This window comes from Macaca mulatta, chromosome 8, assembly GCF_049350105.2.
Source record: "Macaca mulatta isolate MMU2019108-1 chromosome 8, T2T-MMU8v2.0, whole genome shotgun sequence".
Lineage (NCBI taxonomy): Eukaryota > Metazoa > Chordata > Mammalia > Primates > Cercopithecidae > Macaca > Macaca mulatta.
The window spans coordinates 43,102,072-43,246,250 of NC_133413.1; the positions used below are offsets into that span (position 1 = coordinate 43,102,072).

At 44.4% G+C, this 144,179-nt stretch overlaps 2 long non-coding RNA genes across 2 annotated transcripts; both read right to left on the reverse strand.

Moving 5' to 3' along the window:
• Positions 1-51,131: 51,131 nt before the first annotated feature.
• Positions 51,132-119,173, reverse strand: LOC144330781 (uncharacterized). Its single transcript, XR_013397259.1, has 4 exons — positions 119,003-119,173; positions 118,457-118,557; positions 88,935-89,137; positions 51,132-51,978 (listed from the first exon to the last, which is right to left on the reverse strand). It is a non-coding gene; the product is annotated as an uncharacterized LOC144330781 (long non-coding RNA).
• Positions 69,373-79,558, reverse strand: LOC144330782 (uncharacterized). Its single transcript, XR_013397260.1, has 2 exons — positions 79,339-79,558; positions 69,373-71,148 (listed from the first exon to the last, which is right to left on the reverse strand). It is a non-coding gene; the product is annotated as an uncharacterized LOC144330782 (long non-coding RNA).
• Positions 119,174-144,179: the final 25,006 nt, after the last annotated feature.

Genomic DNA, 144,179 nt, shown 5'->3' on the forward strand with positions numbered 1-144,179 from the left:
GCTTAATAACTGACCTTCTGAATTCTTTTTCAGGTAAATCAGGGATTTCTTCTTGGTTTGGATCCATTGCTGGTGAGCTAGAGTGATTTTTTAGGGGGTGTGAAAGAACCTCATTTTGTCTTATTTCCCGAGTTGGTTTTCTGGTTTCTTCTCATTTGGGTAGGCTCTGTCAGAGAGAAGGTCTAGGGTTCAAGGCTGTTGTTCAGATTCTTTTGTCCCACAGGGTGTTCCCTTAATGTAGTACTCTCCCCCTTTCCCTAGGGATGTGGCTTCCTGAAAGCCAAGCTGTAGTAATTGCTATCTCTCTTCTGGATCTAGCTACCCAGCAGGTCTACGGGTTCTGGGCTGGTACTGGGGGTTGTCTGCACAGAGTCCTGTGATGTGAACCATCTGTGGATTTCTCAGCCATGGATACCAGCACCTGCTCCAGTGAAGGTGGCCGGGGGGTGAAAGGGACTCTGTGGGAGTCCGTAGTTTTGGTTGTTTAATGCAGTCTTTTTGTGCTGGTTGGCCTCCTGCTGGGAGATGGTGCACTCCACTGAGGAGAATCAGGCAGTGGGCAGGGCCCTAGAACTCCCAAGGGTATATACCCTTCTTCTTCAGCTACTAGGGTGGATAGGGAAGGACCATCAGGTGACGGCAGGGCTAGGCATTTCCAAGCTCAGGGTTTCCTTGGGTGGGTCTTGCTGCTGCTGCTGTGGGGTTCATGGGTGTGTTTCCCAGCTTGATGGAATTATATTCCCAGGAGGATTATGACTGACTGTTGTATCATGCAGATTGTCAGGGAAGTGGGGGAAAGCAGCAGTTGCAGGCCTCACCCAACTCTCATGCAACCCAAAAGGCCGGTCTCACTCCCACCATGAGCCCTTAAACAGCACCGAGTCTGTTTCCAGGCAGTGGGTGAGCAGGGCTGAGAACTTGCCCCAGACTAGCAGCTTCCCAGCTATGAAAGGAAGTAGGGCTTTCGTGCTTCCCTGCCTGTGGAGTCTGCACACCAGATCCACATCCTCCCCCGAGTTCTGGTCAGGAGACTTTTTATTTGGTTGGAATTGTTAGGTAGTTCAGCTGGTGGTTTACTTCTCCCTGTGGCCTTTTCCCAGTACCTCTGGCAGCCCTCTCCAAGGACCCCTGTGAGTCAAGGCAGAAATAGCTTCCTAGGGGACCCAGAGAGCCGACAGAGCTTTTCCAGCTGCTTCCTCTACCCCTGTATTTTACTCAGCTCTCTAAATTGACTCAGCTCCTGGTAAGGTCAGAATCTTCTCCCATGATCTAGACCTTCAGACTCCCCAGTGAGGGTGTGTGTTCAGGGGTGGACAATCCCCCTTTCCCAATTCCAGAGTATGGGCACTGACAGTATTTGGGGTGTCTCCTGGGTCTTGCAGGAGCAATCTTCTTCCTTCTGAGGGTGTCTGTGTTCTCTTGGTGTTCCTGGTTTATGGCTGCAGTATTTCTGGAGCAAAAGTTCATGATGTGAGATTCCACATGCTGCTCTGTCCATCCGAGTGGGAGCTGCAACCTATTTATGCCTCCCATTCCCCATGGAATGGTTATTTTCTGGTTATTTTCTTACTGCTGAGTTTTTCTAGCTTCTATCTCAGTCACCCACTTATCCAGGAGGCAACTCACAGAGATCATTTTAAAATAGACAAGAAATAATATATATTTATATATAAAGTGAAAGTGTGGCATGCACTGTTCTGCACTTTGCATTGCTATGTTAACTATATAGCCTGAGTCTACTTGTTTTTTTAAAATGTTTCCCCTATAATTAACATCTTGCATTAGTGAGGTACATGTGCTACAACTGATGTGCCAATATTTACAGGTTATTATTAACTAAAGTCCATAGTTTACATTAGGGTTCACTTTGTGTTATACATTCTGTGGGTTTTGACAAATACACTAATGACATGTATCTACCATTATAGTGTTACACAGAATAGTTTCACTGCCCTAAAAGTTGTCTGTGCTCCACTTATTCTTCTCTCCTTCCTTTCTTCCCCAACTCTAGTGGCAAGCACTGATCTCTTTACTGTCTCCAGAAGTTTGCCTTTTCCAGAATGTCACATAGTTAGAATAGTACACTATGTAGCTTTTTCAGAGAGGTTTCTCTCACTTAGAAATACGCAATTAAAATTCTTCCATGTCTTTTTGTGGCTTGACAGCCTATTTATTTTTATCATTGAGTAATATTCCATTGTATGGGTGTACCAAAATTTATTTAGCCATTCATCTATGAAACATCTTGGTTGCTTCCAAGTTTTGGCAATCTCAACTCATTTGGGTAAATACCATGGAGCATGATTGCTGAATCATATTATGAACAGAATGCTTTGTTTTGTAAGAAATTGCCAGCCTGTCTTCCAAAGTGGCTGTGTATCTCGAGTTTGTTCCTTCTGGTGTGTTCGTGGTCTCACTGACTTCAAGAATGAAGTTGTGGACCCTTGTGGTGAGTGTTACAGCTCTTAAAGATGTCATGGACCCAAAGAGTGAGCAGCAGCAAGATTTATTGTGAAGAGCGAAAGAACAAAGCTTCCACAGTGTGGAAAGGGACCTGAGCAGGTTGCCACTTCTGGCTAGGGTGGTCAGCTTTTATTCCCTTATTTGTCCCCACCCATGTCCTGCTGATTGGTCCATTTTACAGTGTGCTGATTGGTCCATTTTACAGGGTGCTGATTGGTCCATTTTACAGAGTACTGATTGGTCCATTTTACAAACCTCTAGCTAGCTACAGAGCTCTGATTGGTGTGTTTTTTACAGAGCATAGGATTGGTGCATTTTACAAACCTCTAGCTAGCTACAGAGTGCTGATTGGTGCGTTTTACAATCCTAACTACAGAATGCTGATTGGTGCATTTTACAGTCCTTTTGTAAGACAGAAAAGTTCTCCAAGTCCCCACCTGACCCAGAAGTCAAGCTGGCTTCACCTCTCAGCTGCACCATTTTGCATTCCCACCAGTGATGAAGGAGAGTTCCTGTTGCTCCACATCTTTGTCAGCATTTAGTGTTGTCAGTGTTTTGGATCTTAGCCATTCTAATAGGTACGTAGTGGTGTTTCATTGTTGTTTTAATTTAAAAATCCCTAATGACATATGATATTGAGCATCTTTTTATATGCTTATTTACCATCTGCATATCTTATTTGGTGAGATGTTTGTTCAGATATTTTGCTCATTTTTTAGTTGGGTTGTTTTTCTTACTGCTGAGTTTTAAGAGGTATTTGTATATTTTGGATATAAGCCCTTTGAGAGACACATGTTTTGTAAATATTTTCTTCTAGTCTGTGACTTATCATTTCCTTCTTAGAATAGTATCTTTCCCCTGAACAGAAGTTTTTAATTTTACTTTTATCCAACTTATCAATGTCTTTATTTCATGAATCATGTATTTGGTGTTGCATTTAAAAGTCATCACCAAATCCAAGGTCACCTAGATTTTTTCCTATGTTATCTCCTAGGAGTTTTACAGTTTTTTATTTAGAACTATGGTTTATTTTGAGTTAATATTTGTGAAAGGCATAAGATGTATAGGAATTTTCTGAATGGTTTAGACTCTATATGAGCCTAGATTTTTTGCGTGGGTATGTCCAAGTTTTTCAGCCCTGCTTATTGAAAAGATATCTCTTCTTGATTAAACTGCATTTGCTTCTTTGCCAAGAGTTTAGTGATTATATATTCACCTAGAATCCTGGGTATCTGGGAATTTTAACCTCCTACCCCCAGGTGATCCTAACATGCAGCCAGCTTTGGGAACCAGTGCTTAGAGGAAAGTGCATGGATGCTTATAGAAGCTCTTCTGGCAAGATAATAGAAGCCCAGCAGGCAGCAGCTTAGCAAGAATACACCTGCTTTCTCCATTCTGGAAGGTCCTACACGCAGGAAAATTGTCATCAGCAATTGCATGTTCCGTTAGAATCCCAGCTCCAAGAAAGCCACCCCAAGACATATTGCTGCTGCTTCTACAGGAATTGCTTCCCTACCTTTAAGTGGAAGATGCCTAACTAAAGAAAGAGGGAATTTATAGCAGGTAAGTGTACCTGTAGCCTCCTCCTTCCAATCCCTAAATCATCTGAGGTGCTGCAGAGGGATGATTGTGGCCAGGTGTTCTGGCATGAGCTATGCAAGGCTGAGACCTGGAGCCAGAAGAGCAGAAGATGAGGCCAAAATAAGGATGGCAGAAGGAAAGGATTCATACTCTCTCATTTTGGAAAAAGTCCCCATGGCTGATTCTGGCTAAGAGTTTCCCAGAGCACCATTTCACATGGACAAGATATAGGAGCAAGGCCATGGCAGGTCGAAGAAATCTGGGCTTGAATATTGTGGCTTACGAAGACAGAAGCAGGAAGAATAGGGCTGGGAAAAACAAGTCCACGTTGGTTCTGGTAGCAGAGTTGAGGTCTGCAACTGGAGGCCTGGCACAGTCCCTGGGTCACCGAGATGGGAATGAGATCACACAACAGGGAGAGAGCCATGGCCAGGAACCAGGTAGGAACCTGGGCCAGAACATGAGCTGGGTGGGAAGAAATAAAAATGGTCTGTCCCTGGCACCTGCATGCCACCAACTCTCAAAAGGCGTTGTGGACATAATGAGTAAACAAATGAAGGAGTGCTGCAGATTCAAACCCTTTAAATCACCATTTCTGTGGTCAGTATAATAATTTTTTTATGGATTTCACATTCTGTGCTAGGTGGTCACCTTATTAGGTAAATATTGTTCCCATGTGTTATAGATTGAATGGTGCCCCTCAAAAAGATACATAGCAGTCCTCATCCCCAGTACCTCCAAGGGTGACCTTATTCAGAAATAGGGCCTTTGCAGAGATAACTCAGTTAAAATGAGGTTATTAGAGCAGACCCTCATCCTGCATGGCTGGTGTCCTTATAAAAAGTGGAAATTTGGACACAGAGGCAGGGACACAGCAGGAAGATGATGTGAAAATTCGCAGAGAGAAGACGATCATGTAACTAGAGTGACACAGCTCAAGCCACAGAACACCACAGATGGCCACCAGCCCCGGAAGCAGGAAGAGGCAGGAAGGAGCTTCCCCAGATGCTCCAGAGGAGATGCAGCCCTGCTGTCACCTTGCTTTCATACTCCCAGCCTCCAGAACTGTGAGTGAATAAATAGTTGTTTTGTTGAGCCACCCAATTTTTGGTACTCTCTTATAGCAGCCCTAGGAAGCAAATATACGTGTCAAGGTGAAGCCATCAAGGTGCCATGCTATTATGTAAACGGCCCAGGTTCCTACAGGTGGGAAATGAGTCCATTGCTATTTGGACCATGCTCTTATTTCTCCAAATCTTTGTTTCAGTCTACTATGCAGCCATGTTGAAAATCTTAAGAAAAAAAAAATTATTCTAGGAAAGAAGTGGCTTGCCTTTGTAAATTCCGTGAGATAGCCAAAACACTGTGAGTGCCCAACGTGTGAGTAGGGAAAGTCTGCCTCCAAACACACGTCTACACTGGGGAAACCTGAAAATCCAAATCATGGGAGAAGGATTTAACCTTACCTAGAGCTGAAACAAATTTACACAGCCAAGAGAAATATAAAAGTAGAAGCAGTAGAAAGAGCCCTGTAGGCACTGCCACTCCCCAGAGAAGCCCAAGGGAGCCATTTCTGGCTTTATCTCATAGGAGTCCTTGGGGTAGTCAGCCAGTGGAATTGAAGAAGGGCCACAGGAAGAAGGAGAGTTCTAGCTGAACTTTGTAATAATTTTGACTGAGCATGAATTTTTTCCTGGGTAGAATCTAGGAGGGAGCAATAAACAGAAACTGCAGATATGAGCACAGAAGCCATGGCAGACAGGGAGCAGTGAGGCCTGAAAGCCCTGCTTGCTTTCTCAGTGGAGAGGCTTGTAGCCTGAAGCAAAATCTCAGCCCTGTGCACCAGAGGTCTGGATATAAATTCAGCTCTGTTGCTATTGAGGGGGCATGGTGGAAGTGAGACTGACCCTGCTGGCTGCATGGGAGCTAGGTGAGGCCTGTCATTGCCAGGTTTCCCCCGCTTCCCTGGAAACCTGTTTGAAGAAGCAAAGGCAGCCATAAACCCCCTTGGGACATCACTTGATTAGCCTGAGAACCAATCCCCCATCTCCCACAGTGACTGCAGCAAGCCCTGCCCAAGGAGGGTCTGAGCTCAGACCCATCTAACACTGCCTCCACCTGACGGTATTTCTCTACCTGACCTGGTAGCTGAAGACAAAAGACATGGGAGTTCTATGGCCCTGCCCATCACCTGAGAAACCCAAATACTTATCCAGGAGACTGTAGGGCAAGCTTATAGCCCCACTATACTATAGCAGCTGATGCTGTTTTGAAAGTGCCACCTCCTGGTGGGAGGCCAACCAACTCAAGCCACTACAGGAACTCATGAAAGAACAACCCTGCTCCAAGGGAGGAGAAAACAACAGCTAATTTCACTGCCTATAATATCCTGGCTAATCAGAGATATAGAGTCTGTCCACATGACAACTTCACTGCTAGCATAAGCAGCATTCAAGAAAACCAGTGCACTAAATAAACCTACAACCAAGGATTCTCGGAGTCCACTTCACTCCCCTGGTATCCACAGCTGAGAGACCTGAAGACAGATCATATCACAGGACTATTTGCAGACACTACCCAGTATCAGCCCAAAGCCCGGCGGCTCTTCTGGGGGACAAGGCTCAGAAGAGCAGTAGCAATCACTGTAGTCTGGCTCTCAGGAAGCCCCATCCATAGGGGAAGGGGGAAAGCACCATATCAAGGGAGCACTCCTTGTGATGAAAGAATCTGAATTGCAGCCCTTGATTCCCAGATCTTCCCTCTGACATAGCCTACCCAAATAACAAGGAAACAGAAAAGCAATTCTAGTAATACAACAAAACAAGGTTCTTTAACACCCCCAAAATATCACATGAGTTCACCAGCAATGGGTCCAAACCAAGAAAAAATATCTGAATTGCCAGGAAAAGAATTCAGAAGGTTGATTATCAAGCTACTCAAGGAGGTACTAGAGAAAGGTGAAAACCAACCTAAAAAATTAAAAACATAATGCAGGATATGCACAAAAACATCTCCAGAGAAATAGATATCATAAATAAAAAGCAATAAAACCTTCTGGAAAAGAAAGACACACTTAGGGAAATGCAAAATATAATTGAACAAGTAGAAGAAAGAACTTTACAGCTAAACGTTTTAGAATTATCCCAACCCAACAAAGACAGAGAAAAAAAAGAATTTTAAAAAATGCAGACCTCCAAAAACTTTGGGATTGTGTTAAATGACCAAACCTGACAATAATTTCTGTTTCTGTGGAATAAGAGAAATCTAAACATTTGGAAAACTTATTTGACAGAATTGTCAAGAAAACCCTGACTTTGTGAGTGATCTGGACATCTGAACACAAGAAGCTCAAATAACACCTGGGAAATTCATCACAAAAATATCATGACCTAGGCACATAGTCATCAGGTTGTCTAAAGTGAAGAAAAAGGAAAGAATCTGAAGTGCTGTGAGGCAAAAGCATTAGATAACCCATAAAGGAAAATCTGTCAGATTAACAGCAGATTTGTCAGCAGAAACCCTACAAGCTAGAAAGGATTGGGGCCCTATCTTTTGCCCTCTTAAACAAAACAATTATCGGCCAAGAATTTTGTAGCCTGTGAAACTAAGCTTCATAAATGAAGGAAAAATAAAGCTTTTCTTAGACAAACAAATGCTGAGAGAATTTGCTACTACCAAGCCAGCACTACAAGAACTGCTAGAAGGAGTTTGAAATCTTGAGACAAAACCTCAGAATACATCAAAACAGAACCTCCTTGAAGCATAAATCTCACAGGACCTATAAAACAATAATACAATTTTAAAAAACAGGTATTCAGGAAACAACTGGCATGATGAATAGAATAGTGGCTCACATCTCAAAACTAATGTTGACTGTAAATAGCCTAAATCCTTCACCTCCACTTAAAAGATGTAGAATTGCAGAATGGATAAGAATTCACCAACCAAGTATCTGCTATCTTCAAGAGACTCGCCTAACACATAGGGACCCACATAAACTTAAGGTAAAGGGGTGCAAAAAGAAAGGACACCAAAAATGAGCAAAAGTAGCTATTTTTATATCAGACAAAACAGAATTTAAAGGAACAACAGTTAAAAAAAATGAAGAGGGACATTACATAATGATAAAAAGATGAGATGAGTTCAACAGGAAAATATCACAATCCTCTATATGCACCTAACACTGGAGTTCCTAAGTTTATAGAAACAATTACTACTATTGTAAGAAATGAAATAGATGCCATAACAATAATAGTGGGGAACTTTAATACTCCACTGACAGCACTAGACAAGCCATCAAGACAGAAGCTCAACAAACAAACAATGGACTTAAACTATACCCTAGAACAAATGGACTCAACAGATATTTATAGAACATGCTACTAAACAATTGCAGAATGCACATCCTATTCATCAGCACATAGAACATTTTCCAAGATAGACCATATGATAGGCCACAAAATGAGTCTCAATAAATTCAAGAAAATCAAAATTATATCAAGTGGAATAAAATTGGAAATCAACTCCAACCCTCAAAGCCATGGGAAATTAACTAATACGTGGAAATTAACTAATCTGCTCTGAATGATCTTTGGGTCAACAATGACATCAAAATAGAAGTTAAAGAAGTATTATCACAATGATAATAGTGACACAACTTACTAAAACCTCTGGGATATAGCAAAAGTGGTGCTAAGAGGAAAGTTCGTAGCATTAAATGCCTATATCAAAAAGTCTAAAGAGCACAAACAGACATTTAAGGAATCTCAAAGAACTAGAGAAACAAGAACAAACCAAACCCAAACCCTAACACAGCAAAAGAAAAGAAATAACAAAGATCAGAGCAAAATTAAATGAAATTGAAACAAAAAAATACAAAAGATAAATGAAACAAAAAGCTGCTTTGAAAATATAAACCAAATTGATAGACCATTAGTGAGATAAACCAAGAAAAGAAGAGAGAAGATGCAAGTAAGCTCAATTAGAAAAGAAATAGGAAATATTACAATTCATGCCACAGAAATGCAAAAGATCATTCAAGGCTACTATGAACACCTTTATGCACACAAACTAGAAAAGCTAGAGGAGATGGATAAATTTCTGGAAATATACAACCCTCCTAGACTAAACCAGGAAGAAATAGAAACTTTGAACAGACCAATAACAAGCAGTGAGATAGAAGTGGTAATTTAAAAAAATTACCAACAAATAAAGTTCAGAACCAGACAGATTCACAGCTGAATTCTATCAGACATTCAAAGAAGAATTGGTACCAATCCTACTGAAACTGTACCAAAAGATGGAGAAAGAGGGGATCCTCTCTAAATCATTCTATGAAGCTAATATCACCTTAATACCAACACCAGGAAAGGACATAACAAAAAAAGGAAACTATAGACCAGTATCCCTGATGAACATGGACGCAAAAATCCTCAACAAAATACCAGGTAACCAAATCTAGTGGCATATCAAAAAGGTAATCCTCCATGATCATGTGAGTTTCATATCAGAGATGCAGGGATGGTTTAACATGGGTAAGTGAATCAATGTGATACACCACATAAACAGAATTAAAAACAAAAATCATATAATCATCTCAATAGATGTAGAAAAAGTGCTTGACAAAATCCAGCATTGCTTTATGATTAAAACCCTCAGCAAAATTGGTGTAGAAGGGATATACCTTAATGTAATAAAAGCCATCTTTGACAAACCCACAGCCAACATTACACTGAATGGAGAAAAGTTGAAAGCATTCCCCCTGAGAACTGGAACAAGACAAGGATGCCCACTTTCACCACTTCCATTCAACATAGTATTGGAAGTCCTAGCCAGAGCAATCAGACAAGAGAAAGAAATAAAAGGCATCCAAATTAGTAAAGAGGAAGTCAAACAGTCACTGTTCATTGATGATATAATTGTATACCTAGAGAACCCTGATGACACATCCAGAAAGTTCCTAGATCTGATGAATGAATTCAGTAAAGTTTCAGGATACAAAATCAAGGCACGCAATTAAGTTGTACTGCTATACACAAACAGTGGCCAAGCTGAGAATCAAATCAAGAACTCAATCCCTTTGACAATAGCTGCAAAAATAAAAATAAAATTAAATACTTAGGAATAAACCTAACCAAGAAGGTAAAAGATCTCTACAAAGAAAACTACAAAACATTACTGAAAGAAATAGATGACAAAAACAAATGGAAACATACATCATACGTTCATGGGTAGGTAGAATCAATATTGTGAAAATGACCATACTGCCAAAAGCAATCTACAAAGTCACTGCAATTCCCATCAAAATACCATCATCATTCTTCAGGGAACTAGAAAAAAACACTACTAAAATTCATGGAACCAAAAAAGAGCACACATAGCCAAAGCAAGATTAAGCAAAAGGAACAAGTCTGGAGGCATCACATTACCCAACTTCAAAGTATACTACAAGGCTACAGTCACAAAAAGAGCATGGTACTGGTATAAAAATGGGCACATAAACCAATGGAACAGAATAGAAAACCCAGAAATAAACCCAAATATTTACAGTCAACTGATCTTTGACAAAGCAATCAAAAATATAAACTGAGGAAAATACACCCTATTCAACAAATGCTGCTGAGATAATAGCAAGCCACATGTAGAAGTATGAAACTGGATCCTGGCCGGGCGCGGTGGCTCAAGCCTGTAATCCCAGCACTTTGGGAGGCCGAGACGGGCGGATCACGAGGTCGGGAGATCGAAACCATCCTGGCTAACACGGTGAAACCCCGTCTCTATTAAGAAATACAAAAAACTAGCCGGGCGAGGTGGCGGGCGCCTGTAGTCCCAGCTACTCGGGAGGCTGAGGCCGGAGAATGGTGTGAACCCGGGAGACGGAGCTTGCAGTGAGCTGAGATCCGGCCACTGCACTCCAGCCTGGGCGACAGAGCGAGACTCCGTCTCAAAAAAAAAAAAAAAAAAAAAATTAAAAAAAAAAAAAGAAACTGGATCCTCATCTCTCGCCTTATACAAAAATCAACTCAAGATGGATCAAAGGCTTAAATCTAAGACCTGAAACAATAACAATTCTAGAAAATAACATCAGAAAAACTCTTTTAGACATTGGCTTAGGCAGAGTTCATGACCAAGAACCCAAAAGCAAATGCAACACACACAAAAGTAGATGAATAGATGGGGCTTGCTTAAACTAGAAAGCTTCTGCACAGCAAAAGAAATAATCAGCAGAGTAAACAGACAACCCACAGGCTGGGAGAAAATCTTCACAAACTATGCATCCAAAAAAGGACTATTATCCAAAATCTACAAGGAACTCAAACAAAAAAGGACTAATATTCAAAATCTACAAGGAACTCGAACAAATCAGCAATAATAACAATAATTCCATCAAAAAGTGGGCTAAGGACACAAATAGACAATTCTCAAAAGAAGATATACAAATGGCCAAGAAACATGAAAAAAAATGCTCAACACTACTAATTATCAGAGAAATGCAAATCAAAACCACCTTACTCCTGCAAGAATGGCAATACTTTAAAAATAAAAAAATAATAGATGATGACATGGATGTGGTGATCAGGGAACACTTCTACACTGCTGGTGGGAATGTAAACTAGTACAACCACTATGGAAAATAGTACAGAGATTCCTTAAAGAACTAAAAGTAGAACTACCATTTGATCCAGCAATGCCACTACTGAGTATCTATCCAGAGGAAAAGAAGTCATTACATGAAAAAGACACTTGCACATGCATGCTTACAGCAACACAATTTGCAAATTGCAAAAATATGGAACCAGCCCAAATGCTCATGAATCAATTAACAGGTAAAGAAAATGTGGTCAGGCCAGGCGTGGTGGCGCCTGTAATCCCAGCACTTTTGGGAGGCCAAGGCAGGTGGATCACAACGTCAGGAACTCAAGACCAGCCTGATCAACATGGTGAAACTCCGTCTCTACTAAAAATACAAAAATTAGCTAGGTGTAGTGGCGTGCGCCTGTAATCCCAGTTACTCAGGAGGCTGAGGCAGGAGAATTGCTTGAACCCGGGAGAGAGAGATTGCAGTGAGCCAAGGTTGCGCCCGTGCACTCTAACCTGGGCAACAGAGAGAGACTCCATCTCAAAAAAAAAAAAAAAAAAAAAAAAGAAAGAAAGAAAATAAAATAAAAAGAAAATGTGATATATATACACCATGGAATACTACTCAGCCATGAAAAGGAACAAAATAATGCCATTTGCAGCAATCTGGATGGAATTGGAGATCGTTATTCTAAGTGAAGTAACTCAGAAATGGAAAACCAAACATTGTTATGTTTTCACTTATAAGTGGGAGCTAGCTATGAGTATGCAAAGGCATAAGAATGATACAATGGACTTTGGGGACTGAGGGGAAGGGTGGGAGGGGGTTGAGAGATAAAATACTACACATTGGACGCAGTGTACACAGCTCCAATGATGGGTGTACCAAAATCTCTAAAGTCACCACTAAATAATTTATCTACATAACCAAGCACTACCCGTTCCTCAAAAACTATTGAAATAATAATAATAATAATAATAATAAAAGTATACTTAAACAAAGTAAAATTAAAAAATAAAAAGGAAAGAAAAAGATGGTTATCTGTCACATTTAAACAGAACCAGTTAGGACAGCTGATAATTTCAGTAAGGATTCTGCAGTCTGGCATAGAGATTATCCTTGGAGGCTGGTGCCTTCACAAGGTTTATTCCCATCTAGATAAGCTACTACTTCTTGTTCATATAAAATGAGAGTTTAGGCTGGGCGTGGTGGCTCACGTCTGTAATCCCAGCACTTTGGAAAGCCGAGGCTGGCAGATCACCTGAGGTCAGGAGTTCAAGACCAGCCTGGCCAACATGGTGAAACCCCATCTCTACTAAAAATACAAAAAAAATTAGCCAGGCGTGGTGGTGGGTACCTGTAACCGCAGCTACTTGGGGGGCTGTGACAGGAGAATTGCTTGAACCTGGGAGTCGGAGGTTGCAGTGAGCCAAGATCACGCCCATCAAATAAATAAATAAATAAATAAATGGAGATTTTTAAGTAGGACGTTTGACCCAACTTCATTTTTGTGAAACGTGCAGAATCTGTGATAATTCCAAGGGAGTATTCTCTTAAGACAAAGTCATAATAAGGCTAATGTCAGAATTTTATCTCTTTCACCCAGGCTGGGGTGCAGCAGCAGGATCTCAGCTCTCTGCAACCTCTGCCTCCCAGGTTCAAGAGATTCTCCTGCCTCATCCTCCTGAGTAGCTGGGATTACAGGCATGCACCACCCCGCCCAGCTAATTTTTGTATTTTTGTGTAAAGACAGGGTTTCACCATGTTGGCCAAGCTGGTCTCGAACTCCTGGCCTCAAGTGATCCACCCATCTCGACTTCCCAAAGTGCTGGGATTACAAGAGTGAGCCACTACACCCAGTTGGTAAAGTCAGAATTTTAAAATTTGGTAAACAATTTTTCTGCCAAAACACCAGCCTCCAGGGGACTAACATAAGGTTTGGGTCCAGTAGTAGGACTGGGTCCAGGCACTGCCCCGAAGTGATGAGAAAGGGTCACATCTGAAGAGTTTGCCCAGGAGGACAAAGATGCTCTCCTTTGACCAAAACATTTGTCAGGCTCTGCTTGACTAGGCCTGACCTTGAGCTTCCCTCTCCATCCTTGTAGAATCCATTTTGAGCAAGAATCCTGCTAAGTCAGTTTAGTGAAAATTCCCAACCCTAGATATCTCACTACCTTCAATATTTTATCACCCTGACCTTCCTTGGGCAATAATCCTATCAAGTCAGTCTAGTCAGAAATCCCCTTTACCCTTGAGGTTTCTTCTCAGTAATTTCCCACCCACTGCCCTCCACCCTGTCCCTTGACTGTAAAGGCCCAATTGTCCTTGTTGTGGGAGTCGAGTCTCATCTCTATCCCTCACTGCAAGACGGCATTGCAGCGGTCCCATCACCATGATCCCTCTTGAATAAAGTCTGCCTTAATGTCTCTACCAAATGGCTGATTTTTTTTCTTCTTTTTGTTTTAGTTTCAGTTTTTTGTTTTTTGGGTTTTTTTTGAGATGGAGTTTCACTCTTGTCACCTAGGCTGCAGTGCAATGGCGTGATCTCAGCTCACTGCAACCTCCACCTCCTGGGTTCAAGCGATTCTTCTGCCTCAGCCTCCCAAGTAGTTGGGATTACAGGCATGAGGCACCATGCCCAGCTAATTTTTGTATTATTAGTAGAGAAGGGGTTTCACCATGTTGTCCAGGCAAGTCTCGAACTCCTGACCTCAGGTGATCTGCCCCCTCGGCCTCCCAAAGTGCTGGGATTACAGGTGTGAGCCACCACACCTGACCCAGTTTTGGTTTTTACAGAGATGAAGTCTTGCTACATTCCCCAGGCTGGTCTCAATCTCCTGGCTTCAAGCAATCCTCCCACCTTGGCATGGTGGCTCACACCTATAATCCCTAAACTTTGGGAGGCCAAAGCGGGAGGATCGCTTGAAGCCAGGTGTTCAAGACTTGCCAGGGCAACATAATGAGACCTCATCTCTACAAAAATTTTTAAAACATAGCGAGGCCTGGTGGTGCATGCCTATAGTCCCAGTGACTTGGGAGGCTGAGGAGGGAGGACAGCTTGAGCCCAGGAGTTGGAGGCTGCAGTGAGCTATGATGGTATCACTCTACTCCAGCCCAGGCAACAGAGAAAGACTCTATCTAAAAAATAAAAATAAATAAATTTTAAAAATCCTTTCACTTTTCGCAAATATGGAAACAAAGAGCAGGATGAAATGGGAATGAGCCAAGGTAGAGTAGAGCTACACTGGGGCCCTGCAAGAGCAAGGTCAGGAGGGAGGCCAGGAGCGCCAGGAGTTTCTGTCGATGGCTCTGTGGGATGCTGAAGCTGGCTTTAATACCATGTCGGCACTGATCAGCTGCCCTCGAGCAGCGATCCGGACAGCCACTTCCTCACTATCTGAGAGAACTCCCCTCCAACAAAGGCTGTAAGCACCTCCTCACATTCCTGTCCCTGCCCGCCCCTGACTTCTCTGCAGAAGAGAACAGCACATAGCAGGCATGCACATAGCGAGCATTCACTGAATGAATGATTGTGTGGAATTTGCAGACTGGTTAAAATGCAATCACAACAGTACCAAAGTAGCATTGTCTTCCCAGGCAGTGTTCCTTTTCATTTACTTTAAGCTATGAATAGACAACCACTGTATCTCAAGGATAAAACCACGAAAAGCAAGCACACGTGTAGAACTTATTGAGTGAGTAAAACCGAACCTATTGAAAGTGGCATGTTGACGAGTGTACATAATTGTTACCATATTGCATGATAAGTAAGCTTAAATGGTCAATCATTCCCATAAATGACCTCTGTTAATAATATTCTTACCCAGAAAAGCAAATTTTAGCGTTTTATTCTTTAAGCTAGTTCTACAGTATTTATAACTGATATCAATGTCGACGACTCTCTTTCCTGTGTTTCCCAGCTCTCATTTAACCAAATATCCTTAGAATGTTGAAGTTGAGCTGGAAACTCCGAGGTGTTCTATTTGAGCCTCCACTTAACACAGACAATCTTTTCACAGTATCCTCCATCAACACCCCCATACACACAGCTCTAATCAGATGCCTCCAGCTCGCTGCCTCCAAGCTAGGTGCCCTAGGAGCTCTAGAGCCTTGACATCAGAAACTTCAAGCCTAGGATTCTGAGTAGCCTGCCCAGAGGTCAAGGTCACACACAAGAAGAGGAAATGAAGGTGAAGGGCATTGGCACAGGAAAATTCCTGGGCATGTGAGAATCTTGGATTCAAGAAATAAAATGAGATGAGTTAGAACTGGAGGGAGGGGCAGTAAGAAGGAAAGGAAATGACCTGGTCCCCTACTGTTTCTTTTAACTCCATTCTGCTGTACATCTAAAGCAGATTTACTTTCCCAGCCAGTCTCTGCAACAATGAGTCAGTGGCCAGGAGAAATCTATCTCCACCTCCCTAAAAATACTGTCTTGCTATTGCCAGATGTTGCTCTAACCAGAGACAGAGCACTCCCAGCCCCCAGTGAGAGATAAAAGTCTTTTACGAGCAAATACCTAGAAGGCAGAACTATTGGTGTGAATGAGTTTCTGTCAATGTGTAAAAAAGATCAGGTATTTTTCTGTTTGGACAGAGAACCAGCCAGATGGCAAAGAATTTAGGCAAGAGCAAAAGAAAAAGAAAGTATAAGTTGTGCAGAGGAAAGTACAGACATAGGACTGTTCTGATCCTGGCTTTTCCTGATGATTGATCATATTTCCAACTGCAATGTGCATTATTTTTTTCTATGAATTTGCCTTTTTTTTTTTTTTTTAGAGGAGTCTCGCTCTGTCGCCAGGCTGCAGTGCAATGGCACGCAATCTCAACTCACTGCAATCTTCGCCTCCCAGTTTCAGGCGATTCTCCTGCCTCAGCCTCCCGAGTAGCTGGGACTACAGGCATGCGCCACCACGCCCGGCTAATTTTTATATTTTTAGTACAGACAGGGTTTCACCACGTTGGCCAGTGTGGCCTCAATCTCCCGACCTTGTGGTCTGCCTGCCTCAGCCTCCCAAAATGCTGGGATTACAGGCACGAGCCACCGCGCCCGGCCAAAAATACCCTAGCTAGATTGTTCGCTTTCTTCCCTAAGCCACCTGACCCTGTAGGTCTATCTTATGTATGTCTTGCTGTGTGCCTCACATTGTATTTGGGGAGTATTAATGGCCTCTCTCGCTAAACCACAGACTCCCTGAAGGTAGACAGCGTCTGGACCTAATTTCTCTCTTTAAGATAATTGGGGTGTACAGCACAGTGGGCAGAGGGATCAGTGATGGGGGTCCCCAAGACTACTCTCTGGTTCAGGGACACTTCAGAAAAACTTGCAGAATTCAGAAAAGCTATTACACACATGGTTATAGTTCATGACAGCAAAAAGACACAGAGAACAATCAGCAGAGGTAAAGCGCACATTAGTCAGGCCAGGCACGGTGGCTCACGCCTATAATCCCACCACTTTGGGAGGCCGAGGCGGGAGGATTGTTTGAGCCCAGGAGTTCAAAACTAGCTTGGGCAATATAGTCAGACCCTGTCTCAAAAAAAAAAAAAAAAAAAAAAAGACATCAGGCAGAGACCAGGAGAAGAAAGACCAACCGTCCTCATTCTTCTCATTCTAGATGTTTCTAGATGTCCTCTCCTCTCCTCATGGGTTATACAGGCAACACCTGTCATTCTCCCAGCAATGAGGTATGACACCAACCTGAGAAGCTCACTTGAGTCTCAATGTCCAGGATTTTTATTGGGTGTCAGTCACACTAGCATAGAGTGCCCACATGGCTAACCCTAGTTTCTCAATCTCCAGCCACTCCAGATGTCAACCAGATACTGTGTCACCCAAGTCCCCTACCATAAATCACACTGCTAGCATAAACTACCTGGGAGGCTCAGGGTCCCAGGTAAACAGAAACACTTTCATCAGACAGGACACTCCAGAGGCTTAGAGGTGATCTCCCAGGAGCAGTCAAGGGCCAGCCCTTTAGTACAGGGTTTGAACTCCCCAGACCTGCTGCGTCAAGAAAGAAAGAAGGGACGGAAGGAGAGAGGGAGGAAGGGAGGAAAGAAAGAAGGAAGGAAGGAAGGAAGGAAGGAAGGAAGGAAGGAAGGAAGGAAGGAAGGAAGGAAGGAAGGAAGGACGGACGAACGGAAGGAAGGAAGAAAGAAAGAGAAAGAAAGAAAGAGAAAGACAGAAAAGAAAGAAGCATATGCAGCAAAACAATGTCTTTCACCTTAAGGCAAACTTTAAAAAGAGATGAGGGCTTATGCTTCAATATGGTGGGCACACTAATGCTTTATCTAAATGCAGTGGGACTCCGCTGTAACAAAAATTTGGAAGTATAAAATTGGGCCAGGTGTGGTGGTTCATGCATGTAATCCCAGCACTTTGGGAGGCCCAGGCAGGCGGATTGCTTGAGCTCAGGAGTTTGAGACCAGCCTGGGCAACATGGTAAAACCCTGACTCTATAAAAAATACAAAAATTAGCTGGGTGTGGTAGCACGCACCTATAGTCCCACCTACTTGGGAGGCTGAGGTAGGAGGATGGATTAAGCCCAGGAGGCAGAGAGTGCAGTGAGCTGAGATTGCACCACTGCACTTAAGCCTGGGTGATAGAGCCAGAACCTGTCTGAAAACAATAAATACATACATACATACATAGAATATATATATATACTCTAAAAAAAAAAACAGGCTGGGCGCGGTGGCTCAAGCCTGTAATCCCAGCACTTTGGGAGGCCGAGACAGGTGGATCACGAGGTCAGGAGATCGAGACCATCCTGGCGAACACCGTGAAACCCCGTCTCTACTAAAAAATACAAAAAACTAGCCGGGCGAGGTGGCGGGCGCCTGTAGTCCCAGCTACTCGGGAGGCTGAGGCAGGAGAATGGCGTAAACCTGGGAGGCGGAGCTTGCAGTGAGCTGAGATCCGGCCACTGCACTCCAGCCCGGGCTACAGAGCGAGACTCCGTCTCAAAAAAAAAAAAAAAAAAAACTTGTTGAAACAGTAAAATTAATAATTTCATTAATTTGAGCTTTATGTTTTGGTGTAGAAGAATATTCACAATCAACAGCCAGAAAAGGCTATTGAAATACACCTCTCTTTCCCAGATACATATCCGGGTGAAGCCAAATTTTATCCCTATACTCCAACCAAACAACATATTTTTGAAGATTGACTGCAGAAGTAGACATGAAAATCCAGAAGTCTTTTATTAACTCAGATGTTAAAGGGATTTGCAACATGTAAAACAATGCCGCTCTTCTCACTAAATTGTTTTGTTTTGCTTTGTTTTGGAAAATGGAGTTATTTTTCAGGGAAAAGAAACAAACAAAAAAAAACACACTACTTTTTTCCCAACCAACACGTAATGATTCTATTATTGTTACTTGAAACTAAATGAACATATAACTTTTTTGTAATTTCTCAGTTTTAATTTCTGATGTAGTCAATATTGGTAGATATAACCCAGATAAATAAAATCTCATTGGGGTCCTCAAAAATATTTAAGAAGGTAAAGCTGCCAGGCATGGTGGCTCACACCTGTAATCCCAGCACTTTGGGAGGCCAAGGCGGTTGGATCACCTGAGGTCAAGAGTTTGAGACCAGCCTGGCCAACATGACAAAATCCCGTCTCTACTAAAAATACAAAAATTAGCCTGGCATGGTGGTGCGCACCTGTAATCTCAGCTTCTCAGGAGGCTGAGGCAGGAGAATCACTTGAACCCGGGAGATGGAGGTTGCAGTGAGCCAGGATTGTGCCACTGCACTGCAGCCTGGGCAAAAGAGGAAAACTCTGCCTCAAAAGAAAGAAAAAAAGGAAGGTAAAGTGTCCAGAGACCAAAACATTTGAGAGCCACTGGCCTAGACCATGCTCAGAGGAGGATGCAGTCTGTCTGACAGTCCTGGAAGCTTTGAAGGCTGAGTCCACTAAGATAACAAAGGGTGACACTGAGAAATGGACCTGAAAGCCTGGGATAATCTGTGTGTCAGTATGGGGGACAATTGTGTCTCTGCTCCTACTCCTTTCCCCACAGAGCACAGGAGTACACCTTTCTAGGGTAAACAACTGTCTAACTTTGCCCAAGACGGTCTTGTTTCAACACTGAATTTCCCATGTCCTGAGAAATCTTTCCTGAATGTAAAATGTCCCTTTTTTTTTTTTTTTTTTTAAATCATGAGTGGAAAAATTGAGAGAAAAGTACAGAAGCCCAAAAAATAGGAGCTGCAAGTGACACTGCTTTTAGTGTCAAACAGATATGGCCCGTATTATTCACCCTCCAAAGACACTATCACTGTCATCTCCCCTGACCTTTGATGCTGCTAACAGTAATCTGTAGTTCACAGTACTGGATCATTCATCGTTAGCTCACTCTGAGTGACGCGACTTCAGTGCGCAAGTTAAGTGCACTGTAACTTTTTCTTTGTCTGTGTAGTAACTGTTGTGCTTTGTATTAAAATACTGCTATTTTAGTTTTTCACATTGTGAATACTGTGAACATGCTTTTTAAGAGTTCAGTTCATCAAAATGAGAATGACTACAACACTAACACCAGCATGATCCAGATATCATCAGACAAAAAGGCAAAACAACTGCACTATGTTAATGACAGATGGAAGGACACATGTAGCTGGATTAGGAAGGTAAATAATCAACACAAAGCATGCTGTACAATATGCCAGAAAGAATCTGGGATCGGACACAGTAGAAAAGTGGATGTGGAAGCACCTATGGACACCGAGTCTCAAAAGTCTGGGATGGGACAGGCAAGTACTTCTCAATCAACCAAGTTTCCTTGTTTTGTGTTTTTGGATTTTTTTGGAGAAAGCATCTCCCTCTATTGCCCAGGCTGGAGTGCGATGGCATGGACACAGCTCACTGCAGCCTCGGCCTCCCTTACACAAGCGACCCTCTCACCTCAGCCTCCTGAGTAGCTAGGGGCACAGGTGTCCACCATCACACCTGGCAAAGTATTTTAAATTTTTTTTTTTGTAGAGATGGGGTCTTACCATGTTGTCTAGGCTGGGCTCAAGCAATCCTCCTGCTTCAGCCTCCCAAAGTGCTGGGATTACAGGCATGAACCGCTATGACTGGACAATCAAAAGTTTTTGTTTCCCAAAAAGACACCAATGCTCAGTTGGAAGTAGTGGCTGCTGAATTACCTTGGGTATTCCACACAAACACACATTATTGTGTCCTTAACCTGATTGCTCTGTGAAATTGAGTAAATTAATAAAGTTACATTTTCTGATTCAGAAAATGATTATGAATCAGATTCTGCTTTCTATGGTATATCAAGTGAAGCACTGAATCTCAGCAACAAAAAATACTCCCCCTAACTCTTAGGTACTTTGAATTTAAGAATGCAGTGTCAAATCATCTTGATCAACAATCTTGCCCAAATAAAGCTAGACTTTGCTCATCTACCTGCATAATTGGCAAACTGTACAAACCTAAATTTTAGCAAATCCTACTCAGTCTACAAACTTGTTACCAAAGAAAATGAAAATATCTGGCAAGACATGGTGACTCATGCTTATATTCCCAGCACTTTGGGAGGCCGAGGCGGGCAGATCACCTAAAGTCAGGAGTTTGAGACCAGCCTGACCAACATGGAGAAACCCCGTCTCTACTAAAAAAATTAAATTAGCTGGGCGTGGCAGCACACGTCTGTAATCCCAGCTACTCGGGAGGCTAAGGCAGGAGAGTCACTTGAACCCAGGAGGCAGAGGTTGTGGTGAGCTGAGATTGCGCCATTGCACTCCAGCCTGGGCAACAAGAGCGAAACTCCGTCTCAAAAAAAGAAAAAAGAAAATGAAGATGAAAATATCAGCTGGGCACAGTGGCTCACGCCTGTAATCCCAGCACTTTGGGAGGCCAAGGTACGGGGATCACCTGAGGTCAGGAGTTCGAGATCAGCCTGACCAACATGGAGAAACCCTGTCTCTACTAAAAATATAAAAAATTGCCAGGTGTGGGGGCACATGCCTATAATCCGAGCTACTTGTGAGGCTGAGGCAGAAGAATTGCTTGAACCCTAGCGTTTGAGTCTAGCCTGGACAACATAGTGAGAACCCCATCTCCAAAAAATAATATGATAATAAGACACTTTAGAGATTCAAAGTATGTTTGATAGCATGCTTTCAGGTACCAGAGACCAAAGTAAAATAAACTTCTTAAAACATAGAGAAAAAAAAAAATCTAGGGACATAGGGATTGATCCAAGAGACCCATATAACAAATGTCCCAGAAAGAGAGTATAGAGAGAAAGAGTCTGAGAAACCATCAAAAAATAAAATAAGGCCGGGCACAGTGGCTCACACCTATCATCCCAGCACTTTGGGAGGCCAAGGCAGGTGGATCACCTGAGGTCAGAACTTCAAAACCAGACTGGCCAACATGGTAAAACCCTGTCTCTATTAAAAATACAAAAAATTAGCCAGGCATAATGGTAGGCACCTGTAATCCCAGCTACTTGGGAGGCTGAGGCAGGAGAATCACTTGAATCCGGGAGGCAGAGGTTGCAGTGAGCCAAGACCACGCCACTGCACTCCAGCCAGGGTGACAGAGCAAGACTCCTTCTCAAAAAAAACAAAATAGGCCGGGCACAGTGGCTCAAGCTTGTGATCCCAGCACTTTGGGAGGCCAAGGTGGGGGATCACAAGATCAGGAGATCGAGACCATCCTGGCTAATAAGGTGAAACCCCATCTCTACTAAAAATACAAAAAATTAGCCTGGCATGGTGGCATGTGCCTATAGTCCTAGCTACTCGGGAGGCTAAGGCAGGAGAATCGCTACTCGGGAGGCGGAGGTTGCAGTGAGCCGAGATCATGCCACTGCACTCCAGCCTGGGTGACAGAGCCATACTCTGTCTCAAAATCAATCAATCAATCAATCGTCTTCTCCAGATGAAGAGAAAGATTCTTCAGATTGAAGAGACCTACTGAAGATAAACTCAGTAAATGAAAAAGACCTACCCCAATCCTCCTAAAATTATAGAACATCAAGAACAAAAAGAACATCCTAAGGGTGTTTACTGAGGAAAAAGAAATTACAAATAAACAAATTTGTTTATACAAATAAACAAAAATCAGACTAGGATCAGACTTTCTCTTCAGCAACATTGGTGGCCAGGAGCTATGTGAACAATGCCTTCCCATTTCTAATGGAAATCATTTCAATTCTAAAATTGTATCAACCAAGAAATAAGTGACCAATTGCAATAAGACAATAAAGATGATTTGAGATGTGCAAGGACTCAGGAGATTTATATCCTATGCACACCTTCCTACAAACTTCTGGGAGGTCTCCAGGAGAAAAGAAGGGAGGGTAAGAGGCTGAGGATGGGGATTCAATAAAATTTCTATTTTATTGAACATATTATCAATATATATAATTGATATATATATTTTATTGAATATAAATAAAATTTCAATAAAATTTTATTGAAAATATATATTTTATTGAATATATTGTTAATATATTATCATGAACTTAGAGAAAACTTAGAAACTAGCAAAAAGAAAGAAAGAAAGAGAGAAAGAAAGAAAGAGAAAGAAAGAAACAAAAGAACAAAAAGAAAGAAAGGAAAATTAGAAACTTTTGGAAGAAAAATCTAAATACAAACAACGTCCATAAAAGAGACAAAATAAATTATGAGATAACATGAAACAACAGTAAAGTGTAAGGAAAATAAACCATGGATTGCTTTAGGAGCATTCTTTTTTGAATGACAATGGAATTTGTGGGTAGGAGCATATCTCCTTCCTGAAGATCCCTTTGTCATTCACTGGAGACACATCACTTGCCCTAAATTTAGTAGCCTTCACCTAGTCACAAAAATTTAAGAGCTGCTTATTGGTTTTGAACTTTTAGAATCAACTTGAACTGTGGTAGCAAGAGAGCAAGTCAATGTAAACAACCTGAAGGTGGTAAAAATACGTGCAAATGACAGCACTGGGAGTCAAAATGAGTCAAGGAAAGGGTAGAAATCCTGATACCTTATAGAAACTGGGCAGTAAAGAGATAGTATTTAAAGTTGCTAAAATAAGATGTACTTTACTCCAAGTTGTAAAGTTAATCAGTAAAAGAACTAAAAATAATAGCACAAATATCAAACAATAGAAAGTAGCTGGAGAAAATAGGTGGAGGGTAAACCCCCCAGTGTATCCCAATGAGATTAACAGCCCACCAAAGTGGTATGAAAGTACTTCAAACTAAAAACATCTAAGCCCTCAGCAGCCCCCAAAAGATACATGATCCATACTTAAGCAGAGCCTCCTGAAAATACAGATGCCGTTGATCTCCCTCAAAAGGAATTTCCTGTTTGGGAGAAGACTGACCCTTAGCAGTGATAAGTGCAAATTCATCTGCCTGCCAGCATCACAAAGACCAATGGAACCTTCCTTCTTTTCCCACTGAAGCCCTAAATCATCCCCTCTTTGTTAGGTTGGTATGTAAAGCTCTATCTCCGGCCCTTCAGTGAGTTATTCACTACTGAATACTCCCACAATGCATAATAGACTTTTCTCCTTTTTATCTGTCCCTTCTCAGTTAATTCACAGATCATCAACCAGCCAGACCTAAAGAAAAGTTTTTCTTTTTTTCTTGTTCTGTTAGAGACAAGGTCTTGCTCTGTCACCCAGGCTGGAGTGCAGTGGTGCAATCACAGCTCACTACTGCCTCAAACTCCTAGGTTCAGGTGATCCTCCCACTTCAGACTCCTACAGGTGAGCATCACCACAACTGACTAATTTTAAATTTTTTGTAGAAACAGGATTTCGCTGTGTTGCCTAGGCTGGTCTCGAGCTCCTGGTCTCAGATGTCTTCCCTCCTTGGCCTCCCAAAGCATTGGAATTACAGGCATGAGCCACTGTGCCCAGCCTCATGGCTAAAAGTTTTTGAAAGAAAGCCATACAATCTCTATTTGCATTTGTCTGTATCTTTTTGTATGTATATATGTGTGCACATGTATGTAACATATATGTTACATATATGTGATATTTTCCTATCTGCAGATGCTATTGGCAAATTAATTTATAAATCCCATGATGTAGCTCTATGCCAATTCACTTAGAGGAAAATATGCACTTATATAAATAAAATATTCCTAAAACACCCAGAAGTATAGAAACTAATCCAAATGCTTTTCAAGTTCATGTAATTTTGATAACTAAGAATAGTCTGTTATTCTAGGTTTACTAAAAACTAGTATATCTTCAGGGTTGTCAGCCTTAAATATAATGCAGTTATATATTTTTATTCTACCTGTATTTGCAAACCAAATATGCTAATATTACATATAGTAGATGTTTAACATAATAAAACTTATAGATTTGAATTTAATCAAATGGAGTCATTATTGTAGCAAATTGCATTTAAACAATTTTAATCATGTTTTATGTCTGCCTATAGATAGTTTCCAAAATCTTTTTGGTGACTTGGAGCCTTACTGTTATGCTAGGTAAAATATATTCATTAAAAATCTAAATAATTTCAGGCCAGGTGCTGTGGCTCATGCCTGTAATCTCAGCACTTTGGGAGGCCAAGGTGGATGGATCACCTGAGGTCCGGAGTTCGAGACCAGCCTGACCAACATGGAGAAACCCCATCTCTACTAAAAATACAAAATTAGCTGGGCGTGGTGGCACATGCTACTCAGGAGGCTGAGGCAGGAGAATCACTTGAACCAGGGAGGCAGAGGTTGCAGTGATCCAAACTGCACCACTGCACTCTAGCCTGGGCAACAAGAACAAAACTCCATCCCCACAAAAAAAAATTGAATAATTTCTAAGTAAGAAACTACTGAAATATCTATTCATAAGTAAACATAATTTAAGTGTATATACTTTTGGCTTCCTATTTTTACAAAGATACTAAAAATATCTGGGTCTCTCTCTCTCTCTCTTTTTTTTTTTTAGATGGTTTCACTCTGTTGCCCAGGCTGGAGTGCAGTGTTGTGATCTCAGCTTACTTCCACATCGCCCACCAGGGTTCAAGAGATTATCTTGCCTCAGCCTCCCAAGTAGCTGGGACTATAGGCACATGCCACCATGCCTGGCTAATTTTTGTATTTTTCATAGAGACAGGGTTTCACCACGTTGGCCAGGCTGGTCTTGAACTCCTGACCTCAGGTGATCTTCCTGCCTTGGCCTCCCGAAGTGCCAGGATTACAGGTGTGAGCCACCACGCCTGGCCTGGGTCTCTTCATAAACATGTCATTAATATTTCGCCACCTTGGAATTTTTTTCTTTTTACTATAAAGAAGCATATACCTCTAGAAATTATGAGATGATATATTCATAAAATGTGCTAATCTGCTACAAAATGCCGGCATATGACAAACAATTCACAACTGTCTACTTCTTAGTTTTCTCTGCAAAATAAAAGTTACAAATAGATATAAATTATAATGTGTAAATGAAACTACTAGAAATAAGGGTGAAGAGAAACAAGTTTGAGGCCAGGCTCAGTGGCCATGGTGAAACTCCATCTCAGTGGCTCAAGCCTGTAATCCCAGCACTTTGGGAGGACAAGGAGGCAAGATCACCTGAGGTCAGGAGTTCGAGACCAGCCTGACCAATATGGTGAAACCCCACTCTACTAAAAATACAAAATTAGCTAGGCATGGTGACCCATGCCTGTAATCCCAGCTACTTGGGAGGATAAGGTAGGAGAATTGCTTGAACCCAGGAGGCGGAGGTTGCAGTGAGCCAAGATCGCCCATTGCACTCCAGTCTGGGCAACAAGAGAAAACTCCATCGCAAAAAAACAAAACAGGCCGGGCGCGGTGGCTCAAGCCTGTAATCCCAGCACTTTGGGAGGCCGAGATGGGCGGATCACGAGGTCAGGAGATCGAGACAATCCTGGCTGACACGGTGAAACCCCGTCTCTACTAAAAAATACAAAAAAACTAGCCGGGCGAGGTGGCGGGCGCCTGTAGTCCCAGCTACTCGGGAGGCTGAGGCAGGAGAATGGCGTGAATCCGGGAGGCGGAGCTTGCAGTGAGCCTAGATCACGCCACTGCACTCCAGCCTGGGCGGCAGAGCGAGACTCTGTCTCAAAAAAAAAAAAAAACAAACAAACAAACAAAACAACTTTGTATGTTAGGCAAAGGATACAAGGGATGTAAGATGGGTTTTTGTTAAGGGAAAAAGAGTATTTTTTCCTAACGTGGTTGTATAGTGGTTATTTAAAGGTTGTTCTAGAATGAGAAAGAGAAAAATGTACAATTGAATGGATATAACAAGCTGTAAAATATCCATGAAAAAGAGAAAGAGAATCTTATCTCATGTGGTCAAACTTGTCAAGATGAAATGGATTTACTTATAAGGTATTATAATGAGCCTTAATGTCAACAGTGCACTGATGCAATATTAGTTTGGTTTTCTCTCTCTTAAAAATGACAACATGGGCTGGGCGCAGTGGCTCACGCCTATAATCCCAGCACTTTGGGAGGCTGAGGCGGGCCGATCACGATGTCAGGAGATCGAGACACCGTCCTGGCGAACACGGTGAAGCACCGTCTCTACTAAAGATACAAAAAATTAGCCGGGCATGCTGGCGGACTCCTGTAGTACCAGCTACTTCAGAGGCTGAGGCAGGAGAATGGGGTGAACCCAGGGGGCGGAGCTTGCAGTGAGCCGAGATTGCGCCACTGCACTCCAGTCTGGAGGACAGAGCGAGACTCCGTCTCAAAGAAAAAAAAAAAAAATGACAACATGGGCCATGCATGGTGGCTCATTCTGTAATCCCAGCACTTTAGGAGGCCAAGGCAGGTGGATCACCTGAGGTCAGGAGTTTGAGACCAGCCTGGCCAACCAGCCTGGCCAACAGGATGAAGCCCAGTCTCTATTAAAAATACAAAAAATTAGCCAGGCGTGGTGGTGGGCGCCTGTAATCCCAGCTATTCAGGAGGCTTAGGGAGGAGAATCACTTGAAACTGGGAGGCGGAGGTTGCAGTGAGCCAAGATTGTGCCACTGCACTCCAGCGTGGGTAACAAGAGTGAAACTATGTCTCAAAAAAAAAAAAAAAAAAAAGAGAACATATTTTTGAATTATTGGTCTGCTTCTAATAAAAGGTCATAGTAGGTTTTTCTTTACTTTTTCAATAATCCATGTAGGAAACAGATTCTGTGTTTTATCAGAATAATTTGTTGTGTTATCTTTATCATCTCCTCAATTATTTAAGAGAAGTGAGTTTTCTCCCTTTTACAAGCTAGGCTTTGGGGCTGGGTACAGTAGCTCACAACCGTAATCCCAGCATTTTGGGAGGATAAGGTGGGAGGATTGCTTGAGGCCAGGAGTTTGAGGTTACAGTGAGTCATAATCACACTACTTCACTCCAGCCCGGGCAACAGAGACTCTGTGTCAAAAAGATAAAAAATAAAAATAAAAATCTAAGCTTTTTTTTGTTTGTTTTTAAATCATGTTACCTTCTATAGTTACCTTTAAAATATTTTATTGTCACTTTGGTTAGATATTATTTCATGGTGACCTATGATCCTATGTAAATAAGTGTTTAAACCTTTTGGCATTTTGACAACTTGTGATGTATTGCCTTCCCAAAACCAAATCCTAAATGAAATCTGTAATTCAAACTGACTTAGATTTCTCAGAGGGCTCCTGGAAAATCTCAAAGGATTTGTTCTTTTACCTTCTAAAAAGAGGAATGTTCGAAAATCATTAGTTTTTCTGATATGTCAAGTTACATGAAAATCTTTGTTAAATAGAAGTGATACTTAATCTTCCTTGTGTTATATTTGCATGAGAAAACATTATTAATATAAATATTTCAGAAATGTTATAAAACACCTAGAAATGTATTATATTTTTTGCCACCCATGATAATTCTTAATGCTGCTTTGGCTGAGAGTAGAAAATAATGATGTAATTGTTGACAAAAAGAGTCAAACTCTGTAAAATATTTGAAGATATTTATTCTGAGCCAAATATGAGTGACCATGGCCCATGACACAGCCCTCAGGAGGTCCTGAGAACATGTGCCCGAGGTGGTTGGAGTGCAGCTTGGTTTCATACATTTTAGGGAGGCATGCGACATCAATCAAATACATTTAAGAAATACACTGGTTTGGTCCAGAAAGGAAGGACAACTCGAAGCAGAGGTCGGGGGAGGCCTCCAGGCTACAGGTAAATTTAAACATTTTCTGATTGACCATTTTTTGAATTTGTCTAAAGACCTGGGATTGACAGAAAGGAAATGTTCAGGTTAAGATAAAAGTTTGTGGAGATGAAGGTTCCTTTGAAGTCTTATAGTGGCTACCCTTAGAGGCAACAGGTGACAAATGTTTCCTATTCAGATCTGAGACATTTCACAGTGTGTATAGAATCAGGTATGACCAGTTTTATAGAACTAAGGTTGACTTATGGAGCCACTATTCATGAAGTTCTCTGGCAAATATCAGCATAGCATGTGCCTTGCAGCCTTCCCAGCATTTCAAGTGAGTAAGGAAGGCCACTTCCTAGCAGGCCAAAAACCACCCCATGGTTTTTGGTGTATGAAAAAATAAAAATAGGCCAGGCACAGTGGCTCACACCTATAATCCCAGCACTTTGGGAGGCAGAGGCGGGTGGATCACCTGGAGTCAGGAGTTCAAGACCAGCCTGGCCAACGTGGCGAAACCCCGTCTCTACTAAAAAATACAAAAATTAGCTGGGCATGGTGGTGGGCACCTATAATCCCAGCTACTCAGGAAGCTGAGGCAGGAGAACCGCTTGAACTAGGGAGGCAGAGGTTGCAGTGAGCCGAAATCACGCCATTACACTCCAGTCTGGGTGACAAAAGTGAAACTCCATCTCACCAAAAAAAAAAAAAAAAAAAAGAAAGAAAGAAAGAAAAGGGAAAAATAAAAATAAAGAAGCTTAAGATATTTTGTGCATCTTGAAAATGGAGGGGCTGGGCACGGTGGCTCACACCTGTTATCCCAGCACTTTGGGAAGCCAAGGCGATTGGATCACCTGAGGTCAGGAGTTTGAAACCAGCCCAGCCAACATGGTGAAACCCTGTCTCTACTAAAAATACAAAAATTAGCTGGCGTGGTGGCATGCACCTGTAGTCCCAGCTACTCAGGAGGCCAAGGCAAGAGAATTGCTTGAACCTGGGAGGCAGATGTTGTAGTGAGCAGAGACTGAGCCATCACACTCCAGCCTAGGTGACAGAGCAAGACTCCATCTCAAAAAAAACAAACAAACAACAACAAAAAAAAGAGAAACGAGGAATTCACCCAAATCTATAGGTACAGCAGGTGAAGTCTGATGTTGAGTTCTTAGTTTGACTTCATGGCCTCAAGATGCTTTTAAAATCTAATGGGAGATTCCTTATAACAGTTGCTACAAAACAAACTTTAATAGACCTATGTAGTCAATTACTATTCTTGCTGCACTTACGTAAATAATCAGGCCACAATGAGATAAGACTTATTTTGTAAACAAGAATACTACTACTTTAATGATCTGATCAGAGAAGGAGGTAACTGTGTAGAGATTTTATGCTGCCATAGAAAACTGTAACACATTCTTATGGGTTATCAGATTCTAGTCCTGTTCGTTATTTTTAAGGTGCTATCATCTAACTGTGTATTGGACTGCCCCATGCCCTTTGCACACTTTGTCAGACCTCACCAGTTCTCCATTCTTTTGTCTTCCTTCAATTTCTGGTCACTGCCTTCCAAATTAACATTTCATAATATTCTCCTACCCACTTGACTTGGCATCACTAAATACTGAGATCTGACTATACAGATCTTTATTTAGGACCCTAGCATGTCTTGTAGCTGCCCCTTTCCACAGAGCGTCTGTAAAAGTCCTGCAAGCTGAAGCTGGTTGGTTTGATAAAAAGTTCAAAGGACTCATCACAGCAGATCACATATGGGATGTCATCACCAAAGACATTCAAACTACAAACTGGAAAATCCACCGGATTGCCACTACCATTCTCATTCCACTGTTTATAAATATTGTAAACCCAATGCTTAATTTCTGGACTCAGAAATTTCATCTTTTTTTTCATCCATTCATCTTTTTCTTTGTTTTCTCTATGTTCTTCTTTCTCATTGACAATTGATTATCTCCAACTTCCAGCCCAAGCCTTCTATCTACAGTAATCAGCCCAGCTTCTTGTTTGTGAAATTTCTTAGGAAGTTTCAAGTGTTATAAATACAGGGATTAGCAGCCTGCCAATGTGGCATAAAAATTACTATAAACTGAAAACATTTGAACAATCAGCAGCTATGGATAAAAACATTATCTAAACTTAAAGAGAGCCTCCAGAAAATACAGCTGCCATTGACCACCACCCACTCCCAAAGGAGTTTCCTGTTTGGGAGAAGATTGACCCTTTTTGGAGAAGACTGGGGGAAGTGTGAATTCAGCTGCTCATTAGCATGAAAAAGACCAATAGAACTTTTCATGCTTTCTCACTAAAGCCCTAGCCCCTTCCTTCTTTTTTGTTAAGCCAGTATGTAAACTTTTATCTGTGGCTCCTCAGTGAGTTACTCATTACTGAGTACTCCCACATGCATAATACATCTTCTCCTATTAATCTGTCTATTGTGAGTCTTGACTAGTCAGACCTAAGTGGGTAGAGGAAAAGCCTGTTTCCCAACATCAATAATTATTGTCTAAAAGGGACTAGTAAAGAAATAGGGAGGTATATCATAAGCATATTGTCTATAGTTATAAAGATAACCAGTAGAAGACCTCAAAAACATATTTAAGAGATTTTTTTGAGGAAATGGGAATGGGGTTTGAGAAGACAGAGGAGGGACAGTTCACATGTTTTTCATCATAAACTCTTCCATAGTATCTGATTTCTTGATATGCACATATTACTTTAATAAAAAGAAAATGAAAGGAGTGAAATGCAGAATGTAAACTAAAAATAAAATTTTAAGCCCCTCAACTGACTGGATGAATCACCTCTTGGCCTAGGGGATCCCAGAGGAACGTTGAAAACTGAGTTCTCAGCCATGACAGGATGGAAGGTCGGTCAGACACAACTTGTTACACCTTCTACCTCACTAACTTTTCTTTTCTTTTCTTCTCTTTTCTTTTTTTCCAGATGGAGTCTTGCTCTGTTGCCCAGGATGGAGTACAATAGTACAATCTCAGCTCACTGCAACCTCTGCCTCCTGGATTCAAGCAATTCTCCTGCCTCAGCCTCCCAAGTAGCTGGGATTACAGGTGCACACCACCATGCCCAGCTAATTTTTGTATTTTTAGTAGAGATGGGTTTCACCATGTTGGCCAGGCTGGTCTCGAACTCCTGACCTCATGATCTGCCTGCCTCGGCCTCCCAAAGTTCTGAGATTACAGGTGTGAGCCACAGTGCCCAGCCCCTCACTAACTTTTCAAAAGCCCTACTGCTGATACCAACCAAGCACCTGACACTGCCCCTTCCTTTTGCAGTTTCCACAAAACAACCAACCAGCACTCCTTTTTGAAAAGAGACCACCAACCATGAAGTGGTTCTGCCCAGTCTACAGAGAATGCAGTGAGGGTTTTCACATCCTCTGCTTCTCCTTTTGATGTCAGAGGGCCAAAAACTCCACCCTCAGGTCCTGCTAACATCACCATTTTTGGAACATGAGTCCTGTGGAGATGTGTGAAGCTCCATTGTGCTTATGCGTGTTTCTCCTTTCATAAATATTCATGACTCCTCCCATAGCTTATTGAATATGTATGTTCAGCCACTCTGCTCAGCATAAATTCCTGTTCCCTTTGCTCCTCCCTTGAAATGCCTGTTTCTGGCTTCTGACTGGAGGCCATGCTCCCCAGTATGTCAGAATGGCCACCCTGCAGGTTGCAACCCTTTAAGAGAAATAAAGCTCTTGTTTCCAACTGCATGAACCTTCAGGTGACAAGAGGAAATGTGCAGCTGTACATGAAAAAGGTGTTCATATCTTCATATAGAGTCATGTGTCACCTGACATTTCAGGCAGTGATCAATCACAAATATGATTCTATTGCCTACTGATGTCTTGATGATCTTGACCCTGCATAGGCCTAGGTTCATGTGTGTGTTTGTCTTAGTACAAAAAAGCTTTCAAAGTTTTTAAAAATTCATAAATAGAAAAAACCTTACAGAATAAGCATATAAAGAAAGAAAATATCTTTGTACAGTGGTACAATGTATTTGTGTTATTGCAAAACAAGTCATAATGTTTAAAAAATAAAATGTTTATTAAGTTAAAAATTTACAGTAAGCTAAGGTTAATTTTTTATTGAAGAAAGAAAGATACCTTTTATAAACTTAGTGAAGCCTAAGTGTACAGTGTTTATAAAATCTGTAGTAGTGTATAAAATCCTAGGCCCTCACATTCACTCACCACTCACTCACTGACTCACTCAGAGCAACTTCCATTCCTGCAAGCTTCATTCATGGTAAGTGCCCTGCATAGATGTACTTTTTAAAAAATCTTTTTTTTTTTTTTTTTTGAGACAGAGTCTTGCTGTGTTTCCCAGGCTGGAGTGCAGGAGTTCAATCTTGGCTCACTGCAACTTCTGCCTCCAGATTTCAAGCAATTCTCATGCCTCAGCCTCCTGAGTAGCTAAGATTACAGATGTGCATCACCACACTTGGCTAAGTTTTGTATTTTTAGTAGACAGTGTTTCGCCCTGTTGCCCAAGCTGGTCTCAAACTCCTGGCCTCATGTGATTTGCCTGCCCCAGCCTCCCAAAGTGCTTGGATTACAGGCGTGAGCCACCACACCTGACCTAAAAATCTTTTACACCACATTTTACTGCACCTTTTCTATGTGTAGATAAGTTTAGATACACAAATACTTAAGACTGTGTTCCAATTGCCCACAGTGTTCAATGCAGTAACATGCAATACAGGTTTGTAGCCCTGAAGCAATAGGCTATACCATATAGTCTAGGTGTGTAATAAGCTATATATCATCTAGACAAAATGATAAAATCACTTAATGATGTATTTCTCAGGATGTACCCCATTAAGCAATGCATAACTGTATTTCATCTGACAGTTTGCTCCTCACTATTCCCATTCCTTCAATGAACGTTCCATAAAACTCTAAGCACAAGATATTTACATCCCAAGGGACTCACATCTGGGCAAGTGTCCCAGCAGAGTATGTGGTAGATGTGGAAATTGATTAAGATTTCAAACTCCAGCCCAAATGTTAAGTGCATATTCAATTGCAAATGTGCCTGCTTTGCATTCCCTCAGGCCCTAGTGTGGTATTCATGTGCTAATCAGAACTCACCAAAACAATGTTGTTCATCAGTAACTAAAATCTGTACAAATTGTTAATGCAGAGAAACTTTCAAGGAGCCAAGAGGGGACATACTTCAAAGTGAAGAAGCAGCTTCTAGTTAATTATGAAAAATGCAATTCCCCACCTCCTCCACATGTATGCCTTTCTTTGGACTACTGAAGGATTTGTGCACAAGATAAACCTGGGTTTGCACAGCTTCACCTCCACACAAATTTCCCAGGGCTGTGTTAGCCTCCTTGGCTTTGTTGAACCGTAGGCACTGCCCGATTTCATACACTTGTGCTTTTTTAAAAGAAAATCCAGAAACTTAAGGATCTACCCCCAGAAGTTTACAAATATTCTAGTTCTCAGTACCTTGGCATCTCAGTCATTTTTTTTTACAGCATTTTAGACCAAAAGAAGTACCTAACAATTTGGTTATTTAAGTAGTTGGTTCCCAGACCACTCAATACATCTTTATGTTCTAATAACTTAATCACAATTTGAAAAAATAACACACATAAGTTGAAAGAAAGATAATATTTCATTCTTAACTACAGCTATATACTCCTGGGATGTGCAGTTGACACTGCCCAGCTTTCAGACCTTGGAATCGGATGGGACACCTTTACCCTCATTTCCTGTTTCCCACTGATTTTTCACATAGTCCTTTTTTATTGCAGCAACAGAAAACACACCTTTCAACGATATGATACCACCAAAATGAATTCGTGTAATCAAGCTGGTAACTCATGATGTGTCTGACAGATGTCAAGTTTCTCCCAAATTTCACAGTTTCCCACAGTGCTCCTGTTGCTAGTGGGCCAGTTAAGGTTCTTGACTTTGACATACAGGACTAGCTAGATTTCCTAGGCCGACTAAGAATTCCTAAGGCTAGCTGGGGAAGGTGACCACACCCACCTTTAAACATGGGGCTTGTAACTTAGCTCACACCTGATCAATCAGGTAGTAAAGAGGGCTCACTAAAATACAAATTAGGCTAAAAGCAGGAGGTAAAGAAATAGTCAAATCATATATCATCTGAGAGCACAGGGGGAGGGACAATGATTGGGATATAAACCCCAGGCATTCTAGTCAGGAATGGGCAACCCCCTTTGGGTCCCCTCCCCTTGTATGGGAGCTGTGTTTTCACTCTATTAAATCTCGCAACTGCACACTCTTCTGGTCCATGTTTGTTCCGGCTTGAGCTGAGATTTCGCTCACTGTCCACCACTGCTGTTCACTGCTGTCACAGACCTGCAGTTGACTTCCACCCCTCTGGATCTGGCAGGGTGTCCCCTGCGGTCCTGATCCAGCAAGGTGCCCAGTGCCGCTCCAATTAGGCTAAAGGCCCGCCATTGTTCCTGCATGGCTAAGTTGCCCGGTTGGCCCTAATTGAGCTGAACACTAGTCGCTGGGTTCCACAATTCTCTTCCGTGATGGGGCTTCTAATAGAAGTATAACACTCACCACATGGCCCAAGGTTCCATTCCTTGGAATCCCTGAGGCCAAGAACCCCAGGTCAGAGAACAAAGGGCTTGCCGCCATCTTGGGAGCTGCCCACCACCATCTTCAGAGTTCTAAGAACAAAGACCCCGGGAACAACTCCACCACACAGAAGAATTTGAGAGCAAGTCTGAAGTGAAAAGAAGTAAAGAAGTTTATTGCAAAGTGCAAGTACAGTTCGATAGCTGGGTCAGAGCAGGCTGCTCAAGCATGAGCCCGTGCTGGCTGGCTCTGAGGAACCTACCTTTATGAGAGATTTACATGATTATTCATAAAAGGACGGGAAGGGGTGTTATGGTTAACCATGCTGTGGGTGGTTTCTTAGGCCCACATGCACAGTGGCTGTACATGCTAGTACATACATCATGTGCCTCATTAGCATTTTAATTCTCCTCCCAAAGATACGTTTTTTACTATTATAATGAGCGCAGGTCAGCCCAAGGAAACCAATCATTAGTTTTTGCGCTTGCACAAGTTTGGGGTTTTTCGCTTCTTTTCCTTTACCTCCTTGCTGCAGGATCTTCTCACCAGGAGCCGAGGATGCCTTGTGTGTACTGATGGGCAGTTTGTTCTCTCCATCTATTTGGCAAGTTTGTTCCTCTTTAAGGGTCACTATGATCTCCTTATCCAACCTACCTCACTCCTACCAATTCATTGTGATGCCTGAGATGGGTTGGCACATAGTTTAGGAAGAACTTTTTTTCTTTTAATCTTATAACCATAGGTTCACAAAGAAAGAAATTTTATCTGAGGCATTCGAGTCCTTTTAAGTTATCAGGACCAGAGAGGCATTAAAATGAGACAGCAGTCACCTCCTACCTTCCCGCCATTTGAAGCTGTGTGTTCATCTACTGAAACTGCTTGATATTATCACAATAGCGTTATCAGGCTATTATAAATTAACCTAGTAATGCCATACTGAACTCTATAACACACATTCTAGAGCTTATCAATGTATAGCCAATGAGTAACTTGCATTACTTTAATGTAAATTATCGGTAAACAACTCAGGAACTGCTTCTTCTTTCCTTTTAACAATCCATTTGAAACTGCTGCTGAACGGAGTGCACATCCAGAGCAACTGGAATCTGTGCTCCCTGGTTGCAATCCTCAAGCTTAGCCCAATAAACCCTCTACTTACATTGATTTTTCCCTCAGCTTCTTTCTTTCAGGTTGGTGCAGAGCTACTCCAAGAAAAAGCTGAGGTCATACTTCGGTTTCTGGAAAGTTAAATAGATCATATCAAGTGACAGATGATGAGAATTTGGGGACTTCATCTTAATACCAAGTAATCAGGAATTTCCATAAATCTATAAATCTAAATTTTAATGTCATCAGTAGAAGACTGTTACAGCAAAAACTCCTGGATTTAAAGTACTTCTTGTGGCCAGGCACGGTGGCTCATGCCTGTAATCCCAGCACTTTGGGAGGCCGAGGAGGGTGGATCACCTGAAATCAGGAGTTCGAGACCAGCCTGGCCAACATGGTGAAGCCCTGTCTCTACTAAAAATACAAAAATCAGCCTGGCATGGTGGTGCACGTCTGTAATCTAGCTACTTGGGAGGCTGAGGCAGGAGAATCACTTAAACCCAGAAGGCAGAGGTTGCAGTGAGCTGAGATCGTGCCACTGCATTCCAGCCTAAGCAACAGAGTGAGACTCCATCTCAAAAAATGAAAAAAATAAAAAATAAAATACTTCTTGCTTTAGAAAATGCATATGTAAATATCAAAGAACATATAAACTAGGAGGCATGACAGAGATAAGATAGCTCAACTCCTCCATTTCAAAATAGAAGGCCAGGAGGTGGCTCACAGCTATAATCCCAGTGTGAGACCAGCCTAAGCAACAAAACAAGGCCCTGTCTCCTCAAAAACAAAAACCAAAAAAGAAAGAAAGAAAATTAAAAAAAAAATTCATCTGGTTAGACAGATGGAAAAAATAATAAAGGAAAAACATTTTTTTTGAGACAGGATTTCACTCTGTTGTCCAGGTAAGAGTGCAATGGTACAAGCTTGGCTCACTGTTAACCTTTGCTTCCCAAGTTCAAGCCATTCTCATGCCTCAGCGCCTCCAGTAGTTGGGACTAAAGGTGTGCATCACCATGTCTGGCTAATTTTTGTATTTTTAGTAGATACAAAGTTTTGCCACGTTGGCCAGGCTAGTCTTGAACTCCTGGCCCCAAGTGATCCACCCAGCTTGGCCTCCCAAAGTGCTGGGATTACAGGCAAAATAAATTTTTAAAAAGAGAATAAATAACATTGTTTAGCTCTTACATACATCGGTCACTATTCTAAGTACTTTACTACTGTCAATGAAAATAATTGAACTCTAAAATATTTGAAGAGATTTATTCTGAGCCAAATATGAGTGACCATGGTCTGTGACACAGCCCTCAGGAGGTCCTGTGCCCAAGGTGGTTGGGGCGCAGCTTGTTTTCATACATTTTAGAGAGGCATGAGACATCAATCAAATACATTTAAGAAATACATCGGTTTGATCCAGAAAGGCAGGGCAACTCAAAGCAGGTTGGTGGGGGAGGGGTGTTCCAGGTTATAGGTGAATTTAAAATTTTCCGGTTGATAATTGGTTGAATTTGTCTAAAGACCTGAGATTGATAGAAAGGAAATGTTCAGGTTAAGATAAAGATTGTGGGGACCAAAGTTCTTTGAAGTCTTATAAGTGGCTGCCCTTAGAGACAATAGATGACAAATGTTTCCTATTCAGATCTTAGTTAATCTCTTCAGGATTGGGAGGGTCCGGAAGAAAAAGATCTAGCTTTGTTAATAGAGATTCTTTACAGATGCAAATTTTCCCCCACAAAGAACAGCTTTGCAGGGCCATTTCAAAATATGGCAAAGAAACATGTTTTGGGATAAAGTATTTTTTCTTCCTTGTCTTGTAATGTTATGCCAGAGCCAGGTTGGAAAGTAAGTCATGGTATACAGGGCTAAATAAAACCCATCTGATGAGAATTTATGATTTGTAGGGCATGATTCCCCAGACCACTTTGATAGGAATTTGGGCCAGAGAAAAATCAGAGTTTAGTCCGCACTACGTTAAGTCATTAATTCACATTGCAACCTCATGAAATGCTATAATTATTCTTATTTTATATATGAGTAAACTAAGGCACAAAGAGGCTAAAATATTTGCCCAGAAACACACAACCTCTAAGTGGAGGAACAGGTATCAAACTCCAGTCCATCTGGCCCCAAAGCCCAAGCTCTTCTTCAAATGGAAAACAGAGCCTGAGAAGATTTTTCTCTAAGTATTTAATTCAGTCCTTGATAATTTGCAAAGTGATTTATTTGTTTATTTATTTATTGAGACTGAGTTTCGCTCTTATCACTCAGGCTGGAGTGCAACGGGGCGATCTCAGCTCACTGCAACTTCCGCCTCCCAGGTTCAAGTGATTCTCCTGCCTTAGCCTCCTGAGTAGTTGGGATTACAGGCGTGCACCACCGCCCCCCCCCCCCCCAGTATTTTTAGTAGAGACCGGTTTTCACCGTGTTGGCCAGGCTGGTCTGGAACTCCTGACCTCAGGTGATCCACCCACCTCAGCCTCTCAGAGTGCTGGGATTATAGGCGTGACCACCACGCCCGACCTAAGAAGTGCTTTAAATCAATTATTTCTCCTCTGAGAGTTACAAAACTGCAAAGTGGGCCGGAAAAATATTACATCCAAATTGCAAGTGAGGAAAATGAGGTTGAGCAGGGTCGGGGTCAAGGTCAAGTTGCTAGTGAGCATAAGGCAAGCCCAGATTCCCACCCGGAAGTCTAGGGATCAGGGCACTGGACTGCATTTGGGCGATATAAAAAAATACTTTGTCTAAGATAATGCAAGTGACTTCTTGAAGAAACATGGAAAGACAACTGCTGTCCAGTATTCTTCAGAAAAGCTGATGACAGCTTCAAATCATTTCGTCATGTGCTGGGCATCCTGCCAAGCATTTTCTCTCCTTATTCTGCTCTGCAGCCTTACAATGTTGATACTTTTCCTCATTTTACAGATAAGGAAACTGAGGCTCAGAGGACCTGAGTCACTCTGCCAGCATCATTCAGCTCATGAAAAACTGGTTGGCCAACTGTCAAAAGCCTGTGTTAGCCTAACCTCTCTGCAGGTTTTACAAAACTCAATTTGTGGAATATGCTAATTCTAGGAACAAAAATGAATTTTCACCACCAATCTCTGTTTTCTGAAAACATTTATCTTACTTGCTGGAAAATACAATTGTGACATTGTAATCAGTGTTTCCCTTATTTGGAAGTCACTGGAAACAACTGGAAGGATAACATGAAAAGGTCAAGAGATACAGTCTTTATTTAATTTGGCTTCCTGTGTAAGCAGAGCAGTGAGATTTTTTTTTTGTTTTGTTTTGTTTTGTTTTGTTTTTTTTGAGACGGAGTCTCGCTCTGCCGCCCAGGCTGGAGTGCAGTGGCCGGATCTCAGCTCACTGCAAGCTCCGCCTCCCGGGTTTACGCCATTCTCCTGCCTCAGCCTCCCGAGTAGCTGGGACTACAGGCGCCCACCACCTCGCCCGGCTAGTTTTTTGTATTTTTTAGTAGAGACGGGGTTTCACCATGTTAGCCAGGATGGTCTCGATCTCCCGACCTCGTGATCCACCCGTCTCGGCCTCCCAAAGTGCTGGGATTACAGGCTTGAGCCACCGCGCCCGGCCAGCAGTGAGATTTAAAAAGATAAAATGTCACCAAGAACTACATTTGCTGAGACAGTAAGTAAAGAAAAGAAAAGGAGAGGAGCACCATTAAACTCCTGCTGCTCACCACAAGCTCTTGATCCCCTGTTTCCTCACATTCCCTACCAGATGAGCATTTTCCTGGTTTCTAGATGAGAAAACTGAGGCTGGGGTGCTTAAGAACTAGTAGCCTACCCAGAGTGTCATGGTTTGAGGTCGAAAGTCTAACTCTCAAACCTGAGCTGTCTCTTCTGACAAACTTTCTAGACCAAAGAAACTCAGAATGCAAGCACTGGAAAGTGACGATTTGTGCAAATCCACGAATCAACAAAGAGGAGATATATTTTACAACAACGTTTAAATAGTCCATAAAGGATTCATAATGAACCATTCCTTTGAAGATCTTCTTTCATAAAGAAAGAGATGTAGACAAACTGACCAAGGATACTCAGAGACAAGTTGACCAGGTTAGAGAGGGGCATTCTTGTTGTATTGCCCAGGAAGCCAACCCCCTTTTTTTTTTTTTTTTTTTTTGAGACGGAGTCTCGCTCTGTCACCCAGGCTGGAGTGCGGTGGCCGGATCTCAGCTCACTGCAAGCTCCGCCTCCCGGGTTCACGCCATTCTCCTGCCTCAGCCTCCCGAGTAGCTGGGACTATAGGCGCCCGCCACCTCGCCCGGCTAGTTTTTTGTATTTTTTAGTAGAGATGGGGTTTCACCGTGTTAGCCAGGATGGTCTCGATCTCCTGACCTCGTGATCCGCCCGTCTCAGCCTCCCAAAGTGCTGGGATTACAGGCGTGAGCCACCGTGCCCGGCCCTTTTTTTTTTTTTTAATATCACTTTGATCAAAAAGCAAAGAGAAGCCAGGCACGTGGCTCACGCCTGTAATCCTACTCCTTTGGGAGCCTGAGGCAGGTGGATCACCTGAGGTCAGGAGTTTGAGACCAGCCTGACCAACACGGTGAAACCCCGTTTCTACTAAAAATACAAAAATCAGCTGGGCGCAGTGGCACGTGTCTGTAATCCCAACTACTTGGGAGGCTGAGGCAAGATAATCACTTGAACCTGGGAGGCAGAGGTTGCAGTGAGCCGAGATTGCACCACTGCACCCCAGCATGGGCAACAGAGTGAGACTCAGTCTCAAAAAAAAAAAAGCGAAGAGGCCCAGTACAGTGGCTCATGCCTGTAATCCCAGCACTTTGGGAGGTTGAAGTGGGAGGATCCCTTAAGCCCAGGAGTTGGAGACCAGTCTGGGCAACATAATGAGATTCCATCTCTGCAAAAACTAAATAAAAATTAGCCAGGCATGATGGCACATTCCTGCAGTCCCAAGCACTTAGGAGGCTGAGGCAGGGGGATCATTTGCGTCCAGGAGTTTGAAGCTGCAGTGAGCTATGACTGTACCAGTGCGCTCCAGCCTGGACAACAGAACGAGAACTGGTCTCTAGAAAAAAGAAAGAAAGACAAAAAAGCCAAATAAATCTTTTTCTTGTTCATGAATGGTTTCCAAATACAGTGCTTAGATTAGAAAAACGTAAAAGAAAAAAAACCCTCAACTGTAACTATATTAAGTATGAAACTCTAAGTCAAAAATAGTTCAAAATTCTTGCAAAGAATTATTACAAAGCATTGTTTTATAGAAAGATAAGTTCCAGAGGAATATCACAAATACCAAAGGGTGCATTTCTATAATTTGTCAAAGGCATATCTCATGCCTTTCTTGGTATTTGCCGGTACAGCCAATGAACCCTTGATGTTTCTCTCCAAGGGAAGTTGATATACATGTGTTTAAATACATTTAACTCCAACCGTGCCACGCAGGCACACACATGAAGAACATGCAGGTTCCCGTGCATGTGAACTGATTCGGCACCTACAAAAGAGAAACATGAAGTGCTCCATGATGATGCTACATTAGCATGAAAACAAAAGTGGGTATTTGTGGTCCTTTCTGTCTTTTCAAATTAGTATCTACAGTGTATGGCAGTGGTTAGAATAAAGGAGTGAATGCATGCCACATGCTTACGGTTGCAAGCATATAAAAAGCCTTTCACGTTGGAAGGCTGAGGCAGTCAGATCACCTGAGGTCAGAAGTTCAAGACCAGCCTGGTCAACATGGAAAAAACCCCATCTCTATTAAAACTACAAAAAATTAACCGGGTGTGGTGGCAGGCGCCTGTAATCCCAGCTACTCGGGAGGCTGAGGCACGAGAATCGCTTGGACTCAGGAGGCAGGGGCTGCAGTGAGCCCAAATGGCACCACTGCACTCCAGCCTGGGCAGCAGAGTGAAACTACATCTCAAAAAAAAAAAAAAAAAAAAAAAAAGCACTTCAAATTAACACTGCCCATTATTATTGTCATTATTACACCCACTGACCTACACTGGCATTCTGACGAGACTCGCAGGTAACGGTTTGCAATGACAGAGCGGTCATGAGAAGTACGCTCTGCTTGGGTTTAGTTTCCCTGTGACTGCCACCAGGGGAGCCTCTTGAGGTAGAAACAACTATTAGACCAGACTCGTTTTCAGTTATTAGAATGTCATGTCAGAGTTGCAGTTGTTAGAATATGCCATTCAAATGACTGAGGATTAATTCTGATGTCAGTATTTGGTTTATTAAGAATAAGTTACTACTATCATGTCAAACTTGAAAAAATTGTGGTTCTATTTTATTCTTTAACCTTACAATTTTACAACAAGGAGTAGCATTTATTTATTTAGTTTGTTGTTTGTTTATTTGTTTATTTTGAGACAGGATCTCACTGTTGCCCGGAGTGCAGTGGCATGATCTTGGCTCACTGCAACCTCTGCCTTCCGAGTTCAAGTGATTCTCCTGTCTCAGCCTCTGGAGTAGCTGGAACTACAGGTGTCTGCCACTATGCCTGACTAATTTTTGTAGTTTTTGGTAGAAACGGGGTTTCGCCATGTTAGCCAGGCTGGTCTCAAACTCCTGACCTCAAGTGATCCACCCACCTTAGCCTCCCAAAGTGCTGGGATTACAGGCATGAGCCACCATGCCCGGCCAAGGAGTAACATTTAAAAAGTTTAAATTGATGGTGGCTGTTTCTACTTTTGGTTTTTCTGATGTTAAAACTGAATTCAAATGACACATGATGGAAGTATAGGAAGAAGGGAGTAGTTTGAAAGACAGATGTTAGCATTTATCAGAAAGTGGTATCTGGTGTTTTCTAAGCACTCCCTCCCCCAAAAGCTTGTATCTACTAGAGACATATCTTGTTTTAGTGTACTTTGCTTTATTGCACTTTGCAGATATTGCATTTTTTTACAGATTAAAGGTTTGTGGCAACCCTTCATCGATTACGTCTATTGGCACCGTTTTTCCAACAGCATGTACTCACTTCCTGTCTCTGGGTCATGTTTTGGTAATTCTCATGATATTTCAAACTTTATTATTATTACCATATCTGTTAAGGAGTTCTGTGATCAGTGATCTTTGATGTTACTATTATAATTTTTTGTTGTTTTGGTTTTGGTGTTTTTTTTTTTTTTTTTTTTGAGTTTGGGGTGTCACTCTGTCACCCAGGCGGGAATGTAGTGGTGTGACCATAGCTCACTGCAGCCTCAAACTCCTGGGCTCAAGAGTTCCTCCCTCCTCAGGCTCCTGAGTAACTGGGATTACAGGTGTGAGCCACCATGACTGGCTATGTAATTGTTCTGGGGTACCATGGATCTCATCCATGTAAAATGGTAAACTTAATCTATAAATGGGTAATTTCTTTCTTTCTTTTTTTTTTTTTTTTTTTGAGACAGAGTCTCGATCTGTTGCTCAGGCTATAATGCAGTGGCGTGATCTCCGCTCACTGCAAGCTCTGCCTCCTGGGTTCATGTCATTCTCCTGTCTCAGCCTCCCAAGTAGCTGGGACTACAGGTACCTGCCACCATGCCTGGCTAAATTTTTTTGTATTTTTAGTAGAGACGGGGTTTCACCATGTTAGTCAGGATGGTCTCGATCTCCTGACCTCATGATCCACGTGCCTCAGCCTCCCAAAGTGTGGGGATTACAGGCGTGAGCCACCGTGCCCGGCCTAAATGGGTGATTTCTGACTGCTTCACCAGCTAGCTGTTTCCCCCTCTCTCGCTCTCTCCTGTGGTCTCCCTATTCTCTGAGACACAATGATATCGCATTTAGACCAACTAATAATTTACAACGGCCTCACAGTGTTAAAGTGAAAGGAAGAATCTCACATCTCTCACTTTAAATCAAAAGCTAGAAATGATTAAGCTTAGTGAGAAAGGCATGTTGAGAGCTGAGATAGGCTGAAAGCTGGGTTTCTTGTGCCAAAGTTAGCCAAGCTGTGAACACAAAGGAAAAGTTCTTGTAGGACTTTTGTGCTTGTGCTCTGGCAAACACATAAGTGATTTAAAACAAAACAAAACAAAAACAAAAAAACCTTATTGCTATTGCAGAGAAAGTTTGAGTGGTCTCGTTAGAAGATCAAACTAGCCACAACCTTCCCCTAAGCTATGCCTAATCCAGAGCAAGGCCCTAGTTCTCTTCAATTCTATAAAGTCTGAGAGAAGTGAGAAACTGCAGAAGAAGAGTTGGAAGCTAGCAGAGGCTTGTTCATGAGACTTAAGGAAAGAAGCTGTCTCCATAACATAAAAGTGCAAGGTGAAGCAGCAAGTGCTAATTTAGAACTGCAATAAGTTGTCCAGAAGATCTAGCTAAGATCCTTGATGAAGGCTGCTGCACTAAACAACAGATTTTCAGTGTAGAGGAAAGAGCTTTCTATTGGAAGATGCCGTCTAAGACTTTCATAGTTAAAGAGAAGAAGCCAATGTCTACATTTAAAGGACAGCCAACTGTCTTGTAAGGCTCATTTACCATTCTGAAAATCCTAGGGCTCTTAAGAATGATGCTAAATCTACTCTGCCTGTGCTCTCAAAAAGGAACAACAAAGCTGGGCTGTCAGCACTTCTGTTTACAGCATGGTTTACTGAATATTTTTAAGCACACTGTTGAGACCTTCTGCTCAGAAAAAAAGATTCCTTTCAAAATATTACTGATCATTGACAGTGCACCTAGTCATGTACAGAGACCAATATTATTTTCCTGCCTTCTGACACAGCATCCATTCTGTAACCACATAAATCAGTAAGTATTTTTGACTTCCAAGTCTTATTATTCAAAAAATACATTTTGTAAGCCTATAGCTGCCATGGATAGTTATTCCTCTGATGGATCTGGGCAAAGTAAATTGAAAACCTTATGGAATGGATTCATCATCCTAGATGTCATTAAGAACACTCATAATTCATAAGATGAGAACAAAATATCAACATTAACTGGAGTTTGGGGGAGGTTGATTCCAACCCTCATGGATGACTTTGAGGGGTTTAAGACTTCGGTAGAAGTTACTGTGGATGTGGTAGAAATCGTAAGAGAACTGGAATTAGAAGTGGAGTCTGAAGATGTGACTGAATTGCAACACTCTCGTGATAGAGCTTTAACAAATGAGGAGTTGCTTCTTATAGATGAGCAAAGAAAGTGGTTTCTTTTTTTTTTTTTTTTGAGATGGATCTCACTCTGTCAGCGAGGATGGAATGCAGTAGCACAATCTCGACCCACTGCATCCTCCACCTCCCAGGTTCAAGGAATTCTCCTGCCTCAGCCTCCTAAGTAGCTAGAATTACAGGCGCCTGCCACCATGCCCCCGCTAATTTTTGTACTTTTAGTAGAGATGGGGTTTCACCATGTTGGCCAGGTTGGTCTCGAACTCCTGACTTCAGGTGATCTGCCCACTGCGTCCAGCCAGAAAGTAGTTTCTTGAGATAGAATCTACTCCTGGTGATTCCATGGAGTGAAGATTCTGTGGACATTGTTGAAATGACAACAAAGGATTTAGAATATTCCATAAACTTAGTTGATAATGCAGCAACTGGGTTTGAGAGAATTGAATCCAATTTTGGAAAAAGTTCTGCTGGTAAAATGCCATAAAATAACACCAAATGCTACAGAGAAATCTTTTGTGAAAGGAAGAGACAATTAATGTGATAAACTTCTTTGCTGTCTTATTTTAAGAAATTGTCACCGCCACCCCAAACATCAGCAATCAGCATCCTGATCAGTCAGCAGCCATCAACATTGAGGCAGGACCCTCTACCAGCAAAAAGATTTCAACCCGCTGAAGGTTCAGATGATCACTAGCATTTCTTAGCAACAAAATGTTTTTAAATTAAGGATTATACATTGTTTTTTAGACATAATGCTATTGCACACTTAATTGACTGCAGTGTAGTGTGAACACAACTTTTATAAGCACTAGGAAACCAAAAAAATTCATGTGATTGACTTTATTGTGTTATTCTCTTTATTATGGTGGTCTGGAACTGAACCCACAATATCCAAGTATTCTATAAATAGAATACTGAATTTTTTTTTTTTTTTGAGGTAGAGTCTTGCTCTGTTACCCACACTGGGGTACGGTGGTGCGATCTCAGCTCACTGCAATCTCTGCCTCCCCGGCTCAAGCATCTCAAGTCTTCCCACCTCTGCCTCTCTAGTAGCTGGAACTACAGGTGCATGCCACCACACTCAGCTAATTCTTTAATATTTTGTAGAGATGAGGTCTTACTATGTTACCCGAGCCGATTTTGAACCCCTGGGCTCTTGTTCTCCTCTCCCACCTCAGCCTCCAAACGTACTGGGATTACAGGCAGGAGCCACCAAACCCAACTTGAATTATATTTAACAGCGGCCAGGATCTGTATTGTAAAAGACACATGTATATGTGTCTTTTAATGCAATCAGTTAACCAATATATCCCTTTCTTTTATTTTATCTTTGATCTCCAGAGTGTTCCCTTGTGTGCTTTAGAACATAACAGCCTCTCAACTACTACTTAAACAATCGAGTTAATCAATTATTCAATGAGTATTTAATGAATACCCACTTAATTGTATAATCCTATCTTGACACTGGTGGATGCAGATAGATATGAGTAATAGCTCCCATTTGAAAGAAATTCAGAATGAAGTAGAATAGACAGGACTCTCAATAGAAAGGCAGGCAGACAGGCAGGCAGACAGGGAAAAAGTGACTAAATTCTTCCTGCTTAAGGATGATGAAAATCAAAACAGTGATTCCTGGAGGGAGACCACCTGCCATGTTCTCATCCTGGAATCTCCTACAGTGTCTAGCGTTATGTACTGCATGTGGTAACTGTCTACTGTTTGTGGATCGAATCGATGAACATGATATATGCTGTGAGATTTGAATGTGAATTTTAGAGCTCACAGTCTCACCTCCTCAGGTTACAGATTAAGAGTTACTCTAAATGGCGATCCCCCCACTCCCTGCTTCAAGCCCTCCTCCCGCATCTCCATTTCTCAAGACCTGGGTCATACTTCCTCCTCTTGGCAAAGTCTTTGCCAAGTCTTTGCCAAGACTATGTCCATGCAAAGTGACCTATGAATTCTTAGAGGTCTCAAGTTCTTTCTCTTTCTTTGTTTCTTCTGTTCCTTCTTCTTTCTTTCTTTTGGGTTTCTAGTTTTATTATTACACATCATCCATAATATTCACTCACAAATTTTTTCTGCTTCTACTATATAGCAGCTCATACAATCTTTAAGATTTTAAGAAATTTCCAGCCAGGTGCAGTGACTCACGCCTGTAATCTCAGCACTTTGGGAGGCCGAGGCAGGTGAATCATGAGGTCAGGAGTTCGAGACCAGCCTGGCCAACCAACATGGTGAAACTCTGTCTTTACTAAAAATACAAAAAATTAGCCAGACATGGTGGTGGGCACCTGTAATCCCAGCTACTCAGGAGGCTGAGAGGCAGGAGAATCGCTTGAACCTGGGAGGCAGAGGTTGCAGTGAGCCAAGATCGCGCCGTTGCACTCCAGCTCAGGCGATAGTGCAAGCCTCTGTCTCAAAAAAGAAAAAAATTTCAAGGATACATAAATACAGAAAAGATGATAAAACATAAAACCAAATGCCCACTGTCCAGATTTATCAAGTGTTCACATTTTGTCACATTTGCTTTAACTCTTTATTTAAACATATGTAATGAAACTGTAAAAATTGACCTGAGAGAAAACACTCCAATCTCAGTGTAGTGATTACCCCTGTGAAGGGAGGATGTGGCGAAGTGATGGGATAGGAGTGAAGCTTGGGGATGAAGCTATTAACTGCCTCTAAAACATTGACAGCAGCCAGGCACGGTGGCTCACGCCTGTGATCCTAACACTTTGGGAGGTAGAGGCAGATGGATCACTTGAGGTCAGGAGTTTGAGACCAGCCTGGCCAACATGGTGAAACCCCATCTCTACTAAAAATACAAAAATTAGCCAGGCGTGGTGGCAGACACCTGTAATCCCAGCTACTTGGGAGGCTGAGGCAGGAGAATCACTTGAACCCAGGAGGCAGAGGTTGCAGTGAGCCAAGATCGCACCTTTGAACTCCAGCCTGGGTGATAGATCAAGACTCGGTCTCAAAAAAAAAAAATTGACAGCAACAGAAACACGCTGAAAATTGGTTTCTGTTCTTGCTGCCCACTCCCTCCACTCTCATTTAACCATCAGATGGCTCTTTGTCCTCTGGCTGGGGCTGTCAGGCTTTGAGATTCAATGTCCTACGTTTAAGCCTTGTCTCAACAACCAACTCAACTGCAAGCATCCAGAGGGAAGGGGCTGTGTCTCAGGCTTGTCTTCTGCTCACCACGGAGCCATATGGAGCATATTAGAGGCTTATTTCATTTTATTACATCATGCAGTTCCCATGAATAGGGCATATGCAGCTCATTTTTAACATTTTCATGAGTTTCTCTCCCAAATTATGAACTTCACAACGTCTTCATTTATCATCTTACTCCTAAGTCTCCCCAAGAATGTTGTAAGTGTAGCCCGTCAAATTTACATATGATCTCTAGCTTGTTTCAAGGGATTCCCATTACAATGAGGATGAAAAATTGCCAAAGACCATTTCCAACCCATCTGCACATACTGTGCTTTAGGGATTCATTAGACGCATTTTCCTTGCCTGGTTTGAAGATGAACTGTTGCAATGTCTCCGCGGTGGGGCAGATGTAATCTTCCCTGGCCTGATCCTCTGCAGATGCTTAGCTGCATGGTGGATTGAATGTCTCAAAGGTCAATAACTCTTTCTATCATTTTTCATTAAAGTGCTTGGAGCGGGCAGTTCCTGCAGGAATAATTACTTGGAATCTGGCATACAATTCTTGTTCACCCCAGCAAGTTAACCTTGAGAATTCAACTCCAAAGCCAGTCCTTGACAGGTTTTTGTGGGAGTTTCACCTCACACCTTGGAACAACTGAAACGTCTTAGGAAATCCATATTTCCGAAGCCCGGGTTCCCAGGCTGGGTGCACAGACTATAATGATCATGGTGCCTGAGCCCGGGCAGGCCTACCCCATGGGAAAGGGAAGGGAAACTGGGGGAAGGCAGAAACATCATGCCTGCTTCTTGGAATTGCTTTTGCTTCAAACCTTGCTTTCCTCTAGGTTCAGGGGGAGTCAAGAAAGCTACAGTTACTCTAAATTCCAGACTCTGATAACGTAACCCAGCTCCTAACAACAGCCTCAGCATGAACCGGAACCTTGAGGAGCTCACTTGCCTCACTGACCGGCAGACGCCTTGGTTTAAATCCAGTTCTGGTGACCAGAGCTAGATGTCTTGAGGGACAGAGGCAGGGGCAGGGTCTGGGGAAGCAGAAATGATGCTATCCTGAGCGGCTCATGGCAGATCATGCTGGAGCGTCACCCGCTGTCAGCCCTGCCAGTGTTCTGTGCAACCACCCGAGGAGGCTCCGGTTCGGTTGATCTGTTCGTTAAAGTGTCTTTGATTATAAACAATTCAAACTATTTTGGTTGGGATCAACTGAAAAGAGAAGTGGGGTGACTCCAGGAAGCAAAACACAGCTGAATAACCCAGGCCTGCAGAGGATGGGAGCTCCCCAGCAAAGGGGACTTCAAGGACTCCTTCTCCAGAGCAGAGCTGTCAAATGACATACAGCTCCAACCGTGTGTGCAATATTACATTTTCTGCTAGTCACATTGTAAAAAGTGAAAAAAGATGAGAGAAATTGATTTCCATTATATATTTTATTTAACTCAATATTTCAAATATGATCATTTTAACATAGAATCAAGGAATTGTCAATGAGATATTTTGAATCTTTTTTTCATATTTAGACATTGAAATCCAGTGTGTATTTTACACACACAACACATCTCTACAATGAAGTAGGTTTGGGACACACTGATCCATTATCTCTGTATTTTACAGATTAAGAGTGTTTATTTAACTAGCTTGCTGACATTGGCCCTCTTTGCCCTGCCATAGAGCTGTAGTTTGGCAGAGCAGGGGTGCAGCTTTGGTGGCTTTATTTCTCCACAGAAGGTCTCAGTTGAGTGCTCTCAACTCCCCAGGGAGGGGCTGGCCCTTCCTAAACCCGTGGAAATGGGTAACTTTGGTTACATATGATTCATTCCCGGAATACTTCAGAATCCTGCCTAGACCACATCGGCCCTTCTGAGCCAATCTCAGACTCCAGGCCCCAGGGGTATCTTTTCTTTGCTTCCCTTCTCTATCTCCACTTCCAGTGGAGTTCCAGTAAACCAGAAGGTGAGAGGGGTGGGAGCTCTGATTTGTAGCATCTGCCTATTTTGGTGGTATAAATACTCCCACTGTGGCCAGTTTCAAGCTATCAACATGACATCAGCTTATCTGCAAAAATCCCGAAAATTTAACAACTGGGTCTTAAGACCCAGGGCAAGCTGGACTCAGCTCATCACTGCAGCATTACCAAAATACTTCCTCCCCTGAGCCAGGCCTGTGCTCTTCTCTCACTTCTTTCTGTTCCCCAGAGATGCCACGTGTTGTGGACACTGGCTTCAGAGCAAGTCAGATAGCCTAACTCAAGTCTGTCTCTTTCTCCTTTGTTTTTTTGTTTTTGCTTTTGTTTTTGTTTTTTGACATTTGAATTAATGTTAACTAACTTACAGGATGTTGGAGAGGATTAGAACAAATCCTTGTGAAGCCCACATGTAGGAGGTACTCCATATATGCTGCTATTACTGTTATTAGCATTTTTTTTTTTTTTTTTTGAGACGGAGTCTCGCTCTGTTGCCAGGCTGGCGTGCAGTGGTGTGATCTCAGCTCACTGCAACCTCCACCTCCAAGTTCAAGCAATCTTCCTGCCTCAGCCTCCCAAGTAGCTGGGACTACAGGCACGCGCCACCACACCCAGCTAATTTTTGTATTTTTAGTAGAGATGGGGTTTCTTCATGTTGGCCAGGATGCTCTCGATCTCTTGACCTTGTGATCCGCCTGCCTCTACCTCCCAAAGTGCTGGGATTACAGGCGTGAGCCACCGCACGCAGTCAGCATTTTTAGTTTTCAATTTTTTCTTTCCTTTTGAGACAAGGTCTTTTTCTCTGTCATTCAGGCTGGAGTGCAGACGCACAGTCACAGCTTACTGCAGCCTCAACCTCCCAGACTCAAGTGATCACCGCCCCCCAACCCCAGCCCTCGGAGAAGCTAGGACTACAAGCAGGACGACCACGCCCAGCTAATATCCTTAAATTTTTTTCCAGAGCTGGGGCTCTCACAAAGTTGCCCAGGCTGGTCTCAAACTCCTGGGCTCAAGCGGTCCTCCCACCTTAGCCTCCCAAAGTGTTGGGATTACAGACGTGAGCCACTGTGCCTGTCCTCCTTTTCTGATTTTTAACATACAGCCAGTCAGAACTAAAGCCAGCATTAGAACCCAGAAAAGCCCCTTCAAGGATTCCAAACTAAAGTGCCACAACTGACTGGTTCAAGATGGCGTGAACAGGTGAGACATTTCTTCTGACCTTTGCATGTATCCTTTGGAGCAAGTCAGGGGAGAATCACGGGGAGCGGAGGTGAAATCATCATCAGGAATTGTGATGATGCTGAAATGGAAAATCATATTAGGACCTGTGTTAGTTTCCTAGGACTGCCACAATGACGTACCACAGGCTGGATGGCTTACAACAACATAAATTTATTCTCTCACAGTTTTGGAGGCTAGAAGTCCAAAATCAACGTGTTGGCAGGACCACCTTCTCTCCAAAATCTCTTCCTTGCCTTTCCCAGCTTCGGATAGCCCCTGGTATTCCTCGACTTAGAGCAGCATAAGCCCACCTCTGCTTCTGTCTGCAGAGGGCATGAGAGCAGTTTTCTCTGTGTGGCTCTTTCATCCACTTCTTATAAGGACACCAATCCTATTGGATCAGGGCCACCCTAATGACTTCATCTTAACTTGATGACATCTGCAAATACCCTGTTTCCACATAAGGTCCCATTCACATGTACAGGGGTTAGAACCTCAACCTACCTTTCAGAGGACACACTCCAGCCCGTAACAGATTCCTTGTGAGACCTTGATATTACAACATAAAATCTCTAGATGTTATTCTGGGTGTTCCAGCCTCCTTTCCCCAACCAAAAGGAAAGTTTTTTTGTTTGTTTGTTTGCTTGCTTGCTTTTGAGATGGAGTCTCGCTCTGTCGCCCAGGCTGGAGTGCAGCGGCGGGATCTCGGCTCACAGCAACCTCTGCCTCCCAGGTTCAAGTGATTCTTCTGCTTCAGCCCCCTGAGTAGCTGGGATTACAGGTGCCTGCCACCACACCCAGCTAATTTTTGTATTTTTAGTAGAGACGGGGGTTTCGCCATGTTGGCCAGGCTGGTCTTGAACTCCTGGCCTCAGGTGATCTACCCTCCTCAGCCTCCCAAAGTGCTGGGATTACAGGCATGAGCCACTGCACCCGGCCTACAACATAAAATCTGTAGATGTTATTCTGGGCCTTCCAGCCTCCTTTCCCCAAACAAAAGGAAAGGATTTTTTTGTTCTTGTTGTTTGTTTTTGTTTTTGTATTTTTTAATGAGAGGCAGAGTCTCATTCTATCACACAAGCTCCAGGCTGGAGTAAAGTGGTGTAATCACAACTTACTACAGCCTCAAACTCCTGGGCTCAAGCAATCCTCCTGCCTCATCCTCCAGAGTAACTGGAACTACAGGTGCGAGCACCATACCCAGTTAATTTTTATTATTTTTATTTCTGTAGAGACAGAGTCTCACTGTGTTGCCCAGGCTGGTTTCAAACTCCTGGCTTTAAGCAATTCTCCTGCCTCAGCCTCCCAACGTGCTTGGATTATAGTTGTGAGCCACTTCTGCTGGCCAAGAAATGCATTTTTTCAATAATCCTAAATTAAACCAATGTATGTTAGATCTTTGTTGACAACATTGGAGAATCTGGGTCCCTTCTCTAGGTCCTGTTGACCAAACTCCCTCTAGCAAAATGTACTCAGCAAATCCGTTTCTCAGCAAAAGGAATGTGAGCCCACAGATACTAAGAGGTCCCCCATGGTCACACAGCACTAGAACTGAGTCGGGAAGCTCAGATGTGTGGAATATAGTTTTATTAGGTTTTATTAAAAGTAATGGCAAACACTGCAATTACTTTTGCACCAACCTGATAGCTTTCTTGCAAATCCCTTCCATCCCTCCTCCACCTCACCTCTCTTACAATATGTTCGCAGTTCACTCATTCATTCATTCAACAAGTAGGGATTCAGTGCCTACCACTAAGGGGCAATAGTGCGTAGTATTTAAGTCATGCCTGTGTTTGCATTCTGGCTCTAACTTACTGCTGTGTGACTTTGGGCAAGTTGCTTCGCCTCTCTGCGCTGTCTGTAATACGAGAATAATAACAATACCCATGTCATTGAGTTGGTGGGAGGGTTAGAGGACATGGAGCACACAAGGCACTGGCCACAGAGCCTGGTTAAGCACTGACATATCACTCATCTGTATTTGCTGGTTACTAAGTACCTGGCCCTGAATCAGACCCTGGAGATACCGTGACAAGAAAACAGACAAGGCCTGGCTCAAGGGCTTACAGTCCAATGGAGACCACTGATCTCCAAATGAACACAACAATTTCAGATTTAAAACACTGTGTTTCTAATTTTGTGGCCAGATACGTTAAAAGAACGGCGGGCGGATCACGAGACGGGCGGATCACGAGGTCAGGAGATCGAGACCATCCTGGCTAACACAATGAAACCCCGTCTCTACTAAAAATACAAAAAAATTAGCCAGGCGAGGTGGCGGGCGCCTGTAGTCCCAGCTACTCGGGAGGCTGAGGCAGGAGAACGGCGTAAACCCGGGAGGCGGAGCTTGCAGTGAGCCGAGATAGCGCCACTGCACTCCAGCCTGGGCGACAGAGCGAGACTCCGTCTCAAAAAAAAAAAAAAAAAAAAAAAGAACATCATCTGAGCCAGTCAAAATTTTCCAATCCCATCCAATCCAGTCCAGTCCAATCCAGTCCAATGCTTTGATGCCATTATCTACACATAGGGGCTTTGTAGGTAGGATGGAAGTGGGGAGAGGGGTAAGAGATGGGGCACTCATTTATTACTCCCATAGAGCTTTCCAGTGTGGGTGCTGTTGAAATAAAGAAGAAAGAAGAGACGAAGGGGTTGAAACAATTGGAGTTTCACTAATATAAGCCTGAAAGCAATTTTGAACCATTCCACACATTCTCTAGTAACATTAAAAGAAAAATGTACAGTCCTATCAGGGCTCAGTCCAGTGAGAAACATCCCACTGAGTTTTATCAGCAATCGTTCTGGGAGGTGGGAGGCAGGGGGTACCAAGACATGGGTCAGTGTGACCCACGCCAGGAGGGCTGTGTTCCTTGGCGGGGGTGGGAGGCCTACCAGAGTTAAGACACAGGCCTTTGGCTCTTATAAAAAAAAACTCCTTTTGTTGCATGTGTGTACTGAACCCATTTATACACTATCTTCTATCTGCAATGAATCTATGAGCCAGTTCTGATTTCACATATCCAAGCGCGAAGTTAAGAACTATTTTTATTTTGTATTTTTGACTTACGTTTTTACTTTTTTTTCAAGAAGACACATTATAGCTGTCAGAGGTGTGTGAACCAGAGCAACTCCATCTTGAATAGGAGCTGGGTAAAATGAGGCTGAGACCTACTGGGCTGCATTCCCAGACGGTTAAGGCATTCTAAGTCACAGGATGAGATAGGAGGTTGGCACAAGATACAGGTCATAAAGACCTTGCTGATAAAACAGGTTGCAATAAAGAAGCCAGTCAAAACCCACCAAAACCAAGATGGCCACGAGAGTGACCTCTAGCTGTCCTCACTGCTACACTCCCACCAGCGCCATGACAGTGTACAAATGCCATGGCAACATCAGGAAGTTACCCCATGTGGTCCAAAAGGGGGAGGCATAAATAATCCACCCCTCGTTTAGTATATAATCAACAAATAACCATAAAAATGGGCAACCAGCAGCTCTCCCGGCTGCTCTGTCTATGGAGTAGCCATTCTTTATTCCTTTACTTTCCTAATAAACTTGCTTTCACTTTACTCTATGGACTCTCCCTGAATTCTTTCTTGCGCGAGATCCAAGAAACCTCTCGTGGGGTCTGGATTGGGACTCCTTTTCTGTAATATAGCTATCTTTTAATTATATATCTTGGTGGGACTTTTCATATAAGTTATTTCATTAATCAGGAAAAACATCGTTTTTCAGGTCACATATGTTGATGTCTATCGATGGATTACGGTCACTGCTAGAAATCTGTCATCTGCTAGACAGCAAAAACAGAATCAGTGAGAAGGGAACTTAGAGGAGGGTGTGTGTGTGAGAGAGAGAGAGACAGAGGGAGAGAGCACATGTGCGAGTGTGAGAGAGAAACAGAGAGAGAGAGAGCATGTGTGTGTGTGCATGGTGAGACAGAGAGAGAGAGAGCATGTGTGTGTGTGCATGGTGAGACAGAGAGAGAGAGAGCATGTGTGTGTGTGAGAGAGAGAGAGTGCGTGTGCATGTGTGTGTGTGTGAGACAGAGAGAGCATGTGTGTGTGAGAGAGAGAGAGAAAGAGAGAGTGTGTGTGTGTGTGTGTGTGTGTGTGAGAGAGAGAGAGACAGAGAGCGAGGGAGAGCAGGGGGAGGGACATGTCCCCTGCCCATTCTGATATCCCCCTGGGTTTGGGAACCACTGAGCCAGTCCAAGCCCTTCATTTGACAGATGAGACACTGGTGACTTGGCACACATGGAGGGTGTATGACGCCTGTGTTCTCCCTGTCTGCTCCAGGGCCACACACACAGTAACTGTTGAATTAAAGTGCAGCCAGCTACCATGGTGGGGACAGGCCGGAAGTGAGCAATGCAAAACGGGATGGCACAGAGGTGAAGAGCACCAGCTTTGGAGCTGACAAACCCCCTCCTCAGCCCTAGCCAGGACACCTGCAGGCACACTAGAGGCAGAGCAGGGAGCCACAAAAATCTACGCTCTTTGCTGTTCCAGCTTCCCATGGAGGTTCCAATGTGCGTTTCGCAAATTTATAAATGTCACAGAGCATCAGAGTCACTCTCAAATCTTTGGAACCACAGATGTTGAGTCCATCCACAGAAAATGTTGCTGAAGTTAACAAATTAGATCACCCCCTGCTCAGCCTCTACATAAAGCCGAGTCCAAGGGGCCTCAGCTAAGCGGTTAATCAGGCCCTTGCTGGATGTGCGTGGCCATCTGAAAGCAGTATTTTGGGGTAGCGAACCTCTCTCTCTCTCTCCTGGTGCAGTTTCTCAAAGGAGAGTGGAAATCTACATGAGGAAGGGAAGAGAAGGAAGCCCTGGGTGGGGAGGAGCTAATAGGAATCAGGGATGCTCCCAGGAAGGAACCTCCTTGTGAAGTTTAACTTGCTAGCTCTCAAAAAGAAAAGGCCATTTAATGTGCCTTTAAGAATTTACTTAATTATCCTTTTTTCCATTGCAGTGAATGCAGCAACATGTGCACTTTAAATCTTCCTTCTTCCTTCTTTTTTTTTTGTTTTTTGTTTTTTGTTTTTTTGAGACGGAGTCTCGCTCTGTCACCCAGGCTGGAGTGCAGTGGCCAGATCTCAGCTCACTGCAAGCTCCGCCTCCCGGGTTTACGCCATTCTCCAGCCTCAGCCTCCCGAGTAGCTGGGACTACAGGCGCCCGCCACCTCGCCCGGCTAGTTTTTTGTATTTCTTAATAGAGACGGGGTTTCACCGTGTTAGCCAGGATGGTCTCGATCTCCTGACCTCGTGATCCGCCCGTCTCGGCCTCCCAAAGTGCTGGGATTACAGGCTTGAGCCACCGCGCCCGGCCCTTCCTTCTTTTTATTTATTTTCTTTTTTGAGATGGAGTCTCTCTGTGTCGCCCAGGCTGAAATGCAACCTCCACCTCCAGGGTTCAAGCAATTCTCCTGCCTCAGCCTCCCGAGTAGCTGGGACTACAGGTGCCCACTACCACACCTGGCTAAGGCTAATTTTTTTGTAGTTTTAGTAGAGACAGAGTTTCGCTTTGTTGGCCACGCTGGTCTTGAACCCCTGACCTCAAGTGATCCGCCCACCTCAGCCTCCCAAAGTGCTGGGATTACAGGCGTGAGCCACCGTGCCCAGCCTTATCTTCCTTCTTCCTTCTAATTATCACTGCTTATGATTCCTGATACACCGTGCTGCTGTGTCAGCGAGAGTTCGCAGCAGGGCAGCCCCACAAGGGAGGAAGGCTGCCTATACCCTCCAGCAAGAGGAAGCCCCTGTGCTGAAGTTCCAGTGGCTCTTGGGCCATGTGAGGGTAACAGTGAGTCCCCAGTGGAGACCGGATGGAAGATTACATCTGCCCTTTCCCAGGGAGGCTGGGTGGCAAATGCAGGTGGTGGGGCTCGCTTCATTTACCTCTCTTTAGCCCGGTGCCAGTTGCAATGCCTTTAGGAGTGTCTATTTGCAATGCTGAAAGCAAGCGAGAGTGTTTGTGGCCAGGCAGGCATAAAGGCCCTGTGGTTCTGATGGTCCCCGAGGAAGGGCGAAAAAGAGGGGCCCCTTTCTCTGCGCAACCACCCTCCTAGTCCTGTCACAGATGGCTCCAGGGCACCATAATGCTTCCTGGTTGTAATGGAATTCAATATCTGTGATTCCTAAAATTTAAGAGTGACCTGGACAGTGGCAGAATTCCTCATAATCCAACTCCCCCCATAGACAGGAGTCGGGGAGCACAGGCAAAGAGTAGGGTCCCCCATGATGTATTTGTACTTACAGTCTGAGCACAAGTCCCTAAAACGAGCTCAGAAACATGAGCGTCCCCCCAGGCCTGCTCCCTTCGGCCACATACTCCCACCTGATCTCCTGTGGAGCCTTTTCCAAGAACCTACAAATTTGAGAGCCAAAGACGGACGCAGGTGGGAGCTGTCTCCTCTCTACTTCTGCTCGCAGCCCCTGGAGCCTCACCAAGTACTGATGAGTCACCCCCATCCCCACTCTTCATTCTTGTCTCCGTGGGGCAGGCGACACACTCAGGCTTTCAGAGTTAGACAAAGCATCATTGTCTTCAGGGCTTTTTCTGCGCAGGGATCAGGATAAGAAAAGGAAACACATCCCAAGGCCTAACAGTGAAGGTGTCTGTTGCTGACCACACTGAAGGCAGTGACTTCTCATTGGACTTGGACTGGTGAGATCTGCAGGCCTCTGGGCTGAGCTCGACTCCTCTTCAGCCTCATTAACCCAGAAAAGGGTCTGGAGAAGTGAACTTAGGCAGATTCCAACGAGCAAGAACTCATCATCATTCCTGCTTAGCGCTGGTTGTGGTGGACCGAAAAAGAAGTGATTGGTGAGGGAGTTTCTAGCACTTTACTTTCTTTAAGTCATCTTTCTCATCTCTTGCTCTTTCTTTCTTTTTTCTTTTTATTTTCTTTTTTCTTTGGGTTTTTTTTTTTGTTTTTTTTTTGTTTTTTTTTTGAGATAGAGTTTCGCTCTTGTTGCCCAGGCTGGAGTGCAATGGTGGGATCTCAGCTCACTGCAACCTCCACCTCCCGGGTTCAAGCAAGTCTCGTGTCTCAGCCTCTTGAGTAGCTGGGATTACAGGCGCGTGCCACCATGCCTGACTAATTTTTTTGTGTTTTTAGTAGGGATGGGGTTTCACCATGTTGGTCAGGCTGGTCTTGAACTCCTGACCTCAGGTGATCCACTCAGGCCAGAGTGCAGTGGCACAATCATGACTCACTGCACTGGAGCCTCAAACACCTGGGCTCAAGTGATCCTCCCAGTTCAGCCTCCCAAGTACCCGGAACTACAGGTGCATGCCACCATGCCCGGCTAATTTCTGTAATTTGTGCAGCAGTGGGGTCTTCATATGTTGCACAGATTGATCTCAAACTCCTGGGCTCAACCAGTCCTCCTGCTTCGTTCTCCCAAAGTGCTGAGATAACAGACCAGAGCCACTGCACGTGGCCTGTGCTCTTTCTTTAAAACAATGTTTATTGAGCACCTACTACGTTGGGAGTTAGGGAGAGAAAACTGCAGTCTGTTCATGAAGAATTCAGAGGAGATTTTCCTGCATTTCTTGAAGTAACTGTCATGGCCTCGCCTTGGCAGTGGGTTTGGGAGACACTGTTGTTTCTCCTCAGGACCAGCTTGTTTCCAGACCTATAACCAGATTCAAATCCAAGGCCACTAGCCTGGAGACCCAGTTGCAATTCAAACCTGAAGCCAGTGTGTTGGAAATTCCTTTTTGCTCAAGGCCAGTCAATCTTTTGTTCTAGTCAGGTCTTCAACTGACTGGATAAGGCCCACCCACATTATGGAAGGCAATCTGCTTTATAGGTTAATTTCATCCAAAAACACACAGAAACATCCTGAATAATGTGTGAGCACCTATCTGGGCACCACGGCTTAGCCAGGCTGACACATAAAATTAACCATCGCAAGTCCTCACCTTGTCACCTCGGCACTCAGGCACCTCCTGACACCATACTTAATCCCTGAGAGAAGCACTTTAGGAGACCAAGGTGGGAGGATCACTTATGGCCAGGAGTCAAAACCAGCCTAGGCGACATAGCAAGACCTCATCTCTACAAGAAAAACTTTTTTTTAATTAGCCAGGCATGGTGGCACACACCTGTAGTCCCAGCTACTCAGGAGGGCAAGAGGATCACTTGAACCCTTGAACCAGGAATCCCAGGCTGCAGTGAGCCGTGATTGCACCACTGCACTTCAGCCTGGATGACAGAGTGAGAATCCAACTCTTTTTAAAAAATAAAGTAAGAGAAAAACAGTCACAAGGTCATCATTCTGCCTAACAAGATACAACTATCCTACATAAAATCAAAAACACTAATTCTTGTCCCAGAATAAGTTGCAAAGTTATTGGGTGATGTTTACCCTTCTCCTTGATATTCTGTAATTTAACAACTATGATGTAAAGTTAACAATACTTAAATAGTATAAGGTCAACACATCTTATGTTACATGATAGAAGGATAAGAGAGGGAAGAAACTATAGATACTTGCTATAGATACCAGAGATATGTACACACGGATATTCACAACAAATAAGAAATATTCATTTCTGTTGTGGGTTTCTATAACCATATTTTTGTAGCTGGTCATGAGGTCATGGCTTGTAGTTACAACTACCTCTTCTACTAATCGTGCTATATCCCCTTCACCCTCAGCAAGCAACTCAGCTGGTGTGGTTTTTTACCTTTGGGGTGATCCAAGCCTTCTTTGCTAAAGGGTCTGGCCCACCTTCCTGCCTGGATTGACTTATTGTAGTTTTCCATTGTAGTTATTGTAGTTTTCCATTGACCTGAATCATAGGCTGTGGTAATACCAAGATACTCCCTAAGGGATCTCTTGCATTCCAGACATGCTCTTCCTCGCCTCCATGGTGAAAGAACAGTTCAGTTTCTTCCTCGTAGGCAACTCTTCTAAAAAGAACTTGTGCCTGGCCTCATTGCTGATAATTAGGCCATGTCTTTGGTGCTGGAGCCTGAGTAACTGAGGCTTGGAAGTGCTCTCCTGTTGGCTTTAATTTTCACCCATGTGGAGACCTTCTCACCTTGTGGGAGAGCAGAAAGGGAAGTGAGTGGAGGGCACAGTACAGCTAAGGAGGAGAAGGTGACAGGACAGGCCCACCTTCCCACCACCGATGCCATGTATAGGTCCATGAAGCAGGTACATTTCAGGAAGGCTATGGTGGGAAAGAAGGCAGCATCACAAAATCTAACAAATAGAATGTCTCCATCAAAAATCTAATCCAGGCCTGTATTAGTCCATGCTTGCATTATGATAAAGAAATATCTCAATTTATGAAGAAAGAGGTTTCATTGGCTCACGGTTCTGCAGGCTTTGCAGGAAGCATGATGTTGGCATCTGCTGAGCTTCTGTGGAGGCCTCAGGAAACTTCCAATCAAGGTGAAAAGCAAAGGGGAAGTAGGTTCATCACATGGCCAGAGCAGGAGCAAGAGGGGAACGTGCAGAGGTGCCACACACTTTTATTTTATTTTATTTTATTTTATTTTTTGAGACAGAGTCTCTTTCTGTCACCCAGGCTGGAGTGCAGTGGCCCAGTCTCGACTCACTGCAACCTCAGCCTCCTGGGTTCAAGCAATTCTCCTGCTTCAGCCTCCCGAGTAGCTGGGAGTACAGGTGCATACCACCATGCCATGTTAATTTTTGTATTTTTAGTAGAGACGGAGTTTCACCATATTGGCTAGGCTGGTCTCGAACTCCTGACCTCATGATCCACTTGCCTCGGCCTCCCAAAGTGCTGGGATTATAGGCGTGAGCCACTGCACCCAAACCCTGCACACTTTTAAATGGCCACATCTGCAGAGAACTCACTAATAGTTAGGACAGGACCAAGTGGGATGGGGCTAAACCATTCATGAGAAACCACTCCCATGACCCAGTCACCTCCCACCCGGCCCCACCTCCAACACTGGGGATTACAATTCAGCATGAGATTTGGATGGGGACACAGATCCAAACTATATCAGGACCATAATATCCTGAGACATTAAAAATATGGGCTCATTTGGGAAAGAGGAAAGGTAGCTCTGATTTTGAGGAGCGTGAGAGGGAAGGGACAGTTATTAGGATCACGCTTCAGAGAATAGTCCCGCATCAGCCCAATATTTAAGCAAGGACCCCATGGAAGCGGCATTTCTTCTGAAACAAGAAGGAGCAAGTAACTGGCCCGAGTGTTGAATTTCTTCCTCACAGCTGAGAAGTCTTCGGTTCTGTGGGCTTTGGGACATGGTCAGTCTACTTCTCCATGAGAGATACTTCACGTTCAGAAACTGTAACCACAGTGCACAACCTGTGGGCGTGTGATGATACTAGGGGACGTGGCCTCCGTGACCCCTGGCAGAGAGTTGCTCGGGTAAAGTGTGAGTCATTGAGTTAAGCATATAAACCCTAGCCTCCCAAACTGCGGAGATTGCAGGCATGAGCCACCGTGTCTGACCTCAGGTTTATAGGCTCATGCCTGCAATCTCAGCAGTTTGGGAGGCTAGGGTGGGAGGATCACTTGAGCCTAGGAGTTTGAGACTAGCCTTGGCAATATAATGAGACCCCCTGTCTACAAAAAATACAAAAGTTAGCCAGGCATGGTGGTGTGTGCCTGTAGTCCTAGCTACTCAGGAGGCTGAGGTGGGAGGATCACTTGAACCTGGGAGGTTGAGGCTGCAGTGAGCCATGATCACACCATTGCACTCCAGCCTGGGTAACAGACAGAGCATGACCCTGTCTTAAAAAGAAAGAAAGAAAAAAAAGCATGTAAACCTGATGGTTAGTTTACTTTTACAAATACAGTTTGTTTCCATTATAAAATGAACATATAATAAAAGTTAGGAAATACAGAACATTCAGAAAAAGAAATGAATGCTCATATCATCTTGCCATGTAAAGATATTTATTAACTTTTTAATGTAGTTTTCATTGTATGTGCAGCTTTCTGTTCTTTTTGTACCGAACATTATGTGATGGTTATTTTTATATATTATTACTAAAAACCATTCATAATCATTACTTGTGCTTATTTCAAATTAGCCATTGAGTGACTAAGCTATTATGACAATGAGTTCTACATTTCTGGGACTTTTAGATTGTTTCTAACTGCTTACTAACAAAAATAAGTGACCATCTTAACTCGGAAGAGTTTTTTTCAGTTCCCAAGAACAGATTCACTGGGTCAAAGCAAATAACACTTGACATATAAATTATAAAATGCTTTTCCAAATTGTCTCACCACATTTCAGTTTCATGTTTGTTGTAAGTTGTAAGTGCATGGGAGAAGCACAAGAGATGCTGTTGAGGTAGCGCTATAAGCAAGGGAAGTAGATTCCCCTTTAGGAGTTAAGCTGCAAAGCCAGCAGGCACACCTAAAGCGCAAGCGCAGGAAGTGAGTCCCTGCTGACTTGGCAAGGAGACTGTCCACTGGGGAAAATAAAGTTTCATCTCGCCGGGCGCGGTGGCTCAAGCCTGTAATCCCAGCACTTTGGGAGGCCGAGACGGGCGGATCACGAGGTCAGGAGATGGAGACCATCCTGGCGAACACGGTGAAACCCCGTCTCTACTAAAAATATAAAAAACTAGCCGGGCGCGGTGGCGGGCGCCTGTAGTCCCAGCTACTCGGGAGGCTGAGGCAGGAGAATGGCGTAAACCCGGGAGGCGGAGCTTGCAGTGAGCTGAGATCTGGCCACTGCACTCCAGCCTGGGCGACAGAGCGAGACTCCGTCTCAAAAAAAAAATAAATAAAAATAAATAAATAAAAAATAAAGTTTCATCTCTTGCTCATGCCTACACAAAGATAAACTGCAGATGGATTAAAGGCCTAAGAGCGAAAGGCAAAACCAGTGTAGTAAGAGAAATGTGCAATGGATGAGAGTCACCTCTAAGATGTCAGGAAGCTAAGGATTTCTTACATAAGCCCCTTGAAAGCATAAACCACAAAAGCGGGAAACAATAGATTTAAATCTCTTAAAATTAAGGATTTCTGTTCATTAAAAACACAATAGATGAAATTGACAAATTGGTGACAAATCTGGAAGACATTCACAATTTTAAAAATCAACAAGGGATCACGTCTATTATAGAACATGCAAGGAAACTTTAGCAATCAACTAGGAAAAGATGGAAACCCATAGAATGTGAGCAACAGGTAGGAATTCGCAACTGACAGAAAGGAAAGCCTATGTGACTATTACAAGTATATATAGTGTTCAATTTCACTGGCATTCACAAGTGCGCAAATTAAAGCCACTTACCACCTTCCCCTCATCAGAGCGGAGAAAGTGGGCAGTTAAACAGTCCTCTCAAGTGCACTGGTGGGTGTGGAACAAGGACCCCATTCTGAGACAGCATCCTACAGTCCTTCATAATGTCAGGAACGCATCTGGCTATGGGGTAGAACACCCTCTCCTGGGGTGTGCTCCTGAGAAAGCTGTCCCAGGCCCACAGGGAATAAAGCATACACACCCAAGCAGGGAAGTTAAACACGTCAGAGCAGATGAATGTGGGGAGAGAAGATGGGAATCGGGGTGAGGAAAGAGGGAGAATATTAATGAAACTAAACTAAAGTCAGAGAGGAGTCCTGCAAGGCTGGTTATAGCATGCCATGAACTGAGGCGTGTAATTAACTAGACACTCTCCATCTGATGTCCAATTTAATTAATTAATTAATTAATTAATTACCTGGACTCTGCCTCATGAGTTAGATCATCCCTTGGCACTGATAAAAGGCAAGTCTGGGCTGACAAGGCAAGCTGGTTTCCACCAGGCCGGCCTTGGATGATGCCATTATACACCGTGAGTGCAAATCGTTTCTACAGATACTCATAGTTTTAAAAATGTTTGTCACTCTGGTAAGTAGAAACGTACAATTACATTTTAAGAGGTATACAAAGATTTTAACATGACATCTTTCTTTCAAAGTCATATGTGCCAGGCAAAGTGGGTTACACCTGTAATCCCAGCACTTTAGGAGGCTGAATGGGGAGGATCGTTTGAGTTCAGGCATTGGAGACCAGCCTGGGCAACGTAGGGAGACCACATCCCAAAAAAAAAAAAAAAAATTAGCTGGATATGGTGGCTCACACCTGTAGTCCCAGCTACTCAAGAGGCTGAGGTGGGAGGATCACTTGAGCCCAGGTCAAGGTTCCAGTGAGCCATGATCAACCCACAGAACTCCAGCCTGGGTGACAGAACAATAGCTTACCTATTAAAAAGAAAAAGTCCTGGGTATTTCATTTTATAAAATGAAGATTTATAAATCCCTTGCTGATCCCCAAGAAATCCTGGGCTGTCATAGATAGGGCTTGGTCAATGTGGTAGGCAGAATAATGACCACCACCCCAGAAATGTCCATGTCCTAATCCCTAGAATGTATTACCTTCCATAGCAAAAGGGACTTTGCAGATGCAAATGAAGTCCAGCACCTTGTAGAAGGAGATCATCCGGGAATATCCTGATGAGCCCAGTACAATCACTGGGACTTAAATGCAGAGAAGTCTTCCTGGCAGCCTTCAGAGAGGGAGAGGCTCGCTGCTGATCTGAGGACAGAGGAGGGGCCACAACCTAAAGAATGCAGGTGGCCTCTAGAAAGTGGAGGAGACAAGGAAATGGATTCTTCCCTAGAGCCTTCAGAAAAGAATCCAACCCTGCTGGCACTTTGATTTTAGTGCAGCCAGACCTAGCGGATCCTGACCTGCAGAACCGTTTGAGGATACATTTGTGTTGTTTCAGGATCACTGCATTTGTGGTGATTTGTTACAACAGCAATAGAAAATTAACACAGTAAACACAACCTGACTTAACCCCATTGACAATCTAGAGTTAGCTTTCTTCTGCTTCTGCTGCTGCCGCTTCTTTTTTTTTTTTTTTTTTTTTTTTTTTGAGACGGAGTCTCGCTCTGCCGCCCAGGCTGGAGTGCAGTGGCCGGATCTCAGCTCACTGCAAGCTCCGCCTCCCGGGTTCACGCCATTCTCCGGCCTCAGCCTCCCGAGTAGTTGGGACTACAGGCGCCTGCCACCACGCCCGGCTAGTTTTTTGTATTTTTTAGTAGAGACGGGGTTTCACCGTGTTAGCCAGGATGGTCTCGATCTCCTGGCCTCGTGATCCGCCCGTCTCGGCCTCCCAAAGTGCTGGGATTACAGGCTTGAGCCACCGCGCCCGGCCTGCTGCTTCTTCTTCTTCCTTTTTTTTTTTTTTTTAAACTTTTTCTGCTAAAACCCTACAGAGTCGTTCTTCAGCAGCACACTTCTTGAGAGGCAGGCCTGTGGGAAGCTCACACAATGGTAGAATTAGAAGCCATCACAAAAGTAACCCAGTGCAAATGGCTGCCCAAAGCTGGAATCTCTCCCACAACATCCCTGATCATTGGACACTCAGCGTTTGCTTGGACCTTGGGGGTGAAACTTTAGTTCCTGGTCTGCCACATCTACACATTGAATTTTCTCTTCACAGCTGACTTAGTTCTGTTGTCAGAGAACATTCTTGTCTTGTTTTGTTTTGTTTTTCTTTTTTCTTTGAGATGGGGATCTCGCTAGTCTCAAATCCCTTGCCTCAATCAAACCTCCCACATTGGCCCCACAAAATACCAGGATTACAGGCGAGAGTCACCACCCCCAGCCAATAACATTACTTATAAGGAAGTCTGTTGCATTGCTCTGTTAAAAGGGAATCTGCTAAAACATTCTTTCTTGCTATGAACCAACATCTACTGCTCTCAAATGTCCACGTTTTGACATTAGTTCTGCTTTTTAAAGTGATGTAGAACAGAACATACAGGCTGTACCTAGGGCCTGAGATAAAAGGATTGGGTTCAGAAGAAAGGCTGACAGATTATTGAGCTGCATTCAATTCAAGCCTGTTCCACTGGACACATGTTCATTGAGCACCTATTTTTGGGCCGGGCGTTCTGTGAGCGGCCATGAACCATGAGCACACAAACACAGCCCCTGCCCTAGAGGAGTTTACAGTTTAAGTGAAAAAGATGGTAAATAGATACTACACAACAACACAGAAAACATAATTACCTATTGTAATACATGCTGTGAAGGAAAAGTACAGATATTATAAGCACATATACAGAGGTACCTGACCACTGGTCAAAAGGGTCCCTATCTGTCCAAGGACTCTGTTTGAGATGAAACTTCCTTTAGTCACTGGATAACCCTTCAAGTTCTCAGAGCTTTAGATGAATGTAAAAGTGCTCCATGTAACCTGACTATAATATGGCAGTTTGAATGTGGGTGCCTCTGCTATGTTTAATATAGGGGGGCGGCTGCCTTTGTTATGCATTTTTGGTAGATTTGTCAAGAATAGTGGCCAAGGTAGCCAGCCCCTGGCCGTCGTTTCTGTACTTGGGAACTCCCTCACATAACCCCATTGTCACCCTGGCCTGGCTTGCTGGTAACTCCAGAGGAGAGTCAGAACTCCCCACAGTAGGTCTGTTTAAGAGAGTCCTGAACAACGCAGTGCCATCCATAAGGCTACCAGACATCCAGCCATCGCTGTCAACCTGCTGGGACAGACGGGAGATCCTTCCTCTGGACAACTATCTGAGAACTCACTGCTGTCAGGACCAGAAAGCTGGTATATGCACATTTGTTTATATTAATCTGTATATCTACATAATTAATATTATCAATGGCAATATAGATGACATTGTTGGTGACAGCAAGGATCAATACATAAGGGTAAAATATTCCATTTGCTAAGATGTTATTTTAAACACATATATGCCAGGCCAGGTGCGGTGGCTCACGCTTATAATTCCAGCATTTTGGGAGGCCGAGGCATGTGGATTACCTGAGGTCAGGGGTTCAAGACCAGCCTGGCCAACATGGCAAACGCCATCTCTATTAAAAATACAAAAATTAGCTGGGCATGGTGGTGGTGTGCGCCTGTAGTCCCAGCTACTCAGGAGGCTGGAGAAGGAGAATCTCTTGAACCCAGGAGGTGGAGGTTGCAGTGAGCTGAGTTCATGCCACTACACTCCAGCCTGAGAGAATCTGACAGAGCAAGATTCTGTCTCAAAAACCAAGCCAAACAAAACAAAAGAAAATGAAAAAAACACATATATAAAAAAAAAACCCTTCAAAATATGAGAAACAACTTAAAAATCAGTCTTCAGAGAGAAATACTAAGTCCACCATCATAACAGAATATTTCAATATACGTTTTTGTTTTTGAATGAGCCATAAGACAAGGGAAAAAATCATCAAGGATGCAGAAGATCTGTAAAACTCAATGAACAAGCTTGGCCTAATGAATGTAAAATCAGTGCAACATTAGAGCACACACATTTCCCCTGAAGAACACCTGCTATGCTTCCAATAACTGATTGGGAGCAATGCCATAAAAATAATCTCAATGAATTTCAAGAAGTAAGTGTCATACAGACTGTGACATCTGCATACAACACAATTTGGCTAGAAGTTAATAATACACACTCTTTACCAAAAACAACCAAAAGCTCATTGATGAAGAAGCGGAAGAATATACAGTGGAATATTACATCACATATGATGATGTAGATCAGGGGTCTGCAGGTATCTTAGGCTTTGGGAACCAAAAGGTCTCTGTCACTACTACTCATCTCTACTGCTACCACGCGACAGCAGCCATAGAAAAACAGACACAACTGTATTTCAATCAAACTCTATTTAAACACTAAAAGTTGAATTTCAAACAGCACAAAAAATATTTTGATTGTTTTTTCAACCATTCAAAAATGTAGAAACTGGCTGGGTGTGGTGGCTCACAACTGTAATCCCAGTACTTTGGGAGGCTGAGGCGGGCAGATCACCTGAGGTCAGGAGTTCAAGACCAGTCCTACCAGCATGGTGAAACCCCGTCTCTACTAAAAATACAAAAATTAGCCAGACATGGTGGCACGTGCCTATAGTCCCAGCTACTTGGGAGGCTGAGGCAGGAGAATTGCTTGAACCCGGGAGGCAGAGGTGAGCCAAGATAGCACCCTTGCACTCCAGCCTGGGCAAAAAGGAGTGAAACTCCGTCTCAAAAATAAATAAATTAATTAATTAATTAAAAATGTAGAAACCATTTTCAGCTTGTGGACAGTAAAAAAACAGGCAGCGGGGTAGATCTGGGGCTGAGGCCACCATTTGCTGATCACTGATATAGATGAATTTCATCACTGTGATATTAGCTTAATGGAAGTCCCCAAAGACTATATGCAGAATGAGACTTTTTTAGTAGATTAAAGTTTAAAGGAACCAAAAAAAAAAAAACTATACACACATATTTTTTCCTCTTATATTTTTATTTGCACTTCTTTTCTGTGACATGAGCACACACTACTGATTCATGTATATATATATATTACTCTGATACATCTCCTTGCCTGTCTTCCTTCAAAACACTGATGGCAAAGAGAGGACTATTTTATTACCAGCCACAAGAAAGTCGGGTTTCAAATTACACATAGGTAATGAAATATATGTATGTTTGTGTGTGTGTGTGTGCGTGTATACATATATATGTATATCTTCTTTTTTTTTTTTTTTGAGATAGAGTCTAGCTCTGTTGCCTAGGCTGGAGTGCAGTGGTGTGGTCTTGGCTCATTGCAACTTCCACCTCCCACGTTCAAGCAATTCTCCTGCCTCTGCCTCCAAAGTAGCTGCTATTACAGGTGCTTGCTACCACACCCAGCTACTTTTTGTATTTTTAGTAGAGACGGAGTTTCACCATGTTGGCCAGGCTGGTCTCGAACTCCTGACCTCAGGTCATCTGCCCACCTGGCAATATATATGTATATCTTTATGTACATGTATGTCTACATATATCTACATATACCTACATATATACACACACACGTGTATGTGTGTGTATATATATGTATGTATAGTCTGCAAATATACACCGTGTGTAAAGGAAAAAGGAACAATGAACCCAGAATTTGGGATAGCGGTTACCTCAAAGCCCTGGTTCTCATTTTGGAGGGTTTGCATATGAGTGCTTCTTACATTATTAAAAATGACTATATAACAAAGACTCATGCATGGGCCAAAAGTGAAAATGTGTGATGAAGCAAAGATCGTGGTTCATCCAACTCAGTGCGCCTGAGACCCACTGAAATTAGCAAAGTAAGAATTAGGTATAGGCACTATCTTCCCACATAGGCAGAGAGGTATGTGGGAAGAAATGGGAAAACTCATCAGGTAGAGAGGGTCGTGTGGGCAGACGCCCTGAGGAAGGATTTGGGGAACCAGAAAGAGGCCTGTCTGATCACACCTGAGAACAAAGAATGATATGTTAGAGGGGAAAGAGGACAGAGAGGAAGGACCAGGTCCCACAGGGCCTTGGAAGCACTTGGGTTTGGCTTTGGGTTTGTATTTTAAGATCTATGGGAGCCCACTGAAGGACTGTGGATAGAGGAGTGATGTGAGCAGCTGGCACCTGCCAACTATCACTCCAGCTGCGGTGGGCAACAGATCCCAGAAGCACAGGAGCAGAGAGGTTGGCCAGGTTGACGAGGCCACAGGCCCATGGTTTTCCTTATTTCTGGCGATTCCTGTAGCCTTGGGAATCTACTAGATGTTATTGGGACTTTTCTCTGCTCAGGATTCCCCTGACTCTGAGGGGAGACACAACCTTTACTAGACCCAGGGGTTGGAACTGGTGGGCCCAGGACATAAATGGTGCATAGTGGTTCAATTCCAGTTTTATCTTCTCCATTGGCAATGGTGGTGACCAGCTCTCTCTCCAGTTGCTTAGGAATAGCCCATCCTACTAATGTACCTCCTAATTTTCTTGCAAAGGCCACACAGTTCAGCCCTGCCTGAAGCTTGAGGAATGCATGTCCTTCCTCTTCACAAAGTTAAACTTCTTCCAAAATCTTCACTCTACTAGCACTGTCGTTCTGGGTCCGCCTTCTTGGCCTGTTTTCTCTCCACAGAGCCCCGGATAACCCAAGAACAAAACCGTTTGGAGTGTCAGAGCTTCCCCCAGATCGTTTCTCTGAAATTACAAGACAAATTTCTGTCTTGTAAGTGAAAAGTAGAGAGGAGCTATTTTCTGTTCATCCCCTTATAAGGGCAAGTTCTTTTTCAGATCTTTAGCCTCAGTGGAAGAACAGGAGACGCTCTGAGGGCGCTGAGCTGACTCAGGTGCACAGAATATTGATGCATGTAAGCGGAGAGAGGAAATCCCAGCACATCCCCATGGTAGTGGGCACAGAAGCCCCGTGACACACTTTTGTCTTTCCGTGGTGTTGTCATCCTGTAACGGGCAGAATTGTTTCTAATGAGTTAGTTAAGAGGGACGTTAACTGATCTGCAGTAGTGTTTGTGAATCGTCAAAATACGTCAAGATTGGTGTCTGGGGACTTGGTAAAGACTTCAGTGGACACTCCCCTAAGGGAGACTGCGGGTCGGGGATGGAGTCTATGGTGAAGGCTGGCAGGGCGTGTAGGGGAAGCTCAAAACCAAATGCCTGAATGGCCTTTGCATCTGTGCCCTGGGAGGTTAAGAGAGTGACATGAGCTGATTGATGGATTTAGGGAGAAAAGTCTCCTGGCACATCTTCTCCTCCAGCCCCAAAGAGAATAATTTGCAGGGCATGAACAGATGCTCTCTGGTTTTCCAGGCACAGTGAGAGGGATCAGTTTGGGAAGCCACATCCTCAGCCCCTCTCCTGTCACAGGAGTGAATCAAGCAGGATTTGACTCTCTAATTCACCTCTTAGAGGAGCCACACTCCTCTCTCTCTGTCCTGGCAGGTGACACAGTTGAGAGAACCTCATTGGAAAGGATCAGCAGTGAGACCTGGCTGAAGAAGGGCGTATCTTCCCTGTGCATAGGAGGCTGCACCATGCGGCCTCCAATCCATGTAAGACGCTGACCAAACAAGTGGCTGGAGCGTGAAACCAGGGCAGAACTATTTGCTTGAGAATAAATTATAGCCCTTCCATTATCTTGTTTCATGACTCTCCTGCACATTCAATCCACTGATTGCAGAGAGAAACTATTTTATTACCAGCCACAGGGATCTCAGGTTTCAATTTATACAAAGGTAATGAAATGTCAAACTGACCCAGTCTTGTTGCTAGAGCCAGCTTATCGCCCCTGTCAAAATAGTGCAGTTCGTAACAGCTCTCCTTTGGCCCTCTGGGAAGCCCAGTCCTGCAGCCCTGGCTCTGGAGACATCTGGCACCCCTGGCTGGGCCCAGATCCACCTTCAAATCTGGATCTGAGCTGTCTCTCTGCAGACTACAGACCCCCAAGCCCTGGCCTGCCTTCCCTAGATTCCAATCAGAACCTCTTTCTTAAGCATTGCATCCCAGGCCCTTTCCGTATAACTAGGGAAATTATATTCAATGTCTGCTTCCTTCTTTCTAGCCCCTTCCAGCTCTCTCGTCTCTGGTCAATTCAAGCATTAAAGGCTGTTCTTACAACGGTCCAGTTTGCCTCAATTCATCCTCCTGTCTGATTTTGTTTCTTCTAAAACTTCCTTTTTTTTCCCTTCACTTCAAACATGGGCCTCCACTGCTGAGGAGGCATTTAGACCCTGTGATAACATGAGTGACATCTGCTTTGGGTCCCTGCCTGGTTCACAACCCCATTCTGAAGGAAACTGCCCCTGCTTCTAACCCAGGCCTCCTCCCCGGGAAGCAGCCCTACGTGGTTGTTTTGCCTGTCACTACGCTGGTACCACGTGATCCCTCACTCCTCTAGGTGGGCGCTTGATATGGTTTGACTCTGTGTCCCCACCCAAATCTCATCTTCTAGCTCCCATAATTCCCATGTGTTGTGGGAGGGATCTGGTGGGAGATAAATGAATCATGGGAGCAAGTCTTTTCTGCGCTGTCCTTGTGATAGTGAATCAGTCTCATGAGATCTGATGGTTTTAAAAATGGGAGTTTCCCTGCACAAGCTCTCTCTCTTTGCTTGCTGCCATCCATGTAAGATGTGATTTGCTCCTCCTTGTCTTCTGCCAGGATTGTGAGGCCTCCCCAGTCACATGGAACTGTAAGTCCATTAAACCCTTTTTTCTCTATAAATTACCCAGTCTCAGGTATGTCTTTATCAACAGCATGAAAATGGATTAATACAGTGCTTGACCTCAGGGTGGTCAACCTGAAAATATTTGCTCTGGCCAAAAACAGAGAGGGAACAACAGAGTCAGGGCCTCTTGCATAAACCATGTGATCAGGACATTCAGTCGAGTCTTATTAGTTGAGATAGTTATGTTCTATGAAGTTGCTAAGGGCACTGAATTAACCAATACCAAACCATTGTTCCTAGGGGAAATTTGTGGTTACTTTCCTGCAAGCCTCCAGTACATTTTTGTCAATCAATTAATACATAACCTTGTTTTATATGTGTTTCTCTTTCAAGACACCTTATTTAACATATAAGGTTGATTCATTAACATTGAACTCACAGGCAATGGCACTACAGCTCACCTCTGAACAAAGCTTATCTAACACGTATCTTCTCCATAAGGCTCATCCCAGCCTTCTTGGCCTTAAAAACACTAGACAGCACTTCAGTGCTACCCTTGGGGGCATTTTATTTTGTTTTGTTTTATTTTATTTTATTATTTATTTATTTTGAGACAGTCTTGCTCCGTCGCCCAGGCTGGGGTGTAGTGGCACAATCTCGGTTCACTGCAACCACCGCCTCCTGGGTTCAAACAATTCTCCTGCCTAAGCCTCCCAAATAGCTGGGATTGCAGGTGCCCGCCACCATGCCCAGCTAATTTTTTGTATTTTTAGTAGAGATGGGCTTTCATCATGTTGGCCAAGTTTGTCTCAAAGTCCTGACCTCAAGTGATCTGCCTGTCTCAGCCTCCCAAAGTTCTGGGATTACAGGCTCAAGCCACCGCGCCCGGCTTTAGGGGTATTTTAAACAGAAAAATTGCCAATAAAAAGAGAGAGAAATGCAAAAAGCATGGCACTAAATAGACGGTGAAAAGAAGGCAAGTCCACAGCCTGACAGCCGAATCAAGAAGGCAGAGCCTCACCTTGCACTGCCTCAGCTGGGGACCATGCATCAGGCAACTCAAATTTTTCATCATTTTTCACATGTCAAAGAATGACTGCAAACATGCTACAGGTATTTATCTGGGGTAGTACAAGTAAATTTCGGTGAGTAGAAGAATTTGCAAATATGAATTCCACAAAATGTGAGAATGGACTGTAGTTAATTGCTTGGTTGGTTGTTGTCTGGTTTGTTGATTAACAGCAGGAGAAAATGATGGGAGACCCCCTACAAGACAGTATTTGCATATTCCAAAAGGCTGTGGGAGCCACGTGTGAGTCCAGGACAGTAGAAACTTTGTGGCAATACCCTGTTGCATGGCTCACTGAAGAGTCTCTGTTCCTTGCAATCAAAAAACCAATTGGTGACCAAGCGAGGCAGGAGAATCTCTTGAGCCATGAGCTCGAGACCAGGCTGAGCAATATAGCAAGACCTCATCTCTACAAAAAATTAAAAAATTAGCTGGGCATCCCAGCTACTGGGGAGGCTGAGGCAGGAGGATCCCTTGAGCCCAAGAATGAAGCTGCAGTGACCTGTGATCATACCATTGCACTCCAGCCTGGGGAACAGAGGGAGACCTTGTCTCAAAAATAAAAAATAAATTCAAAATAAGCCAACTAGCCAGCATATACCTATCCGTATATTACTCTCACTTGGTCCTGAGAGTTTTGATAAGTGATGATTTCTTTTGGAAAGTCCTGTTGGTTCCAATCGAGCTTGCACTTGGAGTCAATAGGCCTGGCCATATCACTTCTCGGTCACGTGACTGAGTTCTCTAACTCAGTTGTGTCATCTGACAATGGGATGGATACTTGGCCTCCAAGTTCAGAGAGTTATTATGAGGCTATGTGAGGTCACGCAGGTGGGATGAGCATCACCCTTGTCAGCTTCTGATCCAGCCTCTCCTTTTCTAGATGAGGACCCCAAGTCTCAACAGGGGAAAGAGATTTGCAAAGAAGGCCAACATAGGACAGTCCAAGATGCTCACACCTCCCTGGGGTGAACGTTACCCCTGCCAATGCCACACTTCCCCAAGGAGAGAACGCATCCCTGCCCCAGCAGTTCAGGCACAGCTGTCTTGTCTCATTCTTAAAGAACAGAGGGTCTGCAGGCACCTCAGTAAGACGCTAAAGTAATTTGTTTTATTTGTCCAAGGGAATACTACCCTTATTTGACTGAATAAGCATAAATAGCCAGGGAGGGGTCTGTTTGTGGTGTCACCGTCTGCACCAGCAGAAGAGCCCTCACACACATTGTCTCTCCCCCAGCAGCTGCAGTTCTCCTGAAGAAGTCAGATCAAGTTCAGGTTTAAAATAAGCAATCTGGATTTACAAGGTGCCATGAAGATGGCAGTGCCACTATGCCGCTTCCCTGAGAACAGCAGTGCCACTTATACCACTTCCCCACACAGCTATTCCCGGGGCTCCAGGCCCTGTGGTTTGACTTCTCTTCTCTGGCATGAGAAATCAGTGTCTTCTCACATATTCTCCTGAGATTCAGATCCTCTGCCAAACAACGGATCTGAAACTAGTCTCATCTCTGCCTCCGCGCTTCAACCCATCTGTCTGCTCCAGAGTGGACTACTTGGGACAGATACATAAAATAATAAAAGAGAGTGCTTCAGGAAAGGGAAGAAGTATGGACCTTTGCTGGGTACCCATTCTACTTCATTGGATCATCCTGATAACTCAATATGCTCAGTGTTATTATCGCATTGTGTAGATGAGGCTGAGAACGGGCGCTTGTCTGTGGTTACACTGCTGTGCAGTGATGGAGTTGGAATACCAGCTCATTTGTCAAAGCCTGGGTTCCGCTCAAAGCTTCTTAAACTTTGGTAGGACTAAAATACCCCTAATGCAAGAGATGGGTGAATGCACACTCCCAGTTGAGCTTGGGGCTCAGTACACGCAGTCTGTGGTGTTCAGGCAGCATGGAACATTGTTCCTGGCCTTTCACTGAGAAGACTCTTACTGGTCCTTCTCATCTCAGCCAGTCACTTCCTCCAGGAAGCTATTCCTGAGCTCCCCAGTCTAGGCTCCTTTGCCCACCCCCAGGTGCTCCAATATTGCTTACTCTGTGAGGGCACTCAGCTTGTGTTGTGTTGCTTACTTATTTGTTGGTGTGGCCTCAGGAGGTTTGGGACCGTATCTGCCTTGTGTCCTCCCATAGGTGCCCCCAGCAGCCAACACACTGCTCAGCACAGTATAACTGCCCAATGAGTAAACATTGACTCCAGCTAAAGCTTCTATCTCATGTGTAAATTGCCTGTCGAACAGATCTGTTAGTTCTAATTCAGCCTCTTCAAACGCAGTACCAACAACAGAAAATCCAGCAAATGAAGAGGCAAAGGCTGGATGCAGTGGCTCACGCCTTTAATCCCAGCCATTTGGGAGGCCAAGGCAGGATGACTGCTTAAGCCTGGGAGTTAGAGACCAGCCTGGAAAACAAAGCGAGACCCTGTCTCCACACACACAAAAAAATGTTAAAAATTAGCCAGATATGATATAGCATGCACCAGTTAAGATGGGAGGATCACTTAAACCTGGGAGGTCAAGGCTACAGTGAGCCGTGATGGCAACGCTGCATGCCTGCCTGGGCAACAGAGTCAGACCTTGCTCAAAAAAAAAAAAAAAAGAAAGAGGCAAACCCTTCTATGTTCATCCCATACCATGCCCATTCTACTGCACATTCTCTGTTGATTGGGTTTGTTTTGTTTTGGTTTGATTTTTGAGACAGGGTCTCACTCAGTTGCCCAGGCTGGAGTGCAGTGGCACAAATACAGCTCACTGCAGCCTCAACCTCCTGGGTTCAAGGGATTCTCCCACCTCAGCCTCTTGAGTAGCTGGAACTACAGGTGCATGCCACCATGCCCAGCTAGTTTAAACAATTTTTTGTAAAAATGAGTCTCTTACTATGTTGCCCAGACCGGTCTTGAACTCCTGGCTTCAAGCTATCCTTCCGCCTCAGTGTCCCAAAGTGCTGGGATGACAGACATGAGCCATCATGCCAGCCTACTCCATGTTCTTTGCATTCCAGGCACACTGGCCCTCACTGAGTTCCTTAAATGCTCTATGATCCCTCTACCACAGAGCCTTTGCACACCCCATTCCCTCTAATCCCTACTCCTGCTCTTTCTCCAGATCTCAACTCAGTCCCAGCTCATGTTCTTGGAGCACCATTCGGCTCTCTCTTATACCTTTCAGCACACTGTTTGTGTCTGATTGTATCTCTTGCACTGTGAAGGCAGGTGTGAAGTTTTTTTGGTCTTTGTTTCCCCTCATGTCTCCAGCATCTAGTGGCTGGCATAGAGTACAAGTTCAGTACACTGTGCCTGAACAATGAAGTGATGTTTAAATGGAGACCTGTGCAGGCGAAGGATTCTATGCGGGAGAAACAGGTAGAGCAAAGCCCTGAGGAAAGAGATATCAAGTTGCATTTAAGACTGAACGGAGCCCACTGTAGCTGAGCCACAGAGAATGAGGGGGAAGAGTGCAGCATGGTGAGGCTCTAGAGAGGTAGGCAGAGCCTCACAGGGTCTTAAAAGTGAGTTAAGGCCTTTGACTTGCCACCAGCGGGTTTTAAGCAGGGTGGTAATTCTCCCGTTCTGCACAGGACCCCTACTAATGCCACCCCATGAGGGAAGGTGGTCTTTTAAACCAGAGGTCACATTAAATGTCATCATGGCTAGCTGAGTCTATTGCTCTAAACTTCTGAGATCATTTTGAGCCTTCTTCCTGCCTTCTAGCTTGGCATCCTTAGCAATTTGTGGTAATAGAAGGGGGCCCACCTATCAAGAAATATCAGAGAAAACAAAGTCAGCACAGTTCCACAGGGCTCCAACCACAACACAAGTCCTAGCTCCTGTGGCACTGGGAATTCCAACCGTGGATGTCTGGGACTATAACCCTGATCTCTAATAGACTACAAATTCAGCAGCATCACCCTTGCATACTCTAACATTTTATGTACATATCCTTTTATTTTTGAATTTTTAAATTTCCCTTTTTCCTCTTTAAGCCCTTCCTAATAAAGGAAGTGGAGAGGAAGAGTTTCCTTGCTTACTTCAACCACATAAACTGGATTTTTCTTTTCTTTTCTTTCCTTTTCTTTTCTTTTCTTTTTTTGAGACAAGGTCACTGTGTCACCCAGGCTAAAGCAAAGTGGCACAATCATAGCTCACCGCAGCCTCAACTTTCTAGCCTCCTATCCTCCTGCCTCAGCCTCCCAAGTAGCTGGGACTACAGGCACATGCCACTAGACCTGGCTTTTTTTTTTTTTTTTTTTTTGTAGAAACAGAGTCTTGCTATGTTGCCCAGGCTGGTCTTGAACCCCGGGGCTCCAGCAATCCTTCCATCTCTGCCTCTCGAAGTACTGGGATTACAGTCAAGGGCACCACATCCAGCCTATAAATTGGATTTCTTTTTTCCCTAAAAAAATTTGTATTGTTTTCTTCCTGCTATCTGGTGTGTTTTAATAAATAGGATGTTTGTCTTTTGTTTGCATATATTCCAAAAACTGTCAGAAACTCAGGGCTTGATAAGTATTTTGAAGAAAGGAAAAACTCCAGTTACTCTTTGAGGTCACAGCATCCTTCAGGTCCGAGCAACTATCACAGAAAACACGACTGTTCTGTTCCTGTCGAGCACAGATACCCCAGGATGAACTGGAACTAGTAGCTTTTTGTTACAAACTGTGTTCAGGCATTTTTTGCTTAGTTGAGGGTTTGTTTCTTGCTTTTGGCAGATGATCCCAATGCACAAAAATAATCCCAAAATCACCATTGTTACCTTGATCTATTATGAACTGGGCATGTTTCCAGCATCCAAAATCCAACTTTTTGAAATGATATTTCCAAATCTGTAGATCTTAAAAAATCAAAGTAAGGAGTTGCTGGACTTTAAAAAAATATTTAGTTTATATTTGTCAGGAAAATAACCCAGAGAGGGAAAGAAGGAGAAGAAAAACATAAAGGAGATAACTCATGCCTTCTCCATAGCTCTCGTTCCAAGCTTGAAAAACTATTTTAAAAATTATGAATTTGCTTTATCCAATTGAAACTAAAAGAAAAGCAATGCCTGCCCCCAAAATAATTAATGAACCGGGGGAAGAGGGTGTTGCTGAGGACAGAGATGCGTGGCTTCTGCTCAGGCTCAAGTGCTGTCTACAAGGTCACAGTGACCCATTGAGACACGTTAGCTTCCTTCTAGACTCTCAGTCAGTTTCACCAGCCTGCCTGCAAAGAAATGAAGAGGCAGCACTGGCAAGAGGGTCTGCTGAATCTCAGAGGTCCCATGCCCCCATGCCCCGCAAAGTATTCCGTGATGCCAGTTTCAGAACAGACAGAAGCCCAATCTATACCAACTGCTTAAATAGTCATCCCCAGGCCCCTCTCCAGATGCTTAGAAAAGCAACTTGTTTCAGAATCTTACCAATACCAAGGGTAGGTGTGAAGTTCACCGCCGATTGCATCCGGAAAGGATCCCTTCTTTCTGGAAGCTGCGACCAACCGGGGCCATCTTCAGCATTCACGAACTCACGCAGAGCCCAGCAATTGTTGCCTGGTGTGGCCAGTCCTTCATTAAATCAGAACCCATGACCTCACTTTCAGGACCTTAACAAAGGAGCAGGCATCCAAAAGCAAAAAACCTTCTTTTGGAAGAAAATAAATTTTTCATGAAACTTTTTTTTTTCTTTTTGAGACGGAATTTCACTGTTGTTGCCCAGGCTGGAGTGCAATGGCACGATCTTGACTCACTGCAACCTCCGCCTCCTGGGTTCAAGCAATTCTCCTGCCTCAGCCTCCCAAGTATCTAGGATTAAAACCATGCACCGCCAAGACTGCCTAATTTTGTATTTTCAGTAGAGACGGGATTTCACCATGCTGGCCAGGCTGGTCTCGAACTCCTGACCTCAGGTGATCCACCGCCTCGGCATCCCAAAGTGCTGGGGTTACAGGTGTGAGCCATCGCTCCTGGCCCTGAAACATTTTTTAAATGCAAAGAAAGTGCCAAAATGTTTTCAGATTTGAGGTTCAAATGTGGTTCGTGAAACATACCAATGGAACTTGCAGCTCTTGTCTGGCATGTGAAGTGCTCCAGGCCTGCCCAGCAAGCAGCCCCTCTCTCTCAAGTCAGACAAGGTTCTAAAGAACAGTCCATGAATACTGTGAAGAGACCCTCGAGCCCACGAGGCTGCAAGACACTCATTAATAACAAGTCCACGGGGAAGCAAATCCACCAGGACTGTTAGGCTGCCTCACTGCTCGCCCCACCTCCCGGCCGTTACCTGGGGGTGGGGACTTATGAAGGGGCTGACAGCGTGACTCTGTTACCGTCTGACTGATTAAATCCAGGTGCTCTGTTTACTTTGGAGTGCAAAAAAACACACCAAGAGCTTAAAACTTACATTTACAGACAGGAAATGGCACTCCAGGGACACGGATGTCTGAAACCTGAAGACCAAGACAGGCCTCTTCTCAAACAGGGACTGTTTCTTCCAGGCTGGGGCCCAAGCCTGTGCCTCATGATGGAAAGGGGACCATGGCCTCCTTACATGGGGCAGTTCAAGGCTCCTTGAGTCATAAATTATGCATTTGAAATGTTCTTAGTCTGTCCTCACTCTCCTTCTATTTAAAAGCAGATGGTTTAAACTTAATCCCAGCCATGCTGTCTCAAAAGAGATGGTCCTTGTAAACTGGCCATTAAAATCTCTCTGAAAGCATATTCTGAATGCACAGCAAGAACAAGGGTGGTATCAGGGCAGCCAGAGAGGGTAGCTGGAAAAGGGAGGATGCGGAGACAATAACAGCCTCATTAAACCTAATCACTTTCCATTGCTTATTGAGACACCAAGATTGGAAGGGGAATTTGTGGAGGGGTTTTCTGAGTCCTTTGTACTAAAGTGATCCCGTCTCCCTTTCCCACTTCCACCCTCATGTACTCACTCACCGCATCCCCATCTCCTCACTTTCACATCAGTAACACTGAAAAGATGATGATGATGATGATGATGACGATGATGATGATGATGATGATGATGATTAGTATTATTATTATTGAGATAGGGTCTGGCTCCATCACTCAGGCTGGAGTATAGTCGCATGTTCTCAGCTCATTGCAACCTCTGCCTCCCAGGCTCAAGCAATCCGCCCTAGTAGCTGGGAAGCCCAGCCGGTTTTTTGTTTGTTTGGTTGGTTGGTTGGTTTTTTGTTTTTGTTTTTGTTTTTGTTTTTGTTTTTGTTTGTAGAGATGGGGGGTCCCACCATGTTGCCCAGACTAGTCTCGAACTCCTGAACTCACACAATCTTCCTGCCTCAGCCTCCCAAACTACTGGGATTACAGGCATGAGCTACTGCACCAGGCTTGGAAAGATTACTTTTCTAAAAAAATTTTTTTTCTTCCTTGACATATTAGGCACCCTTATCTCTTCTATATTTCCCTTTGATGAAATGAGTCAGGAAGTAAATACAGTATCTTATGGTGTCCTTCAATAACGCCCAGTGTCTATTAAAACGTTAAGCATACAGTAAGTACATGAAGCGCCTCGCTTGCACAGCTAAATGCCTCCAGCTTGTGTACACTGGAGAGCACTCGGCATTAGCAACAAAAATCTCACTGCACAGCAAGCAAGGTGTGCAGGGTGAGTCACAGCCCTTCCAGTGGCCTTCAGTCTCGTCTGCTGTCAAGTGAGGACAGAAGATAGGGTGACCCTCAGGCCATTCCTGCTCCAGAATGACAGTTGCCAGGTCTGCCTCTGCTCACAGAGGCTGCATGCCTCCGAAGCCTTTGGTTTAAGCTCTCTCTCATAACCCACCAAAGAATGCAAACAATAGAAAAAAAGACTAGAAGGAAACTGGCTAAAACGTAACAGTGATGTGTCCATTTTAGAGCTGTTGGTTGTAAGCCCTAACAGTCTACTTTAAACAAGAAGAGTTGGCTGAACTGAATCGAAAAAAAAAATGCTGATCAACAGGGTTTTTGGAAGGACAGACGCAAGGGCAGGTTTGGAGAATTTCAGGAGATGGAGCTGTGAACAGCTCCACTGTGTTGCTGATGTCTAAATGACTCATCTTCGCCTGATTTTATTCTTGATATCGTCACTACAGATTCCCATTCCTGGCAGAAAAAATCATTTGGTCCATCTGAATCATGTGCCTACTCCTTTGGCTACATGGGCAAAGTGCAATGACTGACAGCCCAACCAGGACCACAGTGGAGCAGGGGAGGCCCCCTAAGGAAAGTGGGAAACTCTGTGTTATCATAGATTTCCCTGCCTTTTTTTTTTTTTTTTTTTTTTGAGACAGAGTCTTGTTCTGTCACCCAGGCTGGAGTGCAGTGGCACAATCTCAGCTCACTGCAACTTCTGCCTGCTAGGTTCAAGCAATTCTCATGCCTCAGCCTCAAGAAAGTAGGATTATAGGGATGTACCACCATGTCCAGTTGATTTTTGTATTTTTAGTAGAGACGGGGTTTCGCCATGTTGGCCAGGCTGGTTTTGAACTCCTGACTTCAAGTGATCCGCCTACCTCGGCCTCTCAAAGTGCTGGGATTACAGGCGTGAGCCACCACGCCTGCCCTTCCTCTGCTTTTGATGCTTTTCTGTGATGTCTAATTGTTTTAGACATTCAACTCCTACAGTTTTTGCAACTGTATGTGTATTTCTGTGCATATATATGATATACATTCACTATATAATATATAAAAATATACTACACACACACTTGAGAATATCAACACTGAATTCTTTCACCCCTTAGTATGAGTGTATTTTAATGGAGACTGTTTTCTAAGAACAGGAGTTCTCCAGCACTAAGATGCTGAGAGCCCTGTGGATGGAAATAGTATAACACATTAAAGGTGATGGGTGTTCAATTGGTTTTGTTAAATAAAAACTGGATGAAGAAAAGCTACAGAAAGGGAAGATACAAGCCAACTACTTCACATGCTCTCCAGTACTCCATCCACCTGCAATGACCCAGGGGATCTGGCAACATCCCCCTTCCCCAACTCTACTGCTCTGCCCCCTCTCTTAAGAGGAACAGCTAATAGATTCATGGATCTATTAATGCTTTGAGAATAATTTTTCTATCTTTAACCTCTGGTTGCAAATAAAGCAGATACTAAGTCTCCTCCCGCTCCACATCACTGCCAGTCCCTTAAGCCAAAAGCCAGCCTTATTCCTGTAAGACTGGCATGTTGGACAAGCTCCACTGGTGGAATAGGATCAAAGCACACCTCTATTTTTTTCTCCCACTAACTCGCTAAAGCTTATTGAGCAGGGGAGGCTTTACCTCTGCCCCAGATGAAAACGCATCAAGTCAATGACTTGTCTTTGTTCAGTTTTAGCTTAGAGATAGTCTTGTATTCACTGAGTCACAGAGCATGTTTCCTGAGTTTGAAAAGTGTCCTACCCAAAACACTAACCCACACTTCACTCTCCATTATCCTCCTTGATACAGCCTACAGGTGGGCAGCCAGCCTTTGGGGAGGCAATAGCCACTTCCAGTCTCTTTCTCCACCAGTCTCCTCCCCCATTCACTAGCTGCTATTTGGGAACCTGCCAAGGTTTGAAGGAGGTGGACAGGGTGGGGATTAAAGGGGAGAGGTGAAGAATAGGACAGTTCTCACCTGGGTGGATGCATCCCTGCTTTCCTGCAGGCAGCTGGTGAAAGTGGACTCTGATGGGCATCTCCGTGGGTCCTTTGGGGATTCCCAAGCTGGGGTTCCCCAGATCTGAGCATCCTACTACTCAGATGTGAATGAGGCTCTCCTTCAGCAGACCACGCTACACCTAGGAGGTCCTCTTGGACAGGACTCAAAACAGGTCCAAGTGACCTACATGTCATTCATAGGGGAAAGTTACAGAGCCTTTGCTCCACCTTTGGATAGAGAATTCCTTCTTCACGCAACTTCTGCTCCTCTCTCCCACAGAGATCACTTAATGTCCTAGCAGCAAGCCAAGCCCCAAGCCTGGAGTGCCCAGCTACAGCAAACACATCCCTACCTGTGCAGGCCGTCTTGCTGAGGGAGTTCTCTCTCCCTGTCCTTCTCCTCTGTCACTCTCATTTTTTGTTTTGTTTTGTTTTGGTAGAGACTGAGTCTCACTGTGTTGCCCAGGCTGGTCTGAATCTTCTGTCCTCCAGGAATACTTCTATGCCTCCCAAAGTGCTGGGATTACAGGTATGAGCTACTGTGCCCATCTTGAGTGAAAGAGACAGCACCAACAACCCTTGACTTTCGGAGGGCAGAGTGGGGACCCCACAGATGGCAACTGCAGAAATCCCCTCATCCTTGCCTCTCTCTCCCCAACATACCCCTGATCCCTTTATTTTCTCATCCTGGGGAAGGGGTTCCAGAGTCTGTGTTTTCAAGTTGGCATTTTAAAGATTTCTCCTGAGTGACGTGTTCTCACACTCAATTGAGCATCTAATATTTCACATCTGGGTCAAAATTTGAATTTTAATAGCCTGTCCTTACAGCTTTTACATATGTTACCTATCAAACTGAACCTTTTCAACTTTCCAATGGGGTTTTCAGCCCATTTTATAGATGAGAAAAGTGAGGGTCAGATAGTGATGCCACATGCCTGACGTCACTCACCAGGCAGCAGGGGGAGGCCAGGTTCAAGCCCACACCCTCGCTCTCTCTTCCCTACATCGCATCAAGTTGGCCTTTGAGGAGGAAGAAACATCTGCCCTGCTCTGCAATATGGGATTCAACCATTCCTGATGGGTCACTCTGCTCTTTGACTGTCATTCGGCTCCAGTAGAAGAAAAATACTTTCCCGTAAACAGTTATTCAGCATTGTCCAAGGGACAGAAATGAGTCATACCTGAAGCCAATCTGCAAGTGCCTCAATACTCATTCTAGAATACAGATCATATAGGTGTGGCTGGCCTTAGGTAAATTCAGAATCCACAATGATACAACAGCTGAATGACAGGATAGTACTATTTCTTCTGTAATAAGATCCACCTAAACTTTCCTTCAAGCAGTGAAGTTTCCTGAGCAAATTCAATGACTTGATCCCCCAAGGCCTCAGAGCCCTGAGTTCCACATCATAGAACAAGTGCTGTCTTGGGGTGACTCCCTTCCTCTCCTGCTGCCCTGGACCCCACATCCAGTGGCTCTAAAGACAATAAGAGTTTTTTTTTTTGTTTTTTTGTTTTTTTGTTTTTTTTTTGAGACAGACTTTCGCTCTTTCGCCCAGGCTGGAGTGAAATGGTGCCATCTCAGCTCACTGTAACCGCTGCCCCCCAGGTTCAAGTGATTCTCCTGCCTCAGCCTCCAAAGTAGCTAGGATTATAGGCACCCACCACCATGCCATGATAATTTTTGTATTTTTAATAGAGACGAGGTTTGCCATTTTGGCCAGGCTGGTCTCGAACTCCTGACCTCAGATGATCCACCTGCCTCGGCCTCCCAAAGTGCTGGGATTACTGGCATGAGCCACCACACCCAGCCAAGAGTCATTCTGAGAAGAAACTGCTCGCTTGGTCTAAGAAGGCAGATTCACGGCCCCCCTGGCTATACCCTGCTATGAGGAAACCCTGCACAAAATGGCCCAAAAGGTCCTACGGGTGATAGACACTGGTATATTTTTCTTGCAGGGAGTAACTGTTGCCAAAAAAATTTGAAAGTCTGGCTAGTTTTAAGGAATTTGAACTTTACTTTTTCCCCAGTCAAGGACTTAGCCAAGACAGGGATTTTACAGCAAACAACAGAAAAAGGGAGAAAGAAGATTTGAAAAGAAAAGGAAGAGAGCAAGGAGGACAGGAGGGAAAAAGGAGAAGGGGCCTCAGAACAGGGAGGACATCCTCCCCTGCCTTCAAGATGTCAGTTACCTATTCCCACGCCACCCACTTGTAGCCACACAGGCCCTGTCTTCCCTGAGTCATGGGCTCCAGAGCCCTCTGGGCTCAGAGCCACCCCTCAAGTCCTCTGACTTAGAACACCTTCTGCCCCCACTTCCCACTTCAGTCCCATCTCTGCAGACCTCATCTGCTCTCCAAGGCTGCTCTGGAACCAGAGCCATGACCGGCCCGGGGAGCAACTGCTTCCCCTGAGTATGTTCTTCAAAGTCATCACTTCCTAAGGTAAGCTTGTCCAACCTGCGGCCCATGGGCTGCATGCAGCCCAGGGCGGCTTTGAATGTGGCCCAACAAAAATTCATCAATTTTCGTAAAACATTATGAGATTTTTGGGTTTTGTTTGTTTGTTTGTTTTTAGTTCATCAGCTGTCATTAGTGTTAGTGTATTTTATGTACAGCCCAAGACAATTCTTCCAATGTGGCCCAAGGAAGTTGAAAGATTGAACACCCCTGTCTTAGGTGGTGTGACAATCATTAAGGCTAGGAAGAAAATACATGGAAAAAAAGCAAGACCAGGAGACCCAGAGAGAAGTTTATCAAACACCGCTGGCTTTTTCAGAGGGTTCAGCCAGACTCCAGTGGTGCAGGCCCCAACTCCTCTCCTCCACGCGGCCCTGCCCAGGCTCACGTCTCCTCCATGCACTCCTGGCTGGCTTATCCTCTTGTCCCCTCTCCAGGAACACCCATGGTGCGTCAGGCTGCAGCAGCACACACTACATTTATGACATCACCTTGGTGCCATTTTCCATGAATTAATCTTGAACTGCTTGCCCAGGTTCAAGAGGGCAGATTCACAGCGAATCTCAAGTGGAGTGCAGATTCACTGGGGTCGAGAGTTCTATTCTGTTCTCTGATCACCGGCCCCCGCAACACTCCTTGCCCCTCCACCTCTACCTAAGTGAGCAGATAGTGGGCCCCCTCAGATATTTTCTGGAGGATTCCATGTCCCTCTTTCTCCACACTGCACCCCATGGACTCCAGCCCAGCAGCCAATGCTTTCAGAGCAGCCTCATCAGAGCTGCGGGGCTGAGGTTAAACCTGCCAATCTGTTACAGGACAGGGATGCCAATCCAGACCCCAAGAGCAGGTTCTTGGATCTCACGCAAGAAAGAATTCTGGGGAGTCCGCAGTGCAAAGTGAAAGCTAGTTTATTAAGAAAGTAGAGGAATAAAAGAATAGCTACCCCACAGAGCAGCCCCGAGGGCCGCTGGTCACCCAATTTTATGGTTATTTCTTGATAATATACTAAACGAGGGGTGGATTATTCATGCTTCCCCGTTTAGACCATATATGGTAACTTCCTGACATTGCCATGGCATCTGTAAACTGTCATGGCGCTGGTGGGAGTGGAGCAGCGAGGACGACCAGAGGTCACTCTCGTTGCCATCTTGATTTTGGTGGGATTTAGCTGGCTTCCTTACTGCAACCTGTTTTATCAGCAAGGACTTTATGACCTGTATTTTGTGCTGACTTCCTATCTCATCCTGTGACTTAGAATGCCTTAACCATCTGGGAATACAGCCCAGTAGGTCTCATTTTACCCAGCTCCTGTTTAAGATGGAGTTGCTGTGGTTCACAGGTCTCTGACAAAGCCACAGAGCTGGACCCCAGCTGGGGACTGCCGGGCTTATCTGTTCGTCCATGCTGTCCCTCTGTGTGTCCCCAGTTTGTTCCCTGTCTCGGCCATCAGATGGCACCACTATTCCACAGGTCACCCAGGACAGTCGGCCAGGTTTTTTGGAAGGGGCGCTCACCACCCTGCCGCTGCCCCTCCTTGCGTGGGTGGCATTCCCAGAGCCAGCTATACCCTGTGGGCTGGAGCTGGGCTGGCCCTGCCAGCAGCATGGCACATGAGGGCCCAGCCCCCTTCTGTGTGCTGAGGGCCATGAAGCAGTGGGGCAGGGACTTAGTGGGACCCCCAGTGGCTCTCAACTAGGGAGGTCGAGGAGGATAGCAGAGGAGTCTGACTTTGTCACTGAAACACTGGCTTTAAGGAAGGTTCCTGAGTCCCGATCCAGGCTTCCTTCCTCCCCATCCGCCCCACCCCCACTCCCGCTTTCCTGATTTGAGCAGGAGGTCCAAACCCCTGCTGAGTATTCCCTAATGAGGGTCATGGTAGACAAAGAGGAGAATGTGCCTGGAGGACTCCCTGCCCAGGAAGCCACATTCCCCAAATCCTAGAGCATTTTCTTCCTAAGGCCAGTTCGATTAGCAAGCCTTTCTAGTAACGCTCAACAAAGACACCATTCTAACATGTATTTTCCCAATAAATGTATTTTGCCAATTGGCCTTTCTCTCCTAAAGGCATAACAATTGGATGATATTAAATAATCTTGATTTCAAACTAGTGCACCCAGGGCTATTGTCACAACACCCCAAGACTTGTCCTATGACATGAGTATCTGTTGCATTTGACCTTGGCCATGGGTCTCTGTGTACATTCCTTGTTATATAATTCTAGGACTATAAACAACCTGCAGGGCTTCTAATGGTAAGAAAAAAGAACAAAGGAACACAACCTTAAACAATTTGCTAATAGCTTAAAAGATACTAATATTTTAACTTAAAAGCCACATGGTCAATCTAGTATATGTGAACTGCCTGCCAACAATCACATAAAAATACAGAGCAGACAGAATGTGCTATTGTAAAATACATGTTTGTTCTTTGACCCCTGTTTCCTGGCATACAACTTCTGAAATCCTTAGAGTCTCCGGAGTGATGTCTTCTTGTATGCCAATGAACTGGTGGCTGGGGGCCCCTGGGTAGCCCGACACTAGAAAGAAGGCAGGATTAGAGGGTTGGGAGTTTAAGCCCCACCCGCAGCCTCTTGGAAGAGAAGAGAGGCTGAAGGTTAAACTGATCGCCAATGGCCAGTGGTTTAATCAATCATGGCTATGTAATGAAGCCTCCATAAAAACCCCAAAGGTCAGAGTTCTGAGAGATCTTAGGTAACTGAATACCTGGAGGTTCCTGGAGGGTGGTGTCCCAGGAGGCATCTGTGCCTTTCCCCTACACCTTGCCCTGTGCATCTCGTCATCAGTGTTCTTTGTACTATCCTTTATAAACCTGTAAATGTGATTCCCTAAGTTCTGTGAACCACTCTAGCAAATTAATTAGACCCAAAGAGGGGGTTGTGGGAACCCTGATTTATACCTGGTCAGTCAAGCACAGGTTAAAACAACCTGGGTCCTGTGATTGGCATCAAGAGTAGGGGCTGACACTCTCTCCAGGTAGATAGCATCAGAAGTGAATTGGATTGGAGGATGCCCAGCTGGTGTTCACTGCACAGCTGATTGCTTACTTGCTGATGGGGAGAAACCCCCACATTTGATCCCAGAAGTCCTCTGTGTTGATTTCTGTGGGGTAAGAGAATAGAAAAAGCACTTTGGTTGTTTTTTCTACTCACACAGGGGTTGATCTGTAAGTTGAGCCTTATTTTGAGTCCATGTAATCCCCAAGACAGGCTGGGCACGATGGCTCACACCTGTAATTCCAGCACTTTGGGAGGCCAAGGCGGGCAAATCACTTGAGATCAGGCATTCGAGACCAGCCCAGCCAACATGGTGAAACCCCATCTGTACTAAAAATACAAAAAGTAGCTGGGTGTGATGGCGCAGTCCTGTAATCCTGTTACTTGGGAGGCTGAGGCATAAGAATCACTTGACCCTGGGAGGCGGAGGTTGCAGTGAGCCGAGATCATGCCATTGTATGCCAGCCTGGGCAACAGAGAGAGATTCTGTCTCAAAAAAAAAAAAAAAAAAAAAAAAACCAACTCCAAGATAGATTGTGAATTTTAGTTTTGTGTGTGTGTGTGTGTACGCACTCCCACACCCCTGTCTCCCTCTCTCCGTCTGTCCCTATACTCTCTTTTCTTTCCTTTCTCCCTCCCTCTGTCTCTGTCTCTCTCACCAGCCCACCCTTTAACCTAGAAACTAGACACTAAGGGAAATCTTCAGGAGAGCTACTGGGGTCAGAAGCCCTCTCCGGAGACTCATGGAATGTTTTTCCTAATACCAGACTCTAGAGAAAGAGGCTTAGGTAGATGTTGGCATCCCAACTGCTTAGGCTTAAAGTTGATACCTGCGGGTTGGTGCTCATGGTCAGGCACAGACACCACCACAGAACATTGAATCCGTAGAAAAACTGACTCCAAAAAGGAACCATAAAACCTCTCTTCCCTCTGGTGCTAGATCTTCCACTTGTGACAGCCCCTGAGACTGATGCCTTTTTCTAGCTGCCTCCCACTCCCAGAATAGCTGCAGGGAAGCTGCTGAACTTGTCAGGGCCTCAACCTCAGCCCCTTCATCTCCTGGCTTATGTCTGCTCAGCCTCAGCTGAGGAGCGCGGCTCAAGTTCATCTCTCCGTCCAAGGGCAACCAGAGACATGGCACAGAGATGCTTCCCACTCACTTCTGTCTTTGAGCTCCGTATCCATAGCCTACTACCTTGGGGTTTCCTCTCTCGACCAAGGTCCTACCTTTTCTGGGATTAAAAAATAAATACAGGCCATGTGTGGTTCACACCTGTAATGCCAGCACTTTGGGAGGTTGAGGCAGGGGGATTGCTTGAGCCCAGGAGTTTGAGACCAGCCTGGGCAACATAGTGAGACCCCATCTCTACCAAAACAATCCTGAAAAGTAAATAATAATAAATTCATAAAAATTTGAAAATTGGTACAGAAATTCCGGAGGGGCCAAGATGGTCAATTAGAAGCAGCTGCAGTCTGTGGCACTCACAGAGATGAAAGGGGCGAGTGAATTCAGCACCTTCAACTGAAATACCCAGGTTCTCACATTGAGAGTGACTAGGTATACAACTCGACCCTCTGAGAATGAAGAAAAGCAGGGTGGGAACCAGGCCCCACCAAGGGAAGTAGTGAATGATTGTGTTACTCCACCTGGGAAATCATACTTCTCCCACAGATCTTTACAACCCCTCACGAGATCCCCTCATGAGCCCACACCACCATGGCCTGGGTCTGATACACAGAGCTGTGTGGAGTCTTGGCAGAGCAGCCGCTCAGGCACACACAGAGAACCAGGAGTTTTACACACTCCGGTTCTAGGATCTCCATCAAGGTGGCAGATGTATCCATACATATCCCCAGAAAGGGGGCCGAATCCAGAGAGGCAAGCAGCATTGTTCCATGGGCCCCACTTCCATGGCACCTCACAAGTTAAGACCCATGGCTTGGAATTTCTGTTAGCCAATGGCAGTAGGCTGGAGTCTGCCTGAGATGGGACCAAGTTCCTAGAGGGAGAGGTGGCCACCATCTCTGCAGTTCAATAGACTCAGCCATTCCAGCATGCCAGCTTTGGAGAATCCAAATGGTCTGGACAAGGAAGGGTCCTCCAGGGCATCACAGCTGCCTTGCCAGGTCATGGCCAGACTGCTTCTTTAAGTGGGACCCCATCCATTCCTTCTTACTGGGTGAGACCTCCCTGCAGAGGCTTCAGCCACTCCAGCCAGGGTTCTACAGATAGAACTCTTATCTCTCCCTGGAATGGAGCTCCCAGGGACAGGAGTGGCTGCAATCTCTGTGGTTTGGTTGACTCAGCCATTCCAGCCTGCCAGCTTTGGAGAATCCAAATGGTCTGGATGAGGAAGGGTTCCTCATAATGCAGCACATCTGCTCTACCAAAAAACAGCCAGACTGCTTCTTTAAGTACATCCCCAATCCTGTTCCTCCTGTCTGGGTGAGACCTCCCAATGGGGATCTCCAGTCACCTCCTATAGGCGTGCTTGGGCAGACAACAAGTCAGTATCCCCTTGGGATGGAGTTTCCAGGGGAAGGAGCAAGCTGTCATCTTTGCTATTTTGCAGACTTCACTGGTGATACCTCTGGGTACAAAAAACTCCAAGGCAACTAGGGTCTGGAGTGGACCCCCAGCAAACTGCAACAGTCCTACAGAACAGTGGCCTGACTGTTAAAAGAAAAACAAATAAACAGAAAACAACAACAACAACATTAACAAAAGAGATCCCACAAAAACCTCATTCAAAGATCAGCAGCCTCAAAGATCAAAGGTAGATAAGCCCACAAAGATGAGAAAAAATCAGCGCAAAAATGCTGAAAACCCAAAAAGCTAGAATGTCTCTTCTCCTCCAAATGACTACAACACCTCTCCAGCAAGGACACAGAACTGAGCTGAGGCTGAGATGGCTGACTTGACAGAAGTAGGCTACAGAAGGTGGATAATAACATACTTCGCTGAGTTAAAGGAGCATGTTGTAATAAAATGCAAAGAAGTTGAGAATCATGATAAAACAATACAGGAACTGATAGCCAGAATAGCCCATTTAGAGAGGAACATAACCTACCTGATGGCGCTGAAAAACACAACATAAGAACTTCTCAGGTATCAATAGCAGAATAGACCAAGCAGAGGAAAGAATCTCTGAGCTTAAAGACTATCTTTCTGAAATAAGACAGGCAACCAAGAATACAGAAAAAAGAAAGAAAAAGAACAAACAAAGTCTCCAAGAAATATGGGATTATGTAAAGAGACTGAACCTACAACTGATTAGGGTACCTGAAAGAGACAGGGAGAATGGAACCAAGTTGGAAAACACCTTTCAGGATATCACCCAGGAGAACTTGCCCAATCTAAGAAGACAGACCAACATTCAAATTTGGGAAATGCAGAGAACCTCAGTAAGGTACTCTACAAGAAGATCAATCCCAGGACACATAACCTTCAGATTCTCCAAGGTTGAAATGAAAAAAAAAATGTTAAGGGCAGTCAGAAGGAAAGGCCAGGTCACCTACAAAGGGAAGCCCATCAGACTAACAACAGACCTCTCAGCAGAAACCCTACAAGCCAGAAGAGATAGAAGGCTAATATTTAACATTCTTAAAGAAAAGGATTTCCAGCCCAGAATTTCATATTCAGCCAAACTGAACATCTTAAACGAAGGAGAAATAAGGTTCTTTTTAGGCAAGCAAATGCTGAGGGAATTCGTCACCACCAGGCCTGCCTTGCAAGAGCTCCTGAAGGATGCACTAAATGTGGAAAGGAAAAATCGTTACTAGCCACTACAAAAACACAGTGAAGTATACAAACCAGTGAGACTATGAAGCAACTATGTAAAGAAGCTAGCATCATGATGACAAGATCAAATTCACATGTAACAATACTAACCCTACATGTAAATGGGCTAAATGCCCCAATTAAAAGACATGGAATGGCAAACTAGGTAGAGTCAAGACCCATCAGTATGCTGTCTTCAAGATACCCATCTCATGTACAAAGGCACACATAGGCTCAAAATAAAGGGATGGAAAAAAATTTAACAAACAAATGGAAAACAGAAAAAAGCAAGGGTTGCAATCCTAGTTTCTGACAAACCAGACTTTAAATCAACAAAAATCAAAAAACGCAACAAAGGGCATTGCCATGACAGTAAAGGGTTCAATTCAACAAGAAGAGCTAACTATCTTAAATATATGTGCAATCAATACAAGAGCACCCAGTTTCATAAAACAAGTGCTTAGAGATCTACAGAGAGACTTGAGCTCCCTCCCACAATAATAGTAGGAGACTTTAACACCTCACCAACAATATTAGATAGATTACTGAGATGGAAAATTAACAAAGATATTCAGGACCTGAACTCAGCTCTGGATCAAGTGGACCTGATAGATATCTACAGAACTCTCCATCCAAAAACAATAGAATATACGTTCTTCTCATCACCACATGACACTTACTCTAAAATTGATCACATAATTGAAAGTAAAACTCTCCTCAGCAAATGCAAAAGAACTGAACTCATAACAGTCTTTCAGACCACAGCACAATCAAATTAGAACTCAAGATTAAGAAATTAACTCAAAACCACACAACCATATGGGAATTGAATAACCTGCTTCTGAATGACTCTTGGGTAAATAACTAAATTAAGGCAGAAATCAAGAAGCTATTTGAAACTAATGAGAACAAAGAGATGATGTACCAGAATCTCTGGGATGCAGTTAAAGCAATGTTAAGAGGGAAATTTATAACACTAAATGCCCACATCAAAAAGCTGGAAAGATCCCAAGTTAACCACCTAGAGCAAACAAACCCCAAAGCTAGCAGAAGACAAGAAATAACCAAGATCAGAGCTGAACTGAAGATAAAGACATGAAAAACCCATCAAAAAATGAATGAAATCCAGAAGCTGTTGTTTTGAAAAATTAATAAAATATATAGACCTCTAGCTAGATGAATAAAGAAAATAGAAAAGAATCAAATAAACACAATCAGAAATGATAAGGAGGATATCACAACTGACCCCATAGAAATACAAACAACCATCAGAGAATGCTGTAAACACCTCTATGCACATAAACTAGAAAATCTAGAAGAAATATATAAATTATTGGACACATACGCCCTCCCAAGACTGAACCAGAAAGAAATTGAATCCCCAAACAGACCAATAGTGAGTTCTGAAATTCAGGCAGTAAATAGCCTACCAACAAAAAAAGGCCCAGGACCACAGAGATTCATACCTGAATTCCATCAGAGATCAAAAGAAGAGCTGGTACAATTTCTACTGAAACTATTCCAAAAAATTGAAAAGGAGGGACTCCTCCCTAACTCATTCTATAAGGTCAGCATCATTATGATACCAAAACCTGGCAGAGATACAACAACAAAAATTTCAGGCCAATATCATTGATGCACATTGATGCAAAAATCCTCAAAAAAATACTGTCAAACTGAATCCAGCAGCACATCAAAAAGCTTATTGATCACCATCACATTGGCTTCATCCCTGGGACGCAAGTTTGGTTCAACATATGCCAAACAATAAATATGATTCATCACATAAACAGAACTAAAGACAAAAACCACATGATTATCTCAATAGATGCAGAAAAGGCCTTTTCATTAAAGTCAACATCCCTTCATGTTAAAAATTCTCAATAAGCTAGGTATTGAAGGAACTTACCTCAAAATAGTAAGAGTCATATATGACAAACCCACAGTCAACATCATACTGAATGGGCAAAAGCTGGAAATATTCCCATTGAAAACCGGCACAAGACAAGAATGCCCTCTCTCACCACTCCTATTGAACGTAGTATTGGAAGTTCTGGTCAGGGCAATCAGGCAAGAGAAAGAAATAAAGCACATTCAAATAGGAAGAAGGAAGTCAAATTATCTTTGTTTGCAGATGACATAATCCTATATCTAGAAAACTCCATCATCTTAGCCCAAAAGCTTCTTCAGCTGATAAGCAATGTCAGCAGTCTCAGGATACAAAATCAGTGTGCAAAAATTGCTAGCATTTCTATACACCAACAAAAGGCAAGCAGAGAGCCAAATCATGAATGAACTCCCTTTCACAATTGCTACAAACAGAATAAAATACCTAGGAATATAGTCAACAAGGGAAGTGAAGGACCTCTTCAAGGAGAACTACAAACCACTGCTCAAAAAAGTCAAACAGGACACAAACAAATGGAGAAATATTCTATGCTCATGGATGGGATCAATCAATATTGTGAAAATGGCCATATTGCCCAAAGTAATTAATATATTAAATGTTATTCCATTAAACTACCACTGAAATTCTTCACAGAATTAGAAAAAAACTATTTTAAAATTCATACGGAACCAAAAAAGAGCCTAAATAGCCAAGACAATCCTAAGCAAAAAGAACAAAGCTGGAGTCATCCCACTACCCAACTTCAAACTATACTACAAGGCTACAGTAACCAAAACAGCATAGTACTGGTACAAGAACAGAAACATAGACCAATGGAACCAATAGAGAACTCAGAAATAAGACTGCACACCTACAACCATCTGATCTTCAAAAAACCTGACAAAAACAAGCAGTGGGGAAAGGATTCCCTATTATTATTAGTAGTAGTAGTAGTAGTAGTAGTAGTAGTAGTAGTCAGAATCTCACTGTCACCCAGGCTGGAGTGCAATGGCATGATCTCAGCTAATTGCAACTTCTGTCTCCCAAGTTCAAACAATTCTCCTGCCTTAGCCTCCCGAGTAGCTGGGATTACTGGTGCCTGTCACCACACCCAGCTAATTTTTGTATTTTTAGTAGAGATGGTGTTTTACCATATTGGCCATGCTGGTCTCTTGGCCAGGCTGGTCTTGAACTCCTGACCTCGTGATCCACCCACCTCGGCCTCCCTAAGTGCTAGGATTACAAGCATGAACCACTGTGCTGGGACCAGGATTCCCTATTTAATAAATGGTCCTGGGAGAACTGGCTAGCCGTATGCGGAAAATTGAAACTGGACCTCTTCCTTACACCTTATACAAAAATTAACTCACGATGGATTACAGACTTAAATGTAAACCCCAAACTATAAAAACCCTAGAAGAAAATCTAGGCAATACCATTCAGGACATAGGCATGGGCAAAGATTTAATGATGAAAACAGCAAAAGCAATTGCAACAGAAACCAAATTTGACAAATGGGATCTAAGTAAACTAAAGAGCTTCTGCACAGCAAAAGAAACTAGCATCAGAACACAAGCAACCTACAGAATGGGAGAAAATTTCTGAAATCTATCCATCAGCAAGGGTCTAATATCCAGAGTGTACAAGGAACTTAAACAAATTTACAAGAATAAAGCAAACAACCCCATTAAAAAGTGGGCAAAGCACATGAACAGACACTTCTCAAAGGAATACATACTAGTAGCTGACAAATATATGAAGAAAAGTTCAACATCAGTGACAATTAGAGAAATGCAAATCAAAACCACAACGAGATACGATACCTTCTCATGCAGGTCAAAATAGCTATTATTTAAAAGTCAGAAAACAACAGATGCTGACAAGTCTGCAGAGAAAAATGAATACTTTTACACTATTGGTGGAAGTGTAAATTAGTTCAACCATTGTGGGAGACATTGTGGTGATTCCTCAAAGTCTAGAGGCAGAAATACCATTTGACCCAGCAATCCCTTTACTGGGTATATACCCAAAGAAATATAAATCATTCTATTATAAAAACACATGCATGCATATGTTCACTACAGCACTATTCACAATAGCAAAGACATGGAATCAACCTAAATGCCCATCAATGATAGACTGGATAAAGAAAATGTGGTACATATACATCATGGAATACTATACAGCCATAAAAAGGAACAAGATCATGTCCTTTGCAGGCACATGCATGGAGCTGGAAGCCATTATCCTTGGCAAGCTAATGCAGGAACAGAAAACCAAACACTGCATATTCTCATTTATAAGTAGGAGCTAAATGATGAGAACACATGGACACAAGGAGGGGAACAACACACACTGGGGCCTATTGGGGGTGGGTGAGGAGGAGGGAGAGCATTAGGAAAAATAGCTAATGCATGCTGGGTTTAATACCTTGCTGATGGGTTGATCTGTGCAGCAAACCACCATGGCACACGCCTACCTATGTAACAAACCTGCACATCCCTACACACATATCCCTGAACTTAAAAGGTTGAACAAAAAAATTTTTTTTAATCAGAGGACTTAAAAATCCTGCACTTCCCAGTTAATTTCGATTAGCCAGAATGAGTAAGGAATTCTTGCTCTCTGCCCCTCTTGGCTTACTAAGGAGATAAGGAGGCCAGCACTGCTCATGCTTTTCATGGAATCGAAACAACCTTCGCAAGTCAGGTCACCACAGTGGTTTCCACTCTATAACCCCTGACCATTCCCTCTAAAATTTCTCCTCCTCCCCATCTCACTCCAGCCTCCTGCCAACCCTTCCTCTACTGTTTTGTATTTCACTGTACTCGCCTCCACCTGAATCATATGAGGTATTTGTTCGTTTACCTGATTGTGCTCTGTCTTCTCCACTAGAATGTGAGCTGCTTGAGGGCAAAGACTGCCTCACTTGCTGCTACAGCTGCAAGCATGGAGGAGAGCCCAGAGTGCAACAGGAATTCAGTCAATGTTTTCTGAATGAAGGAATGAACGAACAAACGAACGAACAGATGAACGGATGAAAGAACGGAGGGTTGCTCCCCTGCCTCTGCTTCTCCAGCTCCCACTCCTCTCTCGCCCTCATGTGCCTGGGCCACTCTGGTCTTCTTTTTCTTTTAGAGACAGAGTCACACTCTGTCACCCAGGCTGGAATGCAGTGGTGCGATGTTGGCTCACTGCAACATCTGCCTCCAGGGTTCAAGCAATTCTCTGCCTCAGCCTACCAAGTAGCTGGGACTAGAGGCACCCGCCACCATGCCCAGCTAATTTTTGTATTTTTAGTAGAGACGGAGTTTCACCATCTTGGCCAGGCTGGTCTTGAACTCCTGACCTTGTGATCTACCGATTTCGGCCTCCCAAAGGGCTGGGATTACATCTGGTCTACTTTTTGTTCCTCTAATCACCTTTCTGTCCTCAGGTTCCTCACACCCCTAAGGTCCCTCCAACTCTCTAATGCCCACTCCTTCCAGATCTCAACCCCAGCATCTCCTCCCCATCACTCACCTCCCCAGCTGGCCTTGGGCCCCATCACACACCTCCCACCTCCCTGGACTCTTTCCACAGAATATTATCACGGTTTGCAATGCGGCATTTATTTGAGAGATTATTTACTCCATGGCTTAGTCAATAACTGCCTTCTTACCATCGTATTCCCAGTTCGCAGCTGTGTCTGGCACACAATCAGTGCTTAATAAATATTTACCTTTAATATTTATTATGATTAAATGAACACAAGTTTCCTCAAAATCCTTGAGTTTCTGGATAAAGGGTACAATTGACAAACATAGAGTTTGTAAATGTCCCAGATTGCCCAGTTTTTTAAGACTTTCTGGGCAGACTTCCCCAAACTTTCCTACTTGCAGAAGCCAAGTCACATAGGATTAGACCTACTGTTTTTCGGCTATATGCTAGCCATGATTTTCTCAACTAGGTGCTCAGAAGAATGGAGAGGTGAGGTCAGGGGTGAGGAGTGGGGTGGGGAATAACAAGGGAACAGGAGGGTTTGCTCAAGTAAGAGGTGAAGGTTACTGGGTGATTCAGAGCTTGGGCCTTCCTTAATATTGATTACCTTCTCACCTCCCACTATCATATTAGAAAAAGACAAAACATAAGTTGTTATCACAGAAAAAAACCTCGGTGGTTAATATTGTGAATACATATCTGCTTTTACTTGTTGCCAACAGATTAGCAAGATGCCCTTGATCCAATTTTACAGCATTTTGGAACTGGTAGGTATCTAGGGACTTATGCAATCTGGCCCTCTAATTTTACAGACAAAGGCACTGAGGTCCATATGTTACCCAAGTTCACCAAGCAAAAATTATAATTCAGTCTCATCTCCTAGAACCATATTCCTTTATCTTTGTTGCAAGTTTTTTTTTTTTTAATTTGCTAAATTTTCCTACGTTGCTTGTTGTAGCAGAGTATGGTTAGTAACACAGGCAGATGATTGCTGACAAGCACAACATGTGCTTATTAGCTGCATGTCATGGCTTCACTGGGGTTTCCCCAGAGCACACTCAGAGACAAATCGATGGGGAGGTGAACTCAGGAAGCAAAGGAGGGAATGGGGAAGGGAGACAGGGGAGGGAAGAAAGCCCCCAAGGTGGAGCTAATGGGCAGTTTTCTGGGTGGGCCAAGGGGGCTTTATCCAACTGGGCAAATCTCAGATTTGTCCCATGGAGAGTGAGGCAGCGGGGTCAGTTAATCGCCAGCTTTTGTCCTGTATCACTGGAGGGCTGCTGTGGTTCCTTAGCTGTGGCATCCCAAAACAGAGGGGCCATGAGGGAAGCTGGGGTATGTGGAAACTGTCTGCAAGGCCGCCTCCAAGTTAGGTCTAAGGGCATCTACAGACTTTCCTTCTGCCACTCTCCTGGAGCATGTGAAATGTGAAGCCTGATAAGGCATAATGCCTGATCTCAGATCCCACAACCAGGAGGGCCCTAGAAATCATGTAGGCCAGAGGTCGGCAAAGATTTTCTGCAAAGGGCCAGAGAGTAAATATTTTAAGTTTCATGGATGGTCTGGCCTCTGCTGGGAAAACCAACTCTGCCATCGTAGTATGAAAGTAGCCACAGACAAGATGTAAAACATTGAGCATTGTTGTGCTCCAATCAAAGTTTATTTACAAAAACAGGGTGAGGTGTTGGATTTGGCCCCAAGACCATAGTTTGCTGACCCCTTATTAGACAACTCTTTTTATTTTAGCATGAAGAAAATTGAGACCCACAGAGCTTCTCAGGGTCATGGCTCGGGACTTTGCAGTGGTGTCAGAGCTGGGAGTATCAAATCAAGTCTGACTTCCAGTCCAGAGCACTTTCCACTCTGCCACACTCATCCCCATCCAGTCTTCTCCCAGTAGGGGCTTTTCTTTGACCCCTACCAACCCTGCACTGACCTCCTGGACATACAGAGGTTGGACAGTCAGAGGAGTGTGCAGGAGCCCCTGCTTTAGAGGCTGTGCATTTTGGATCTCCCAGATCTTGCCATCTGCAGAGATACTCCCTGGCCCAGACCTCTTATTCCACCTGAATCCCTTTCTGCCTCCCCTGTGCCCATTTTCTGCCTCTTCTAAGTTAAAATCCCAGCACTTTGGGAGGCCAAAGTGGGCAGGTCACTTGAGGTCAGGAGTTCTAAGTGAAAATCAACCTGGTATTGACCTATGAAAGTTTTCAGAAAACTCAGAAGGCCACCAGGGATTCATCCATGCCAGTGATGCTGTGTATAAAGCCAGGTTCACAACACATGTGAGACCCACCACTTCTCTCTTACAACATATATTACTGAAAGGTTCTTTCAGAATTCTAGCCAAGCATTTATGGTCAGGACAAGGAAATAATTAGGAATAGTACGCTTACTTTCTTGTCCTCTTTTTTTCTGACGCTGTGCACCCAACACATACACAGACACACACACACACACATACACACACATGTGCATGCATGCACATGCATCAGTAGAGGAACCAAACAGAAAGGAATACAGAACGGAACAGAGTGTTCTCCTCAGACCGAGTGAAATTAACTCTAATGTAAATGACTTTGTAGAGTCAGGAGAGCAGGGTCTGAACCCATACTTTTCCTTGTGTTTGCTGTTTAACACTGAGCAAATGACCTAACTGCCCTGATTCCCCCAGTCTTCTTTTCTCAGACTCGGTAACACTGCATGCCTCATGGGTTTGTTGTGCAATAAATGTGAAATCACACGATCTCCGGGAGCCTGTTACCAGGCCAACTCGATAGCAGGCACTCCACCAACAATGGGTTGCTCTCCCTGACCACAAGGAGGATGTGATTCCATGTGTTCCCTGCTTCTACCCTGCCTAAAACTCCTGCCTAGTTCTCTCTCTCTCTCTCTTTCTCTCTCTCTCTCTCTCTCTCTCTCATACACACACACACACACACACACACACACACACACACATACACGAGGTCTTTGTCATGCTCACTTATTTCTGGCCTCTATCCAGTGGTTGCATACCCTCCCAACATTGCAAACCTTGGAGACGCCAACCAGGATGTGCTGCCACTCACTCTGTTCCCTGTGCAGGGTAGCAGGAAAGGTTGACCTGGGCACCTGAGCTCGGCGTGTCTGTGCATGGGGGGAGTAGGACAGCACAGGACAGGGCAAGGGGCACCATCTCTTTTTCCTCCTCTGGAATCACTGGAAGTAAATTTCAAATTTTTATCTTAACAATATCCCGAGAGCCCTGTGATTAATGCTGAGCATGCTTCTGAGATGGCCTTGCTTGAGTCAGTTCAGGTTTTACATGGGTAGGGTTTCAGTCTGAAAGGACTCAGGACTCTTTCCTGGTTTCAAATTGCTGTTTCAACCAATGGAGCCAACGAGAACTTACATCTTGCTATCCCAAACCCTGGGGAGTGAGAGCCGCACAGGGCAGGCTCTCTGTTTCTTTTTGTTGCTATAAAGAAATAACTGAAGTTGGGTAATTCAAAAAGGCAGAAGGTTTATTTGCTCATGATGATGCTGGCTGGAAGACTGGGCACCTGGGGAGGGCCTCAGGCTGCTTCCACTCCTGGTGGAAGGGGGAGGGGAGCTGGCACATGCAGAGATCACAGGGCAAGAGAGGAAGCAGGAGAGGAGAGGGGGCCCAGTTCTTCCTAACAAACAGCTCTTGCAGGAACTAGAACAAAAATGCACTCATCCCCCAGGAAGGGGATTAATCTATTCATGAGTGATCTGCCCCCTGACCAAAATGCTTTGCACTAGGCCCCACCTTCAACATGGGGATTAAATTTCAACAGAGGTGTGAGGGGACAAACATCCAAACGACACAAGCATCTGAACCACAGCACTGCGCCACAGCCTGTCTCGTTCGTGGAGGGGAGGCGAGTTACCTACAATAGGAAAGGCCTCTGAAAACCTCCTCTGAAAACACAATGTAAGCTTTTTAAAAAATTATTATATTTTATTTAGAGACAGGGTCTCACTTTGTTGTCCAGGCTGGAGTGCAGTGGCACAATCACAGCTCACTGCAGCCTTGACTTCTTGAACTCAAGAGATCCTCCTGCCTCAGCCTCCTGAGTAGCTGGGACTACAAGTGCACATCACCACACCTGGCTAAATTTTGCTTATTTTTTGTAGAGACAGGACCTCACTATGTTTCCCAGGCTGGTCTCAAATTCCTGGGCTCGAGCGACTCTCCTACCTCAGCCTCTCAAAGTGCTGGGATTACAGGTGTGAGACACCGTGCCCAGCCAGTGTACACGGTTTGATGCACATGCTCTGCTGGATCTCTTCTGCTTTGCCCTCTAGATGGAATTTCTATCTTCCTCTCTGCCATGAGCCCCTGGAGACTGGACATGTGCACAACAGCAAGCCCACATAACTTCTGGCTTCCTGTTGAGTTCAGCCCATGAAAGATGGGGAAATCTACTTCCTTACGCCCCTCCCAGGGGGGACAGCTACAAGCTGGCTGTGAGTCCTGCTGGGCTGGTTCTGATACTGTCCCCAGCCCTAGTTCCTTAAGCCCAGTGGGGGGTAAGACCTCCCCAGTGCCGGTCCTGCGTTCTTCACTATACTTCGTGGCCAGCCTATACTTTTCCCACACCTTTGTAAAAAGGCCTTGTGTTAAACACCTTCTCAAATCGCCGGGTTCCAGTGTGCCAACTATTTCCCGCAGAGACACTGGCTGATCAGGTACAGCACATGGAAGAGGAATGTTCACAACTGGAGGTCTGTGGGGAACGGACTATCTCCTGGCAGGTTGAAGAGGGGATGCTGCATCAGGCCCAGAGGACAGGGTCTGAAGAGGCTAGAAGAAGGGGATGAAGAGGCCACATCTGGAGGCAGAGAGGACAGTGGTGTGGTGGGGGTGGGGAGTGGCCGCTTCAAATCCTCTGCCCCAACTTTAGCAAGAGGGAGAAGCTCAGGACATCAGTCCAGGTTCTGGGAGAGTGTCAGGGACACCTGCAATCCAAATGGGGAAAGTGTCGCCCCCACTGGCCAGCTGTCACCACAGAGCCAAATGCGGAAATTAATCAGGATTATGATTATGGGATACATGTCGGTGGTGCTCTAAAAAGAGCCCCCAGCGTTCATGACAGTCTTCCAGTCAATCTGAACACTGGTAGAACAACCAGCAAAAGGTTGCAGTTCTTCCCAAGAGAATGTGGGGTCAGATTCAGAGCCTGGCACCACTCACAAGTCCTGCCCTGACTTTGGGGCCAGATCCAAGGCCCTAGGACAAGAGCCAGAGGCTGAAGAAACTCGAAAGAAACAGCTGCCTGGCCTCAGGAAGAGGGCCCTTCTCTCTTGGTGGGTTGTCTGGGAAGAAATCAATGTTTTGATTGCAGGCAAGCAGGGTACCAAAACCGCATCCCTTGTCCCTTCCCTAGCACAAACAGAGAAACCTTGGAAAAGGAAGCCAGACACACAGCCAGTCTCCAAGCGGGGCACACCATCTCCAAATGGATTACATGGCCCATTGAGCAGCCTTCACCGTGGATTATTTAGGCACTGTTAAGAGTCAGGGCTCTATAAATTGGATGTAAAATGCATGTGGGTTTCCTGTAGTTTATCAAGCTGGTAACTCCCTAAAACCATAATACAGAGCATGAATATGCCAAAGAGCTGAAGAAGGAGGGGATGAAAACCTTCTAAACTTAACACCGGATTCAGAACCCAAGATTTAGCACGCTGCTCACTCAGCCCACGGGTATTCTGGGGAGGGCCCACTTGACCTTGGCCTCAAAGGCAGGAGATGTCGCCCCTGGTTATTTTTTATGGATTCATCATGCACAATTTACTTGTTTCCGCAGAGATTTATATTTTTAATCTGGACTGACTCTTGCGCTCTCTAAATTTACTACCTTGGAAACAACAGTACTTCCTTTTGTTTATTCTACATTGTACTTCTTTCAGGCTGTGAGGAGTGTTCCTGAACTAGGTGTTCTGGAAAAGCTCCCTCCAGCTATTCCCACTCATCAGTTTAGTAGGCTTTGGTCATATTTGCTTTGAGTTTCATCCATCCAGCCCACCTGTACTTATTAAGCACTTACTATGTGCCCTGAATTGGGCATCTCTGCCTCCACTCCACTCTTTTTTTTTTTTTTGGTTCTTTTGATTGTTCTTCACTCTTTTCTTTCTTGACTTATCCATCTAAATAATTTCACTGGGCCAAGTGCAGTAGATCATGCCTGTAATCTCAGCACCTTGGGAGGCCAAGGTGGGAGAATCACTTGAAGCCATGAAATTGAGACCAGGCTGAGTAAGAAAATGAGATGCCATCTCTACAAAAAAAAAAAAAAAAAATGAAAAAATTAGCTAGGCATAGTGGTGCGCTGGTAGTCACAGCTACTTGGGAGGCTTATGTGGAAGAATCGCATGAGCCTGGGAGGTCAAGATTGCAGTGAGCTGTGATCACGCCTCTGCACTCCAGCCTGGGTGGCACAGCGAGACTGTGTCTCTAATAGTAATAGTGATGATGGTAGCTTCACTGACCTACAAAAATTAAATAGGCATATCACCGTTTTCTTCTCACAAAAGAGGGAACCATGATGCAGAGATATTTCATTCTCAAGAACTACTGCAAGGCTGCAGTCTTATCTGAAGGAGATGAGCATTGAGGTTTGCAGACTTGGGTTCAAATTCTGGCTCTACTGCTTACCTGCCAGGTGACCTTGGGAATGTTGGTGAACTGCCCTAGCCTTAATCTCCTAGTCTGTAGAATGGACATCATATCACTTCTCTCAAAAGATTGTTGAAGAATTAAATAAGAAAACATTTGCATGTGACATAGGAGCAGTTCTTCATATGAATCCAGGCCCCTTGCTTGCAGAAACCTGAGCCTTCCACTACAAGAAGGCATAAGACTGCAGACACAGGACAGGGACAGGAAGGCAAGAGTTAGATTCACTGATTTCCTGACATCATGTACATCATGAGGAGGAAACAAAATTAACCAACTGCCAAGCACAGCCTTCCCCTAAAGTGGGAGTGTCAGCATCCTCTCTCTCCCTGACCAACGTCTTCCTTCAGAGGGATGTCATGCAAAGAACAGGGAACCAGAGACACAAACGGGCCAGGCCCTTGTTTCAAGTCATAAGTTAATGCCACCTTTGACTGGTTGCCATTTTGTGAAATTGTAGGAAGATGTGTCAGTCTTTCAGTGGTTGATTGCCCTCTGACCTAAGAAAGAATTGCCCTCCAGACCTGGACATGAATGTGAAGGCTGGGGGCATATTTGGTACCCAACTGAGAATAGAACTCTTGCTAAGCAAGAAAGACTCAAAGCTCTTGAGGAAGATTCATGGCAAGGGCTGTGCAGAGGAAACCCACTGTTTAAGGACACCTTCCAAGTGTTTGTGGGTCCAGGTCAGGGGCCCCAGAGAGGCAGACCCCCGAGGTGATCAGAGCACACAATTGTGCCAAGGGAGGGCACGTGGTCCCTTCTGTGCCCCATAGGTGGGATCAGTAGTGACCAACCTGGGGCCCACACTTGTTCTCCTCAGGCTTTCTAGCAGATGGCTTGTGCTGTGTCCTCCCCTCAGTGCCATCCTTTTAACAGGAATCACAGAATCGAAACTTTCAAGGGTCTCTGGGAGCTGTACTGGAGTGGAAGTGAGAGGCATGAGATCACCCTGGGAGGGCTTCTCCCATCCTTGCTCCTTCCCTGTCCTGTGAGGGACTAGATGAGCACTTTCCTCAAAGTCTGCTGCCTGGACCATCTGTTTCAAATGACCAACGTCCATGGTAATGGTGTGGATTTCTGGCCCACTCAAGCTGACTGGGTGATTCTACTAACTTTGAGAACCCCAAGACACAATAATCAGTAACTCTCTTCCAGACCTAACAACACAGAACTGCGTGACCACACAGAGACAAAAACACCTCCAGCACCTCACCTTGCCACCTTTGAAAAGACTGGGCCCTGCGTATTGGAGTCTGATTAAAGCACCACCGCTGCCGCCTTCATTTCTTTCACCTAGGGCTCCGGCCCTCATTGAAATCAAGTCTCATGCAGTAAATTGTTATCAGTGGTTTATACCCCCGGGAGCCTGAGCTTCAAATAATTTGCTGAGGACAGATGTGAGCCCAGAGAAAAACCAGGAGGGTAGGATAGGGAGCTGGGCAGGAGAGGGGAAGGTGTAGGGGAGAGAGTCCAGGGACCTAGGAATTTCTGAGATAAACATTGCCCCACACACAATTTCGACTATGACTACTGCCGAATAAGAACGAATCTTCCCAGACAGGTACATACCTAGTGGGACTCGCCCATCCTACTTCGAGAGTTTGTTCCTGACCTTGATACTTGTTTGAAGCTTAGCACATCCTGACCAAAGCCTTAGCCCCTGCTTCCAGCAGAATTTGAACTGGAAACTAGTGTTTGCCCAAGGCTTTCCTGCTCAAAAATAATATTTGTGGAAGGACAGAGCTAGCTCAGAAGTTCTGAGCAGAGCCAGAAGCTTCTCTCTCACAGGCTGTGACTGTGTAACCAGCCACTCCTCATCCCCAACTCCATTCGTCTCTTATGTTTTGGCACTTCTGGGGGACATTCTGGCTCCCTCAGACCCTCCAAAGGGAATCAGGAAACAATAGACAGGGCTTTTTTTTGCAGAGCTATGACTACCCTCACTCGGAAAGGGTCAGGGCAGGTACCAAGCTGTCTTATCCAGAATTTAGTGCTGTTTTTGCTTGCTCTTTGAAGCTACTTAGGCTGCCCTTTGCACTCCCGTGGCTCTTGAGAAGAGTCCAATTCCTCCTTATTTATTTATTTCACACTGTCTTCTAAGCTCCCCAACACCCAGTGAGCCCCCTCTGCCCCCAGACACATCTCTGTCCCATCCCCTCCTCTCACTGCGCCTGTACTTGGGGGTTCACTCAGCCCTTTCTCAGATCTGCTAGAGGTGCTCTGTTCCTTTAAGGGACTCCTCACAGCAGGATGTGGGACCAAAGCCTGCAGGACCGGCCAGCCATTCTGACAGGTGAGAACCTGGATCCCTGCTCTCCAGAACCTCAAGAAGCTCAGAGCCTGAACGTGCTGACATAAGGGGCTCCCTCTCTCATGAGGATACGGTGCGCCAGACGCATTGTGTAGAGTACCTCCACCATGACCAGGTGATTTAGGCATCCTTGTGTTTCCTGCAGATAAGGCGAAGGGGACTCCTGGAGGTGACCTAGCTTGCCCAAGGTCCCGCCCAGGCACATGGAGAGCTGTGATTCTAAGTCGATGCCTCCAACTCAAAGCCCAGTGCCCTTCCCATCTGATAGGGACAAGACAGCAGTACCAGGAGGGACCTGCAGGTGGAGCGGTGACATGATGGAAGCAGTAGCTTCTGGAAGAGCGTCTGGAATCCATGTGCGAGATGGACTGGGAGGAAGATGAGTAAACATCGGCTGCATCGAGGAGGCGGTGAGAAGCATCAAAATGATTAGGTGACTTCGTGGATGTAAATCCTCTTCCAGGACAAAGCTAAAAACAACCCTTTGTGACTGGAAGGGGTTAACTCTCTCAAGAGCGCTCGATGGCTACCCACTCTCAGAGCCCCTGGTGTGCTCAGGCAGAAAATGGGCAGGAGTAGCTCAAGGAATGCTTTATTGAGTATGGATCGGCCTTACAAGAAACTGCAGTTTGTGGAGGGCAACAAGCAGCCCAGACTGTGATAGTTGAAGCAGGTGAGAACTGCATAACTCTAAACAGCAGAGTTTCATCAGTCCTTCAGCTCCTGTGCCCTCCCAGCTCCAGACGTCCACCTCAGGATTTACCATGGTGCACAGAAGACTTGTCCTGATTTGGGATAATGGAGACAGTGTGTCCATAGTGGTAGTCAGGAGTGGGAACTGTTCCCTGAACCCAGCCTGAAGCAATTACAAAGGGCAGGGCCACCCAGGGCCCAGGGTCTGCAGCTGGTTAGAAAAAAACCATCTCTGATGAGGTCTCAAGGTTTGGCTCTTTTTCTCTCCACTGATTTCTCCCAGACAGACCAGATGGATTTGGTTCCAGGTCAGCGTGTTCTCTTACCCCTCAGCTCAGCAATCATCTATTTCTCTCGTCTACCTCTCCTAACTCTCTGCAGTAATAAAATCCTACCTTGAACAGTACATTCTGATTTACAAAGCTCCCTCACATGCACAATCTCATTTGGTCTTCTTAACAGTACTAAGGTAGAGGTGTTTTTTCCCATTTCACAGATAAAAACCTGAAGCTCAGAAGCTTTCACTTGCCCAAGGCCATAAAAACTGAGCCCAGGCAGGGCACAGTGGCACCTATAATCCCAGCACTGTGGGAGGCCAAGGTAGGCGGATCATCTGAGGCCAGGAGATCAAGACCAACCTGACCAACATGGTGAAACCCCATCTCTACTAAAAATACAAAAATTAGCCAAGTGTGGTGGCACATGCCTCCAGCTACTCTTGGGAGGCTGAGGCAGGAGAATCGCTTGAACCCAGTAGCCAAAGGTTTCAGAACCAAGATCACACCATTGCACCCCAGCCTGGTCAACAAGAACAAAAACTCCATCTCAAAAAAAAAACAAAAAAACAAAAAAACTCCAGATAAGCTCTTCCTCCAATTCTCTCCATGTTAATGATCAAATTCACCAACTACCCAATGATTCATGCCAGAAACCTGAGAGACAGACACTTTTGACACTGCATCTTCTCTGAACTTCCTCTCAGCAGTTACCAAATTCCATCATTTTTTTCTCCTAAATATGTCTTTCCATCTCCACACTAGACTGTTGCCTCCCTCACTGTGATGCCTCCCCAGGGCCAAAAAGGCAGCCTCTTCTCTGGTCTTCCAACACTACTGTTGCCATATTTGTGCCATTCTCATACCATGCTGAGTGTTGTTTCAGAATTGAAAATCTGCCCATTTCATTTCTTAAGTTAAAACTCATGCGAGGTCCCCATTATTTCTAGAAGAAGAAGAGAGGGAGGAGGAGGTGGAAGAAGAAGAAAATACTTAACATGACTCTCAAGCACTTCATGGTCAATCCCTGTCTATGTCTTTATCTTTACCTTCATCACACCTAACTCTTCCCCCCATCCCCCTGAGCTCCAGCCACATTAGCCTTTCTTTAGCTCTTCAAATGTGCTAAACACTTCCTGCCTCAAGACCTTGTACCTGCTATTCCCTCTGCCTGGAATATTCTTTCTTTCACTCCAACCTCGTTTTGCTTAGTTAAATTCTTACTCAGGGTCTCAACTTCAATGTCATTTCTTCAGAAAAACCTTCTTTTGTCCCCACAAAAAGGTTGAGTTACTCAGTTCTATACTCTCATATCTTCTTATTTCTCCTTCATGACAGGTGTCACAATTGTAATTAATTATTTACGTGATTGTAACAATTGGCTGTGGGCACAAAAATACTGCATTCCAAACTGCTTCAAAATCCAGTGACTTGAAACCATATTCTCAGGTTCTCATGGGCTGCAGGTCAGCTGGACATGACAGGTCTAGTTCAGGCTCGGATGGTGGCTTCACTTCAGGATGCAGTGGCTGGGTGGCCACTCTGCCTCTCACTGAGGTTGGTGAGCCATTGGGACCAGCCTCTGCTCCACACATCTCTCCCTCTCTTCAGGCCAGCTGACTGCAGCGGGTTCCTCTCATGGTGATGGTAGGGGCAGAAGAGGGCAAATAGACGTGTGCAAAGTCTAGGCTTGGAATAGGCACATGGTCATGTCTGCACCATTCCATTGGCTAAAACCAAAGTAAAAGGGTAGGAAAAATATGCTCCATTCCTTTAGCAGGACAAACTCTAAAGTCACATTGCAAAGAACAAGGACAGAGAAAGGACGTGAAATATTAGGACAAAGAATGCAATCTACCCCAGTACTTATTGAACTGTGTTGAACTCCATTTTTTCATTTAAATTGTAAAATCTATGAATACATAGTTTTCTAAAGTGCATAACAAGTTACCACAAATTTAGTGACCTGAATAACAGGTGTTTATTATCTCACAGTTTCCATGAGTCAGGAATTCAATCATGGCTTAGCTGGATTTTTGGTTCACAATCTCATAATGCTGCAATCAGTGTGTTGACTGGATTGTGTTCTCATCTGAAGGTGTAAGTGGGAAGAGAGCCACTTGAAAGCTCCCTTAGGTTGTTGGCAGAAATCATCATGTTTCTGCAGGACTGAGGGTCCTGTCTTCTTGCTGGCTGTTGGCTCAGGGCTGCTCTCATCTCATTAGCACACAACCCTTTCCTTGGATTGTTCACCACATGGCTGTTTGCTCCTTCAAGGCCACCAAGAGAGCCAGATCAAGTCTTCCCAGAGTAATCTCAGGAGTGATATCCCATCACCTCTCCCATATTCTTACAACTAAAAGCAATTCAGAGATCCCACCTATATTCATGCAGCTGGTACTACACAGGTTGTAACATCAGGGAGTGGAGATAATGGGGACCACCTTAGAGTTCTGCCTACACACTGTGATGATAGAAAGAGATGGACTTCATCTGTCCTGGTATTTCAGTATTTCTATGCTTTACACAATACCACAAAGATAGTTTGTGCTCAGTAAATATTTGTTGAAAGGATTAATGAATGAAAAAACACAAATGATGATAGTGGAATAGGACTTAGGTCTAGGTCTTTCAACTCTGACTCTAAAATTCTTCCATTATCTCAGCTACCTTCTCAGCCCACTTTTCTGCTCAGTCCCTCCCTCTCACATCAGGTCTTCATTCCCACAGTCCCAGTGCTTCCTAAGTTTTAACTCCACCACATTGTCTTATCTTTATTTTTTTTATTTTTATTTTTTTGAGACAGAGTCTCGTTCTGTCACCCAGGCTGGAGTGCACTGGTATGATCTCAGCTCACTGCAACCTCTGCCTCCCGGGTTCAAGCAATTCTCCTGCCTCAGCCTCCCAAGTAGCTGGGATTACAGGTGCCTGCCACCATACCTGACTAATTTTTGAATTTTTAGTAGAGACAGGGTCTCACCATGTTGGCCAGGCTGGTCTTGAACTCCTGACCTCAGGTGGTCTACCCACCTCAGCCTCCCAAAGTGCTGGGATTACAGGCGTGAGCCATTGCACCCAGCCCCACATTGTCTTATTTTATCTATCATTCTCTTCCTCTGTTTCATTCATGCCACCACTATTCCTCTTCTCTCTGTCTTCTCCTCACTTCCAGGCCCACTTCCCACACTTTATATGCTTCCCAGAGCACCAAACTCTTTTAAAGACAATGGGAGAAAGAACAAAATACCTTCCCTATCAGCATAGAGCAAGCACTCAAATAATATGTTTAAATGAGTGAGTGATTGAAAGAATGAATGGAAAATATATTTCCAGAAAGAGAAAGACATCTTATTGTCTTAAATGTGTCTGTCTTTTGATGGACCTGAAGATGGAAATGCCAAATATGAGCAGGGACACCTGGAATGGATCTGTGGTGACCTAATGGAATAGGAAAGCCATCTGTTTCATTTAAATCTTGGGGATTGTGTGTCTGTCTGTCTGTCTATCTGTTGAGACAAAGAGTTAGATAGAATAATAGGAGTTTAATTCACACATATTTGAAAATACAGAGCTCTATTCCTCTGAGTCTCTTAATTTTACATTCTAATTTATGTTCAGTGTTTTGCACAAAATGTGGATGTTACACTCAAAAACTATGCACTTTTCCACCCCCCACTTCCACATACCCCATGCCCTTTCCTGACACCCTCCCAAGAGAATCAGACAATCCACTGTAGTGGTTAGTTTTACGTGTCCACTTGATAGAGCCATAGGGTCCCCTGATATTTGGTCAAACATTATTCTGGGTGTTTCTGCTAAGGTGTTTTGAGATTAATGTTTACATCAGGAGACTGAGTAAAGCAGATTGCTCTCCCTAATGTGAGTGATGGGGGCATTATTCAATCAGTTGAAAACCTGAATAGAACAAAATTACTGACCCTTGAGTAAGAGAGAATTCTTCCTGCCTACCAGCCTTTGAACTGGAACTACACCACTGGCTGTTCTAGTTCTCAGGCCTTAGGACTTACTGGAGTTAAACCATCAGCTCTCCTGGATCTCCAGCTGGCCTCCTGCAGATTTTGGGACTTGCCAGCCTCCATAATCATGTAAGCCAAATTTTTTTTTTTTTTTTGAGATGGAGTTTCACCTCGTCACCCAGGTTGGAGTGCAATGGCACAATCTTGGCTCACTGCAACCTCTGCCTCCTGGGTTCAAGCAATTCTCCTGCCTCAGCCCCCCGAGTAACTGGGATTATAGGTGCCTGCCACCACAGCTGGCTAATTTTTTGTATTTTTAGCAGAAATGGAGTTTCACCATGTTGGCCAGGTTGGTCTCAAATTCCTGACCTCAGGTGATCCACCCACTTCACCCTCCCAAAGTGCTGGGATTACAGGCGTGAGCCACTGTGCCTGGCCTGATTCTTTATAATAAATCTCTCTCTCTCTCTCTTCTCTTTTTTTTTCCTCTCTCTCCACACGCAAACACACACCCCCACACACACACCATTGCTTCTGCATTTCTGGAGAATGCTAATACAGTGACCTTCGGAACCTGTGGTGAGTCAGGGTGTGGAATGCATGAAATGTGTAAGGTGAATGACTGGCTTTGTGAGTCACATCCCAGGTCAAGGACTGAGCATGATGGGCAGGTCATCACCATCACAAGTCTCGCCCTGTCCAGTCTGTTTGTACTGCCATCAAGGCAAACAAAAATCAGAGGTTCCGACTACTGGGTTGAGCTAAGCACACTGGACACGGGTGAAGTTTACTGGGGGCCAACCTGCTGGATCTCCTATCATCAGCTTTTCTCTGCATATGCAAACTAAAGCTTTATGAAGGAAAAGAGTTCTGGAAGACAGAAAAGCCCTGATGATCTAAATAAATAATATCTAGGCATATAATTGGCACCGTGGCACACTCATTGACAGAGAACAAGCTTGGGGAAGGGGTGTCTTCCTCCCAGCGGTCTCCAGCTGGCCCCCTGAGACTGTGGCTGCCCCTGAGCCACAGAGGAATACACTCAACCTTACAGCTGGAAGGACCTGGCCCTAATAAAAATGTACCAAAGGCTTGTAGAAGCAAGACCTTTCCCCAGGCTGCAGTTTTCAGAAAGGGCAATGATTTACCTGAGCTTCTGATCAAACCCACAACAATCTGGAGTCCTCAACTGATTCGAAATGAAACTCTATTTCCTTCCTTTGGCTTCATTTCCTTCTGGTCAATATTTGTTCCACCATTTCCAGGCTGAAGATTATTCTTTTTAGTGGAAAAGACATGGTAACTAGGATTTGATGGGCTCTGTGTTCTCTGAGTCAGAAGGTAGAATAGAAAGAGTCATTATACTCACAACAGTTGACATGGGTTCTGGTGCCACTTCATCAATAACTTATCAGAGTTTTAAACGCCTGTGGGTATCTTTCTCTGTTCTGCAAAATGAGACCTTTAGATTGTGTGCTGATTAAGGTTTACAGGCTACAGTGTTGTAACAAAGACAAGCCAAAGTACAGTGGCTTAAATAAGAAGTTTATGCCTCTTTTTCACCAAACTTTCAAGTATTCGGTTGGTGCAAAAGTAACTGTGATTTTTGCCATTAAAAGTGGTTCAGGGATGGTGGGTTAGCTCTACTCAAAAAGGTCCAGGGAGCCAGGCTAGGGGGTCAACATGTGACTTTTGCCTCTGGATCCAAGGCAGCAGAAACAGGGAGAAGGAAGGTCCAGGGATTTCTACTTTAACTAGAAATGTACACATCACTCTGCTCATATCCCACTGGCCGGTGTCATTGCCACGTTGCCACCAACTGCGAAAAAAGGCGGGAAAATTCAGTTTGTAATTGAGCAGTCATGTATCCACCTAAAGCTGGGAATGGGGCAAGGGGGAAGAGAGCTCTATTAGTAAACAAGAAAAGAGAAAAATAAATATGGGGAGCGACTCTACCACTGACAACATGATCTTGAAAGTTCTTTTGGCTCATAAGACAAAAAAGGCTAGGTTCTTCAGCAATTACACAATCTTTCCCCAGCATTGGCTTTATTCTGTTGTCATTTCCTTTTTCCAAATAGTCCATTTTCTTGTTTGACACATTTCACAATCCACAGCTCACTGTGGCCCTGAGTCTCCCTGACCTCATCCACGTGAGCTGGCCTTAGCTTCCATCTTTTACGGGATCACTCTTAAAATCTGAACTTATTAGCGGGCTTTGCAGGCAGTTCTGTTGATTCTTAGATGCCTTCACTTAGTCTCTTCCTTGCTACTATCCTGGTTATTAGTTGAATCTTGGAATCTCCTGGGTTATTTTCAGATTTTTTCTCCCAGTAATCTTTCTGAAAGAGGAGACAGGTAGGTGGCATTTATTGGTAATGCCCAGATAAATTTCCCTGAGGTTCCTGTACCATAGAGTGCCCCACCCTGGTGGACAGAACCAAGGCTGGGGGAGCAGCCCCCTATATCATTTACCACTACTTTCAGAAGCTGAAAGAGATTAAGGCAAATCAATATCCACAAGGCTTGATTTTCAGTAGACAAACTATTGCCCCATTACTGCTTCCTCGGTCTAAAGTGAAATTTCGACACCAGTATTTCACCTGAAAATGACCATGGCAAGCTCTTCATGTCCCAGTTTTCTTGCCGATGTTTCTCTCTGCTGACCACATCCTCTGTGCACTCTTTACCATGGTCCAGCCTCCTCTGGCCAAAACATCAGCCAGCACTGACAATGCCCTTGACTGTGGTCCTGCAGTGCACTGCCCTGACCCTTGAGCGACCTTCTCCTATTCCTTATTCTGGATTTTGGTTTCTCATGAAGACTCTCATTGTCTAAAGAACAGGAACCTTGCCTGGATGGAAGAAGAGAGAAAACAAAGTGTGCAGGGCTAAGGGAAGAGGGAGGGAGCCAAGGAGAAGACTGAAAAAGAGCAGAGCTTGGCAGGAGCTCCTTCCCCAGGGGCCATGGCTGACAAATTCCCTGAGCCGCAAGCGATGGTAGCCAAGGAAGTGGGTACAGCCAGCTGGCTACGCAGCTCTAGAAAGCCAGAAACTCCGGACTGATGGGTCCTCAAGAGTGCGCTTTGGAAAAGGAAAATGAAATTCCATCAGCGAGACCTAATGAGAAGGCCGCAGCCTCTGGTGAGCAGATGGAGCAGAGAGGAGGAGCTCTGACATTCATCTCTAGAGTGTGGGTGATGTGGGTGAAGAGCACAGCCAGCCACAGGGGCACAGAGTAGGTCAGAACCACAGGACCCCCTGTGCAGGGCTTGGCGAGTTGCCTTTTGGTGGAGAGAGGGCTGGAGAGACCCGGCCAGCCTTGTGGACTCCACAGAGGTAGCTGTTGGTGTGAATCTTTGCCCGGCAACATTTGCTGCTGACCATCCACCTTTTCCAGGTGAGGTAAGGGGGAGATTAGAGCAAAAACAGAAAAGGGGGTGCAGAGGGAATCTTCTTTTTCTCTGTATCAGAGGCTCAAAATGAATAATAATGATGGGTGGACTGAATCTAAAGTCACCCTGGTTTGAGTTTTGCTCAGTCCAAGAAGAAATGATTGTAACAGTTTACATCAGGACATAGAATTGAAATTACTGCTCCCTCTTTCAAATATCAAACCACCCACAGAATCAGTTCCAGGTTTAGCAGGGGAAGGAGAGAGGCAGGACAGCAGTAATCTGGATTGAATGCAGGTTTTATCTTCGCAGAAAGAATAAGCTCTTCTCTTACAGTGCCTTTCATTTAAAGTGCTCTTAAGAGCTGATGAGAATCGAGGTCATCGTAGAACCTCCTCTGTACTCAAGAAAAAGGAGAGGCAGAAATCTCACCCTCCTCCAGCTGACATGTGAGGGAATAGAAGGACCCAGCTGCAAATTGCCCAGAAGGACTGGGACTTAGGGAGAAAGGCTTGGGGACAAGAAGGACATTTAGAAGCACAGTTCTCAGACGGGCTACCTTCCCAGGCTCTGCGCCTCAGACACTCAGAGTTAGGCAAGTTCCATTTTCCAATATTATAGAACTTTTAACTTTTCTCACTGATTCCAGGGCTCCTCAACACCCTGGAGAAGCCCCATGACACAAATCTATGTCTTTGGGGATCAGAGATATTACCAGGTTTCCCAGAAGTCAAGATGGATCTCAAGACCGGGCACAGTGGCTCACGTCTGTAATCCCAGCACTTTGGGAGGATGGATCACCCAGACACGTGGATCACTTAAGGTCAGGAGTTCAAGACCGGCCCATCCCTATTAAAAATACAAAAATTAGCCAGGCGTGGTGGTGCACGCCCGTAGTCCCAGCTACTAGGGAGCCTGAAGCAGGAGAATTGCTTGAACCCAGGAGGCGGAGGTTGCAGTGTGCCGAGATCACACCACACTGCACTCCAGCCTGGATGACAGAGAGGGACTCCATTTTTAAAAAAAAGAAAGATGGGTCTCAAGACATATAAGCAGATTCCACAGTGAGCTTTCCTGCCTACAACCCCACCTCTACCACAAACATTTTACAGGTGAAGCCAGACTACAATTTAGTTTTAAATTGGCTGCCTTGAGGAAGAAATATTTTCCAAACGGAAAGTCCAACCAATGTTATGTTTGGGGGAATCACAGATGAAGACAAGAAGTTGTCTTCCACGTGCGTGTCTTGGGGTGACAGCCGGGGAGGGGTTATGGGCTGACTGGATGTGAATTTTAAGCCTTTGGTGGAACTTGGTAAACAGTATGAATTTAGTCCATAAATCTGGGGCACAAGAAACAACCCATTTCTTTGTTTTTCTAAGTGAGCTTAAACCTGGCTCAGCCTCTTAAGTCACTTTTAATTTCTTTTGGGTCATAAAAAATATCCTGGGGTTTACGCAATTCAGGAAACTTGGGGAAGGGCCGCCTTTCTTCAGTACCTTGTACTCATTACTTTGATGCTCAATGGGAAGACTCTGCGGCTTCAAGTATCCTCCTTCCAAGCCAAGAAGGGAGGTAGTGGTTCCTGTTCAAGCCACAGACATCTCCACACTCATCCTATCCAAGGTCCTGCAACCTCCAGCCCACTGTACAGAGGCAGAGTACACACAGATCTCCACTCACAAAGAGCCCGGCACCACTTCAGCCTCCTGTGCAGGCATCTCACTCTTTCTCAGGTTGGATCTCCCTTCTCCTTCAACCTGAAAGTCCTCCAGTTCTTGGATAAACCAGCTCCTCCCCCAAACAAGCCTATACTTGTTTCTCCCCTGGGGCAAGGGAAGTCCAGCTCTTGGAACACAGAGTCCTGGCTGTCCTTGAGAGGAGGTGGGAAATGCTGCTCATTCCTTCAGAAGGCTTAAAGTTTGGAAAACGAGAGAGAATGAATTCCTCAGTCAGGATCTACTGTATGGGGGAGCCACTCAGCCAACCTTCACCCCCGTCAGTGATTTCGTAGCTGGACCAGACCAATATGGTTCAACTTCTATGTAACGAAGTTCTGAGCTGTTTTTTTTTTCAGTTCCATGGACCCTAACCTGAGCGTGCCCAGATGAACCAAGCAGGCAGCCACCCGGGGAACCTAAGTCCTGGAGTTGGGGAATGGGGACTGAATTGAGGCGTGAATCCAACATGGCAGGATCCAGGATCCAATCAGATTGAACTCTGGTGTCACCCCATGGCAGGATCTAGTCAGATCAGGCCTCCTGGCATCACCTCATTGCAAGATCCAATCAGATCACACCTCATTACCCTATGCTTATAAAACCTGACCCAGCCCTCAACTGGAGAGACACTGCTTTGGGAACCATACCTGGGGTTCTCCTTACTTGTTACAAGTAATAACATCCCCTTGCTAAATCTTCCTTGGTTGTGGTCATTGGGTTGACACCCACCAAGCAACTGAACCCATCCGTTGTGTGGATGATAATTTCCCAGACTCCTGTGTAATGATCAGGGAGGAGGAAGCCCAGGATCCAGGCTCTATTCTCTTTCCTAGATTCTCTGCATAAAGGTACCTGACCAAGTGGAGGCTGAACATGGGTTCCTGACCAAGTGGGGCTGATCAGGGCTCCTCTCCCAAGTCCTGTGTCCTGCTGTGAACCTGTTGACTTGGAGGAGGCACCTTTTGCTAATTCATGCAAAGGCACCACATGGCCTAGGGGTGGCCTTGTGCCTATAAATCTGCATGCCCCTCAGGCATCAGTACAACTTGGAAGTACCACTCTGTCCTGTGAGATTCACATTTAGCCCAGGATTACCATGATGAAGGGAGAAAATGGGAAGTGGCCTGCCCCACACTGGGAACCATTGCCCAGCCATGTGACAGAGTGGAAGATCACCCAGCATGCTTGAGGGATGTGACCCAGCTCAGCTTACCTCTGTGGTAGGTCATGCCAGGCCGAAGCAAAAAAATTCTTCCTTGGGACAGGCTCTTCCTGGAAACCCTCTCCTCCAGCTGGGGAAACATGCTCAGCCTACTGGAAAAAAATGCAACAGGAGTTGAGAAACATGGATTGTTATTCCTTTAAATCACCTTGTGAAAATGATTTATCTTCTCTGGTCCTTGGTTTCCCCATCACCAGGATACCAGATCCTGCATAGGTTGGTTAGAGGATCACATTAAATCAAAGGATAAAACTGATAGGAAAAGCACAAAGAACTCCACAAATACAAAATAGAGAGGAGTGGGAGTACTGCCATATGCAGGGGACCTTTCCTTCTCTTTCAAATCAGATCTGTGCTCCTGTATCAGACCTTGAACAAACATAGAGTGTAGGAGTCCATAAGGAAGTCAGGACATCATAGAAACATTTTTTGATACAGAACGAAATGTCTCCTATGTCAGAAGAGGACACATGACCTTCCTCAGTCTTTCCAAACTCCCAACCACAGTCTCCAGGAGCTGGAAAAGAATTTGCCTACCCTAGTTTGGGTCAGGTGATGTTCCTTGTCCCACCCCTCGAAGCCACGCAGAGACAGCAGCCCACCGGGGGCTGATTCTCTTGAAACCTTCATCCTTTCCTGGTCACGTCCAGCCACGCACCCAGCTCTGGGAAAGAAAAGGGACGGGGGTGGCATTGGCACAAGAGGTCTGGAGGCAGGAGGAGGGGACAGTGAATCCTCAGTCCCCTTGCCAGAGCAGACTTGGACCCTAAAAATAGTTTCATGATGTCAACCAGAACAAAGCCTTCTTTGGCTCCAGGAGTAAAACTTCTCAGTCTGGAATTCAACCGAAGGCTTTGTTACAAATACTTTACATGACAGAACCTATTAATATCTCCAGCTAATTGCTCCCAGTTTTGTAATCTCTGTGGTGAAAATTCCAGGCAGGTCAATGAAAGGGAGTGGATTTGTTTGATTGGGGGCCTCCCAAGTTCATATAAACTAAGTCATGTTGGCATTTTAGCCACCTGAGAAGCCCCTTGCTGTGACTTGGTCTTAAGTCTCTGTTCCCTCAGCACCCTAAGGGATTCTGCAGGCTCCTGATGTTAGGGTGTGACAAGAGAGAATTAAAGAGAAGACATAGAGAGAAATGCATTTTACCAAGGCTTAAAATGAGGCAGAATCTCAGCAAGCACGTTTTGGTGATTTTGCTTTTGGCTGGATGCAAGAAGGAGCTGCTGAAAGCTCTAGCCTTGTGTTTTATAAATTGGATCAATCAAAATCTCCCCTCTGGCTTGTATTAGTGAAGCTCCAGCCTCCCCTCACTCTCCTGGGAGGGGGGCTAGTCAGGTTCTCTGTTCTCCTGTAAGAAGACCCAAGATTCCCCTGAGCAGAAATGATGGAAATTGAGAATTCAAAAATTAGTGGCAACAGTGCTTGTTCCATGGCTGTGACCCAAGAGAAGACTGTGGAGAGAAAATAGCTTCAAATTGTATTTAAATGTAAACACGTTATCACAATAAATACAAGTCATTTCTTCCATGCACCCCAGAAGGAGCTAGGTGACTGAGAATCACTTAATGCCTGTTCCCCTAGCAATCATGTGAAACAGCTCAGATCAGTGAAGGTAAATCACATTAAAATGTAGTAGTATTCCCAAACTCGAGCGGGAACCAGACCATTCCCACCCATACACAGACTCAGTGGCAAGTTACATACACAAAGAACAGAGTAAATACTCAACCTGGCAAGGAAGCTTGTTTGAGTCTTCCACCATGTGAGGACACAAGAAGATGCCATCATTGAGAAGGCTGGTCTCATCATTGAGAAGGCTGGTCTCATCATTGAGAAGGCTGGTCTCATCACTGAGAAGACTCATCAAGTCTACCATTGCCTTGATCTTGGGCTTCCCAGGCTCCAGAACTGTAAAAAATACATTTCTGTTGTTTATAAGCCACCCAGTATGATATTTTGTTACAGCAGCCAGAACGAACAAAGAGGTTGGAAAGGAGGGTACAGTAGAGCCTCAGGGAGTCCCAGGAGACTTGGAACTGGTGCATGGTACTTCATTTTGTTTGAGGGTTTGACTTTTTATGTTATTTTGGAGGATTGGCATCTGAAAATAGGGTCTGGGGGTTTAGTTCTTTGAAATGTGATTTTTACTTGTTTCGTCCTTAATAAATGACATCTTGGACTCTAACTAAAAGCTCCTTTTGGCTGAAACTACTCTAATGATCTATCCTGAATTGTTTGGAAATGTCAGGAAGACGATGAGCATACAAGCTGCTGTCACCCATTCAAGCCAGAGTGCAAGAGTAACCCGCAAGTGACCTCTGATGCTGCAGACCACATGCCTTGATCTCTTACTTGCCAGGCTCTGCAGTGGCCCCTGTGGGGCGTTTACTTTTGAGTGACCATCCTAGATAGATGTCTCTTCTTGTGAGTGATGACATTTTCCTGGGGTTGGAGCTGCATCCTAGCACCTCACACCCGGAGTTCAGATCTAGAATGGAAGCAACTGGGAGGGAAGGTCTGCACAGAGCCCCTTCCAAAATGCTGTAGTTAATAAAGTACAGTCAAGTCCTCATAAGTTGTGGCAACTGAAGCCCACATGAATACTCATCCCCAGGTTTTCTAGCCAACCTGGCAAACAGCTGCTTCAGAGACAGCCCTGCCCTATGTAGGCTCTTGAGGTTACAGCTAAGAAGACCTCTCAATTAAAGCCACCGTTAGCAACAGCCCTCCTTCCCTTCACCCACCAGAAGTCTTTCCTCTAGACCTTCTAATATGCATCCCCCTTGAATCCAGAAACCAGCTTCAGGTGAGGCTGGAAAGAGTAGCTGCCTGAAGGAGCCAGGTGGGAGAATATGAATGTGGGGAGGGCAGGAGAGTCGACCAGATCCTCAGTTTCCAGTCCACAGTGCTGTCCACCCTCCACCTCCTAGACACCTGGACATGGCTTTCCTGTTTACCTTCTGATGAACATCAGTTCCAAGCATAGAATTGGCAGGGTTCCTAAAAGCTGTTAGTACTCATCCTTCACCAATTTATAAATCTTCTCTGACGTGTTCCCTTTCTAAAGCCAAGCAGGAAAATGTTACATTCCTCTCTCCTTCCTTTTTTTTCCTTCCTTTCTTTCCTTCTTTCTTGCCTCCCTCTCCCCACAGCAAGGGGGGTGTGAAGGGGCACAGGGGTCCCAGACTTTGTTTATGCAGAGGAATTATTCTCAAGGCAACCATTTTCCCAGCAACAATGTAATTATAAAATATTACTCAAACACACTGGGTATTATTGAATGTGCCATTTCTGGATCCCAGCCAAGAGCTTTGGCAGAAAAGAGACTCAAAGGAGGAAAAGAGGGAGAAAAGTTATGAACATGTTTCCCCGTCACTCCTGCTGTTGAAATAAACCACATGTAAGTTTTCTAGAAGAACAGGGCAGAAAGAAACAGCTCTGAAGCACATGTTTCAGAGCAGAGGTCTTGTTTGGGGGATTTCGAAAATTAGCAGCTGAAACAATATAACGTGAAGTCGAGGGGCATGTGGAAGTGATTAAGTACCCTTGCAATATACAGTAAGAGTTATTAACCAGCATCTTACTACTGGCTACTTGGAGACAGGATGTGAATAAACACAAAGTTGTGCTCAGTAACTACACCAGGGGTCGTGAGGACCCTGGTCGTCTGAGGAAACATGTATATTTGGAAAGGAGTTGGAGTTAACAACACGACAGTTCTTTACTAAAACAAACCCTAGAGGGAAGGTGGTGCAGAAATCTCATCCACGAGGTTGTAATGATCTCTGCCTGCCTCTAACACCAAGTCATCACAAAGAAGCACTCAAAGGTAGGATGTGTTCAGTCCTTTTGCTATTCAGTCATTCACTTATTTATTTAATTATTTATTTTGAGACAGAGTCTCACTCTATCACCCAGGCTGGAATGAAATGGTGCCATCTCAGCTCACTGCAACCTCTGCCTCCCAGGTTCAAGCGATTCGCCTGCCTCAACCTCCCATGTAGCTGGGATTACAGGTGCCTGCCACTGTGCCAGGCTAATTTTTTGTATTTTTAGTAGAGACAGGGTTTCACTATGTTGGCTAGGCTGGGCTCAAACTCCTGACCTCAGGTGATCCACCTTTCTTGGCCTCCCAAAGTGCTGGGATTACAGGTGTTAGCCACCATGCCCGGCCTCATTTGTTCATTTATAAATTTACACACAAGTATATTCAATCAGTATTAATTAAGCAACTACTATAAACACATACTTTGGACAATATAAAGACTATAAAAGGATCTGAAAAAAAGTACTATCTAATGAAAACAGAAAACCTACACTTATAACAAGTGCAATTAACAACACAAGACATGACACGGGCAGCATACATATTTACAGAAATGGTAAAGGAATAATGCAGACGAGAAACCTCCAAGCACTTTGGGGAGGAAGGTGAGATCACCGTGGTCCAGGGTAACCTGGAAAGGATGAGGTTTGAGTTGAGCTCTGGATGACTGGAAAGGAAGAGAAGAGGCATTCCAGGTGAGCTAGAACAGCATCATCATGGTGGGAAAATCCTTCCTCTTTTGCTCCATTCCTGTGTAAGAGCCATGCAAGAACTCTGCCATCAAGAACAGGCTGATTAGATGAGCTTCACATTGATGAAAGCTGCCAGAAAGGACAGGTGGGACTCAGTGTCCCTTCATATAGTCAGAAAACAAGTTCCAAACTGGTCATTTTGTCCCCTGCCCCAAGGAAGTTCCCGCCAACCTCCAGAGTGACCAAGGTCTTTACTTTCTTTTCTGTTTTTTGTTTGCTTGTTTGTTTGTGTTTGTCTGTTTATTTTTGAGACAGAGCCTCGCTCTTGTTGCCCAGTCTGGAGTGCAACGGTGCGATCTCGACTCACTGCAACCTCTACCTCCCGGGTTCAAGTGATTCTCCTGGCTCAGCCTCCAAAGTAGCTGGGATTACAGGCACCCACCACCATACCCAGCTAATCTTTTGTATTTTTAGTAGAGAGAGGGTTTCACTATGTTTGCCAGGCTGGTATCGAACTCCTGACCTCAGGTGATCCACCTGCTTTGGCTCCCAAAGTGCTGGGATTACAGGCATGAGCCACCATGCCCAGCTTGACCAAGGCCTTTTTGTTTCACCCAACAAAAAGGGTAGGGTCCTGAGCCTCCCTCCATGGGAACTCCACCACCAATGGCACTGTAGCCCAAGACATAGACACTTTGTCACTTGGCCTGTGCCTAACCTTCAGACAAGGACAACAGTCAAGGGGACCCATCTCCTCTTTCTCCAGCTGGACTGGTCTGCAGCTGCACTCCTGGCCCACTCTCACAAGGTGTCGAGTGCCCTCCATTCACTTGGGAAGTGAGGGGAATAGTACTGCCCTGAAGCTGGCTACTACACAGGCCAACTTCAGTGGGAAACCCATAACCACACAACTCAGGGCTGATGAAAAAATCTGGAGTTGTGCCTTCTAGTCTAGTCAGCCCAGCTTCCTGTCCCACGCAGTGATGCAAGATTTCACTGTCACTGCCCAAATGTCTGGGTTGCCCCATAGGTGTATTCTTTTACTCCCCTAAATGCCTTCTTCTTTTCTTTTCTTTTGTTTGTTTGTTTTTGAGATGGAGTTTCACTCTATTGCCCAGGCTGGAGTGCAGTGGCATGATCTCGGCTCACTGCAACCTCCACCTCCCAGCAATTCTCATGCCTCAGCCTCCTGAGTAGCTGGGATTACAGGTACCCGCCACCACACCCAGCTACTTTTTGTATTTTCAGTAGAGATGGGGTTTCGCCATGTTGGCCAGGCTGGTCTCGAATTCCTGACCTCAAGTGATCTGCCTGCCTGGGTCTCCCAAAATGCTGAGATTACAGGCATGAGTCACTGCGCCTGGCCACCTTCTTTTCTTAATGTTCTTTTAAGTTCCTCTCCAGTTTCTCAGGCTACTCATTCCTCAAAATTGAGCAAGTCCCAAGTTATTAGCTCCACCTGCCCAGTTCCACCCCTGCATAGAAAAGAGAGGTGAACTGATTCCTGAGTATAGCAGAGGCTCGATGGAGGAAGCACATTAGAAAAAACCTCATCTCTGCATTACAGTTAGATCTTTTTCTCTTTCTTTTCTTTTCTTTCTTCTTTCTTTCTTTCTTTTCTTTCTTTCTTTCTTTTCTTTCTTTCTTTTTCTTCCTTCCTTCCTTCCTTTCTTTCTTTTCTTTCCTTCTTTCTTTCTTTCTTTCCTTGTTTCTCTTTCTTTCTTTCCTTCCTTCTTTCTTTTCTTCCCCCCCCCCCCCCCACAAAATATCTAAAAGCAATCAAAGCCACCTTTCACTGCAAGGCTTAGATTCCCACTAAAAGCTTTCATTAGGTCTGTACACAAATTCCAATCTTCCCTGTGACTTGGACATTGTTATGCTGACAGCGCATCCATTTCCCTTCCTGATCTTGGATAATGTTACAAAGCCCTCTTCCACCAAATGACTTCCCGTGCAATGCGCCCGAAGCCAGGGTTTCTCCTGTTGGCTGCAGAGGGTGAGGAGGTGCAAGCAGTGTAGGAGTTCATCCCCACCAGAGGTGCTAGTGTGCTCTTGGCACCACCTCATTCACACACTCCTTCTTTCTTCACTCTTTCACATGTGAAGGTAATTCTGCGTTCTGTAAAGACAGACTCTGTTCCATTCATCTTGTCAGCACCACAGCCTCTCATATCTAGAAAGTCTCAAAAAGTGGGTTATTATCTACCTCATTTTTCTAGGAGCCCCATCGAAGGATTTGTTATTTCAAAATTTTTTCCATATGAGTCTTGGCTATTTTTTGTTGGAGTTATACCAAGGTACCTTATTTTTGGCTCTGATTCTTAAATTAGTTGACTTTTTTTTTTTTTTTTTTGGAAGGAGTCTCGCTCTGTCACCAGCCTGGAGTGCTGTGGCACGATCTCAGCTCACTGCAACCTCCAACTCCCTGGTTCAAGCAATCCTTCTACCTCAGCCTCCTGAGTAGCTGGGACTACAGGCGCCCACCACCACGCCCAGCTAATTTTTGTATTTTTAGTAGAAATCAGGTTTCACCATGTTGGCCAAGATGGTCTCAATCTCCTGACCTCGTGATCTGCCTGCTTCTGTCTCCCAAAGTGCTAGGATTACAGGCGTGAGCCACTGTGCCCAGCCAAATTAGTTGACTTTTTAACTGACAAATTACAAGCACATATAACAAGTATTTATGGGGTACAAAGTGATGCCTTTTTTTCTTTTTTTTCAGATGGAGTTTCACTCTCGTCACCCAGGTTGGAGTGCAATGGCATTATCTCAGCTCCCTGCAACCTCCACCTCCCCAGTTCAAGCAATTCGCCTGTCTCAGCCTCCTGAGTAGCTGGGATTACAGGTGCCCGCCACTGTGCCTAGCTAATTTTTGTATTTTTAGTAGAGACAGGGTTTCACCATGTTGGCCACGCTGGTCTCAAACTCCTGACCTCAGATGATCCACCTGCCTCAGCCTCCCAAAGTGCTGGGATTACAGGCATGAGCTACCGCACCTGGCCTGATTTTTATTTATTTTATTTATTTATTTATTTATTTTTTTTTAAGAAATGAGCGTCTCTCTATGTTGCTTGGGCTGACCTTGAACTTCTAGGCTCAAGTGATCCTCCTACCTCAGCCTCCCGAGTAGCTGGGACTACAGGCAGACAGGCAGGTGCCACTGCATCCAGCTGAGGTGTTTTGATTTTTAATCAAAAAAATGTTTCTGTATTTCTTTTTTTTAGAGACAGGGTCTTGCTTTGTCACTCAGGCCGGAATGCAATGGCAAAGTAATTGCACACTGCATCCTCAAACTCCTGGGCTCAAGAGAGTTTCCTGTCTCAACCTCCCAACTAGTTGGAACTACAGGTATACACCGTGCCTGGTTCATTTTAATTTTTAAATTTTTTTTTTTTGCAGAGATTGGATCTTACTGTCTAGCCCAGGCTGGTTTTGAACTCTTGGGCTCAAGCAGTCTTCCCATCTTGGCCTCCCAAGTGCTGAGAGTACAGGTGTGAGCCAACACACCCAGCCTCAAATAAATTTTTAATGATAATTTCCTACTGTTTGTTACTGATATACAGAGATGCAGTTGATTTTATATAGAATAATCTTCTCTTATTAATTCTGATAATCTGTAAATTCTGAGTTTCCTATCTAGAAAATCACATTTTTAGTGGAAAAGGACTATTTTTTTCTTCCTTTGCTAGTCATATTTTTAAGAAAAATGTGTTTTTCTTGTCTTCTCTGCTGGCTTGGACCTGCAGTAAGCATAGACTAGTGACAAACCGAAGTGGCTATAGTTGGCATCCTTGTCTAATTTTAAAAGGCATTTTCCCAGTAAGTTTCTGGCAGATATCCTTTATCAGGTTAAGAAAGTTCATTCTGTTGCTAGTTTACAAAATACTTTTATCTGTCTTTTAAATAATAATTAAGTATTGCATTTAACCAAGGATTTTTTTATCTATCGAGATATTCATATGGACTGAATTATGTTCCCCCTGAATTAATTCCCAGGGTGAAGCCCTAACTCCCGATACTCCAGGATGTGGCTGTACATGGAGACGGGGCCTTTAAAGAGATACCTGAATTGAAAGCAGGTCATTAGGATGGGTTTTAACCCACCCTGGATGGTATCGTTATAAGAAAAAGCAATCAGGATTTGCAGGGGACAGTGGGGGCGTACGTGCACACAAGGATGCTTATGTGAAGAGGCTGTGAGAAGGCGGCCGTCTGCAGGCCAAGAAGAGAGTCCTTAAGAGAAGACAAATCTGCTGACACCTTCCCCTTAAGCCTCCAGACTCCAGAACTGTGAGGAAATAAATTTCTGTTGCTGATGCCATCCAGTCTGTGGTCTTTTGTGTTGCAGCCTGAGCACATAACTTTGCTTATTTCATCTGTTCATGTAAATTACACTAAGAGATTTGAAAATGTTCATCCATCCCTGCACCCTAGGACAGACAAGTCATTTAAGACATATTTTTTAATACATTTTACTTAGAAGTTTTACATCTATATTGCCAAGTGAGGTTGGCCACAATTTTCTTTCTTATATTGTTATCTTGTTTTGGTATTGTAGGGGCTCAGAAAAGAAAAACAGCTCACAGCTGTATGAGCTGGCAAAATATATTTTGCCAAAATATACGAGGCTGGCAAAATATATCAGGCCCAGAAAGACGAGTCCAGAGGGACTGCAGGTATACCCTAGCCCCCATTACTGCACTCGTGGCCAGACAGAAGCAACTGTTCAAAGGCATTTTGTTCCTGACTGGCTGTCTCATCCATTATCTTCATATTCTTGAAATTTGTCATACAAAGAACAATATATGGCCAGCCAATAGCTTATTTTATTTTAATGTAAATTCTTGGTAAATGACTTAGGAACTGCCTCTTCTTTTCCTATAAAAACCTACTTATAACTGCTGCTGATGGGAACATACATTCAGGGCAACTTGAATCTACACTCCTGAGTTGCAGTCCTCAAACCTCACCCAAATAAATTTGCTACACATACTAAGCTTGTCTCGATGTTTTCCTTTAGGTCAACAGGGTCAAGGGAAAACTTTCCCTTTGTGCTCTGAAGTTTCAATGAAAAATCAACTGACAAAAAGGAGATTAGTAAGAAAGAAGGCATATAACTTTTTTCTTTTTTAAAGAGAGTCTTGCTCTGTGAGTGAGATTATAGCTCACTGCAGCCTCAAACTCCTGGGCTCAAGCAATCCTCCCACCTCAGCTTCCCGAGTAGCCGGCACCTCAGGCATGTGCCACCACACCCAACTAATTTTTAAATTATCTGTAGAGACAGTGTGTTCCTGTGTTATCAAGCTGGTCTCGAACTCCTGGGCTCAAGCAATCCCACTGCCTCAGCCTCCCAACGTGCTAGGATTACAGGCACTGCGCCGGCTGGTATACAAATTTATTAACGTGTACAGGAGAGAAACACAGAGTAGTTACCCCCAGCCTCTCGATGGGATACAGAAGCTTCTAGTAAGTGATTATTAGGGAGAATGAATGAACCAAAGAAACAGAAATTAACTCGTAAAGTATTCCCTTTGGGGTACATGCAGAACAAATGTCCCCTATTGATTCTGTTTCTCTAGAGAACCAAGACTAATACATAGACTTTACACAATTAACCCAAAGAGTCACTAAACGAACAACAATAACAAACAACAGCAGCAGCTAAATGTTAGAAGGGGAGTGAGTTTGATTTCCACAGTCACCACATTATATTATTTAAAATACCCAGTTCTCAATAACAAAGTACAAAAGATGCAAATAAATACGAAAATATGACCCATACACAAAGGAAAGAAAGCAGTCAATAGAAAACTGTTCCTGGGCCGGGTGCGGTGGCTCAAGCCTGTAATCCCAGCACTTTGGGAGGCCGAGACCGGCGGATCACGAGGTCAGGAGATCGAGACCATCCTGGCTAACCCAGTGAAACCCCGTCTCTACTAAAAAATACAAAAAACTAGCCGGGCGAGGCAGCGGGCGCCTGTAGTCCCAGCTACTCGGGAGGCTGAGGCAGGAGAACGGCGTGAACCCGGGAGGCGGAGCTTGCAGTGAGCTGAGATCCGGCCACTGCACTCCAGCCTGGGCGACAGACAGAGACTCCGTCTCAAAAAAAAAAAAAAAAAAAAAAAAAAGAAAACTGTTCCTGGCTGGGCGCAGTGGCTCACACCTGTCATCCCAGCACTTTGGGAGGCTGAGGCGGGTGGATCATGTGAGGTCAGGAGTTCGAGATCAGCCTGGCCAACATGGTGAAACCCTGTCTCCACTAAAAATACAAAAATTAGCCGGGCGTGGTGGTACGCCTGTAATCCCAACTGCTCGGGAAGCTGAGACAGGAGAATTGCTTGAACCCGGGAGGGGGAGTTTACAGTGAGCCGAGATCGTACCACTGCACTCCAGCCTGGGCGACAAGAGTGAGACTCTGTCTCCAAAAAGAGAGAAAGAAAGAAACTGTTCTGTTCCTGAGGAACATCAGAAATGGCACTTATTAGTCAAAGACTTTAGGCTGGGTGCAGTGGCTCACGGCTGTAATCCCAGCATTTTGGGAAACTGAAGCGGGCAGGTCATTTGAGGTCAGGAGTTCGAGACCAGTCTGGTCAACATGATGAAACCTTGTCTCTACTAAAAATACAAAAAAAAATTAGCCGGTCACAGTGGCACACATGTGTAATCCCAGGTACTCGGGAGGTTAAGCACGAGAATAGCTTGAACTTGGAAGGTGGAAGTTGCAGTGAGCTGAGATTATGCAACTGTACTCCAGTCTAGGCGACAGAGCAAGACTCCATCTCAAAAAGAAAAGTCCAAGGCTTTAAATCAGACATTATAAATATGTCCAAAGAACTAAAGGAAACAGTGTCTAAAGAATTAAAGGACCAGCACTTTGGGAAGCTGAGGCGGACCGATCACAAGGTCAGGAGTTCAAGACCATCCTGGCTAACATGGTAAAACCCCATTTCTACTAAAAATACAAAAATTAGCCGGCGTAGTGGCATGTGTCTGTAGTCCCAGCTACTCAGGAGGCTGAGGCAGGAGAGTGGTGTGAACCTAGGAGGTGGAGGTTGCAGTGAGTGGAGATCGCACCACTGCACTCCAGCCTGAGTGACAGAGCGAGACTCCATCTCAAAAAAAATAAAAATTAAAAGAAAGTATGAGAATGATCAATTCTCATTGATCTCAGAGATCATCAATAAAGAGATGGAAATTTTTGAAAGAACCAAATAGAATTTCCGACGTCAAAAAGTAAAATAACGGCATAACTGAAATGGAAAATTCATTACAGGGGTTCAACAGCAGATTTGATCTGGCAGAAGAAAGAATCAGCTAACTTGAAGATAAGTCAGTGGAGAGAATCCACTCTGAGGAATAATAAGAGAAAAGAATGAAGACAAATTAACAGAGTCTCATATCTGTGGGACACCATCAAGTGTACCAACATACATATCATGGGAATCCTAGAAGGAGAGAGAGGAAGGGGTAGAAAACATACTTGAAGAAATAAATCCAAAAGAAGCCATTCATAAGTGATCAACATCAGTTGTCTGGCTACAAAGGACTCTCTGAAGAATCACGTTGATATTAAGAAGGCTTGGCTCTGCTGTATGTAGCTTACCTCGGAATCCTTCACATGGAAGAGTTGGCTAGAAGCTCTGTCTGGTGGCTGGGAATTAATCCTGAAATCCAGAAGGAGGTAGAAGAGTGGAGCATATGCTAAGCGAGCCAAGGGAAGTGATCGATCGAGAAGCCTGGGGGCAATCACTAATTTCTCTCTCAGGGGTCATAGCTGGGGAAGAATATCCTAGTTTTGTTCTGCCTCTTCTCCAGATGGCTCTGATCAGCATTGATTACAACTCCTGCTGTGTCCATTAATTGCAAATCATTGATAACCAGACATCAGGGTTTCTCAAGGTGAATATGCATTTAGCTCATTCACGTATCTCTAAATTGTCACCATTGTTTCTTAAAAGTCTTACTCAAATAGTCTTACTTCAGAAGTACTGCAGATATTCTTAAATGAATTGTTGAAAGAGATGAGCCAAGAAACATTTACTGCTGTCTCATTTCAGATTTAACTGGAGTCATGCTTGTTCAATGACTGAAGAGGAAGCATCCCAAATCTTGCCTTTTATTTCCAGCCAGACTTTGCGGTGACCTCAAAACATAATCAGGACTATATCCTCAGTGTTTCTTAGTGATGCCCTCTGCACTTACTTGATTCTTATTTTTACCACCAAAGACGGTGTTGTTGGAATCATGGGATTTGAGTCAAAATATGGGTTCCTGCTACCAAAATTATATCAGAGCAACATGTAAAATCCAGACTCAGGCAGACCAATGCAGCAACATCATAATAAAAAGTATTTATGAAGTACCTGAGCACCCACTGTTTATTAGATATTTTAGATAATTTACCTCTAATCCACACATCACTGCAAGATAGTGTCTTCATCCACAGTTTTACAGGCAAAGAAATAAGCTCAGAAAAATTAAAGAACTTACCCAAGGTCACACAGTTACAAAGTGAAAGAACTGTCATCCCCTAAAACCCACTGCACTAAGCAGATCATTTCCCAAATCTTCTATGTGCTGTCCTACTTTGACCAGTGTGTTGGTGCCTCTGGCCAAGCTGGCTGGAGTTAGGGTGAGCTCCTGCCCCAAGGTTGGGGCAACCCTGTAGGTTCAACCTATGAAGTACCACATGGCCAAAGGGCAGAAAACCTAGTGATGATTCACCCCAACCAATCAAATTCTCTTTCTATTGAACTTAAACAGAAGATACAGGAAAAAAGAGTCAACAGCTAATTTTGGGAGTGGGAGCCAAACAGTACTGAAAATCACACAGAAGGAAGAGCAACCATGAAGGCCCAAAAGTAGGTAGACTCCATGAGTAAGCCAAAGATCATAGCAACAGAACAAAACATATGCAAAGGATGGAGAATGAGATCACCAGCAGGTTGTGTCCTGAGTGCCAGAAGTAGAAACTGAGACATTCTGATTCACCATAATTGTAAGGGACCAATAAATCCCGAGGCTGGGGCAGAGGGAGTCAGAGAACCTAGTGACTTGAGTTGTGTCTTTAAGTTCCCAAGCTATGCTCCCACATCTCTGAGCTCAGCTCCATGGCTCTTTTTGAGGATACTGTGACATCTTGTTCCCTTTTTGGACATGTATCCTTGATCTAAATCTCCATTCCTCCAAGTCACTGAGTAACAGGAGGCAAACTAACACAGGCCCCCTCTCTCTTTTACCTCTTGCTTCTCTCGGTGTGGACAACTGCAAAGTTGTTTCTCTTTCTTTCCTTCTTTTTTGTTGAGATGGAGTTTCACGCTATCATCCAGGTTGGAGTGCAGTGGTGTGATCTGGGCTTACTGCAACCTCCACCTCTCAGGTTCAAGTGATTCTTCTGCCTCAGGCTCCCGAGTAGCTGAGATTACAGGCGCCAGCCACCACGCCCTGTAATTTTTTGTATTTTTAGTAGAGATGGGGTTTCGCTATGTTGGCCAGGCTGGTCTTGAACTCCTGACCTCCTGATCCTCCTGGCTCGGCCTCCGAAAGTGCTGATATTACAGGCATGAGCCACCACGCCCAGCCAAAGTTGTTTCTTGTTCCCACTGTGTGTCTGGCGGAAAAGGCAGCTGAAGCAGCTCTCCTGAAGCCAACTAGTCCTCAGTCCTCACCAGCACTCAAGAGAAGACCTCTACTCACAACAGCTGAGATGCAGACCCCTGGCATTTCCTACACACAGTCTCACAACTAATTAAAATATTTCATTAAGGGAAAAGGGAGGGGTGATTCCCTGATCTGCTTTTGTTTCTTTCTGAGATTGAGGACCTCTGTTCCTCTCAGCTCCCTGAAGCTGTAAGCTGCAGAGAGGTATGCCCAGCATGGCCTTGGGAGCTTGGCCTGAATCAGCATGACTGTTCTCGAAGTACTCTGTTTGCCCCCTAAGCATTCCTTGCTGCTCTTGTGTAGCCAAAATTACAGAAGGAATTTTCTGGTCAGAAAGAAGGTTGAGAGAATGGAGACATGCAAGGGTCAGAAATTTCAGATGAGACCCAGAAAAATAAAAAGGAAATCTATTAAAGAACGTGCTCATCCAGCTCCTAATGACTGTGGGATCTGCCTCAGAAAGAGATGAGGAATCCTCCTCTGTCCCAACTTGATTCAGAAGAGCCTGCCAACAGCACGCTCCGGCTCAGAAGACCAGGCGAGGCATTCAGACTTTCTTTGAACATCAAAGAGCCCACGTCCTTCTGGCGACCTTGAGGAGTGAAAGGGAAGCAGGGAAGCTCTGAGCCCCTTGTTGATGGTACAAAGATCAAACGGGACCCAATAGAACTAATGCTTTCCTTTATCTCTTGACTCCAGAAGTCTTCAAATTGCCCGCCATGCCCTGAAGCTGGAGATTCAGAGGGGAATTGAGATGTCTTTCTTCATCTGGGAAAAGAAAACAATGTACAAATTATAATTCATCCCAAGGAAAACCTCTCAGAGCTGTTCACTTTCACTGCTCTACAGACGGCGTTTTCTTCTGTGAAGCCTCGTTGGCCACACCCCACCTCACTCACATGGTACCCTTGGCACCCTTCTCCACCCCAGGCGCCGCAGCCTCTCTCACTGCAAGTCTCTTGCGATTCAACACCCAGCACAGTGCCTGCCTGGAAATGGCACTAAGTATTTATAGAATATAAATGAAATAAAGGCTAGGTTTGGTGTCTCATGCCTGTAATCCCAGTGCTTTGGGAGGCCGAGGTGGGAGGATCGCTTGAGCCCAGGAGTTCAAGATCAGCCTGGGCAACACAGTGAAATCCCGTCTATATTAGGCAGTTCTTAAATTGCTATCGAGAAATACCTGAGAGTGGGTAATTTATAAGAAAAAAGGTCTAGTGGCTCAGGGTTCTGCAGGCTACCCAGGAGACATAGTGCCAGCATCTGCTTCTCGGGAGACCTCAGGAAGCTTTTGCTAGTGGTAGAAGGTGAAGTGGGAGCAGGCATGTTACGTGACAAAAGCAGGAGCAGGCCGGGCACGGTGGCTCACACCTGTAATCCCAACACTTTGGGAGACCGAGGCGGATGGATCACAAGGTCAGGAGTTCGAGACCAGCCTGGCCTATATGGTGAAACCCTGTCTCTACTAAAACTACAAAAATTAGCTGGACATGCTGGCAGGTGCCTGTAATCCCAGCTACTCGGGAGGCTGAGGCAGGAGAATTGCTTGAAGCCGGGAGGCAGAGGTTGCAGTAAGCAGAGATCGTGCCACTGCACTCCAGCCTGGGCTACAGGGCAAGACTCCCCTAAAAAAAAAAAAAAAAATCAGGAGCATGTGAGAGAAAGTGGTGTGAGGTGAGCTGCCACACACTTTTAAACGACCAGATCTCAAAAGAGCTTGCTATCACGAAGACAGTGCCAAGCCAGGAGGGATCCAACCCCATGACCCAAACACCTCCCACCAGACCCCACCTCCAGCACTGGAGATTACAGTTCAACATGAGATTTAGGCAGGGACAAATATCCAAACTATATCACCGTCTCTACAAAAAAAAAAATTTTCTTTTTTTAGATGGAATTTTGCTTTGCCACCCAGGCTGGAGTGTAATGGCATGATCTCAGCTCACTGCAATCTCCACCTCCCGGGTTCAACCAATCCTCCTGCCTTTGCCTCCTGTGTAGCTGGGATTACAGGCATGCACCACCACGCCTCTCTAATTTTTGTATTTTTAGTAGAGAAGGGGTTTCGCCATGTTGGCCAGGCTGGTCTCCAATGTCTGACCTCAGGTGATCTACTTGCCTCAGCCTCCCACATTGCTGGGATTACAGGCGTGAGTCATTGTGCCCAATCCAAAAAACTATTTTTAAATTAACCATAGATGGTGGCATGCACCTATAGTCCCAACTACCATGGAGGTCGATGTGAGAGGAGGGCTTGAACCCAGGAGATTGAGGCTGCGTGAGCTGTGATCACACCACTGCACTCCAGCCTGAGAGACAGAATGGGACCCTGTCTCAAAAAAGAAATAAAGAAACGAATAAGTATCTAAATGTTTCACTGTTGGAAGGAGCAGTTTTAACCACAATCATTCTGTTTTCAGCATTTCCTCTTTTGCTCAGCTTCCATAAATAGACACCCTGTACGGACTGTGTGCTTGCACTTGTAGGATAGATAAGAGAGGCTTTAGAGGCAGCACCTACACTCAGGGGCCTTCATTTTACCTAAAGAGATGACATATGGACCTAATTATTATGGAAATGCATGTAGATTCTTCAACTACCACCTAGGGATCACCAGTTAAAAATGCAAGTCTCCCGAACCCACTCATCAGGGGTCCTGATTCAGATAGGTGTTAAAATCGAAATTTTGAGCCAGCTCTCATATGACTCAGAGGCTGATATATACTAGTCCACTCTTGGAGAAACACTGGTTTGCAGGGAAGAACAGACTCAATAGGGAAGCACTGAAGGCCTTGCCTGATCTGTTCCGTGATCTTCCCTGTTACGCCTGTAAATCTTCCCACCTCCTCCTGGCCCCCATTCTATCTCCCATTGGTGACTCACAGCTCTGGGTCTCACCTTTGCACGGATGGCCCCCTTGGGTCTCAGGGCAGGTGTTTCCAGCAAATTAGTGAGACCTTTGCCAGAAGCTAAGGAACATCCTGGGAGAGCCAAACCTGTCCCTCCCTCTCACCCCTGCTACGGGTCCCACAGGCTGTCCTGAGGTTAGAAGGAACCAGCACCATGAGCTGGGCTGTCAGAAGTGAGGGGCACAGGCAACTGGACTTCTTCCCCACTGGATTCCTGATCTCGTGGAGGGTAGGGAGTCAATAAGGGACAACACAAAGAACCATTTGATGGTTGGTAAGCTTGGTAATCATTAGGGAACAAGCAGAACTCCTTCAGCACACTTAACACCAAAGAGAAGGAAAAGACTTTCACCCTCCACTCTGTCTTGGCCGCAGCACAACAGCTGGGGGTGGTAGAACCACCCGGCAGGACATGGGGGAACAAGGTGGGAGGTGGGCACCCAGTCACAAGCTTTTTTTTTTTTTTTTTTTTTTTTGAGACGGAGTCTCCCTTTGTCGCCCAGGCTGGAGTGCAGTGGCGATCTCAGCTCACTGCAAGTTCCGCCTCCCGGGTTCACGCCATTCTCCTGCCTCAGCCTCCCGAGCAGCTGGGACTACAGGCACCCGCCACCTCGCCCGGCTAGTTTTTTGTATTTTTTAGTAGAGACGGGGTTTCACCATGTTAGCCAGGATGGTCTCGATCTCCTGACCTCGTGATCTGCCGGTCTCGGCCTCCCAAAGTGCTGGGATTACAGGCTTGAGCCACCGCGCCCGGCCAAGTTTTTCTTTTTTTGAGACGGAGTCTCGCTTTCTCGCCCAGGCTGGAATACAGTGGCGCAATCTCCGCTCAGTGCAAGCTCCGCCTCCCGGGTTCACCCCATTCTCCTGCTTCAGCCTCCCGAATAGCTGGGACTACAGGTTCCCGCCACCACACCCAGCTATTTTTTTTTTTGTATTTTTAGTAGAGACAGGGTTTCACCGTGTTAGCCAGGATGGTCTCGATCTCCTGACCTCACTCACGATCATTTTCAAGACAACCCTGAGACTCCTGGGAACACCTGGGAGGGGGAGGTACAAGGTTACACAGTGTATTAGTCAGGGTTCTCCAGAGAGACAGAACCAATAGGAGAGAGATAAGTGATGGATATGTAATAGATCAATAGATAATACACAGATAGATGATAGATCAATAATAGATAGATCTATCAAGAGATGGTAGATACATACATACATACATACATACATACATACATACATACATACATGAATGGGGATTTATTAGGAGAATTGGCTTTTGAATTTATGGAGGCTGAGAAGTCCCATGACAGACCATCTGCAAGCTGGAGACCCTGAGATGCTGGGAGCATGGTTCAGTCCAAATCTAAAGCTTCAGAGCCAAGAGAAGCTGATGGTGTCACTCTGTCTGAGAACAAAGGCCTGACAGGCCACAGAACTGCTGGTGCAACTCATGGAGAACCTGGAGTTCTGATGTTCAAGAGCAGGAGGAGGAGAGTGTCCAGTTCCAGGAGAGAGGGAGGAAATCTTTTTCTGTCTTTTTTTGTGCTCTTGAGGCCCCCAGCTGATAAGCACTCAGTCCACCACCTCACACACCAGCCTCCTCTGGAAACACCCCACAGATACACTCAGAAGTGCTGCTTTACCAGCTCTCTAGGTATTCCTTAATCCAGTCAAACTGACACCTAAAATTAGCCATCACACAGCACTAGAAGTAGAGCTACAGCCAGTAAATGTGCGTTGTTACTTTTTGTAATCCCCAAATGAACAAAATTCTAAAATACCTCTCAAACGCACCTACACTTCTGTCTTATAGGAGGGCTTCGTGGCTTCTTTTCATGACTATTGAAACAATGTCATATCTGGTCTCCCATTGTTTTATTCTCCTTTTTACTCACTGTACTGCAGCCATCGGTATTTTTTTTTTAAATTGTAAGTCTGATAATTTTACTTCCCTTCTTAAAACTATTCAAGTTCCCTGTAACCCATACTGTAAAGTTCACTTTCCTCCAGACCCTTCAAAACTTTTTCAAGCATAAAATCCTCCAAGGAACTGCCCTGAATTCCTTGAGTAGAATGGGCAACTTCTTCCTTTGCCTCTGTTACGTTTAGTTATAGAACTCATTACAGTTTACGGCATTTATTCGTTTACCTGATTATCTGATTCTTCTCCCAGACTGGAACTTCCTTGAGGGCAATCCTATACTCTTACCCATCTCTACCATTAGTACCTAGCCAAGTGCTGGTGTGCACTATGAGTTTAATCAATGTTCATTCATTTATTAATACCATCACATAGCTCCTATCTTGGACTACTTCCTTCTTGCCCCTTAACATGTTCTCATCCCCATCATTGACTCTTTGCATCTCTTCCTCCCCTTCCCTGAAATATCCTCTAAACTTTTTCATTTTCCCTTTTATTTCTTTAAACATTTTTGTAACCAAATCATTACAATGCCCACAATCCTTGAAAGAATAATTCTGCCATTTGTTGTTTCTGCTGACTCTTGCTCCTGGTGGCTTATTACCTTTTGTGGTATGTGATTTTGGATTATGAACTCATGTTTGCTAAGGTCCCCTGAGGCACTACCACTTAAATAACCTCTTTAAGTTAATTTCATAGCTTGAAATTTCCTGTACAATGCAGTTAGTACACATCCAAACCTCAAGCATGTGTGAGCGTAAGTGTCTTGGTTTGTCTGTGCTGCTACAACAAATATCTGAGACTGGGTGATGTATAACAAATAGATGATTATTCCTCACAGTTCTGGAGGTTAGAAAGTCCAAAATCCAGGTGCCAGCTGGTTTGATTGTCTGGTGAGGCTGCATCCTCCAGAAGGCTGGCACACTGTCCTCACATGGCAGAAGAGCTGGAGGACTAGTCAACCAAATGCCACATGAAGCTTTTATTTTAAACAGCCTTGATCCCATTCACGAGGCAGAAGCCCGCATGGTCTAATTGTTTAATCACCTCTCAAAGTTTCCATCGCTTAACACTATCACATTGACAACATTTGAATTTTGGAGGGGACACATTCAAGCCATAGCAGTAGGCCTAACTATAGTAACAAATTCAAATTTCTTTTTTTCACCGGAGTCGAACCTCAGAAAGCAAGTTTCCCTACCTGTCTTCCCTTTCCAGGGGCCTCATTCCTCTAGTCCACACTGGCCCTGGGAATCCTGTTTTATGCATGTGAGGGTTGTCTCAGTTCAATCTTCTCACCTTATGTGGGCTCCAAATCAGAAGATCCATAAAAGGCATTAAAACCCAAGACCCTAGACCAGAGATCAGCAAAGCGTAACTCATGGGCCAAACTGAGCTCACAGCTAGGCAAGTCCTCCCACGCCCTTTTGCTTATGCATTGTCTGTGGCTGCATTTATGCCACAGAAGCAGAGATGAGTCATTTGAACAGAGAGCATCTGGGCTCGTAAAGCCAAAAATATTTACTATCTGGCCCTACAAAGAAAATGATTGCCAACCCTTGCTCTGGACATCTAGGACCACCAAAAGCACTAGGAACTCTTTTCGTTTTTAGCCCTTGGGAAACACTCTCACCTTTTTGCAAACTCAATGACGCATTTCAAATGAATTTTGTATCCTGCAAATTTAGCCATATTGAGTGGAGAGTTTTTCTAGGATATCTAGTCCACCACATGGCCAGAAGGCAAAGCCAGCCTCTTCTTTCTTTTGTACTCTCAAAATTCTAATCACCTTATGAGATCTAAAACATAAATTCTTTCCATCAGAAAGCCTTCCCCAGTGATTTTGGCTTATTGTACCATGTGACTACACGTACTTTAAATGTCCTTATCATCTCTAATCCATGGTCTAGTAATTCATCATAAGAGTGTGTGTGTGTGTGTGTGTGTGTGTGTGTGTGTGTGTGTGTGTGTAACTGCTCTCCAGTTGCATTGAGCAGGTAATTATTCACTTCTGTACGGTTATCAGAATCTTAAGAACAGTGTTGATCATTTAGATCAATACCTAGTATTATGGGATTTGAGAGTTGACACAATCCAGAGATGCTACGGAGCTCTACATCTGGTAGTTTAGAAGAGAAACCTTGGCCTCGCCATGGCAATGGAGAGTGTAGCAAGGGGAAGTAGTAAGTGTTCAGGCCTTGGGTTTACACAGAACTGGGTTCAAATCCCAGTTCTAGCTAATTGCATACTAGCCGTATGACCTTAGGCAATTAACCCTTCTGAGTTCAGGTTGCTTCATCTATAAAAATATAAAGAATGTCATACCTACCTTGGACAATTGAGAGACTTAGAAAGAACATATATGCACAGTTTATGGCATAAGGAGGCAATTAGTGGGCTACTATCATGTTATGGAAACAACTTGTTTGTTAATGATCTTGAGACCACACTTGGAGGTTTTTACTGTTCCAATACTCCATGCATCCAAGCTAGAATTCGATCTGTTATGTGTATCCAAGTTTGTGAAAACTGGACAAGAAGCCTAGGAAATACAGAAAGGAATTGGCAAGGATGCATGCCTAGACCTTACAAGAGAGCAGATTTCCAGCATTTTATGTCTGGCTGCAGAAATTCTGCAGGGCTAGAATAGGTCAAATGGCCTAACCAATCTAATCAACAAAAAAGTGTATTACAATGTTAATAGCTATCAAAAATTGCTGGTTGACTGCAGCTGCCATAGATAATGCATCTTGGCATTGTCTTTGGCATTGGTTTCCTTGATAACTCTATCAGTATCTTATCCCACCATGCCCAGCAGGCCTGAGCTTCGCCAGCTAGTCTTGTTCGTTAAGGGAAAACAAATTTGTTTGGTTTTCTTTCCTCTCTTTTCTGGCATTTGTAACAGAAAAATGGAGCTCTAAGCAGGAACTGAAGAGGGAGATGGGGTGACCTGAAGTTGCACCACCTCCCTCTAAGCTGACTTAGACCTATGTCTTTGGTGCTCGTTCAAGGGTGCTGGAAGCCTCATTCAGGTGCCCTGGGCAATGGGTTGGACATGGGATAGCAAGAGAAGTCACAGATGTATTTATGACCCTAGCCACAGAAGAGGCTATGGGAGTTTATTGGTGAGAAGGCCAGCTCATCTAGGCCTTGACTCCTTTGATAGCACTGGGCTTGTACTTGCTGACTTGACCTCTCTAAGCCTTTGCCTGGTGGCCTGCACACTTCTTAGGTCGCTGCACTGCCTCTTTTCTTTTTCCCCATAGGACTCCTGAACATGCCTGCTTCATGCAGCATTCTCCTGCAGGCAAAGGGGTTCCCACTCCCATCCTCACTCTGTCCAAACACATGTGCCCACACCCTTTCTCCACTTTCCATCATTTTATTGATCCATCACTTTTTTTTTTTTTAAAGACAATGTCTCACTGGCTCAGGCTAAAGGGCAGTGGTGTGGTCACAGCTAACTGCAGCCTCAAACTCCTGGGCCCAAGCCATCCTTCCACTTTAGCTTCCCAAGTAGCTAGGACTACAGGTGGGCACCCCACACCTCACTAATTTTCTTAAAATTATTTTTGTAAAGATGAGGTCTTGTTATGTTGCCCAGGCTAGTCTAGAACTCCTGGAGTTAAGTGATCCTCCTGCCTCAGCCTTCCAAAGTGCTGGGATTACAGGCATGAGCCAGGCCTCCATCACTTCTGACTTACTCAGTGATAGATTTTCAAATATACTTGTTTGTGTTACTCACAGCACCAAAGGCTGTGTTCAGTGTTTCCTGACTATTTCAATTCTTATTCATTAGGATGCTCTGCATCTGAAGACAGAAGATTCAGTAATAGTAAACCTTTAATTTGCACAGCATTCTTTTTCAATATATGATTTTATACTTTTTAAGTAAACAAAGCATCTAAACACAGTCAATACTATGTTGCACTAAGTTATTCAAAATGACCTATGAAAACAATAAATTGAAAAAATGTGCAATTCAGATTTCCCTAGCATACAAATAGCACTGCAAAATTAAGAGATCAAACACCAACAGAAAAATGGGAAAGGACATAAACAAGACAGCTCACAGAAATGAAATTAAAAATGGATTACAACATAGGCCAGTGTACTCAACCTTATTCATAATAAGAGAAAAGCTAACTTAAAATTATATTATCTACTGTTTTTCACCCTTAAGATAGGTAAAGATTAATTAATGCAACTTCTCTAAAGTGTAATTTGGCAATATTCATACAAACTGCAACAGTACACACCTTTGACCCAGCAATCCTACTTGCAAGAAATTGCCAAACAAATGCATTCTCACATATATGTGGATAATATACATACGAAGTTGTTCATGGTAGCATTATTTACAATAGCAAGGTATGGGGAAACACCTAAATGTTTACTAATAGGGGATACTGCTTAAACAAGTCATGGGACATCCATAAAATGGAATACTATGCAACTGTAAAGAATAAAGTGGTGGGCCAGGCACGGTGGCTTATGCCTGTAATCCCAGCACTTTGGGAGGCCAAAGTGGGTGGATCACAAGGTCAAGAGATCGAGATCATCTTGGCCAACATGGTGAAACCCCATCTCTACTAAAAATACAAAAATTAGCTGGGTGTGGTGGCACACGCCTGTAGCCCAGCTACTTGGGAGGCTGAGGCTGGAGAATTGCTTGAACCAGGGAGGTGGAGGTTGCAGTGAGCTGAGATCGCACCACTGCCCTCCAGCCTGGCGACAGAGTGACACTCTGTCTCAAAAATAAATAAATAAAAATTAAAAAATAAAGTGGAGGGATGGGATAGTCTGGGATGGATGGATTTGATGCAGACTGTTAAGGATATATTGTAAAGTGAAAAAGCAAAGTGCAGGACAGCATGCATTCCATGTTGTCATCTGTACTAGAAAGGTCAGGGGAGAAGAGAATATCTAAATGTAAATATACTTTTTTTGGTCCTTAGAGACAGGTTCTTGCACCCTCACTCACGCTGGAGTGCAGTGGTATGATCATAGCTAACTGCAGCCTCGCCTTCCTGAGCTCAAGTGACCCTCTTGCCTCAGAGTAGCTGGGACTACAGGCACACACCACCATGCCCAACTAATTTAAAAAAATTTTTTTTGTAGAGACAGAGTCTCACTATGTTTCCCAGGCTGGTCTTGAGCTCCTGGCCTCAAGCATTCTTCCCCACTCTACCTTCCAAAGCACTGGGATGACAGGTGTGAGCCACCACACCCAGCCACATACATATACTTTTACGTGGATAGAATATCTCCAAAGATACATAGAAAATGTAACCCTGATTGCCTGTAGAGAGGAAACAATGTCTAGGAAGGAGGGATTAGGTGCAGACTTTTCACTGTCTACCCTTTGTTCCCTTTCAATTTTGATCATCAAAATAAATAAAACATTCTAATCGAGTGTCCCAATTATTGGCAGTAAGTGGTATTTTTCTTGTGCCACTGAGCCTCATCAAATTTCTTTTGGAAATCAGATGGCACCCAGGCATTTGTCAGCTCCACAGTTACCACCCAAGCAGAAACAGAGCTTCTGTGCCCCAACGTGGCCCTGCAGGTTCTGGGAGCTCTAAAGGGAGCTTCTTAGATGCCCCCAATCCAGTCTGTATCTGTGCAACCTCTGCCTCTTCATTGGGCTCTCATTCACACCACCACCTGCTCATGTTACCCTCATGAAGGTCTCTTGGAATAGCCTCACTACAGCCCTATCAGTTGCCTCTGCTACAGTGGTCTTCAAATGCTCCCAACATTTCCTTTCCCTGGAAGCCTGGTTCCTGGCAGGGCAGTAGAAGAGGGAGCAACCCTGCTGTAGGCTGCATTTATCTCCCCAGCCTTAAGCAACTCTGCCTGGACACAGAGTATCAGAGTCTTTTCGCAATGTTTCTATTAGCAATAGTATCAACCTCCAGGCCCCTGTCTATAAAGATCATCCTGACTCCATAGGCTCAAGGGAAGGAGACTCCTTAACACCCACTCATCTTCTGCTTTTTCTGGGAGAAGGTAAAAGGAATTGCTTCCCCCTCCATAACTTCCTCACTCCTCTCTCAAACACAAAACAAATGTGGGTGGAGGTGGATCGAGGAGAACAGGTGTTACCTGTGATGCCTGCAGTCAATCAAGAATTCCTGATAACTGCTACAACTATAAAAACCCAATTCTAGACAATTCCTTTCTCTCGAGGATTATCACGTTAAGTTCTTCCTTGAGGTATTCCATTGCAATGATTCTGACACTTAACCCAAATCCATGGTGGCTACTGTCCTGCAATTGTCATCAGCCCATTCTGGCTCCAACCTGCACCCTGACGCTCTATTAGCCTTCCTGAAACACTCTCGAATGAGACCCTGGTGGCAGCATTGAGTTCCCGAGTTTCCAAAGAACCCTTGAAAGTTGGTCCCTGTGCCAAGGAGGCTGGCTGGGTTGAGCGGCCTGGAAGGCGTGTTGTGCACTCAGAGAAGCGTTGTTTCTCACGGACACACTGAGCTAAGTAATGGGTGGGAGAGTGGGATCCGTAAGTTACAGTACTGAATTTCAAGAAGCCAACAAACAAGCAGAGAAAACTCTCACACAAAGTGGCTGCCATATAGAATATAACGTGACACATGACAGAATATGTAACAGCAACATACCAACATACCTCGGAAGATACTGAGAGAGAAATCATCCCGTTGGAGGAATCAAGGAA